This window comes from Neophocaena asiaeorientalis, unplaced genomic scaffold (genome assembly GCF_003031525.2).
Source record: "Neophocaena asiaeorientalis asiaeorientalis breed wild unplaced genomic scaffold, Neophocaena_asiaeorientalis_V1.1 scaffold67, whole genome shotgun sequence".
Taxonomy (NCBI): domain Eukaryota; kingdom Metazoa; phylum Chordata; class Mammalia; order Artiodactyla; family Phocoenidae; genus Neophocaena; species Neophocaena asiaeorientalis.
Genome location: NW_020173731.1, coordinates 13,131,277 through 13,266,263, shown reverse-complemented (window position 1 = coordinate 13,266,263; position 134,987 = coordinate 13,131,277). Strand labels below are relative to the sequence as shown.

Sequence of the window (134,987 nt, the reverse complement as noted above, 5' to 3'; positions counted from 1 at the left end):
GAGTTCAGCCATGGGGGAGGAGGCATGAGAGGGCAGAGGACAAGGGAGGGAAAGAGGGGGAGCACCTCCTGTCCAACCCCCAGGGTGGAGCAGGCATGAGGTCAGAGGTCCCAGGCTGACCTGAAAGGCTTAGGAAGCTGCAGGGTAAGTGGACATAATGAGAGAGAAGAGTGTTCCTTCTCTGGCCCTTCACCCTCTTCCCCCATCCTCAGCTGTCCTCTACCTAGCCCTAAATCCAAGGCATTTGAGCCGTTGCAGCAGCTGTGCCAGTCCTTTGGCTGGGTCAGGGCCTGGGCAGGTGTGGGGGGAGCAGCTGTCACCCCTCCCTTTGCAGACAAGGGTAGGAGCAAAAGGAGGTGACCAGGTTGGGGACATTTCAAGCACATGACAGGATGCGCCACAGTTTTCTGTCCAGAGCTCCTACCTGCCTACTGTACCCCTCATCCCACTCCTCTTTAGTTAAGTGATAGAGTAAGAAAGGTAAAAGAACTACGAAAATAATAATAATTATTAATAACATTGACTGAAGACGCTATATGCAGAGTGCTGTTGATTTTGTGATATATCACTGAATATTCCCAACAACCCGTTATGAAAGTTAAGCCCATTTTATAAGTGAGAAAAATGAGGTTTCTTGGTTATGTGCTCAAAGTCAGACACTAAGAAGGGACAGAAGTGAGATTAGATGCCAAATTTGTTTGACACTACAGACTAAACTCATAATCCTTGAGGAGGATTGAATTAACAAAAATCCAGCGGAAAGCCAGCAGACCCACATCTCCAGAAGGAACAAGAGGTGGGTGGGTCTAAGCTAGCCTTTCTCACTGTCAGAACTGAGAGCTGCTAGATGAGGTGTGGTGAAAAGTAAAGGAAGCTGGAAAATCCTCTTCTCTAGAGATTTCTCTAAATAGGAGCCATCCCATTGCTTTGGGCTGGTTTAGAAGGCTTTGCCTAGAAAAAGGGGGACAAAGTACTTTGGATTGGGTGTCAGGAGAGCTCATTCCCTCTGGGTGGGCTCTCCGGAGGAGATGGGCAAAGCCTAGAAAGGTTAGGGGGCATGAGCTCTGTCTGTCTCCCACGGGTCTTGTCCATTCTACCCGGGAGCATCCCACCTGAAGCCTTTCACAGTGCATCTGATGGTCCCCCTAGCCTTGAGCCTCCTCCCAGCCTCAGGAACCCAGCCCAGAGCCGGCCCAGGGAGGGTGCCTCTGCTGCTGGAGTGGAAGCCGGCCCTTCCAAGATCCTCACCCCATACCCAGGCTTCCGGCAGCCAGCAGGGGGACCCTGAGCCCCAGGCAACAGCCCTGAGCTGGGCGGCTTCTTCTGGCTCTGGATCCCTTCTCTGAGCATATCCACACACCTCCCTGCACCACAGTTTCCTGCTCTGGAAAAAGGGAAAGTAATTATACTTACTTCACCAGCAATGCTGTGAGTTAAATGAGTTCTAAATAAACAAGAGAGCATTGCTAGACCTCTTCTTGTTGTAGTCTTGTACTGTATTATTCTGAAAATTCAGCATTCAGTAAATGCTTCTTGAGCTCTACTGTGTGCCAGGAGTGATTTTAAGCCTTAGATGGAATCCCTCCAACCCTTGGGCCAGGGACAGTGGTTGAAATAGAAAAGTCCAGCACCTGGAGAGCTCTTCTGATCAGCTGGATGGAGTGGATGGCTCTTAGGTATAGATGGACACCTCTGGCAAGCTCCTGTTTGTTCTCATGGCCTGGAATTTGGGACTTTGGGATGGGCTCGCAGAGGGGCCGGGGAGCCCAGGGCACAGCCTACCTCTCCATCCATCCTGACTTCAGGAAAATATACTTAGCGCAGAGTCTTTTCACACTCCCAGTGCTCTTTGGTGAAAGGGTCTTAGGCTCAGGGCAGAGGGGAAAGGCAGATGTGAATGGAATATTAAGAGCTCTGCTTAAGATCAGGGAATTAGGGCCAGGACAAGACTGGAGCTGAGAGAATGAGCTGAAGCCAGAATAAAGGTCTCCTGTCCATTCTTTTCCCAGAGCTGTTTCCCAGGAATGTTGTCTCCTCAGTGTGATGGGATGAGTGCCTGGTGCTTTGACTCCTGGCTCCTGACTCCTGGCTCTAGCCTTGATTTTTCCTTCTGCCCACTGAGGGAAGGGGAAGCAGAGAATCCTTGCCTTGCACCCTTAGAGGTGATGTTTGAGGGGTCTAGGAAATTGGGCACGAATATTTTGGCCAGGATGGGGTGGGCTGTGCTGGGAGGTGTGAGCTCTCATGGTAGTCAACTCCAGGGCTTCCAGCCTGTGGTGGGGTGGCAGATGGATTGCCCAGTGGCGCCCTTTTGGCTGCCATCAAGGGCCAGAGAAGCCAAGAAATTCATAGCCAGTACCCTGTGGGCTGGGGTCAGGAGTGGGGGCTGGGCCAGGGGCCCAGATGAAGAGGAACCGATGCCGAGAGAAGGCTGGTTCTTTAACTGATGTGCAACATGGCAGGGCAGACTGCTGGCTTCAGGTCGGGTGTGGCTGGGGGCAGGGGAGTGGAGGGGCTTTTCGGAGAGACTAGGTTGGGGCAGGAGACCTGGGAGCCTCCCCTCGAGATTTTCTCTCTTCTCTCTGATTCATCTCTTCCTTGCCACTACGTCCCTCCCTCAGGCTGTGAGCATGCTCAGTTCTCCCCATCTAAAACCAACCTCTTTTTGACCCCACTCGCTTGCAGCTAATAGTCCATCTTTTATTCTCTCCCCTGCCAAACCCTTTCAAAGCCTCATCCGCACCCACACCCCCACCTTTTCCTGCCTGCTCCAGTGTTAACCTGTGAGATGGTACTTCTACCCCACTCTTCCCCCTTCTTGTCACAAAATCTTACCACTTCCCCCTCGTATCATTCACAGCTGCTCTCCAGCCCTGAACGCCCCCAGGACCCTTCTTCCTGAAATACCTGCTAGCCTGCTCCCCACTTTGGCTGCTCTCCCTCCCTGGTGCTATGGGCACAGCCCTGCTTCTTTCCAACTTCTCTTCTACATCTTCTCCCTGAGTGATCTCATCTCTCCCAGAACACACTTGAGATGACCCAGACATCAAGGGGAGTTCCAGTTGTCCCCTTGGCCATTTCCACAAGCCTGCTGGACCCTGTGCCTGGATGTCGCCATAGGCACATCCCACCAACCTGTCCAGGAGTGGACTTCCCATCCTTCTCCAGGCCCCACAACCAGCTTCTGCTGCTCCCTATCTCCCTTACAGGCCTCAACATTTGCCCAGGAGTTCAAGCTTGAAATCCAAGGGTGATCTTTGCCTGGCTGTTCTGCTTGACTGGCCAAGGAGCCCGGGAATCCTATGCGACATCTCTCTTGTTCATCTCCTCTGTTCCCACTGCTTCCTCTTATGTTTGGCTTTTAATCTTCTTTGACCAAGACTGCTGTTACCTCTGACAGGTCTCCCTGCTTTTACCCTCTCCCTCTTCCATCTCACTCTGCAGAGTCACAGAATGATCTTTCCAGAGCCTCTTTCAGATCCTTCAGTCTCCTGCTCAAAAATCTGCAAAGTCTTTCCATCCCCAATAGAATAGACCATGATATCTGCCTAGTGATTTACAACCTGAAAAACACTTTCAAATAAACAAAATAGGGAATGTGATTGTCCCTTCTTTATGGGTAAGAGAACTGAGGCTCAGAGAAATGTGGTGAATTGCGGGGGTTCCCTCAGGGCTGAAGTGTGGAGCGGGGACAGGCACCGAGGCCTTCCAGCTTTACTTGGGGGCACCGCCCACTGCAGTCTTCTCAGCCTCCCCTGGGAAGCTTTCAGAAACGTAACCCCTCACTATCACCCATCAGCCCAGCTGGAGGCCAGTGCTCTCGCCAAGCCCCTGGCCTTGCCCAAAACATACCTCTCTTGCTCAGGCTGTTTGCTCTTGCTGTCTGCCCAGAATACTTTCCTCCATGCCACCAGCCCCTCTGCATAAAAACAGAGCGTCTTCCCCATCTTCCAAGGTTGCTACTAACCCTTGCTGGCCCCATGTGCTCTCTCTTTTGTCTATGGCACTCAGAACACACCCCGGAGCAGACTTGACACTCCAGCCCCTGAGCTTTGAGCTCTTGGATGGCCCCTTAGAATAGTGTCACCTTCATAGGAGGTCCGTAATAAAAACCAGCTGAGCAAGTAAATGAATGGACGGGGCTGCTGGAGTTTCTCCTCCTCCAGAAACCCCTCGCAGACCAATTGGTTCAGTGGTTCTAATCACCCCCTGACCCTCACACACACCTCCCTGAGTAAAGCACATCACATCTGGGTCAGTCTCATCTCTGCTGCATGGCTCTCCTTTAACTACCCTCAGCCTTGGTTTCCTCATCTATGATTGGGCTCTAATAACATACCCTTTGCTAGTTCCCTGGTGTGTGGTGAGCATTAAATGAGATGTTGTTATGTGAGGCATAACGTGTGTTTGTGTGAACACTAAGGTGCTGTGCAACTGTGAGGGAGATTAATTATTGCAGAAATGTGTGTCCACCTGTGTATGTTCACAGCCCGCCTCCCTCCCATGTGAGATGGGGAGGGTGTGAAAGCCAAAACCCTCACTCAACCAAGTTCTGAGTTTGAAGCGCTGGTGCTTGAGGGATTCTCCGAGCATGGCTCACCTCCAGACATCTCCCCAGACACCAGGCTCTGCCTCCCAACTCATGGATGGGTTGGGACAAGTTTGTTGCCTTTCTGGGTCTCAGTTCTCTTATCTATACAATGGACAGGTTGAGTTGAAGCTCAGATTTTCAAATTTTTTTAAAGTTACATGGCTAATAAAATCTTTTACCAGCAACCCATATGTCATATAAGTCAAAACAGCTAAGACAGGAGCAGCTCTATGAACCCCTAAAACCTGACCCTCCTTCCCAGCCTTTGGAGGCTCCTTTGCCAAGCCCTGAGGGGATTCTCTGTTTATCGTATCACAGAGATCCTTCTAGCACTGGCGTGAGCTCTTTTCCATGCCTGCTGAAATTCAACGGGAGGAAGTACTCATCAGTGGGGGTAGAAAGACTGAGGTTCGAAGTAGAAAACATCTTCCCCAATCTTCACAGGAGGGACTGTGTTTTGGGGTCGTTTATGCCTTCTGTTCCCCACCTGACTGGGAGGTTTTCTTATCTCTATATCCCCAGTGCTCATCTCACTGTCTGATACAACAAAAGGGGTTCAATAAATGTCTGTTGAATAGAATAGGTGAATGGATTAATGAACAAACGAACAATGAGTTTAAGAAGAAATGAAGGTGACATCCTCAGGACTTAGGAACAGTTCCGTGACTGTCTGGAGGGACTTGGGCTAACTGGCCCTGACTTATCCCACACCCCCCTGACCTCACGAACACACCGATCCACAGGGAATACTCAGCCTGAGTCGACACTACTTCCTACGGACCCAGCATCTCCCCCCATAGGAGCCTCTGATCCTGGAGAAGGGAGAGAGGACGAGGGAGGGAGAAGGAGTCAGAGAGACTTAGATTCAAAATCTGAAGCGGGAAGGGTAGAGGAAAAAAGGAGAGGAAGGGAACTTCAGGGAAGCCGCTGCAGAGGCAGACTTGGCTTGGGGTGGGCCCCACTGGGGAAAGGCCAGGGGCTACCCTGCCATCCAGAAATCTTTTCCTTCCAAACTGCCTGTCGTTTCCCAGCCCTGCTCTTCTTCCTCCTTCTCCTCGTACACATGCTGCCCAGAACAATGCTGAAAAATAAGGCAAGGACCAAAATAACCTCCTGCTGTTGGGAAGGGGAGAATCCTAAAACCTCATTTACCCACCCGGAGCTGAGCCGAGCCTTGACACCCCCCTTCCCTGTTGGTGTCCTGAGGGGTGACTGAGAGAGCTTCAGCCTCCATGGGCAGGCCCCTTTCTGACTTGGGGTGTCTAGCCCAGTTTGGAGAACTCAAGGAAGGAAGACATGCAGGGCTGCCCCTCAGGAGTTGCTTCCACATCAGCCCTCCCTCTTCCCTATCCACCCTTTCCCCCAGTGCAGAGACTGTAGGTGTGAAGGGTCAGTGGAGAAACCCGGGACAGGGGCCTTGGGAGGAGAGAAGCAGGACAAAGAGGTAAGGGGGTAGAGGGGGTGAGGACCAGGCCCTGGGGGTCTTTAGACCCTCTGTGATGTTATCTTGCTCCCAGAACCACATGCCAAATAGGAGCTTTTCACTGGGTACCTTTAAGGACACCCAAACCTGGTACCTGTGGGACTTTAGCATGACTGGCTGCACGGAGCAGATTCCAGAATTTTTCACTCTTCTGCTCTTTCCACCCCCAGGACTCCACCTGCTTGGTGCTGCCTACTTGCCTTATTGATAAAATATCTGTGCTAGACACTCCATAAGTCAGCTCATTAAGCCCTCATAACCATGCTATGGGTTGGTTTTCCTACGTCAATTTTATGGATGAGGAAACCAAGGCTGTGCTGTTCAAGGTCACATGTCTCCAGAGCATAAGTGGACCCTGACCATGGAGAGGGTCATCTAGTCAGGGTGTCCTGGACATAGTGTGAAAGCCGGAGTTTTTGGCTCAGTGTAAATTCCAGACACCTTTGTTCCACCTGTTCTGCCTACACCTCTCCACATCGTCCTCTTGCCCACTATAGACCTCTGACCCCCTTCTCTACTTCCCCCACCACAAACCGCCCCTCCTCTCAGCCCTGGAATCTGTCCTAGATGCAGTGGCCTGGACTTAGAAGTTTCTAGATGGAAAAGTCAAGTGCCCAAGGGCTCCATCTTGGCATTTTTTCCACCTTGGAACAGACTTACCGGCTGTCAGAGCAGGACAGGATGATAGATGTCAATTGTCTGAGATGACTGACGGATAAACTGAAGCCAGGAGAGGAAAATTAACTTGTCTGGGGCCATGTAGCCAGTGAGTGGCAGAGTATGGTCCAGAAGCCAGCTTCTAGCTCTTCTGACTCTCAATCAAGTGGTCTTTTCACTGCACCAAAGGGACCTGATGCCCAGGAGCATTGTGTTTACCACTAACACCCCCACCCTCTCCCGCCCAGAAGACTCTGAGGAGATGGTGTGCTTTTCCCAGGGCAGCTCTCCAGGACAGACTCTGACTGAATCAGCTCTGTTCTCAAAGAGGCCAGTCCAATCCCCCAGAAGACCTGACCCTGGAAACAGGCAGGGGGTGGAGGGAGGGAGGGAAGGAGGGAGGGAGGAGAGAAGGGAAAACTGTTTTGGTTTATTTTACCCAGAACTGAGGAACAAACACATTACCTACAGGTATTATGCAAACGTATCTACTACATGTCAACAATCCATGGTGAGGTGAGAAGAATTGTGTGTGTGTGTGTGTGTGTGTGTGTGTGTGTGTGTCGCAGGAGATCTCTGTTGTCTCCAGAGCTGAATTTGCTGCTGAAGTTTAGATAGGGTGACCCAACCATACACCCCTTGCCCCAAGCCAGGCCTGCCTGGGTCTTTGCAGGTTTTTATGACAGCTAGATGAGTGAAAATTAGGAAGCTAAGTGAAAATTAAGAGAAAGCCTTGAACCAAAAAGAATTTGGGCCAAGTAAAGGGCTGAGAGGCAGGGGCATGGACACAAGCCTTGTATGTTCACGTGACATGGGGAATAAGCAGACCTTCAGGATGCCATTGGGAGTGTGGAGGAAATCTGTAGGGGAAGTAGAGGGGAAAGCGGGGAGGAGAGTTAACATGTCCCAGTTTCTCCAGCTAGGCTCTAGGGAAAGATTGCAATTTTGATATTTGAGGCATAGATTCTTTTCTCCCCCTGAAGGTAGAAATGGAAGTTAGCTTTCCCCATGCTGGGCTTCCTCCTCCCCGAGGAAGATTCAACCCACCCTTACCCTTTTCCTCCCAGCTACTCAGGTTCAAGCCCCACCCTAGGCCTCACTGTGACTCAGCACAGACTCCCAGCAGAAGTTGTGTGTTCACCCTTGTTGACTGAAAAAAATGCACAACGTGACAGTTGTGCGTTAAGTTTTACTTGGGGCAAAAGGAGGACCAGAGCCTGGAGACAGCTTCTCAGATAGCTCTGAGGAACTGCCCCAAAGAAGTGTGGGAGAGGTCAGTATATATGCGATTTGGGTAAAGGGAGATACGTGCAATCAAGCACACATCTTGGCAGAGGGTTGCTGCTGGTCATAAGGAGCAAATGTCTCCATAAATGATTTTAGTGCTTTTCTAGATATGAGAAAATATAAGAAATTGGGCTCATACAATATTCTCCTGAAAATAACTATCTGAAGACCTATTCTTCCAGTTTTTCCCAGAACACAGAGTTCCTCATTCCTGATCTCTGCCCTGAACTCCTGGGTGAAGGTCAGAGACTGCAGTGGCTAGTGACCTAATTTTTGTAGAGGCAGATGGCAAATGACAATTTTTAGCTAGCAGGAACCCCTCATGGTCCTAAACTCGACCATAGCTTGGGAGGCATTTTATGACCATTTTGTTCCATGGTGCTAGGAATGCTCATTCCTAGGTCAGGTGAGGATTTCGTTGATAGGCCACTCAATGGGCTATTTTTTTTTCTTTACATCTTTATTGGAGTATAATTGCTTTACAATGGTGTGTTAGTTTCTGCTTTATAACTAGGTGAATCAGCTATACATAAACATATATCTCCATATCTCTTCCCTCTTGAGTCTCCCTCCCTCCCACTTTCCCTATCCCACCCCTTTAGGTGGTCACAAAGCACCGAGCTGCTCTCCCTGTGCTATGTGGCTGCTTCCCACTAGCTATCGGTTTTACGTTTGGTAGTGTATATATGTCCATGCCACTCTCTCACTTTGTCACAGCTTACCCTTCCCCCTCCCCATGTCCTCAAGTCCATTCTCTAGTAGGTCTGCATCTTTATTCCTATCCTGCCCCTAGGTTCTTCATGACCATTATTATTTTTTTTTAGATTCCATATATATGTGTTAGCATACTGTATTTGTTTTTCTCTTTCTGACTTACTTCACTCTGTATGACAGACTCTAGGTCCATCCACCTCACTACAAATAACTCAATTTCCTTTCTTTTTATGGCTGAGTAATATTCCATTGTATATACGTGCCACATCTTCTTTACCCATTCATCTGTCGATGGACACTTAGGTTGCTTCCATTTCCTGGCTATTGTAAATAGAGCTGCAATGAACATTGTGGTACATGACTCTTTTTAGATTATGGTTTTTTCAGGGTATATGCCCAGTAGTGGGATTGCTGGGTCGTATGGTAGTTCTATTTTTAGATTTTTAAGGAACCTCCATACTGTTCTCCACAGTAGCTGTATCAATTTACATTCCCACCAACAGTGCAAGAGGGTTCCCTTTTCTCCACACCTCTCCAATGTTTATTGTTTGTGGACTTTTTGATGATGGCCATTCTGACTGGTGTGAGGTGATATCTCATTGTAGTTTTTTTTTTTTTTAATTTTATTTATTTATTTTGGCTGTGTCAGGTCTCCGTTTCTGTGCGAGGGCTTTCTCTAGTTGCGGCGAGCAGGGGCCACTCTTCATCGCGGTGCGCGGGCCTCTCACTGTCGCGGCCTCTCTTGTTGCGGAGCACAAGCTCCAGACGTGCAGGCTCAGTAGTTGTGGCTCACAGGCCTAGTTGCTCCACGGCATGTGGGATCTTCCCAGACCAGGGCTCGAACCCATGTCCCCTGCACTGGCAGGCAGACTCTCAACCACTGCGCCACCAGGGAAGCCCTCATTGTAGTTTTGATTTGCATTTTTCTACTGATTAATGATGTTGAGCATTCTTCCATGTGTTTGTTGGCAATCTGTATGTCTTCTATGGAGTATTGTCTATTTAGGTCTTCTGCCCATTTTTGAATTGGGGTATTTGTTTTTTTGATATTGAGCTGCATGAGCTGCTTGTAAATTTTGGAGGTTAATTCTTTGTCTGTTGCTTCATTTGCAAATATTTTCTCCCATTCTGAGGGTTGTCTTTTCATCTTGTTTATGGTTTCCTTTGCTGTGCAAAAGCTTTTAAGTTTCATTAGGTCCTATTTGTTTATTTTTGTTTTTATTTCCATTTCTCTAGGAGGTGGGTCAAAAAGGATCTTGCTGTGATTTATGTCATAGGGTGTTCTGCCTATGTTTTCCTCTAAGAGTTTTATAGTGTCTGATCTTACATTTAGGTCTTTAATCCATTTTGAGTTTATTTTTGTGTATGGTGTTAGGGAGTGTTCTAATTTCATTCTTTTACAAGTAGCTGTCCAGTTTCCCAGAACCACTTATTGAAGAGGCTGTCTTTTCTCCACTGTATATTCTTGCCTCCTTTATCAAAAGTAAGGTGACCATATGTGCTTGGGTTTATCTCTGGGCTTTCTATCCTGTTCCATTGATCTATATATCTGTTTTTGGCCAGTACCATACTGTCTTGATTACTGTAGCTTTGTAGTATAGTCTGAAGTCTGTCAAGGAGCTTGATTCCTCCAGCTCCATTTTTCATTCTCAAGATTGCTTTGGCTATTCGGGACCTTTTGTGTTTCCATACAAATTGTGAAATTTTTTGTTCTAGTTCTGTGAGAAATGCCAGTGATAGTTTGATAGGGATTGCATTGAATCTATAGATTGCTTTGGGTAGTAGAGTCATTTTCACATGTTGATTCTTCCAATCCAAGAACATAGTATATGTCCTCATCTGTTTATATCATCTTTAATTTCTTTCATCAGTGTTTTATAGTTTTCTGCATACAGGTCTTTTGTCTCCTTAGGTAGGTTTATTCCTAGGTACTTTTTCTCTTTGTTGCAATGGTAAATGGGAGTGTTTCCTTAATTTCTCTTTCAGATTTTTCATCATTAGTGTATAGGAATGCAAGAGATTTCTGTGCATTAATTTTGTATCCTGTTGCTTTCAATGTGCTATTACTGGACTAGACCTTATTAATGGTAGCCAAACGTCTCTGGACCACCTGTCTTACTAGTCTGTTACAGTCCAGGCAATGATTCCTTATTGTTGCTTTTTTCCATATTTAGAGTTACACTATTACAATCGTTCATATAGAACTATGTGATTGGTCAACTGCTTCAAGTCGCCTAGTCATCATTTTATCAGAGGCTCAGTCACACATTTGGTAATGCAAGAACAACAATTTTGTAAATCAGGCAAAATACAAATGCCAAGAACTTCCATTAGGTGCACCCCAGTATATCCCCAGTCATCTCAGTCAATTCTGTACCTATCCTTATCTTTAAGGGAAATTATATATTGGTTTTATTCAGAAGGCACCCAACCCAGTTTCCTAGTGTTATTATGCTGGTTATCCTTAATATGGTTCCCAACTTAAGGGGGACCTTAAACTTAAACGATTATAGCCTGGTGTTAGCCATATAAATCCATCCCACAACTGAGGGAGTTTATATTCCTTGGCTGAAATTTTAATTGTTGCTCTGACTGAGCTTGAGTAACTTTAGAAGAAAATTCATATTTATGGTCAGAGCCAGAGTAGGTATTATTAAGTGGCCAGGTGAGGGGATCCCACCTAGTAATACCAGATCAGTAATGACCTGAACAGAGCTATAATTTCTTTCTTCTAGAATAATTCTCTAAGGGCCTTCCAATTAGAGCCTTGGAGTGGAGAAATCCACCAATGTAACCCAGAAATACTGGATATAGGTAATTGGCCATAAACCTAACAATTGGATGAACTTTAACTCTGCATAAGATTGTGATATATAGTTGGTTCATAAGCAAAGGTGTGAGCAATTATCAAAGTAATTGGTATAGAGGCCTGGTCCAGCATCTTGGGTCAGCTCTCTACTTCAGATGTTGTCTTCCTCTTATCCTAGTCTGGTAGTTTCTTCTCTGCTTGAGCATTGTTTTAAGGTGATTTTAAGGTCTGAAGTCCTCTCTGTAGGCTGGTTCAGTGCAGGAGCCCTTTCTAAGAGGATATACTAATCCAAGAGTCAATTCTCTTCAGTTTTGCTGTGCACAAGCTACTTAAGAGTACTTGATAAGGGTCCTTCCATCTAGGTTGGAGATAGTCTTTTAAATTATGTCTTTTCCAGTATGTATACTCCCCTGGTTTCAGGTCATGGGGCATCTGATCTTCATCCAAAGATAGGTTACTGAGATAAGCTTCAGAAACAAACTTAGAGTGTTTTTTAATAATTCAATTAAACTTTACAATAATATAACACAACAGCAAAGAGCTATGTGTGAAGTCAGTCTTAGGCAGTGAATACAGACCTCAATTAACAAATTTAGAATTTAAAATCCACTGAAACGTAATCTTTTTCTCTCTAAAATTACCTTCATTTCTACCAGATACAGCCAAGTTGACTAATTTGTTTGCAAAATAAGTCTGGTTTCAATAAACTTGGTCTAATGACTCATATAATTGGTCATACAGGTTTTTTAACGTTTGGCTTTGCTGTAACTTGTCAGAAAGTTCTTACTATGAGTCTTCTTGAAGAGGAAGCATTTTTGCAGGTATAAGTGTAAAACAGTAACTGTCTATGAATGACAAAGACTTAAGAAGGCACAGTTAAAGACCTGATACGATGTCATTGACAAAAAACTTGGTTACTGCTGTGACATACAACATTTTAAGATAATAACTAGAATTATGACTGGTAACATTTTACCAGGACATACCATAGTTTTAGAAAGTCCATATAATTTCTAGAATATCTAGATTAAAAACATTTACCCATACAATATAACCTAAGAAGATTTATTACCCATTTGACAATGCTTCCCATGTAATTAACATACCAAACGAACCTAATTAGTTTAATATCTTTCTTTGGGATGTTTTAGGGCCCCTTAAAGCATCCCAAAGTTAGCTAGAGGTCAAAGAAACTTCATTAGAATTTGATTTGGGAAGTTTGTCAAAAAATAACAAAAAGGTTTTAAAACACTTGGTCAAATAGGATCATAGGTCATTGTGAAATAATACTTATTCACTTAACCAAAGTGACAATAAAAGATTTCAAAGACAAATACAGAACAAATCACTGAAAAGGTAAAGAAACTTAAAATCTGTTATCAAAAGCAGATCAACATTTTAAGAAAACTTTGTACTCTTTACAGAGAGAAAAACCAAATTCAAGTTTTGTACCGACTTACTTTTAAAATTTATTTACTGGATTAAAGTTATTCTAAATTTAGCCAATCCTGACCATGCACAAAACTCTTCTCAAGGTTCCTTTCCCACAAACCTTCCATCACTTTCTGTACCCATATTAGTTTGTCCCTTATTTTCCCCATCCAGAAACAACCAGCTCTAGGACAGAATTACTTTTCCCTTAGTGAAATGCAATTCCATTCCTTATACCTTCCTTTAATGAAAATACACACCCTACTTTCTTGCTGCATACTGAAATGTTTCCTTTACTATTTCAAGTAGCTTTAATGACATATTTAAATTAGAATCCTCAACTCTTAAACACCTTAATTTCTAGTGAGAACGAAAAAGTAAGCAATTGGGAACTGTCTTCTACATTAGCACTCTGTAGATTGAAAAACATAAATACCAATAATAACTTCTAAAAACAAATGTGCTTTTTAATAGAAAATTTCTCAGTGTGGCACCAAATACATTTATTAATAATCCTCAATACCTTTAGTTTCTCTGTAAAAGGAAGCCAATGTTCAGTAATTAATGTTTCAGTATCCTATTTTATTTGGGAATGACTTAGCTATTCAATAAACTTCTATCATTTAACTTAATTTAGCACAAGTCTAAACTTTTAAGTTACCAAATATCTGGAGAGTTTTTTTTTTGCGGTACGCGGGCCTCTCACTGCTGTGGCCTCTCCCGTTGCGGAGCACAGGCTCCAGATGCGCAGGCTCAGCGGCCATGGCTCACGGGCCCAGCCGCTCCGCAGCATGTGGGATTTTCCTGGACCGCGGCATGAACACGCATCCCCTGCATCGGCAGGCGGACTCTCAACCACTGCACCACCAGGGAAGCCCTGGAGAGATTATTTTTAAGTAGACATTCTTAAAATATAATTACTCCTAAAGAGTTCACCCAAAAGCTCTTATCTCACTTACACTTAATTTACTTATAAAATTACTGATAAAAATTTCATCATACCAAGTTATTTTTCTTGCTGACAAGTTTGCAACGGATGTAATAAGATCTTATTTGACTTCTATGAAATCTAGGTATTGATACAATAAAAATATTACACTTAATGTTGATGACTCTAAAGACATATCTATATTAATTAAATCTACAAACTTTAACTTTAATACCAGGTATTATTTAATACTGAATATTTCCCAGTTCACATGAACACAAAATTCATTCTGGCAAGTTTCCTTTCTGAGAAATTTATATAAGCACTTAATTTACTCTAAGCCAATTAAGTAGAGCTAATACCATCAAAGGTAAAGACATATATGCCAACATAGACATATAGACAGATACAACCAGAGATCTCATTTTAACACTTAGTCATGATTCAAGTATTACAATCTAAAACTCATTAGAGTGCCTCGTTCCTGATCTCTGCCCTGAGCTCCTGGGCTGAAGATCAGTGACTGCAGTGGCTAGTGACCTAACCCTTGTACAGGCAGATGACAAGTGGCAGTTTTAGTTGGCACCCTCCTCTCAGCAGAACTCCTCTCTTGACATCCTGAAACCCAACAAGAATGCAGTGACCTCAGTGACTGGGGTGTGGCCAGGTGGCATTGGGGTCTCCCAGCCTGACTCTCTTCGCCCTCATAGAGCTCTTTCCCCATATCCATGAACAAGGATTTCTCAAGTCGGAATCTTTGTAAGGCACCTGGTCTGAGTGAGCATCTGCCGTGGGGTGGTCCTTAGGCAATACCAGTGGCCCACCTAAACTGAAACTGTGGCAGGAGACAGCCAAGAGTGGGATCAGGATGGAGCACAGTGGTGGAGAGCCCTGTGCTGGGAGTCAGGAGCATGGTTTCTTACTCTAGTTCTGTTACGATTTGCTGTGGGAACTTATGAAAAGTCCCTTCCGTCCCTGGGTCTGCTTTTTCATCAATAACATGTGGAAATTGGACTGGATACCTATGGCTTAGGTACTGTGCTATGAAGAGGGAGAAGGAGGAAAGAAAAGAGGCACAAGAGGAGGTGACACTGATGTAGATGACCTTGTGAAGCTAGGTAACTTCTCTGAGCCTCAGTGCCCTCTTCCGTAAAAAGGAAATTACTAGATAGAGGAGAAAGGAACATAATTACTCAGGATAGAGCCTGCAAAGCAATGCGTGCTGGACTATGCAGAGGCTGATTTCATGGGAAAGCAGGGTTTCAGGACTGAGGGGTCCGGGAGCGTGCCAGGACTTCCAACTGACTGTTGGGGGAAATGGAGAAGGGGGGCATCCTGGAGTCTTGCAGGTGAGATGCCTTGCCGTGACCGGTGGAGGGATCGCTGACACCCCACATGTGAGAAGAGAGGGAGAGTGAACACGGGGAGGCTGTTCCGCTGTCCACTCTTGAGACAGGATTCACACATCAAACCCTACGACAAGCTCACATTTCCCAGCTTTTCTCACCCAGAATCACTGCCTTTGTTTAGAGGAGGGGATGGGGGAGGAGACAGAGGGCCAGGAGGGAGGGGCCCCGCGGTGCCGCCGCCGCCCCCACCCCCTCCGGTTGTGCGGAGCCCGACTGCCACTCAGCTCTGGCGCCGTGGGCGACGGAGGCGCCGGGTGCCCGAGTGGAGTCCCAGACAGCTGCCATCCCTCTGGACCTGACAGGCTGGCCCTGGATTCTTCAGGCATCCCTGGAGCAAGAGGCTGCCCAAGGCGTGGAGCTGGGAGGGCGCTTGGACGGAACCGTTCAGGTGGCTAGGAGCTCTGCCAGCTTTGGTCACCTTGGGTAAGTCTGTACCTCAGTTCGCCTCCGGGTCATCCCCAGTGGGGATGCAGGAAAGGGTTGAAAGAGGCGACTAGAATGCCCCCTTGGGGCAGGGTGTGTGCGAGGGTCCCTGGCAGAGCCAGACCGGGACCGGGGACTGCTAGGAAGCAGGAGCCAGCAGTGCCTCTGGTGGGTGGGCGCAGGGCATGTGTGCACTGCAAGCTGGGGAGAGGGGACAGCGCACCCTGGCTTGTTGCTCGGCTCAGTCCTCCAGACCCACGTCTGCCAGACCAGTCCCAGGTGCGAAATAGGGGCGCTACCTCTTTAAAATCGTCCGGGCTGAGCCTCTGCCGCACCATGTGATTGCCTGAAAGGCCCGGCTAGGAGCTCTGCGGCGGGAGCCTGGAGGACCGTGAGCTGCTACGCGCGGTGCTGAGAGCCCAGCCCTGCCTGGCGCGGCCTCGAGCCCTGAGTGGCACCAGGTGTCCGGAACTTTGGGCACAGCCTCTGGGACTCCCTGGCCACCAGCAGACAGGATGGTGAGCTCCCTGCATCCTGTTCTGTGGGCATGGGTAGGCAGAGCCAGGCACTGGGGACCCGTGTGGGGTGAGTGTGTGCTGGGAACTGCCTCACACCTGATAAAATAGCCGGTGGAGGAGTGAGTGCCGCTCTTTTATGTTGTCGAATGGATCCGCTGGGACTGATAAGGGGAGGGGACAAAGATCCGGCAGAGAAAGGGTTAGGGTACCCCACCAGCTTGGGCAGGCACTAGATGTGCCAAGTGGGGCACATCTCCAAAGGGCAGCTGGACTTCCAGAGCCGCCTGGGTTCCCCTCCCCTTCCCAGGCAGGCCTTCCCACCCCAGGCTTCCGTGACCACAGGTGCTTGCCTCCTGCCCCTTGGTGCCTGTCTGCTGATGTGCCCAGCCTGTGCCCACCATGCCGCCCTCCATCTCGGCCTTCCAGGCCGCGTATATTGGCATCGAGGTGCTCATCGCCCTGGTCTCCGTGCCTGGGAACGTGCTGGTGATCTGGGCAGTGAAGGTGAACCAGGCACTGCGGGATGCCACCTTCTGCTTCATCGTGTCACTGGCAGTGGCTGATGTGGCAGTGGGCGCTCTGGTCATCCCACTTGCCATCCTCATCAACATTGGGCCACAGACCTACTTCCACACCTGCCTCATGGTCGCCTGCCCTGTCCTCATCCTCACTCAGAGCTCCATCTTGGCCCTGCTGGCAATCGCTGTCGACCGCTACCTCCGTGTCAAGATCCCGCTCAGGTGAGTCCAGAGCAGCTGAAGGTACCTGCTGTGCCCCATGCTGGGTGGCTTGAGGGCCATCTAGAGAGGATAAAAGGTAGAGCATAAGACCCCAAGTAAGCTGGATATTCTCTGGGCCATTGTGCCCCAGCCCTCAGTCTGCCTTCCTCTCCTCTGCCCTGCAGTATCAGGCTGAACTCAAGTTGAAGCAGGAGGGGGCTGCTGGGTGGCTGGAGGAATGTGAACCTGGCAGTGCTCAGGACCCCAGAGCTGAAGCTCTGCTGTTCTCCTGACCCGGCCGGGGAACCTGAGGCTGCCTGTTCAGCCTGGCCTGGGGTGGGGCGGGATCGGGGGGTGCGGGGTAGACAGTGAGCCCTGGTTGGGAATGAGCTGATCTCCACCAGTTCGAGGGAAGTGGAAGGGGCAGAGCAGATTGCTAGGGTGGGCTTAGGGTGGTGCGCCACGGACAGCAGTGCTGCTTCTCTAACCAGAACTGGGAAAGCTTCCTGAGGATACTCTTGTTCTGCAGATACCCTTGTGCTAGGCAGCTCCCTGCCCCAGGGCTGTCCTGTTGAACACAGACAGTCCGATTACCTCTGCCCAACTCCCACTTATGGGATCGCTGTTGCAGGCAGGAGGAGGCAGGCTCTTAACGTTCCTGTTGTGTTGCAAAACCATGTTGTCTTTCCGGTCACAGCAGAGGTGCTTATGCTGTGTCCAGGCAGCACCAGGGTGGGTGACCTAATAGTGGCAGTCCTGTCATGCAAGTGTCCAGTCCACATTGGGGCTCTTTCCCTGGGCCTGCCAGGCCATAATCTTGTCACCAGGCAGTGCCTGGGCCACCAAGCGCCAGCAAATGCCTGGGCACACTGCCAGTGCTGGCCTCTCTGGGACATTCTTGTGAGGCGTGCTTGCCCCCTCGTTAAATCTTCTCACCAGTAGATTCCCTTTCTACTGCGGAGTTCTAGACGTCTTCAGCACCTGCTGTCCCTGGAGTAGCTTCCATACCTGGGACATGGAGCCTCTGGCCTCACCTGACAACTTGCCCAGGCAGGCCTAGGCACCCGTGTTTCTCCTGGTTGCATTACATTTGTACACATTTAAGTTTTCAGAGATTTTATAATGCACCATGGTTTTCCTCTTTTCATCGTGATCCTATAAGGGAGGTGAAGTAGGAGCTGGTAAAGGGGAAACAGATCCAGAGAACCTCCTGAAGCTGATTGGGAGCAGAGCCTTGATTCCACTACTCCCCTTCCTTCCTGATTCCCCCAGTGTCCCAGCCCCCTGATGGCAGTGTTCCTGCCCTGTTTACCTCCTTCACAAGCTCCAAGTTTCCCAGGGAAGGTGAGGTGAAGACTGCTGCTCAGGAGAGAAGGGAAGACAGGGAAGGCAGCCCAGAAACCCTGTAAGCTCAGCCGCTGAGGGGCCTTCATGCTGCCATTAGCCCCAGGTTGTGGCTGAGCTATATACCAAAGAACCTGATTTCAACCCATTAGCGTGGGCTGGGCCTCTGAGCCTGGTGATTATAGCAAAGTGTTGCCACATTAGGAAAGTCATGCAGATACGTGAATATAGGAAGGCTGCTTAAGAAATCTGGTCTACTGAGTGGGTGCCAAGGCAAACCAAAGGCCTGGTCGTGATGTAACAGAGGTCGCGGGCCCACAGAATGTGCCCTCCTTGTCCTGTGGGGATGGGGATGGCTGTGCTGGCAGAATTGCAGGCTCATTCTTCCAGAAGACAGCTTCTGTTGCTCCTTGCTCCAGCCTTGAAGAGCTGGGGGTCTTTAGGAGCTATCGTTGGAGGGCCAAGGCAGAGGTACGCACAGAGGCTAAGAATGCAGGCCTGGGTTCAAATCCTTGCTATGAATTCCTAGCTGCATGACCTTGAGAAAGTCACTTATTAACCTCCTTCAATTTTAACTTCCACGTCAATAAAAGGAGACATTAATGATAGTGCCTTCTTCCTAGGGTGATTGGAAGAATATAATAAACTCCTACATATAAAGCACATGGTACTGTATAATGCACCTGGCGGTATGTGCAAGCCATAAGTGGTAGGTTTATTTTGTAGTTTTATTATCATTGTTAACATGTGGCTCAAAGTGGGTCTGAATAGGCAAGCCCTGCGCCCTCACCCCCCCACACTGATGCTTTTACATGACAACACATGTGCCCTTATACACATGCTCGCACACGCGGGCACACAAGGCACACCGCATTTCCAGAGAAGTGTCCCAGTACTGTTAAGCTGTATTTATGCATGTTTTTCTCCCTTGCTAGACTGCCATGCCTCAAGTGCAGTGACCTGGACAGTGGCCACATTTTGTTCGTTTGTACAAATTCTCCAGAACGCCTAGCATAGTGTCTGGCGCACAGCAGACACTCAGTAAACGTTGACTGAATTGGATGAGTTTTCAGAGCTCACATGGTTGTACCTCAGGCAGGCCTTCCAGGGGTCTAACCTCTGACTATCGTGCTGTGGCCTGTATCTTCCCAGCATTCTACCTCAGGGCCCTGACCACAGCTGCCCTTATCAGCTCAGGTGGCTCCTTCAGAGCCACACTCCAGTAGCGCCTGAGAGAGGAGTCTTTCTCCTGAGTTAGAGAAAGGCTGCTGGGCCTAGCTTCCAAAGCTGGGATCCTGGAGGCTGGGCTGAGGTGACGGGTCACTCCAGGTCCCCCCGCAGGAGGAACACATGCGCTGCTGCCCCCTGGGCAGCTGGAGTCAGCCGGCTGCTGGGTCTGGGACAACACCTTTCTGCTGGAGGTCCCCAGGTGCCTGGCTCCCTGCCCTGACAAGCCAGGCAGAGGTAGATGTGGTCTGGGAACCAGGGGGCAATACTGCTCAAGCATTGGTGAGGCATGTATGGGGCGTTCAGTGACAGGAGTCAGCTGGGCCCCTCACCAAGCAAGGCATGGTTTGGTCAGTAACCAGAAATTTTATTTCCTTCCACTTGGCAGAAAGCCAAGAGGAAAAAAGGTTCACGTGGTGTAGTGTGATCCAGTTACCAAAAACAAAAAAAGCTTAAATTGTTGATGTATCAACAACCTGTGGTTATTTACATGTATTTTACAGGTTATTTGCCTTCCACCTCCACATGCTTGGTAATGGATACCCCATTCCCCTCAGCTCCTACTTCTAGGGAATCCCTGGGTTTTCTTGGGGGCACTCGGTGCCAACTTGATACCTACTCCAGGGGGCTTGTTATGGTGAGGAGTGCCACTCCCTGACCACCACAGCCCGCTCTGTGGGAAGGAGGCCTGACCCTCTCTGTGGGAAGGTGACCAGATGGGTTGGTGTGGGGTGAAGGGGTGATGGGTATTTGGGAGTCAGAAATACCTGAGTTGGAACCTTGCTGTTACAAACTAGCTGTGCAACCTTCTTGGTTAAGTTATTCAACCCCTGAGCCTCCTCTTCGCCACCACACCCCCTGCCACCGTCTGTTAAATGAAGGGAATGGATTCTGGATTCGAGGTCTCTGAGGTTCCTTTCAGTTCTAAGTTTCTATAGTCCTTCCTGACCATGACTCCTGCCAATACTGTGTTGAAATCCTAGGAAGATTGTGTGTGTTTTCTAGCTCCTAGTGCTTATGAGCTAGGCACAGTGCTATATATATATATATTTTTTTTTTTTTTTTTTTTTTTGCGGTACGCGGGCCTCTCACTGCTGTGGCCTCTCCCGTTGCGGAGCACAGCCTCCGGACGCGCAGGCTCAGCGGCCATGGCTCACGGGCCCAGCCGCTCCGCGGCATGTGGGATCCTCCCAGATCGGGGCACGAATCCGTGTCCCCTGTATTGGCAGGTGGACTCTCAACCACTGCGCCACCAGGGAAGCCCACAGTGCTATATTTTTATAGTTTTATCTCATTTAATGCTCATAGTTTCTTGCTGGTAAAGGTTATTGTTATCCCCATTCTAGACACGTCTATAGATACACTGAGGTCTAAAGCTCAGGAAGGTTCAGTAATTTTCCCAAACATCTTATCAGGAGCCAAGACAGGATTTGAATCCAGGTCTGTCTACCAGAGATGCCTTTAACCGGTGAGCCCATATGTGTTTTGAATCAGCCTCGAGAAGCTATAGGATTTATGGAGCAGTTTCCTCACGGCTGTCAGCGGGGGTGATTTTTCCCCTCTGATTTTTGCCATGGCCTCTGCACTCTGCTCCAGCCCATGCTTGGTGCCTCCCCCTCCCTCCTCACCTTCACTCCAGTGGGCAGTTGAGCCCCTGGCAGCCCTGCCTCTGTCCACAGCTGGAGGCCTTCCCAACTGGGCTGCTGGCCAGGGAAGTACAGCGGAGTGTGGGGGAGGCCAGACTGCTGGACCAGAGCTCTGGGAAAGAGATCTGGTAGATTAACGTATGTTTGCTTTTAGGCATCAGTTTAGCCCTCTCCCCCCACCCCCCAGCTAGCCTGGGCTTTTCTGGACAACTAAAGTGCCTCCTGTGCTTGCACTGCAGCAGGTGACCATCTGTGGTCTCAGGGTCCCAGAACAGTTGCTCTCTGGTGGTGCCATCTGCTTTCGGCAGAGGTAGGCCATCTCTAGCTCCTGTATGGATGGATTAGTCGTTGGCCTAGGGTGGCTGAGATAGAAGAGGAGTGATAGCAAGCCCTGATGCCCAACTCCCTCACATTTGGACAAGAGGAAACAGAGGCCCAGAGTTCCAGCATGTTCAAGGTCACTCAGCCACAGGCTCTTTTCTCCTCCTAATTCTGACTCTGGCTCCCCAGCCTTTGATGTAAAAGGCTTACTTGCAAGGAACAGCACAGAGAAATTTCAGCCTCCACAGGTGAAGTCAGCAAATTAGTGGTGGGCTTAGAGGGGGAAAGTGATGGAAGGATGTCAACTTTGTGATTAAAAAGGTAATTTCTTTGTTTGAACTAGGGATAGCCTTCAGGTGGATTATGCTAAAGAGCGCTCTGGGCAATCCAGATTAGTATCAGTGGTGAAACCTTCTCCCAGCTGACATTGGAATGAGTCCTTTAGCAGTGCTGCTTGGAAGCAAGGGAATGGCCAGGATACTTTCTGAAGAACCCCTCTACCCAGAGGTCATGGGGCAGAGCCTTGGAGGCTGTGTTGTGTTTGATATTTATTTCCAAGCATAAAAGCAATCCATGTTTATTGTTAAAATTTTGAGAAATATAGAAAAGAATAAAGATGACAAAATAACCAGTAATTCTGCCACCTGCAGATCACTACTGTTAAATTTCTGGTGTTCCAGAAAATTTTCCAACATATATAGATGATAGATAGATAGATGTTAGATAGATAATTACTTTTGCATAGTTGAGTGCATCTATGGTTTTTATATCCTATTTTATACACTTAATGTTACATTATAAGCATTTCCCCCATGTCAATAAAGAATATTTTCTAAGGATTTTTATAATGGTATAATATTGGATTGTCTTTTTATTCATCTTTTAGGTCCTAGCTAAAACAGCCCCTTCTTAGGGAGGCCTTCTCTGACCCCCTCCCCCGCTAGACCAGTTTCATTTCCTCTGTTAGTTACTCCAGGTGGATCTATTTTTCCTTCCCCATCTCTCCTGGCCCAGGTAGTTTTTCTGGGCTTGGTAAGCACCAAAAGGGCCAGGACCACATCTGCTCACATACCTATGTAACCCCCATGCCTGGCACACAGTAGGCATGCTATAAACGTTTTTTTTAATAAATGATTATCATATTTTATATGACTTTTATATTTTGTATGACTCATTTTTATAATTTTGACTAGATTTCTAATTTTTATAAATAACACTACAGTGATACCCACAATTCACATTGTTTGTAGGATCAGAGCCAAGCCTAGAACTTTGGGTTTTGCCTCCTAGTAGATAGCACAGCTTCTGTCTGTAAGGATTTTCTTATAAGGTTAAATATTTCCTAACTCCCTTTCCTCCAACTCTCCCTGCTCCTCCTGCCCAGTTTCACCAAAATTGCAAACCCCCAGAGGTGCACCTGGCATTTCTCTGCCCATTTGCCCTTCTGGGCTAGGTAGGGCAGGACTGTCTGGGCCGCAAGTCTATTCCACATTGCCTAGTCTCTATTCCTCTTAGGCCTGGGCATCCTGTTTCTTTGTGTCTTAGTGAGGAGAGCAGTCCCTGGAGTAGAGGGCTTGGAGTATGGTACTTCCTGGTTGGCCTCATTTGGCAGGATGGTCACAGAACAGAGAGGAAGGAGGATACCTGGCTCTTTGAGCTGCATGAATCACCCCTTCAGCCTCAGCCTCCCTCTTAACTCAAGCCCCAAGGAGGCTACCAGCTGCCCAGGCTACCTATAGATTGATTTTGCCTGTTCTTGAACTTTTATAAAGGTAATTGAGTAGTATATACTCTTTTCTGTCTGGCTTCTGAAGCTTAAAATTATGTCAGAGATTCATCCATACTATTGAGCAAAATAGTAGGTTTTGCTTGTTTGGTTTTGTTTTGTTTTGTTTTTTCTCATTGCTGTTAGAATTCCACTGAATGAATGTGCCGCTATGTTTAAATTCTGGATGTATCTGGAAGAAAAAAATTTTTCTTATGGATTGGATATGGGGTGTGAGAGAAAGAAGAGTCAAGTATGACCAAACTTTTAGTTCTAAGCAACTGGAAATATAGAGTGTGCATTATCTGAGGTGGGAAAGGCTGCAGGTGATACAAGTTTTGGGAGCAATAAAAGGAGTTCAGATTTAGACACGTTGAGTTTGGTGTATCTATTAAATGCCTCGGTGGAATGTTGAGCAGGCAGTTGGATGGATATGCAAGGATGGAGTTCAGGAGAAAGGTCTGGGCTGGGGATGTAAATGTGACAGCCATTGGCATGTAGATGGTGTTTAAATACATGAGGCTGGATGAGATCCCCAAGAGAGAAAGTAGAAATAAAGAAGAGGATGAAGATGATATGATACTATACGTAGAACATCCTTGAAGACACCACCAGAAAACTACTAGAGCTCATCAATGAATTTGGTAAAGTTACAAGATACAAAAGTAATATACAGAAATCTGTTGCATTTCTACACACTAACAGTGAAGTATCAGAAAGAGAAATTAAGGAAACAATCTCATTTACCATCGCAACCAAAAGAATACAATACCTGGGGATAAACCTACCTAAAAGGCAAAAGATCTGTATTCTGAAAACGGTAAGACACTGATGAAAGAAATTGAAGATGACACACACAGATGGAAGGATATACCATGTTCTTGGATTGGAAGAATCAATATTGTTTAAATGACCATACTACCCAAGGCAATCTACAGATTCAGTGCAATCCCTGTCAAAATAATGATGGCACTTTTCACAGAACTAGGTCAAATAATTTTTTTTTTTTCTTTTTTCTTGCGGTGTGCGGGCCTCTCACTGTTGTGGCCTCTCCCATTGAGGAGCCAGGCTCCGGACACGCAGGCTCAGTGGCCATGGCTCATGGGTCCAGCCGCTCCATGGCATGTGGGATCTTCCCGGACCGGGGCACGAACCCATGTTCCCTGCATCAGCAGGCGGACTCTCAAACACTGTGCCACCAGGGAAGCCCCCAAATAATTTTAAAATTTGTATGGAAACACAAAAGACCCAGAATAGCCAAAACAATCTTGAGAAAGAAGAACAGAGCTGGAGGAATCACACTCCTTGACTTCGGTCTGTACTACAAGCTACAGTAATCAAAAGAGTATGGTACTGGCACAAAAACAGTCACATAGATCAATGGAACAGGATAGAGAGCCCAGAAATAAACCCATGCACTTATGGTCAATTAATCTACGACAAAGTAGGCAAGAATATACAATGGAGAAAAGACAGTCTCTTCAATAAGTGGTGCTGGGAAAACTGGACCGCTACATGTAAAAGAATGAAATTACAACATTCTCTAACACCATATACAAAAATAAAGTCAAAATGGATTAAAAATGTAAATGTAAGACCGGATATTATAAAACTCCTAGAGGAAAAACATAGGCAGAACACTCTTTGACATAAATTGCAGCAATATTTTTTTGGATCCATCTCCTAGAGTAATGGAAATGAAAACAAAAATAAACCAGTGGGACCTAATTAAACTTAAAATCTTTTGCATAGCAAAGGAAACCATCAACAAAGCAAAAAGACAACCTATTGAATGGGAGAAAATATTTGCAAATGATATGACCAATAAGGGATTAAGAGCCAACGTATGTAAACAGCTCACACAAGTCAACATAAAAAAAAAAAAACCTGATTAGAAAGTGGGCAGAATAACTGAATAGACATTTTTCCAAAGAGGAAGTGCAGATGGCCAAAAGACACATAAAAAGATAATCATCAGGGAAATACAAATCAAAACCACAATGAGATATCAACTCACCCTGTCAGAATGGCTGTCAACAGAAAGAACACACATAACAAATGTTAGAAAGGTTGTGAAGAAAAGGGAACCCTCCTACACTGTTGGTGGGAAGGTAAATTGATGTAGCCACCGTGGAAAACAGTGTGGAGGTTTCTCAAAAAACTAAAAATAGAACTACCATATGATCCTGCAATTCCACTGTTGGGTATATATCTGAAGAAAATGAACACACTAATTCGAAAAGATACACGCGCCCCGATGTTCATAGCAGCATTATTTACAATTGCCAAGATATGGAAACAACCTAAGTGTCCATCAACAGATGAATGAATAAAGAAGATGTGATATATACATACAATGGAATACTACTCAGCCATAAAAAAGAACAAAACTTTGCCATTTGCAGCAACATAGATGGATTTGGAGGGCGTTATGCTGAGTGAAATAAGTCAGAGAAATACAAATACTGTATGGTATCACTTATTTGTAGAATCTAAAAAACACAACAAACTAGTGAATGTAACAAAAAAGAAGCAGACTCACAGATATAGAGAACAAACCAGTGGTTACCAGTGCGGGGGGTGGGAGGGGTGGGGGCAATATAGGAGTAGGGGAGTGCGTGTAACATAGGCTTAAAGGTGTATTGTACAACGTGGGGAATATAGCCAATATTTTGTAATAACTGTAAATGGAAAGTAACTTTTCAAAATTATATAAAATTTTTTTTTTAAAGTTTAAGAAAGCAGAGGAGAGGACCAAGGACTGAACATTGAGAGTTTGGGGAGATGATGAAGCACCAGCAAAAGGGACTTAAGGAGAGCTACAGATATAGGAAGAAACCCAGAGCCCCAGGTGTGGTGTCCTAGAAGCCAAGTAGAGAGTATATGAAGGAGGAGCAAGAGATTGGCTGTCAAGGGCTGCCAATGGGTCAAGTGAGGTGAGGACTGAGAATTACCATTGGGTTTAGCAAGAGCAATGTTAATAGTGGTAGGAGCAGAAAGTCTAGTTGGAGAGGGCTCAGGAGAGAAGAGGAATGGAATTGAAAACATCTGGCGTAGATTACTTTTTTGAGGTATTTTGTTGCAGAGCGTAAAGGCATGGGGCAAGAGCTGTCAGGAGAAGTGGAAACAAGGCATTTTGCTTTGCTGTTTGCGAAGAAGGGACATTAGTATGTCTGTGTACTGACTAAGACCATCTAGTAGAGAGTGCAAAACTAATGATAGGGCAAAGGATAGAATTTCTGGATTGATGTCCTTGTTTAGGCAAGCAGGGCTGGGACTTAGGGCAAACACAGAGGGATTGGCTTCAGAGGAGCCTGGAGATCATCCAAGAGGCAGAAAGGCAGGGTATGTGGGTGCTGGTAGGTGACGTTCTCTTCGGAGCATTTCGGTTTTCTTAGTGAAGTGGGAAGCGAGGTCATCAGCTGAGAGGGAGGAGGTGATGGAGAGAGTAGCAAGTGTGAAATAATTCTTTAGGAAGTAGGAGAAAGACTAGACTCAGAAAGTCTAGTGGAGTCGGAGGCAGCGTTAAGGGCCCACCTGAAGTTCGTGGTGATAAATTTGAGTGTTCAGATGCACAGGCCCAGGCATGGAGGAGGCAGCAAGTTCACTCCTTCACTAATTCAGAAGCACCAGACTCCATGCCAGACATTAGGTATCTTATTATGTGGCCAAGAAGTCGGTCCTGGTCCCTGCCCTCATGAAATTTAGAGACTAGCTGGGAGAGAGCCAAGACACAGATAAACAAGGAAGTAGCTACAATTACAACTTGAGAAGTATTTGAGGAAGGAAGCCATCCTGGAATTGACTGTGCCTGGCCCTTGTTGGCTTCTCTAAACCCTGTGTCAGTCCAGCCCTCACAGGGCTCAAGGACTAAGGTAGGGCCTTATAGGCCATGTGGTTCATGGTCAAGAGTTTGGATAGGATTCTAGGTACACATTGAAGCCTTTGAGTGCTTTAAGCAGGGAATGACATTATCCAGATTACATTTTTAAAATGTCAAGTCCTTAACCAAATATTAGCAAATCAAATCCAGTGACACATAAAAAGGATAATATATCACAACCAAATAGGTTTTATTCCATGTTAGAGTTAGAACCAACTGGTGATGGACTGGATGTACAGAGTAGGAGGAGGATCAAGTATGACTCCCCAGGATTAAGGCTGACGCCACAGGGCGGATGGGGTGCCATTTCTGGAGATAGGGAAGGGTGGGGAAGGGAGGGATGGGGAGAAGATTCAGATCCTAGTAGGTACTCAAGTGGTAGTGATATAATGGTGGGTCCACTAGTGGTCTCTCTCTTGCTTGTTCCCCAGCTTCTGTCCCTTCATGTGGTCCAACAGATGGGCCCCCTTTTGCCTCATGCAGCACCAAAGAAGGAGTCCTTCAAATATCCAGCAAGCTTCCTGGGTGCCTCCAGCTGCCCCATCTACTGTTCCCACCTCACTTCTCAGCAGGCTTTTGGCTTTCTTAGGCTGAAACCACAGCAATAAGGACATGCGGCTTTAGGGAAGCTCCCTAAAGCTTCCAGAAGGAGACAGCAGAGTTGCGGGTTCGTCCTTCTTGCCAGGCTTTATTCAGAATGAGACACAGTAGCTTCTGTGATAGCTAAGACCCCCCAATTCTCTACCCATCCTCAGTCAGGTGGTCACTCTCCCTGGATGCTCTGTACCTTGACAGCCTCATTTCCCACCCTCATCTCTGGAACCCACTAGTGGCCTGACACTGGGGATTGTGTTAATCCCCTGCACAGTGGTCGTTCCTCCCCAGTTCCTCAGCAGGGTCCTCTCACAGCTGCTATATTGGGCACTGGGTGGCCCAGTTTCAGCTAATGCAGCAGAGAAGATGGTCAATCAATAAGCAGGCAGTTATCAAGTATCGGCTCCAGCCTAGCCCTGATGGGCAAAGCAGGAGGGCCGGGGGAGCCCCAAGGCTAGCATAGGGCACACGGGGACAGGGTCTCTGTCGCTCTGGACTGCTTGGTGGAGCACTGTCAGCTCTTCTGTGCAGAAACTATCTTTTGCCTCGTGTAGCAGAGAAAAAGCTTTGCAGTGCAGTTGGTGAGGTTGGTGCAGAACCTGAGGGCCAGACCTTGCTGCTCTCACCATGCAGCCTGCTCTCAGAGTCCACAGGCTTCCAATTCTCTGCTTCCCACCCCTGGGAGAGCAGGGGCCGAGACTACAGCAGAGCAAGAGCTACTTCTTAGCCCTTTTTTTCTAGCCCAGTGGAACCAAGAGCTCTGATGCACACCCACCCAGCTAGAATGCAATGTCCCAGGCAGTGATTCTCTTGGGGGCACCAGAGGGAAAGGTCTGTTGAAAAAAAGCCCCTCTACCCCAGATTTTTTGTTTCATTTTTTTATTGAAGTATAATTGACTTACAATATTAGTTTCAGTTGTACAACATAGTGATTTCATATTTTTATACATTACAAAATAATCACCAGGATAAGTCTAGTTATTGTCTGTCACCATACAAAGTTATTGCACTATTATTGACTATATTCCCTATGCTGTATATTACATTCCCATGACTTATTTTACCCCAGATATTTTTAACGATCACCTTTTCAGAGACACATCTCTCTCCCCCTGCTTTATGGAGGTACGCGAGTCGAATGAAGGGTAAGGGCGGTCTCCCCAGACAGTAAGTTCAGGTACTTGGAACTGTGTCATCTTGGAGTAGTTACCTAACCTTTCTGAGCCTCCATTTTCTCTTCCGCAAAACAGGCTTCTTAATACTTCCTCTAAAGGTTGTAATGAGGCTTAGGGATGAGATACATTAAGAGCCTGGCACATAGTAGGCACTCAGTAAATGGGGACTGTTACTATCGTCAAATAATCCAAACTTGGTTCTCACATACCACTTGCTGTGTGGCCGCTGTAGTTCCACTGGGACAAGTCCTCATCGAGATGAGTTGCGTACTCTGTGAGAGCAGGGTGTGGTTCTCTCCATCTGCCTCGCTCATTGTATTTCAGTACCTAACAACACATGCCTGGCTGGCACTCAGTAGGTGGCTGAATCAGTGTCTGTGGGGCGAAGGAAGCCTTAGTGGGGCAGACTGAGTAGCCAGGTAGAGAAGAAGTCAGTTGGAAATTTTACATTCACCCACAGAGGGCAAACGCAGGTACTGGAGAGTGAAGGGTTAGTTCATTAAAACGTCCCCAGGAGATGAGAGGAGTAAAGGGTCTCGCTCAAGCTTACCTGGCAAGTTAGGGGGGAGTATTCTGGCCTCCTGACTCCCAGCTCAGCTCCTGTTGGTCCCCGTGCTCCTGTTTCTATGAGGAAAGGGTGTGAATAGTCCCTCCTGAGCTCTGCTTGTCTTCCCAAGGCCTTGTCCAGCCCTTCCTGGACGGTTGGCCTCTGAGGGAGCCGAAGCAAGGGCTCCGCTGGGGGCTGGCAGCTCCGTAAATCCTCTCTGGGGAGGAAGACGTTTGGTGTGTTTGGGGACTTGCTGTGCTCAGCAGACACACCTGCCATGGTGGCCCATCCTCTGCAGAGTAAATACAGCACCCCGTACCCCACATTATGGGCTCCTGGGGCTGCCATCCTCAGATGGCCCAGCAAGGGCAGGGGAGAGACGCAGAAACCACTCAGCGGCTCTGTCAGGCTCAGGAGCAGCCAGCAAGCCAGAGAGGGGTGTGAAGGCATGACACCTTCCCTCTGCCGTCATCACCTGTAATCATGACAGGAGGCCACGGTGGCTTCAGGCTCTTAGTGGTGTGTGTGTGTGTGTGCGTGTGTGTGTGTGTGTGTGTGTGTAGGGAGCTATAGCTTTTTATTTTTAAAGGTCAAAAAATTATATCCTGGGTTTTCAGACCTTACATTCAATTCTGCTTGCTCACCCCTGGCCCCGCCCACCCCAGTCCCTCATTCAAGGCCTTGTTGGGAAGAGTCCCAACAAGGCTAATCTCTTTCCTGTTTGTGCCCCACCCAATCCTCATGCCCTACCCCCACCATTAATCTTCCTTGACGTAGGAACACAGTTTATATGTGCAAGTTAAGAAATGTTTTCTGACAACACAAGTCCTGCCCTCAATGGCACAGACCCACAGTCTCTTGGGCAAGACTGACAATTTACCAGCTGCCACGCAGCAGGAGGCCTGAGCAGGCCTGGCCCACACACAAGCACACAGGGCCAAGGTTACTCCCCCAGCCTAGGATGCTCAACCCCACCCCACCTTTTACCTGTGGTCAAAACTCACCTTCCCTGCCTCCTAGCCAGTTATATCTTAACCTGTCCAGGCCTTGGAGTTGAGGAGGAAGATGAAAGAAGGATGTTTAACATCTAAGACCATGTCTAAAACACACACACACACACAAACACACACACACACACACACACACACACACACACACACACACCGCTCAGAAATTCGTTCCCTTTTCTTTCCTAATTCCTACTCATTCGTTAATAGTCAACTCAGATGACACCTCCTCCCAGAAACCTTCCTTGTTTTGGTGTGTTTACAGCTCCCCATGCTCCCCTGTAACACAGCCCTTGTCAGATTGCACCGAGGTAACCTCCTTCACTGGCCTGTGAGCAACTTGAGGGTGGGGTCCAAGCCTATTCAACTCTCCTTCACAGTGCCCAGCATGGTTTCTGCCCATTTTCGGTATCTGATGCCTGACCAATAAGTGAACGGTAATAGTAGCAAGTGACTCTCGAACACCTAACGTTTGCTAGGCCTTTGCGAAATACGTTATGTGGATTCTCTTATTTAAATCCTTGCACAGTTTTATGAAGAGGCACTAATAGTGTTTTCTAATAGTAATAATATATTCCTATTTTCCACATTTTCTGAGGAAGCTGAGGCTCAGAGAGGTTAAACAACTTATTATGAGTCACACAACATCTAAGTGTAACTGGAATTGTTGAATGAACAATTGAATGGATGAATGAAAAGACCTGCACTTGAGCCTTGACTCCAACCTTGCTGCTGGGTGATTTGGAGTAAATCACTTACTTCTTTGGGTCTCAGTTTCCACACCTAAAGAATGGGCACAATTCCTTATCCCTACTGCAGAGAGTTATCTATAAAGGAGTGCTCTCAGAAGAGGAAAATGGCTGCATTGTTCAGGGATGAGTTGGTTCTGGGTGTGTGTGGGGAGGCTCCCAAACCCCCACCCCAAGCTGTCCTCTGGCCTGCAGAGTACCGCCCAAGAGCTGGCCTGATTGCCTGGCACGGAGGTGGCAGAAGGAGCTAATGTTGGCTGCCGGGCTGTGGGTACATGAGTGGAGCAGAGACCCGAGAGACAGACACAACTGTCCCCGGGAAGTAAGAAGGATCAGGAAGTGGGTGCTGCCGCACACCTGGCAGAGGGGCTGAGTTTGTCTTTGGAGCTGACGTTTAAAGAGAAAACCTCTTCCCTCTTCCCCCTCGGGTGTCGTGCCACACTGTCTACCACCTGCTCGAGCTGTAGACAGCTCTCCTGGCTGCTGGGAGACGGTGCTGCATCTCCAGCACTCAGTGGAGTGGAGGCTCCACACCAGCAGCTCCCTGACCACACGAGGTGGGCGGGCGCCTTGGGCCTGGTGGGGAGGGAACTCACAGCGACTGGATGTGCAGGCTACTGCTGGGCTTTAACTCCTCCATGATGGGCAGCTCCAGGGCCTCAAGGGGTCTGCACAGGAGCGGTTGTCACCTCCCACCGCTGAAGTCCACGCAGGCAAGGAGGGGCCATTCTCTAGGCCGCAGTCTTCCTGTCAGAACATGGCCTGAGTCTGAGCTCGGTCTACTGTCAAGGTTTAAAGAAAAAAATGTTCAAGGGAAACACTTGGGAGGAGAATCAAGAACAGGGGAACCCCCTCCCAAACCAGGGAGACCTGATCCCCGAATTCACCCAGTACCGAGAGAGACCCGGAGCCGGAACTCAGAGACTGGAACTGTCTGCCGCTGTACCCATTTGGACAAGCCACCTCACTTCCCCGGCACTGCATGTTCCTCAGCAAAGGGGACGCACAGTCCCTGCCTGACTTCTCAGGGCTGCTGCAAGGATCCAGCACGCAGTGTGTGTGCTGAGTCTGAGGAAAGAAGGGACGCTGAGAGGCACAGAGCTCTGAGTGCCTTAGGCGTCAGGCTGGCAATGTTGGTCTCTCAGTCCTGACTCTGCTACTTACTTGTTCTATGATCTTGCCCAAACTCTCTGAGCCTCAGTTTTACACGTGTAAAATGGAAATAATGACATCTTCCTCATTGGATTATTGAGGGGATTACACGTGAAAATAATGTAAACCCACCATCTCTCTCCAGTATCACAGGGGCTTGTTCTTCCCCTTTCCTGCCGTTTCATGGGAGGGAAGACGATGGATGGGTAGCGGCATGCACACGTGTGTCTCTCTGTCTCTGTCGCAGTTGGGGCAGACAGTTAATACAGCCACCCTCAACTATGGCTTGAGAGGTTCCTTTACATGCATGCCATGGCCTAACGTTGGTGAGCTCCACCTGGAGAAGTGGCCGTGGCACGGCTCGGAGGTGCATAGAGCCGTATACACAGGTGAGGTGTGCTCTGTCACTGTTCTGGGTACAGTCCCCCTCTGCTTCAAGCTCCTCCATGAGTCCAGGGGCTGCCTGACAGGAGAGGATCCTGAGGAAGGAGACATGTGGTCTTGGGGCAGAGGGAGTACCTGCATGCTGAGTGTCCCCTCCATGTCAGGAACAGTGATGAGTGCCTTCTTTGGTAGCATATTTAATTTTATTTAGCCTTGCAAGGCTGGCATCAACACCATTTTTACAAATAAAGAAATAAGAGAACCAGGGAGGTAAAGGAACTGGAAAATAGTTATCCAGCTAGTAATTAGCAAAACTGGGATTTGTACCAGCTTACCAGATACCAAAGTGAATGCTGCTTGTGATATACTGACTAACCCAGCCACTCTCCTCAGGGATTTCCAGACTGTGGGGAACTACAGCCCCTGTCCTCAGAGAGCTTCTAGGCTAAGATGGAGGCAGAACACAAGATTTTGCAGTTAAGAGAAATTGGCACAGGCCGAGCTAAGAGGGCTGAGATTTCTGGGACAGAGGCTGCTAGTGGGCACAGGCCTGGCCTGACCTGCCATCTGGTTTCCTTTAGGCCCTGCCTGCTTTCTCTCAGGTTCTAGGGCCTGCATGTGCTCATTTGCACAGCTACATCGATCACAAGTGCAGGGAAGCTAAATCAGGAGGTGTTGCTAACATCATGGCAGCAGAAATAATCCCATGGGGTCCGTGGAAGTGAGAATGGAGGAGGTGGGCTAGAGAGGCAGCCCAGCCGACCCCGGGCTGGGTCCTAGGGCTGAGTGTTGTGAGGGATTCCAGGAGACCTTCTCTGCCACCCACAGGTAGCATGCATGCCGCAAAGAGCACTGGGCCAGGTTCAGAGGAACCTGGGTTCAGTCTCAGCTCAAACACTAATCAGCCAAGCTATAGCCTTGGGCACTCACTGAACCTTCTTGGGCCTCTGTAAAATGGCAACAACAGGGGCTTCCCTGGCGGCACAGTGGTTGAGAGTCCGCCTGCCGATGCAGGGGACACGGGTTCATGCCCCGGTCCGGGAAGATCCCACATGCCGCGGAGTGGCTGGGCCCGTGAGCCATGGCCGCTGAGCCTGCGCGTCCAGAGCCTGTGCTCCGCAACGGGAGAGGCCACAACAGGGAGAGGCCCGCGTACCGCAAAAAAAAAAAAAAAAAAAAAAAAAAAAGGCAACAACAGACTCTGCCCTATCAGGCAAGCTGAAATGCTTTGTGAGGAGAGCTGTGCACCCCACTATCATTTCGCTGAGGTGGGGAGCCTCTTGCCTTCCCTTCTCCCACCCTGGCTCCCTGCCTTTCCTCTCTCCATATGGTGGAGGTGGCTGTCCATTAACAGAAACAAGTCACACGGGTGGTTTGCAAGGGACCTGGCAGGGATTTGAGTTCCTGTTTCCTGCAGGGTCCAAGACAATGCCTTTCCTTTTTCTGGGCTCCTCAGGCTTCTCCCCAAACAAGGGTGGGGAGGGTTGCTTCTGGGCCAGCATTAGGCTGAATGCCATTGGGCCTTGCTTCTCACACACATTGCAGTCTGAGAAGCTTGGACAATAAGGGGTACTGGGGAACATAAGACTATAGTCCCTATTCTCAAAGTCCTCACAGCCTCATGGGGATATTATTGTGTGAAACACAAAACCCTGGTTTGGGACGCAGCTGACCTGAGTTGCAGTTCCAATTCTGACCACCAGCTCTGTGACCTTGAGGGAGTTACCCAGTCTTCTCACCTGCGGAGATGCCGCCTCCCTCCTAAGATGATTGTGGGAAGAGGAAAGGAGAGACTGTATGTAAAGCTCAATGCCAAGTGGTTACCATAGGAACACTGGGAGGTGGGCTAGGCAGATATCAGCTCCATTTTGGATAAGGAAGCTAAGATTCTGAAAGGTGATGTAATCTGCTAACACAGTAAGTTTGAGTCTGATTAGAACCCAGGCCCTCTAATGCCTGTCACACGCCTGCCAGTGTTGTGTTATGTGGAGCCTTTTGTTTCCTCGGCCAACTGGTGTAACTCTGTTGGAGATAGTGGGTACCAGCTATGGAGGTCAGAGAGGGAGAGTTTTGGGTGGTCAGGCCTTTGTGGGATTTGAAAGTTGGGGACCCTAGAGTTGGACCTTCCACATGGCCCATATTGTTGGTATTAATATCAGCTGGGTGAGGGAGGCCACTTTGGTGTCCCCACCCTGTGCCTGCAGTGCCTGTCCTACCTGATTCTTGCCTGGTTGAGTCCCCAAGGCCCGTTATTGTCAGCAATCTGCATTTTCTTTTTTGTGGCTCTGAGCACAGCACTTTGACGTTTTTTGTGAATGGTGGATGGGAAAAAAAGGTTTGGATATAATAAGCTTCCTCCGCTCCCACATACGTCATAATGTGTGATTCCCGCATCGAGGGTCGTGGCAGATGTGAGTGATTTACTGGGCTTTGCAGAGTGGCAGAAGTGACTGAAAATATGGTCATTGATCAATGCTCAGAGAAGCTGCCTCTCCAGACCCCTGCTCTGGGATGCTGCCAGCGGCTCCATGCTGCTCCGTTATCCTGGCGCAAATCACAGGGGTGTAGGGCAGCTCCCTGAGAACAGACCGTTCCCTACTTCCACCCAGGGACGGCTGTGAGGGGAAGGGCTGGTCTTGTAGTTAGAACCACCTAATTAAGTGGCTTAACGTATTAAGCTGGATGACTTATAATGGAAAGTGACTGGGTGACTGGGACAGAAACTTGGAATGGAAATCTCAAGGATTCTATGGAAGGTCCCTCATCTGGGTGGGCTGGGTGCAGGGTCTTCTACCTGCCAGGAGGGATGTTGTGGAGAGAAGCAAAAAGCTTCAAAGTGGCTTCCGCTTACCCTCCTTCCTACTTTACTCACATTTAAAGTGGTTATTGATATCATTGGATTAATGTTTACCGTGTTGGTAACTTTTCTGTTCATTGGGTTTGTTGTTTGTTTCTCCCCTACCTTCTCTTTTCCGCCTTCTCTGGTTTTAATTGAGCATTTTATATGAATCTATTTTCCTTTCTAAAAATATTATTGTGTGCCGTACTGTGTACCAGATACCACAGTGGGTGCTAGGAATACAACATTGAACCAGACCTGACTCCTGCTCTTGGGGGGTTGGCAGTTATATGCTCAGGGAGGAAACAAATAATTTTACTGATTGCCCCACATGGGGAAGAGGAGGGCATCAGTTCCCACCTTGATCCAGGGGATCCTGCTGCATGCTGTCCTGGGCAGGGGACTGTATGCCCAGCCTGTATCTACCTGGGCAAGACTGGGTGCTTCCCCACCTTCCACTGCATCAGGATCCCCCTTATCCCCAGCTCATCTCTGGGGCTGGGGCAGAAAAGAGGAGGAAAACCTGCAGCAAATGCAGGGCGTTGGAGGGGCAGGGTGGGGCAGGGCTCAGGGCTGATAGCTGTTGCTAAACTCTTCTGCGTGCCGCTACCTGAGTGGCTGCACTGGTTCCTGGATTGGGCCTGGCCTGCAGCTTCATGTAAATGTTCCCGCACGCTGTGGGGCTCAGTGAATAGGCATGTGTTGGGACGTAAGACACAGAAAGCAACAAGAGGCACCAAGCAGGGATGATGGGAAACTGCTGGGTGCTGGGGTTCTTACCACTGTTATCTGGGCTCCAAACTCCACCAACCTGGATGTGAAGTGGGGAGAAAGTCCAGGACCTGGGAGAATATGACTGCAACTTCTTCCAGGTCCCAAGGGCAGGACTGCCTTGGGTTGTGGTGTAGCAAGAGGGACTGAAGTTAGATCCTGGGTAGGACTTTCTTTCTTTCTTTTTTTTTTTTTTTGTGGTATGCGGGCCTCTCACTGTTGTGACCTCTCCCGTTGTGGAGCACAGGCTCCGGACACACAGGCTCAGCGGCCATGGCTCACGGGCCCAGCCGCTCCGCGGCGTGTGGGATCTTCCCGGACCGGGGCACGAACCCGTGTCCCCTGCATCGGCAGGCAGACTCCTAACCACTGCGCCACCAGGGAAGCCCCTGGGTAGGACTTTCTGATGTAAAAGTACAAGCGATGGAATGGAGGGAGGCCTGAGGGTGAAGGTGGGACCTTTCTTTAGAAAGAGGACAAAAGTCTCCCTGTCTTCTCTGTCCTCCTCCCACATCCTGCCATCTGTTGCATCTTTTCTAGAATAGAGGGCTAGATGCTATGAACTTTAGGGAGCCCTGAAGGCCCAGGCAGCTAAAGCAGAGAAAGACCCCAAGCCCTATGAGAGCAGTTGCCTCCTCAGGGCAAGCATCCCTGTCCCCCAAGCCAGCCCCTGTGACTCCAGGTTCTGGGCACTAGGGCACTGGGTCTGCTCTCTGGCTCTCAGTGGACCACTGCCTTTGGGCTGCTCTGGAATCTATATATTGTCTCTCTGGCCAGAGTTGGATCATGGTCCCTAGAGGGAAACAGGCCTTCAGGCAGATGTTGAGTACTCTGGTTCCAGACAGGCCAGGAGATATGCAGAAGGGAGGTGGGAGAAGGGACATCATGAGCTCCCCCTGAGTCTGCCTCGCCCGTCTCCAGTCTCTACACTGGCCACTTACTCAAGAGAGTTTTCCTGCGCTTAGCCAGGAAGTGTGGCTTCACCAGGGCCCTGTGTGGGGTTTGTGCTGGGCTCAGCAAGCTCCCACATCCCTATCTGCTCCCCACCCAAGACTCAGATGCTAGGCAGACAGATCAGGGAACACAGACTAATTCTGTACCAGGGTTGAGTTAGGTAGGAGAGCTGAGTGCAAAATGGATACTAAAGCCATGTGACCAGTCTTTCCAAAGTGAAACAAATAACTTTTTGTTTGTCTGTGTCACTGCAACCTGTTTTGTATCTCTTCAGGAGCTGACTGTATTTTCTGGGGGAGTCGGGGACATCCTTGGGAGAGGGGTGGTGATAACACTAGACACCAGCTGCCACTATTCACAGAGGGGCCTCATGGCCCCAGTGAGCCTGCCAAGCAAGTCTTCTTGTGCCGTTACGCTGAGGACAAAAGCAAGGCTCAAGAAATTTTTACTTGGTCAAGGCCACAAGCTGTTAACTGGGAGAGCCACAGCTTGAACTCAGATCTGGCTCCGCAGCACTCTTCATTCATTCCTTCATTCATTCACTCACAACAAACATTTATTTCTCTTTCCATTCCATGTTGCTTCCCATCTTCCTCTCCATGGGGCACATAGCTGGAGCGTGAAATCCTTAGAGGGGGGACTCCCTTCTGGGGAGTTGTAGGTGCCTCTCAACTACTGCCCCTGGGATCCCCATCCCCAAACTGGTTTTTGGTGTTCCCTCCCTCCACTAGTGCCAAGTTCACCTCTTCGTATAAGATGATCTGACACATTTCAGAAGAGGGGAACTTGACCTGCCAGAGCTTGGGAAACATCTCATTCAGTCCTACATCATCCAGATGAGGATAGAGATGCCCCCAAAGGAGAGGAGTTTCACCCAAGGCCAGCTCATTCCCTCCCAACAAAGCCTGGACCAGAACCAAGGTCTGCTGGTTCCCACCACAGTGAGGTGCTCCAAGGGAGGACTGCCCCGCTCTGGGGGTCCTCATGTCATTGCTGTCCTTGCAGGCACCTTGATGGGCAGCGTGGGCCCCCTGCTCTCTCAAGCCTAGGGAGCTCTGCACATTTCCAGCTCCCTCCTGCCCTCACCCTCCTGATGTGCCAGCCAGGCTGCAGGATTCCCTGCCACCTATTAAAAGTGACCACTGTCTGCAAAGACCAGAGAGGCTGCTGGGGAATGATTCAATCAGCTCCCTTTTCTTATAATGTCAGGTCTTTCCACTTAGTTGGAAAAGAAATTTGACCCCCTTTACTACAGTGGTCATCCCAGTAAGGCCTCGCTGCGCCAGCCACTCGTAGGTCATTAAATCCATATGCAGACAGGAAAATTTTTTTCCATACTGCCGAATGAGTCAGAAAGTCTCCCACAGCAGGTGGGGTAATTTGCCCTTGGTATTTTCACCATCCTGGCCTTACCCCAAGAGCTGGAGAGAATCAAATCTCAGAGCAGGAAATGGCCGGGAATGCTGAGGTCTGGGTCCAGTTGTCCTGAGTTTACAGCTCAGGTCAGACACCCTCCTCCCTGAAGACCACCCTGTCACTGGGATGTGGGGCTGCAGTGGTCTCAGGAGCTAGAGGACTGGGGCCGGGGAGGAGGTGGCTGCATCTCAAAATTACCTAGGGGATTGTGTCAAAGTGCAGTCCCTGGGCCTCCCATTGCCTGTGTGGGGACATTCTGATATGCCCCGGACTGTGGGAAAGGGTTGGGGATTGTAGGCAAGTATACTTTGAAAATATGCCTTCCCCAAACCTGAGAACCTCCCTCCCTACACTACCCCCTGCAGCCTCCTCTGGATCAGGTGCACTGGACAAATCCCAGCCCCTCTTTGTAAGGATGAGAGGATGCAACCAGAGAGGAGAGGGGCTTTGTCACAGGCACACAGGCCTGAGGTAGGACTTGCAATGTCAGTTACCTGTGCCACCTTTCAGTCTGGGGTTGACGCCAGGAACTTTGGCCTCGTATGTTTTATTTAGCCTGGGCTGCTCTCCCATCAGACTGGGCATTCCCTCTGCTCAGGGGCTATACCTTCCCCATCAGATGGAGAACTCCTTTAGGTCAGGGGCTATGTTTTTTCTGCTCACTCCCAGATTCAAGGAAGGGGCTCTGAATCTGAAGCAGGGAGAACAGAGGACGTTCAGAATAGAGGACGCTACTGGGTCACATACCTAGACATAATTGTTTTTCCCACCAGGCTGTTGAGTTGTTTGTCCTCAGAACGTGACCAGGAGTTATTTCCAAGGCCCATTATGCTACTAGCCTAACGAATTTATCCAGCTCTCTTCTTTCAAGGAGTTCAGTGTCTGGGCCCGCTCTCTATAGTTCTGCAAACTAGCCTTGAGGGTGTCCAACGGATCCCCCTTTTGGGGATTGGTGACACTGATATTTAGAATTGGTGGGTGATGCCACAGGTCCTGAAGCAAGCAAGATTCAAGGCAGGATTATTAGGACCCAGACATCCAAGTCCCTCCCCAGGGTCCCTGATCCAGACTCCCCCGGGGAATGTTACCGTTAAATATTTGGCCCCTGGAGTGTGCCCAGTGCCTTTGATTGTATCCGGTTTCCTGTTTCCTTTGAGAGGGAGAATTTCTCTGAAGGAAGTGGTTTATAGTCCTAAAGCCTGACTTCCCTGACTTCCCTTGGATCCCTCAGATCCAAGTTTCCAGTTACAACTAGCTGAGATCAATGATAAGGAGGGAGGCAAGGAAGGAGGTCACCAGAGCTGTGGAATATCGCTCCTTCCTACAAGGCAAGAAAGTGGGAAGGGAAGATGGAGGGTTCAGTCCCAGACTCTCCAAACTGCCCATTGCAGAAAGATGCAGACATGCTCCGGTCCCCTACCCAGCCGCATGCCCAGTGCCTTGGTGACAAGAAACAGGGACAGCCAGGCCTGAGGACCCTGCCCTGGTCTCAGCGGTTCACAGGACACTTCATCACCCCTGCCTTCAAACAGAGCCATGTTTAGCCTTTTCCAAACCCATCCTGTGGATTCTCTCTCTCTTCTTTTGAGTCAACACATATTTATTAAGCGTCCGGTCAGTTCTCTCATCCCTCGAGGAGGGAGTTCTTTGTGATAACTACATTCAATTTTTCCTGCTCCAGCTTCACTCCTGAACCATTGGGATCTAACCAGGAACATGGAAATCGCTTTAGGCGTTTACAGCTGAGGGCTTTTAATGCCAGGAATTGGTCACACAGGTGATGAAGCATCTAAGAAGTCAAATAGGGGATAGTGAGGTAACTCAGACATTAGCAACAACAGGAAGCTACCCCTAGGCTGAAGGGCAAAGGAAGGAGGTGGTCCTGGAGCCCAGGGGCTACAGGGGGCTAGTGGACGCTGAAACCATAGGGGGCCTGGCTGGTGGGAGGTAGAGCCAAGGAAGAGATATAACCGCTGCCTGAGACCCATCTGTGACGGAGAGAGGGGGGTGGAAATATCCTTCCACCTCCTTCCTCCAGCACTCCAATGCCTTCCATGAACCCAGCGACCCAGGAGCTTGGGAAATGCAGCCTGCAGGGGTCAGCCGCCCTCCCCCCGCGGCTCAGAGCGGGGCAGGGCAAGGAGGGGAAGCTGAGGACATACAGCTTCAGGACCAGCACACTCCAGCCTTTTTTCTACAGTGATGGAGTAGCTTCTCTGAGCACCTTCCTCCGTTGGTCAGTTCTTGGTCCACCAAAGAGTTTTTGCGGATCTCTATGCCGCCTGCCCCCCTTCTCTTTCCTCTGTCAAATGCATCTTTCCTGCCTCGGTCCCCTGGTGTGTTCACCACCTGATGGCATCCTGAGCTTTTCCTGTTCTGAGGAGGCTTATTGTTCATGTCCTCAGAGTCAGCCTAAAAGTCAGTTCCCAGTGGTGTCCAGGAAGAGCCCTCCTGTGAGGCTGTAGGCAGACAGAGGACACCCCTCTGTGCAGTCAGGCCTCCGACTGGATTTGATCCCACCTATGAAAGGGGCCTCTTCATGAAGCAAAGGACCAATGGAGAGCTCAGGCAGGCTCATGGCTCCTGCTGGGGCTTAGCTTGAGTTGGAAATGCTGCTCTGGAAGACTCTGGGGAGGCTAGTTCTGGCCCGGGGTAGCCTCTGCTGGTCTCACAGTATGCAGGGACAGAGCCGGGGCTCAGGGCTGCCATGGATGTGCTGGAGGCTGGCTGGTGGCCTGGTGGCACTCACTCATACCTCTCATAAGGGGCCCTCATCGGAGCAACCTTATGTCACAGGACTTAAGTAGGGGACCAGTAGTTATCTGACTTAGCAGCAGATCCCCACAGCTTCTAGCCCAGTGGGTAATGAACAGGGGAAAGATTTTTTTCATCCAGGGCACTGTAATTGCTTCTAAGACTTCAGCTATGCCTTTCTAATCTGACTGTCTCTAATTGAACACCTACCATTTAATCCTTACCTGTGGTTCCCTGACATACTCACATGGTAGGTCCTCAATTAATCATGAATGATCGAATAATTTTTTTTAATTTATCACTTTTATTTATTTATCATTTATTTATTTATCATTGAATAAAATGTATTTGTCATTGAATAAATCATAAATGACTGAATAAATGGATATATGGATTCATGTATCCATTTTTACGTCTATTTACTCATTCATTCAACAAATAATTATTGAGTACTTTTCTAGGTACTGGGAACACAGTTGGTGAACTTGCAAAATGAATCTCTGTCCTAATGGAGTTACATTCCACTGGAGAGAAACATAATAAATTCCTAAACACCTACATATTTATATCTATATCTAAACGAGAGAGGAAGCAGTTGTGGGGGGGTGGTAGATGAATGGATTCAGAGAGTCAGGAAGTGATAAGCTCTATCAAGAGAATGAAAAACGGCAGAAGGCTATGGAGTGAAGGGCTTCTTTTGCAGGGTGGCCAGGGAATCTCCTCTGAGGAGGTGACATCTAAGCTGAGATCTGGACGTGGGGGAAGGAGCCTTCCCAGCCCTCTCAGGGAGGTGAGCAGGAAGTGCAAAGGCCCCAGGTGGGAGGTGCACACAAAGAAGTGTCCAGTAGTGTGGTCTGGACTTCCTGAGTGAGTGCAACAGGATTGGGAGTAGGGGAAGGGCCCCTGGCCAGAGAGGAGTCAGGGTCAGGGAATGGCCCCACTCTCCCTTCAGTGGTCGGGATCAAAACATGAGAGTCATCCTGATGGTGCATTCTCTCACCTGGACATCCAAACTCAGCAACAGGTCCTGTTGGCTCTGTTCCCAAACACATCTGACAGCCAGGCACTCCTCCCCACTCCCCACTGCCGCCCACGAGAGCTCACCACCTCGCCTCTTATCCGGATGGCTGAAGTACGCTCTCCCCGCGGTGTTCTTGCTTCCCCTGCCGCACACAACACACTCCCCACACCGCAGCCTGAAGCATCTTTTAAAAACAGAAATTGGAGATTACTCCTTTGCTTACAATGGCTTTCCCTGCGCAAGAATAAAACCTTGGAACCTTTCGTGTGACCTGCCCAGCCCAGGTGGCCCCGCCCTGGCCCTTGCCTTCACTCTCGGGAAGCCCCCACTAGCTGCTCTGCTCCCTGAGCCACTCGGGCCTCAGGACTTTGCCTGCTGGTACCTCATGCCTGGCTGCCGTAGGTGATCGTGTCCCTCTCAGCTCAGTGTCTCCTCCCCAGAGAGGCTGTCCTGAGCACGTACACAAGCTAAGTCAGCGGCACTCCATGCCCAGCCACTCGCTCTCAGGGTGTCCTATTCATTTCACTTGGTAGGTCTCAAACGATCTGTTTATTGGTTTATCCCCTGCCTCTAGAATGTCACTTTCCTGAAAGCCTGTTCTCTTCGATATTCCTGAACCCAGCACTTGTAACCGGGCACCTAAGAGCCCTCCGTGAATATCTGTTTAATGAATGAAAAGGGAGGGTGCCTCCGCTGCCTACTTGCCCCAGCACTGACGACTAAACCGCTGAGCAGATCATGAACAGACCAGCCTGAGGGCTACAAAAGAGGTTGGACTTGGAGGGAGGAGGGAGGCTCCCAGGCAGGCCTGCTGCCATCTTCAGAGCTGCCCAGTCCAGAGGGTTACCTGAAGCAGCGGAGGTCCACCATGACTCCCTTCTTCTGTACTGGACCTCCACCCTCTGAGCCCCCCTTGTCCTCCACCTTCCCGAAGTGGCAGAGCTGGGGTCCTTCATGGGCTTTGGACTAGGACAAATCTCAGTCTTAGAAATTCCATCTCTACCTCTTACTCACTGAGTGACCTTGGACATGTTTCATAATCTGAATCTCAGTTACTGCGATTAGAAAATGAGAATAAAAATCATAATAATGCCTAAGTCACAGGGCTGTCTATAAAGTTGGTGCCAGCACATGAAAAGCATCAATAAATGTTAGCTTTTATTAGCATTGCTATTATTGCTGTCAATCAGTTAACTATTATTTTTGAACATCCCCCCTCCCTTAGCCTCCAGGACCTCCTCCCCTCCTATGGCAGCCCTGCCGAGGTGTCCAGGGAAGTAGCAAAGGCTTCCTCTGCCGTGCCCTATTTGGGTACAGGATTTGTAGCCCTCCTTCCCTAACTTTGACCTCTAAACCACACTGACTTATTGTTGCAGCAGCTATATTATGAAAAACTTGTCTGTTCCGCTAGGCCAGCTCTTGGCAACAGGAGACTCGTCTACCTCTTTCCTTAAGCTCTCCCTTTTCCTCTTGGAGTCTCTGCCACCCCAACTACTCTAGGTACCCAGTTTTTTCATTTTTCTCATCATCAATAAGAAGATACTGACAAATAAAGTAATTCATACTATGGAGTCAACGTTATCTTGGCTTTAAAAATAACACACAGAGAGGGCGATTCTTAACCCAAAGGAACATCTCACCAATGGGGGGATTCTATGCACTGTGTGGGAGCTACAGGAGCGGGCAGGGCTCTCCCTGGTTTCTTCAACAACATCTTTAAGGAGCTGCCTGCCCTGCTTGCCTGTGGACAGGGCTCCGCTTGGTATTCCAGTGCCTCCATTCTGTTGCCTCCCCTTTGTCTGTCTGAGACTGCACACTCCCGAGGACAGCCATCTCTCTGGCTAGCTCTCACAGGGCTGTCTATAAAGTTGGGGGTTATGAGGCCTTGGACCATGACTTATGGGACAAGTGTTTGTGGCACATTCAGCACGCCCCACCCCATGTGCACCCTAGGACTTGCAGCCTCTGCTTCTCTTTCCCACGTGTAGGGAGAGGTAGGTTTTTCTCCCAGCTCTGAGAGGCAGCCCTTCCTGTGAGAGCCAGCCCTACCTCAGCCAAGGTCCTGGGTCCAGCCCTTTCCCACCATGGAGAAAATAGCAAGAAAAACAGATGAGAACTGATACCCTAAGCTGCAGGGTCTGCTGGGACCTGGCCCGGAGGAGCCCTAGGAAAGCTTTAACCCCCGGGGCTCCAGGCAGTTGAGAAGGGTGAGGGGAAGAGAAAAGGCGGCACCTCTCTAGCTAGAAGTTACCTCCTCCTCTGTCACCTGGGACACTGTCAGAATTCACCTCCTCTCTTGGTGGGTCATCACTGCCCAAATGTGGGTCCTGGGAGAGATACCCGCTCCCCTAGTCCTCAGGCTGGACGGCAATACCAGAGGTCACTTTGTCTACCCCCCTTTCTCTGGGTGGTACCACCTTTGAATAGGGTCTAGACATTCCCATTTTAAAGCTTGTAGGAAAGGGATGTTCCCAATCTGCCAGTCATCCACATCTAAACAACCCACAGTCAGCCTGGTGCCCTGAGGAGAGCTGGTCTTGGAGTCAGGAGATGTGGGCAAGTCGTTGCCCATTTCTGGACCTCGAGTTCCTAATCTGTACAATGGGGATTCCATTTTGCGCTGTACTCACCTCACAGGGTGGTTACGGGGATTACCTGGGACATGAACGTAAAAGGGCTTTGTAAATGATCAATATGACATAAATCATAGCTGTGATGGGCTGTGATGGGGGGTGCCTGGCCTACATCCTTCCTTCCACAGCTGCCGCTCCACTGGGCTCTGCGGCGGCTCGCCACAGGGACCTGCACCCTGCCTGTGACAGCTGTGGCAGAGTACCTTAGCCTTTTTAAAAAAAAATTTATTTATTTTAATTTTTTTTACAGCTTTATTGGAGTATAATTGCTTTACAATGGTGTGTTAGTTTCTGCTTTATAACAAAGTGAATCAGTTATACATATACCTGTGTTCCCATACCTCTTCCCTCTTGCGTCTCCCACCCTCCCTATCCCACGCCTCTAGGTGGTCACAAAGCACCGAGCTGATCTCCCTGTGCTATGCGGCTGCTTCCCACTAGCTCTCTATTTTACGTTGGTAGTGTCTATATGTCCATGCCACTCTCTCGCTTTGTCACAGCTTAGCCTTCCCCCTCCCCATATCTTCTGATAGAATGACCTGCGCTCCTTTAGTCTCACCCCATGGACTTGCCCAGAGCTTCTTTCACTATAGGACATCTTTAAGCTCATCAGAAACAAACCTTGAGCCAGCTGTTTACAGAGCCATTAGGCTGTGTTTGCTGAGCACCTAGAGATAGCAGGGTTTCTCAGGTGTGTGTGTTTTCAGGGGCTTGGAGGGTTAGGAGCTCAGGCACAGGGATATTGGTGGCGTGCTTACAGAGCATTTCCCATATGTTAGCTCATCTGAAGTGGGTCCCACAGTCTCACTTTACAGGGGAAGAACTGACCTAGTAAGTTGCAGACCTGGGGCCCAGATATGGATCTCTCTGACTCCAAAGTATGCACCAGGCTGGCTTTCCTGCTGGGGATTCAAGAGGTGGAAGTAGGCTTCAGTTACAGCAAGAGAGCAAGGATTAGACCTAAGAAAACTTCAGGAAGGCAGAAGCAAACTGGCCAGATTTCAAGGCCCCTTGGAGCTTTGGGGACACAAGGACCCTATGATTACAGAGTAGGGGATGGGGCACCACACTGAAGGTGTTGGAGTCATCTAGGGGCCTCAGTTTCCCCACTGGAATGATGAGATTAGAAATGAGGTTGCTTATCTAGTGCTTGCTTTCTAGATGGGGTGGGGGTGGGGTCCAGTTTCTCCCATCCCTCAAATCATTCCCCTTCCCACTCCTGTAAAGCCTTCAAGGAGCAGTGGGCTTTGGTCCAGGGTGAGAGGGACCTGAAGAATCATTGCCGTGAAGGAGAATGCCGCAGATTCCACAGGCATGGGACAGAAGAAAACGGAGTCAGAGGGAGGCCTCCGCCTCCACACCCGTGGGTCTCAGTAGCTGTTCACGTGCTCAGGAGGGGACTCCCTCCATCACAGACGCTACATTGGAAAATAACAACTGGGCAAGCTGCTGGGCTGAGCCAGCTCCTCAGCACAGAGCTGGGCGGGCCCCAGCCCTTGGCGCTAGCTCCAAGGCCAGTGCGTGGGCAGAGGACATGCTGGCTGCTGGCTGGATTGGTTTAAAGGGAAGTGGGGAGCCCCCCCCTCGGAGGGGCATCATCTCAACCCTGGGGGCAGAGTCACGGCCCATGGGCAGCCTCATCCATTTTCTGTGTCATCCAAATGTTTTCATCATCTGTGTATGTCACGGCATGAAAAAGCTTGGTAGCTCTGCCCCTTGACATCGTCCTGCTTATTTCCTTCAAAGGACATATCACAACCTCTAGCTGCCTTGTTTATTTATTTCCTTACTTTTGTGTTATCTATTTCTTCACCCAAAATGTGAGCTGCATAGAGGTAGGGATTCTTTATCTTACTCCTAGCACAGAGACCAATGGCACAGAAAGCACGCAAAAATGAATGAATACACCCATGCATGCATGCATAAATGGGAGTCCCTTGCATGCAGTCCTCAGTGAACATCAGTTTTCTCTCCTGAGAATAATTCCCAATTATCTTGGGGGTAGAGAGCTGGTTCTTGAGATCAGCCCCTCAGGAGATAAGTACTGTACATGACTGAAAGGGGAGGCGAGGTAAGGATGGAGGTGGGAGATGGGGGCACTGGCAGAGATGGGACACAGCCGAAAGGAGGGGGTGTGGGAAGGCTTTTTATGGTAGTGTGTCAGCTGGCCCAAGGGGAGGGGTGGTTTGTTAATCACCTTGTCGTTGTGGTCAGTTAGGAAGCCCAGGACAGCGCTGCCACCCTCCATGTGGTCTCGGGCAGAAGGCGTGGCTACTCTGAACCTCAGTTTTCTCAGCTGTCAAATGGGCATTCATTCTGCTGGTGCTTTTCTACCCCATGGGAACTGTCACGAAGCAATGATAAGGTCACCAGTGGGGGTGTGCCAAGCACATGTGAGCAATTTTTACCTTGGTAATTTTAGTAAGACTCCTAAAGGAACTCATTTGTTATTTTCTTCTCTGTTTTTTCCCACCCTCAGCAGTAGACATGAACCAGTGCATCGCCAAGTTCTGGCCTAAATTTTAGATCCCAAAGACTTGACCCTCTAGCCAAAGACATGCACCTCCCCACTCATTGGGCCCTGGCTGAGCAGGGGCCTCCTCTTAGAGACCCCCAGGGGCCGGGTGAACTGAGGAGGGGGCCTCACACTCTGCCCTCCTCTCCCCCAGGTACAAGACAGTGGTGACTCCCCGAAGGGCTGTGGTGGCCATCGTTGGCTGCTGGATTCTCTCCTTTGTGGTGGGCTTGACACCTATGTTCGGCTGGAACAACCTGAGTGCGGTGGAGCGGGCCTGGGTGGCCAATGGCAGTGTAGGTGAGCCCGTGATCAAGTGTCAGTTTGAGAAGGTGATCAGCATGGAGTACATGGTCTACTTCAACTTCTTTGTCTGGGTGCTGCCCCCACTGCTGCTCATGGTCTTCATCTACCTGGAGGTCTTCTACCTGATCCGCAAGCAGCTCAACAGGAAGGTGTCGGCATCCTCTGGCGACCCGCAGAAGTACTATGGGAAGGAGCTGAAGATCGCCAAGTCGCTGGCCCTCATCCTCTTCCTCTTTGCTCTCAGCTGGCTGCCCCTACACATCCTTAACTGCGTCACCCTCTTCTGCCCTTCCTGCCATAAGCCGAGGCTCCTCATGTACATCGCCATCTTCCTCACACATGGTAACTCGGCCATGAATCCCATCGTCTATGCCTTCCGCATCCAGAAGTTTCGGGTTACCTTCCTTAAGATTTGGAACGACCACTTCCGCTGCCAACCTGCACCCCCCATCGATGAGGATCCTCCAGAAGAGAGGCCCGATGACTAGACTCCACCTCCTGCCCCCAGCTGCGCACATCTGGGGCATCTCAGCCCAGTACTCACCTCCCTGCAGTCCCACTCGTCTCCCTTGTCTCCCTGAATCTTCCCTACTGGCCTTTGGGCTGTGAGTGCCCTGCACCTCGAGGTCCTGGAGGAGTTTTGGGAGGGCAGTCCATGGGGAAAGAACGAGGTAACCTGAGGGGACGAGGAAAGTGGCGGCAGCACCCTAACCCTAACCCTAACCATCCCCACCTGCCTGACCAACCCACAGGCAGCCCAGCGCATCAGGCTGAGTGGGGCTTGGGGACACTGAGACTGCCATGGGGCCATGTGGGCCAGGAGGGCAAGCTCAGCTCCCGTGGCGGGAAGGGAGGGGAATCTGCTTGTCTTAGGTGGTAGTGGTGCAGCCCTGGGACCAAGTTTAAGGAGAGGAGAATATCCCTGCCAAGATGGAGGGAAGGGGAGAAACTAGATGTCCTGGCCTTGTTTTCTCTCCTGTTCTGTAGCAGAAGGTGGCCAGAGCCACTGACAGGCAGGAAGCAAGGAGCCTCAGTCCCCACCTCCCAGAACCCTGTGTTCCTGGCCATGCTGCATGCCAGGGTGCCTGCTCTCTTTGCCCTGGGGATCCCAGGGTTATACTTGGGAGAGGCCGAAAGGACGAGTCCAGAAATAATTTCCAGTATTTGCTTTATTCTCCCCTAGCCCTTGGACCTGAGTGGGGGCTCCGAGCTCCCTGGAGCTAATGTGGAATGGTAGGTGTGGGCCTCAAACAGCCACTGGGAGACAGTGTTGAGCCCTCATTCTTGCCTTGAGCCTCCCAAGTAGGAGACTTGGAGTGTAACTGCCTGTCCTCTGGGCCACCAGCTCTCGGTGATGGGCATGAGCCCTCTTAGGTGACACCCATCTCTGTTGCTTCTGAGCCAGATGGAGAGGAGAGCCCCAGACATGCCAGCTCTTGGGAGCATTCTGCCTGCCTGGGGAGTGGATGAAGAAGGGAAGGTGGGCTGCTGTGGTCATGCTGGGATGAAGTGTGACAGGGTGGTCAGGCCAGAGGAGACTACCCTCCTGGGTGTATGGGCGGGAAGGTCTTACCAGAATTTAGGTACCCTCAGTACCCCTGACACTTAGCACAGTGTTCATGGGCTTTGAGGCTCTGTTGCAGGGTCTAGGCCTTTAGCCTAAACCCTTGGGGAAGGGTCTACTCCTGGCCAAGCCCAAAGCTCCTTATACAGAAGAATGAGGGGCCAGGTTCTAAGTGTGAATAGCAACTCCAGACATGATTCCAGGCCCTTCCCTCTCTCAGAGGTGGGATATCCCCTGGCTCCCAGGGCGGGCCACTTGACTAATAAAAGACTGTGAACCCTCATGGAGAACGTACCCCACCACCGTCTGAGGGCAATAAACAGCCTCAACAGAGAAAAAGCAATGGTGGGGGATAGGGAGAGGTGAAGAGAGGGGGGACTTGGAGGCATTTGGAGCAAGGAGGGTTCCAAAGAAGGGTTGTGTCTCTTCCTACAGTTATCCTCTTAGGGTAGCAAACTCTGCATGTGAAATGAGATCCTAAAAAATCTCACATCTGGAAAAGCCCCGTGACACCGCGAGCCCCCTCCCACGGGCACCTTCCTCGTGGTGTCAGAGGTGGAGACCCCCTCACGGTGACACATTCAACACCCACCTCGTGGTGACGCAGTGCCGCCCCCATCGTGATGATGCTCACTGTCACAGAGGCCCCTGCATTGTATCACTGCACACCTTTATTCAAGTGCTTCTCGCCCAGTGTGCAGCTCCCTGCAGGAGCGCTCCAATCTTTGCACTTTCCAGGGCCCCTTGTATCCAGGAAGCCTGGCCTGGGGCCTGCTAGGCAGGTACCAAGGAGCAAAGCCATCAGTCATCACTATGGAGATGGGGACCTCTGGCCTCCGTGGAGCTTGATTCTGGGCCTGGCTGCCCTGAACCCTCAGGCCTGCGGCACCTAGCAGAGAACGTTTTATGAGCCCCTGCTGTTAGGCAGAGCTGGGCTATACGTGCCCTGCTGAAGGGGTGATATGGGGAGGGCAAAGCAGTACCCCTCTTCCTTTCCCAGGCCTCCTTCCCCTTAGGCCCTTGGGCCCAAAGCCCAGGTCTCAGCTCTGCCCACTGCAGCTCCAGGATACATCCTCACTAGTCCAGGGCCTCAGAACCACCTGGGGAGGGCAGTCAGGGCAAGGATGTCGCCCCTACTTCTCTGACTGAGGAAACAGGTCCAAGGGAAGGCCCTGGCCTAAGGTCTTTAAGAGCCAGGACTAGATCCTGTCCTCTGACCATCCACTGAATCCCTTCCACTGAATGCCCATCCCTTCCAGGCGTCACCAGCAGCACCCTGCCTGGCAGCGTCTGTGGAGCACCCCCAGGACTGTGCGTGTTCGTTGCCTGTGACTGCAGATTTGTACCCAGAGCTGGCTGCCCCCTTCCCTTCTCACTCCCACCCCTGCTCCTGGCCTCCACCCCCAGAGGCAGTGGAGGGAGTACATGCAGCCATTTACCTTCCTGCTCGTCACAGCCTCCACCAGTGGCTCTTCAGTGTGTGGCTGAGGCTGGGAGAGATCTGAAGGTTAGAGCTCAGGGAGGGGGTGGGTGTCTGCTGGGGACCCGAGTGGGGGGTGAGGGGGGGTGAGTGAGTCTCATGCCCTCACCCCAGTGATCCATCTGTCCACGAGGCAGGCTCTACCGCCTCCTTTACCCACGTGAAGCCATCCTCCCTCTTGGAAAGTCCTTCTGACAGCCTGACCTCGATTTTCACTACCCCTGTCTTGCCTTGATTTTCAGTGCTCAGCCTCGTCTAGTCCAGCAGGAGAAGAGGTGGCTTCTCCTGGTCTCCCATCCATTGGAGGGTTCCTAAGGAGTGACCCCTCTCAAGTCCTCACCTTTGACCTCCAGCCGGCAGTCCACAGACGCCTCCCCCAGCACATTGATGGCCTTGCAGGTGTAGACCCCGGAATCGAAGGGGCTGGGTTTCCGGATCTCCAGGGTGCAGACACCTTGCTCAGAGAGGGCGCGGTATTTGGGATCACCCTGGATGTCCATCTTGTTTTTCATCCAGATGATCCTGGGCTGGGGAAGCAAGGTCAGAGGAGAGCTGGGAAGTTTGTGGGCCAGGACGAGGCTCTCAAAGGCCGTCCTCAGCTTAGGGAAAGATGCCTGGGAAGATTCTTCAACCCCGGTGCCCCTGCCCAGGCCACAGCAGGGCCCTGCCCCTCACCTTGGGTGACGCTCGGACACTGCAGAAGAGCTGTGTGCTGTAGCCGGGGGTGGAGGTGTGGTCAGCCAGGGGCTGGGTGAACGAGGGGGCTTCTGAGAAGTCTCGCTCAACAAAACTTTTAGGTTTGGCAACAATATCTGGTTTGGAGGGAGAAAGTAGGGTGAATTTGAGGTTACAGGAGGAGACCTCTTAAGACTGACCTCATCCATTTTCTTAAGATCACTACAGCTTACACTTCGGTATGCCATTTAATCTACACAGCATTCCTTTGCAAGGATAAATTTGTCATCCCCAGTTGACAGATGGAAAACTTAGACCCTTCATAGATGAGGGACTTGCCCAATATCACGTAGTGAGTTTGTGGCTTAAGCGATGGAAGGTCACACGATGACTATGGCTCTCTGAGCAGAGAGCTGGTGGTCTGGAGGAAAATTAAGGGCGGGAGACAATCCATTTCATCCCTGCCTCCTCCTCTGGAACCCCATGGCAGGACCCTAGGCTCCTGGGGTCTTTGGGAAGCCAGGCACAGCCAACATGCCGGAGCTTAGAGGCAGAACGTCTCAAAGAGGCAGAGGAAAGCCGAAACGACAGCTGGGTGAGTCACAGAGGGGAGGAGAGAGGGGAGTGGGCAGCAAAACCAAACAGATGAGATGATCTTGGCTGAGGGTAGAGACTAAAAGCCCAGGGATCCTACATTTCATTTCTGTTTGTCTTTGGAGACTTGACTGGCTTTCTTCTTTTAAATGAAAATTTCTTCCTAATTCTGTGCAGTTCAGGCTAATGTGTGCTTTCTGCAGCCCGCACAGACTGTACGGGGGAGGGCCTTGGAGCACACAGGGTGACAGGGAGAAAGGGCTTGGAATTTCACATTTGACTCAAGAGGGCCATGTGCCTGTATAGAGACAGTAAATACCCGTATCTCTCTTGTCCATCTATGTGGTGTTATATTAGGGTCGGGAGTTTGCTTTTAGCAAACTCACCGGTCTACCTATCCGTACACATTGCCCTTCACAGTAGCTCCCTTGGGACACTGCACAGGAGACCCAATGACTTATGATGTTGGCAGCCATACAGCATCTTTAGAATAAGTGCACAGCCTCCCAAGGGGTGCTTCTCATTTGCATGGGTTTGCTCTGATGTGTTTGTTTCAATCAATCAACCATGTCCATTTCTTTACAGTCACGCGGGTGTGAATGTGTGTGGGGGGGGTAGCTGTGGAGCGGGTGTGGAGAGGGCAGCAAAATCTCTGGCAAGTGGGCACCCATGAGAAGCACAAAGGGAGGGGTGCTGACACACCAAGGAAACGTCAGAGACAGGGAGAAGGGTCAGCATGGCAAGGCCTAGCTTGGTTTCCAGGCTTGGACCCAGACCCACCTGTCTTCTGGATGTGGGCGAGCTCCTTGGTGACGGCCGCCGAGGCACTGAGTCCACACCGGTTTTCCGAGAAGACTCGGAAGGAGTAAGAGTTACCCACGATGAGGTCTGAGATAGTGCAGGTGGTCGGGTGGTAGCGCTCCAGCACTGTGAACCATTGCTGCAAGGACCCTGGGCCTGTCATCCTCACCTCCCCCCTGCCCTACCCCTCCCTGCTCCCACTGTGGCCTCTTCCTCAGAGGGGCTTGTTCCACGCCCCAGCCCTGGGAGGCTGAAACATCCAGCTTTGGGTCTGAGGGACTTTAAATTGGGAGAAGGAACCCCTGGGAGAATGTGACCTTGCTGGGGTCTTCAGAGAATTCTAGAACTTTACTGGTCAAAGTGTGGCCCGAGGTCCTGCAAAGTAAGAATCACCTGAGAACTTCATAGAAGTTCAGGATCTCAGTCCCCACCCCAGACCCACTGAATTAAGATCTGCATTTTAGCAAGATTCCCAGGTAATTCATATGCACATTACATTTCCTGAAGCACTGCTCTAGAGCTTGAAGGGCCTCCGAGAGCCACCCTTGCAGTCGTCAGGAGGAAACTGAAACCCAGAGATGAAAGGGATTTGCCAAGCGCCACACAGGGAGTCAGGTTAGTGGTAGGCAGACCAGAGCTCTTCAGTCCGTGGACTCTTAGTGGACAGGCCTTCCCAGATACCTAGGCCACTTCTTTCCCCACAAACCCAACCCCAGTCAGACCTTCCTCCTCCCCTTACTCTGCTCCAGCGGGCCTCACCCCTGTCTTTTTGTCTGCCTTCTGCACCGTGTAGCCCAGGATCTCTGTGTTGCCTGTGTCCTGGGGTGGTGTCCACTTGAGGGCAGCGTTGCAGCCCCAGACATCCAGTAGCCTGATGCTGCTGGGGGATCCAGGTTTATCTGTAGGACCCGAGTGTGAGAGAGAGTGAGGGGGAGGGCTGGGCTTGCTGCAAAATCCCCCCACCCAAGATCTGGCTCTTATCACTCTCTCTTGGCCTGACCCCATTGGCCATCAGTTCTGGGGCAGGAGGTGAGGTCTCTGGGTCCCCAGCAAGTCAGCCCTGCCTCCCCCCGCCCCATACCGATCACCAGGATGTCGATGGCTGCCTTGGCCTCCAGGCCTTCCAGCTGTACTGTGAGCTCATAGCAGCCTGAGTCGGAGCGCTGGGCTGAGCGGATGAAGAGGATGGAGTCCTGGTCCCCGGTACGCACACTCACCCGCTGGCTGTCCAGGGCGTGACCGTTGTGGGTCCACGAGGCCTGAGGCTTGGGATTCCCCTGGGAGGGAGGAGCCCTCAAGGTGAGCGCAGAAGGCACCAGCACCCCCACACCCACTCAGCTCCAGGGATCCCTGTGCCAGGGGAGCTGTCCCCATTGGCCCTTCTGAGCAGGGGCAGCAGAGGCTAGAGCCACAGGTGCTGCCTAGAGCCTCATTCTCCGGATGTCCAGCCAGCCCCGGGGCCACCTGTCCTGTTCACCGGCTGGAGAATCACAACAGGGTCATGTGTACAACAGAGGGAGGATGAGGCCATCTTGGTGGGTGGGTCTCAGGCAGACCTCCACGGGGATCCTGACATTTCCTGGGCTCCTCTAATACACCTCACACGGGGGCCCTTATTTCACCCAAGCTCTTATCCTGGGCAGGAGGCATACTCACCTGGAAGGGGATTTGCAGGTTAATCATCTCTCCCACCTGACGGACATAGGTCTGACGAAGGTGGCGGGGAACGCGGATCTTGGGGGCCTCTGCATTAAAGCGAGAGGCTAGGCTTAGCACAGCAGGGGGCTGCTGATTGGAGGCTTCTGTGGCAGGGGCGGGGGACAACTGGAGAAGGCTGCTGGCTGGGCAGGAGGTCTGAGTGTGCTCTGAGGCTGCCTCCTTGTGGACAGGGCAAAGCTCACTCCCCAGATCCAGGGACCCAAATCCCCTGAGGCCCTTGGGGACTTGAGAGCCAGGAGGTTCCAGGAGGGCAGGACCTCCACGGTGTGAACTGGTAGGCATCCGGGGCACTCCTTTGGTGCCCTGACCCTGCCAGGCTGGGATTTGCCCTGCTGCTCTGGTATTCCTGGGCTCCAGATGGGCCCCAGCTGGCTCCCTGGCTCCCCCTGGTGGGCAGCGTGTGCTGCGCCTGGAAGGGTGGCAACCCTGTCTTCCCAGTCCCTCTGCCCTTCTGCTTCGAACAGCTCAGGCCTTCAGAGAAGCCCCTGTGAGACCCATTTGCCCACTGCTCTGTCTCCAAGCCATATGGGAGGATTGGGATCTTTCCCTTTTTAAATGAAGCCAGAGCAGACCTACCCCCTTCCTTCTCTCTTACTCCTGCCACTACCTTTCAGTCTGCGGTGGGGGAGTCCTTCCAGACATTTTACTTCAGCCCCATGCTACGGTAGAGAACCACCTTCCTGACTATCACCTCATCAGGTGCAACCACTGAAACGGTCGGGCATTCCAAGGGAAGCTGCAACAGCCCCTGCCACTATCCCCCTGGGCGGGAGCAGGGGTGGTGGTAGCTGAGGCTCCTCAGTGGCAAACAGGTGGCAGCAGTCGGTCAGTGGCATGCAGGGCAGAGAGGGAGGAGACAGAAGGAACACGGTGTCTCTGAGGATTAGCTGTGCAGGCACTTGGCCCTGGGAGTCTCAGGCGTGGAATGTTCCAGGGGCAGCTGCAGGGGGCCAGGAATGCTTGGCAGCTCCAGGTGGCTGAGGAGGGACAGCTGAGCAGCTGAGGACTCTGGACAGGGTCCCCACCCTGCCCTGCCCATGAGAGGGGCCTGGCTGGCTGCTCCCTGTTTATTCACAGCCTCCTCCCCTCTTCTCTCCAGGAAATCCCCTTCTCTCCTGCCAGAGGAATTTTAATGGAGTAGAGGGCGCTGAGTCTAGCGGACTCCTCCAGTGTTAGGCCTTGAAGTAGAGGACCCTGGCCCCTGCAGGCTCTCAGAGTCTGAGATCCCTGGGCCCTCAGGAAAGGTCCAGGATGCCCACCAACCCCACTCCCCAACAAGGAGGGCTTCCTGGCACTCCCAGGCTAGAATCGGTGAGTCCATATTAAGTTGCCAGGTGGCACCATGTCTCACCAAGACTCAAAGGAGGGGAAAGGCCTCTGGTTTTGAAAACCACCAGAAAAAGAGTCCCTGCTGCCTGGTAAGACCTGAACTGGCCTGTGTGGGAGTCAGGTTCTGGGACTGCCACTAATAGGCTAGGTGACCTCAAGGGAGTCCTGGGTGCCTTTGGACCTGCTTGGCTTGGATGGACAAGCCGTGACAGTCTACAGTTCTACACTCCCAACCCCCTGGTGCCCACATCTCTCAGGCCTTAGAGTTGAAAAGTATTTCCTTGAATCCAAACTTGACCTCCTTCTGTGGCCATGAAACCCCCTCTGTCTGGAGGCCTTGTCCAGAATTATGGGGTCAAGATGAGGAGGGGGGGAACAAGGAGAAAGGTGGAAAAAGGCCTCAGGCCACCTGCTGGCCTATGTCTCTTGTCACCCTGGGGCTCTGGGCTGTCCCCAGAAACCTTGGATCAGACCAAATGACTCACTGCCATTAACAGACTGAAACCTGATCGGTCCTGGGAGGGCTTGAGGCTAATGTACCCTACAAATAGAAATCTTAGCAAGGGGACGGCAGCTGGCCTCCCAGGTTCCCAGGGCAGCACTGGCCTCTGGGGATGGAGAAACCTTCGCGGACCTTTCGTAGGGCATTAATCTTCTTCCCACTAGGGACAGCAAGAGGCAAGCAAAGACTCCTATCTGGAACCCAGGCCATGTGAAATGAGAAGAAAATGGACTTCCGTGGCCGCTGAAGGAATTAAGATTAGGTAGGAAGAACGAAATGACTCTAAGCATTGGGACTCTGAGGCAGGTGACCTGGGGAGCTTGAGCTCTCACTTCTGGAGGTCAGGAAGCTTGGGGGCTGGGCCACTCAGGGAAGTGGCCTCTTTGACCTCTAGAGGCCCCTCGCCGCTGAGGAACCTGGGACTTTCTTAAGGCAGAATGGCGATAGCAGGTGGCTTGTGCACGTGAGTGTGGGATGGGGGGAAATGACTGCCCTGTTCGCTCTACCCATTGGCCTCAGTTTCTCCGTCCATTAGATAAGGTGCCTGGGAAGGGCTGGGGAGCAGGATTTACCGATGATCCTTTGGATGTGGACGGGCTGGTCCAGCACAGCTGGTGGGCCAGCCCCTGCAGAGCTCACTGCAGCCACACGTATGAAGAACTTGTCACCTAGAGCCAGGTTCCGCACCGTCTGCTGGGTCACCATCATGGGCCGGGAATTCACAGGCACCCACTCCAAGGCTGAGAGAAATGAAGAGAGTGCAAAGCCCTGGCTCCGTGGCTGTGGGCACCCTTCTCAGTGGGGCTTCCCTTCTCGCTGATGATCTGAGGAAGCTGACCTCCCTTTCTGGGACTTATTTTCCCTTTGCTTCCCTGACTTCTTGTTGTCAAATGGCATCAAAGACACCTGATGTTAGAACCCTTGAGTGGTGGCCAGAGATGGGTTTGCCCGGAGCCCAGAGAGGGTTGGACACATTTGCCAAATCACACAGCAAGGTAGGGTCAAAGGCAGCCACACGTATGAAGAACTTGACTGCCATGGAGGTGGATAACAGGATGCTGGCGTGAGGAATTTGGCCAGAGCCGCCCGTCCCCTATTTCTCCTCACTCTCTCTTACAACTTACCCTCCCCCTCAGCTTCTTTTGCTCTCCACCTCCTGCTTGCCCTCCCCAAGCAGGGTCCTCTGAGACTTAGCACCTCCTTCTTTCTCACAGAGGAGTGCCCCACTGTCACCTACCCTTTTATCTCTGTTACTCAGAGGCTTCCTGGAGCTGGAGGACAGGGGGCCTCCTAAGGCCGTTTGGACATCCTCCTGCTTTCAGAGGTGCGTTGGTGGAGCAAGAAGCTGTGTGTGAGTGGCTTGAGCGGACTGCTTCCTCTCCCTCCTTCTGTATCTCCCCTTGGACTGACCCAACTGCAGAGTCTGGGGGCTTGTCCCTGCTGCCCTCTAAGCCCACCTCCCCTGGGTGTATGCAGGGCTTAGCCCATAGCTCACCTCCCTGTCGGCGGAGTTCCAGAACATAGCCCTGGAGCCCCAGCTTCCCTAGCCTCTCCGGGGGTTCCCAGCTCACAGTCACCGAGCTGTCACTCACGTCCTCCACAGCCAGCAGCAGCGGGGCACTGGGGACATCTGAGGGAGAAGCAGGGGGAGATAAAGAGGTTCGTAGCCAAAAGCTCTCCCCGCACCACTCTCCGCCGAGGCTGCCTCCCTCCTCCACCTGTCCGCCGAGGCTGCCTCCCTCCTCCACCTGTCCCGCCTCTTGTCACCTTCACTTGGAGGTGCGGGTTTAGAGGCTGCGGGGGCAGGTGCCTGAGGGGCAGGCTCCTGTGGCTTGGGAGCCTGCTCTTCCCCGGTAGACTTCGGTGCCGCCACTTCTCCAGAGGGCTCTGTGGTGGGCACATCTGTAGACTCAGAGGCAGTCTCCTCCGGACCACAGGCAAGGGCTTCCCCGGTGGCTTTTCCTCTCATTGCAAGGATTGCTGGAGGGTCGGGCTGGAGGGCGCAGGTAGTAGCACTGGAGGGTCTGTGCATCCAGGGTGCCTGGGACACCCAGGTCCAGGCTTATATAGTCAGGGGGCTGCCCCACCCCCAGGCAAATGATTCCCAGCTGTGGGGTCAGGTCAGGCAGGGGGACTGGGGGGGTGCGTGGGGAGGCGCTGAAGCCAGGAATAGCTCTGGCGGAGGACTGCAAGGGTCCCTTGAGGAGTGCACGACCTCGTCCATCACCCCGACTGGATCTCAGCAGGCAGGGTTCTGGTGCCCAGATGGGAGGAGGGTACAGATCGGTGAGATGGGACATGGCCGGGAGCCTGCGCCAGGGGTCAGGGCAATGGGAACGAGAGCTTCCATTTGGAGAATGAACCCAGATCAGGCTCTGTGTGTTTGGCCTCTGGGGGACCACTTGTGCCCAGGGCTTCTCAGCTTGGGTGCTGGGGTTCCAGACAGCCTGGAAACAGCCTTCTCTTGGGAGCACCCCCAGCTTTGTCCCTGGGGTCCCACACTCCCCTGGTCCTCACATTCCCTGGGAATTCTCACTTGTGCTGTATGAGGTTGAGGGCCTAGAGAGGGAGGGAATTGGGATGCCCAAGTTGGGCCTGATTGGAGGAAGGTCTTCTAGCAATGGGACCCCAGGAAGGGAGTCTAAGGCCCCTGGTTACCCAGCCTCTCCAATCCCTGCTCTGGACCTCAGTTTCCCCATCTGTTACAGAGAACACTATGACAGTCCCCTAGCCCTTGGGGGTAAAACCAAGTCATAAGACAGGTCTGGAAGAGACCTTGGAGGAGGACAGCACTCTGAGACTTGTATTCTTCGAAGCAGGACATCTGCATGCCACGGGGAAATGAGGCAGGTACAACCAAATTCCTAGTCATTGAGTCATTCATCCAATAAAACAGTAAGATTGGGAATGATTTAATAAGCCTGAAAATAACACGTGTCAGGGAGGAGGGGAAGTAACAAGAACTCTCTTTGCTGGTGGGAGTGTAGATGGGAGCAATCTCTTTGGAAAAAGTGAGACAGTATCTAGTCAGATTGAAAATGTGCAAATTCTATGACCCAGCAGTTACAGCCCCAGAAACTCTCACACCTGTGGCCCAGGAGACATGCATGCAAACATTCACAGCAGCATTGTTTGTAACACCAAATCTGGAGAACACAGCTCTCCCTCAACAGGGGAATGCATAAATAACTGTGACATGTATGTGCCCCTCTAAACCAAATATGGAATATAAAATGAGCAAACTTCAGCTACATGGTTGATCTGACAGACATAATGGGGAGCAAAGGAGCCAGGCACAGAGAGCGATGAGACACCTTTCATATCCAATTCAAGCGCGGGGAGCACCAGCTCTCTTCTTCAAGGGGTGTCTCTAGAGGGTGAGACCACAAAAGAAGGCAGGCAAGGTCAGGACAGTGCCTGCCTCTGGGCAGAGGGACAGGGAGGTATGTGACTGTGGAGTTTCAGGGGCACTAATGAGGTCTCATTTCCTGTCCTGGGTGGTGGTTACACAGGCTTTCACTGTACAGTAATTCTTTAAATTAAACAAATACATTTTACGCACTCTTTAGCTTGTATGATATATCCCCTAATTTAAAAATCAATACACATGTAATTTATTTAGGGCCCTCAGTGGCATGCACTGAGGGTGGAGGCCTCACACTGGTGAGGTGTGGCCACCTCTCACCAGTGGCTGTCCTTGTTGGGGAGAGGCAGTGGAGGGCCTGGGGAGCCTCCAGATCCTGCCCTGCTTGGGTGCCCGTGCCCTCTGCCGGGTGACTCAGTGTCCTGCTGGGCAGTCCTCCAGGACTGGAGACCCGATCTCTATCCCTGGCCTCTGACTCTGCAGCTATAAGTGAATGTGACTAACTCTGCAGGACCCTGAGTCAGCCCTCCAGAGACTGTCTCAGGATGGGGGAAGGGTGGCCAGGGGGGGTAGGGTGGGGGTTGACTTCCCTGGAGGACTCACAGCCCCTGGCTTTTCAAAGACCCCTGTGTGGTAGAGTAGGCAGTGGGCAGGGATTAGGGAATGCTTGGCCCACTGGCCAGCAGTGAAATGCCAGGTACCCCTGAAGCTCTGGCCAAGTTCTCACTCTCTTTTCCTTTAGCTTGGCAGTGACCTTGGGATCGGTTGCATCTGCCCCGCTCCAGCTGGTTCAGATTTCAGGGAGGCCGATAGGTATTTTCTTCCCCACACCTCAAACCAGTGTCACAAATCACTAGGCCAAGTCACAGATAATCCAAACATCAGGGAATCCACAGATAAATTCTCTTTGGTTTTGAAGCATGCAGCTGAACTCTCTTTGGATACAAGGCATGTTTGGGGCTCTGAGAGTTCACAGAAACCGCTGAGAACATCTCTACTTCATAAAGCCTGGAAGGCTGGCTGATCTGAGGTCATCCCATTTGACCCATCCCATCCCATCTGGCCCCCACCTCATGTCCCAGGCTGAGCTGAGGAGTCTTGGTCTCTGCATGGGCTGAGGGCTATGTCCCAAGACGGGAGAGACAGAGGGCTGGGTTACAGCCCTAGGACATCTGACTGATTTCAGTCCAGCAATGGAAAGGGTTCCTCTAAGGTAATGAGCAACTGGTCACTGAGAGTGTGGGGGGAGGTTGGAAGGCTAGCTCTCAAGACCTGTAGAGACTCTAGGCCTGGGACGGAGGGAGGGTATGTGAGATAACATAGGTGTCTCCTTCTAGCCCTGAGAGTCCAGGGTCAGGGCTCTCTCTAACCTGAGCCTGTGTTGGCTCCTATACCTCCCCGAGGTGAGAGGAGATGAAGGGTTGGTGTTAAAGCGTTTCCTTCCTAGTGCCTGCTAGCCCTGGAAACAGAAAAGACTTCTTTCAACAAGGAACTGTATCGAGAAGTCTGGACGACAATGACTTTAAGATCTGGAAGCCCATCAGCCCTCTTGGGTTAAGTCCATGACTGATGGGTCTGGCGATGCTTGCCTCTTTTGGGGACTTCTTGGGGCCCGGCAGAGGACAGGGTGGTCTCATTTTCTGCAGCTCAGGACTACCAAGCCTGAAAGAGAGGAATCCAGAAGAGACGGGGGAGGTGAGCCCTGGGGGTCCAGTGGGACCGCAAAGATAGACTGAAGCAGGCGCTAATAACTGGCGGGCCCCAGTGCTTTACTGAGCAGCCGCAGAATCAGGAAAGGGAAGTGGAGTGGGGACATGATTATGTCCCTGAGTAAAGGTTTCAAGCTGGGCTTTGCAGAGGATATAATTAGCGTGGTTGCTGCTTCTTGTAAGATATTTCACTCTGCAGTGGTACAGCTTGCCAAAAGGGTGTCCTTAGGCATAGAGGCCTGGGGGTAAGGGAGTTGAAGAAATCTCCTTGTGTGGGGCCTGGAGTACCTGCCTGTCCACCAGAGCTGAGCTCAGATGGCAGAGCTGTGGCCCTCCGCATGGGCCCAAGGAAGGGAGACTGAAGCTCAACAGGGGACCCAGCAGGGCAGGTGATCAGGCTCCTAGCCAGTCAGGGCCAAGTGATCTCTGGCCCACTGTGTGCCCAGGAACCGAAGGCTACACCTCAGCAAGCGCATCCTTGATGGCACTGGTGAGAGGGAAGTGCAGATTCTGTCCGCACAAGGTGCCCTGAAAGTCATCCAAGTCCAGGGCCCACACCATGGCGCCAGCCAGCTGCCTGTTCCTCAGGTACTGCACCTGCTCTGGAGACCCAGAGCAGGCAGGGCTGGGTTCCCTGGGCCAGGGTGCTTATGGGGGGCGTGCTATCTGGACACCTCCCCATGGGAGAGAAAAGCAGACACCGGAGACCCCAAACACCTCTGTAGCCAAGCCCCACCCTCAGTGCAGGGGGCTTCCCTCCCCCTCTTCAACTTGGGGTGTGGCCTTAGGTACGTACCTTGTTTTTGATGCTCTCCTGGTCGTCATACCCCACCCACTGGTTGCCCTTAGTGGCATAGGGGACCTGCTGACCAAGGAGTCTATGGACTGTGGCTCCGTGGAGAAAGTCACAGATCTGAACAGAGAACAGGGCAGGCGTGGTGTGGGGAGCTGTGCTGAGACTTTGCGGGTCACCGGGGGACGCCACAGCCCAAATCTCTCAGCCCCTTGCTTCTTCCTGCAGGCTACATCTTCCCCTAGAGACTGCAGGCTTCGCACAACTTTGCTTAAAACAGATGCAAAGATCCCAGGATTCTGTAGCTGCTATAACCTGAGGGCATTATGGGGGCTCTGATTAGCTTCCTGCATCTTAAACAGGGATGTGGGAAATAGTGCTTTGACACTGAGGACCGGCCCAAGGCAGCACAGAGCAGCAGAGGATGGGCCGAAACAAAAGAACCTACCTCTTGGCCATTGCTTTTTCCTGGGCTAGAAGGAAGGCCCAAACTTGGTGGCCAGAGGGGTTGCAGACAGGATGTGCCTGGCCTCCTCCTCCCTCTTCTCCAGAGTGCTAGGTCTGCTGGAACATTTTTTTAAATTTCCAAAGGAGTAAAGTGTGGGTGGGGTGGGAGGCTCACCTTCCCCGGGGGCTACGGGTGCCCCGGGAAATCTTACCTTCTCCCCAGCTCATACCTCATAGTAGGCGAGGGTCCCTTTCTCCTTGGTGAACCGGCCTGGTATTCCTGGCCCTGAGGTTGGGGCTCCCACATCTGTCTTGGAAGAGGCCAGGGTGAAGCTCCTCCCAAAAGTGGGGATACCCATCACCAGCTTATTGGCCTGGGCCCCCAGCCTCAACACATAGCTCACAGCATAGTCCTGTGGGTGGGTAGGGCAGGACAGTTTGAGCAGTTAGATGCTGGTGGTCTAGGAGGGGAAAGGTTGTGCAGTTCCCACTGCTGCCTTGAAAGGTGGAGTTCCAGGTCTAGATGCGTCTGGAATTCCCTTCCTTCTGGGAACCTATAATGTCAGTCTGAAAAGCATTGTGTAATTTCAGTCTTGAAAAAAATCCTCTTAGGTATAGGAAGAGATTATTACTGTTCGATAGTTGCAGAACTCTGGTGATTGGCCCAGGTTACACAGCAAACAATGGCAGGTCTAGACTAGACTCTTGCCCTCTCAGCCCCCAGCCTTCTCTGTGCTCTCTTCAGTCTGCCCTCTGCCTTCACTAGGTCCACCCTACAGGCCCATCAGGAGACGTCCTGACTCTTTATGGACGCATCACCTCCCCAGTTCCCAGAGCTGTGGAGAACGCATAAACTTTGGGCCTCAGTTTCCTCATCTGTGAGGTGGGCCCTATAACCCCTCCCTTGCAGGATTACTGAGGAGTGGAGAGGTTGGTGTCTGAGCTCTGGCAAGTGGCATGTCTGTGGTCCCCTCTCAGCCCTCCCTCCTTTGGGACACTCACAGCATTGCTGAATCTGTCAGAACTTGTATCTTCCTGGCATCGGAATAGGGGGCTGTGATGTGCTATGGTCTGGCGCTACGCTCCATAAAAGTCGTAGGTCAGAAGGCTGATGAAGTGCAGGTGTCTGTGGAAGAGTGGATGCAGGTCAAGGCGAAAAATTGAAAAAGCGCGCCACCCTAGCAGGATGTGAGCTGGAGAAACAGGCAGCCATGAGAAAAGCCATTAACCCCAAACCCAGCAGAACCCAGTGACCCGCTGTCTAGGCTGCTGGACCACCTCCCTTGTGCCACACTGGGACGTGGGCTCAGGGTCCCACAGGAGCATTCAAGGCAAGAATGGGGTCCTTCCAATCCGCCCCCAGCACACAGTTGGGAGCTGGCCTCCAACACACGTCACCCCCTCCACTCCAGCCACATTCATCTTTGAGAAAGCAGATTACAAGCGGCATCAACAGCTAGCCTTGTCGGGAGAGAGAGGGACCAAAGGATGGCCTGAACCTATGATTCCTGCTGGTGGGAAGTTAGGTTTCCACACACAAAGGTGGAGGGTCTGCAGGTGGATTGCATGAACATGAGCTTCAGGTGTTTGGGGCAAATGGTTGAAAGTCACCTCATTCCCACCCTCTAAGTGATCAATTAAAGCACCAAGTCTACACTCCCTAAGACCCTAAAGAAGATTCTAAAGTCAGAGCGAAGAGTCTTGGTCTCTTACTCTTGGGTTTCCTAAGATCCATGCCTTTGTCTCACCGAGAGATCAGCCTGCTTGGCTGAGGACCACTCATTCTCACACGTGAGGAGGCAGGGCGAGGAGGAGGGGCGGGGTGGACGGGAAAGGGGGGGGGTCACCCGCATGTGTGAAAGGTATCATGACTGCTGCCTTGCCCCTCCAGAGACTAGTGACTGGCTGGTTTGTATAACTTTCCCTGCTTCCTTTTCCACAAATACATACATTCATAACGACTTTCTCAACTGAGCAGCGCGATACCCCAAATGGAAAGGAAGGATAGGGATTGTTATGCCCCGTTTGACAGATGGGGAGGCTGAGGCACACAGAGGGGAAGTGACCTGCTCAAGGTCACACATCTTTGGAGAAACTGGGACTAGAAGCCCAGTCTTCTGATTGTACATGGAGTGCTAGGGCAGAGTGCATCAGGAAGGAGATTCACCTGGATATCTGGGCGATGTCATAGCCTCTGTCAATGGCAATCTTCCCAGCAGACACTGCCGCGCTGAGCAGGAGTTGCTCTGCTCCTGCCTGGGCTTCCCTTGCAAACTCAGCCTCCATTTCCTGGTTGGGAGAGAGGCAGGTGAGTGACAGCAAGCCTTGAGGCGAAAGATCTCTGAGCATGTCATTGGCCTTCGCTGTCTGCTGTAACCTCCAACCTGACTGGAGCTCAGTGGGAACGATAAAGTGGTCTCATCCTCAGACTCACCCATCTTTTTCCTAAAAAACTGTTTGGACCAATCTCATCCCTACACCCCGTGCATACTCATCAACACTCAATTATTCTCTGTCCTGGAGGGACCATGAGGATAGAGAGTGATCCCACTTGGTCCACAGATGATGCTGGAAGATATTTACCTGTTGGTCTGTGCTTTGTTCAAGCTTATAAAGGAGAACACAAAATTAAAGTGATTTATATTGTACCATGAACAGTTTGTTTAAATGATCACTCTGTCCCTGGGGTAACTGAGTACCTCTGATGCAGTGCATGCTGGGGAGTGGGCAGTGTTGGTTTGGGAATGAATACAGGCAGTGAGGAATGGGTTCTCCGCTTAGTGACCTCTGCCTCTTAGAACCCCACCCTACCTCCCACTGTTGTCAAAAGATGTCTTCCTTGATGTGTGAGATCTCAGGACACAGGCTTGTTTGTCTTATCCCTGGTCCAGATCTCAGGACCCTGCAGCAAAGAGGCCTCAGTCCCCCTTTGCCTGCCTCAGGAGAATATCTCTGAAGACAGCTTCTGCCCTCCCCACTCCCTGATGCTCCCTACCTCCCTGCCCTTTTCCCTGACCCAATCAGCACCTTGATCAGAGTGGTGAGATGCTGCTTGTTTCTCCGCCCGGGGTTGAGCCAGGCTAGGTCCAGTCCATCAAAGCCATGGGTCCGCAGAAATGGTGGCACCGACTTGATGAAGGTTCTGCGACTCCAGGTGTTGGAGGCTATTTTGGAAAATCTAGAACCGAAATCACCCCAGTAGAGGGCTCAGTACCAATACGCTGGGTGCCTTAGCCCTCTGGAAGGGTCTCTGGGGCATGTGGAGCTGGGAGTCTGAACCCACACAGCTCTAGGAGGGCATGGTTGGGACAGGACCCACCTCCTATTATCTTAGAAAGACCATGTGCTTTGGAGCCAGATATCCCTGGCTCTATCACCTACTAGCCAAGCCACTTTGAGCAGGTTATAACCTGAGCCTCAGTTTTCTCATCTGTAAAATGGGCATAAATATAACATCTCACAGTGCTATTATGAGGATTACATGTGATAATGGTTGGATAGGATGCCTGACACATAGTAACAGCTCAGTAAATGAGAGCTGCTATGGCCATCTTTGCCCCCTTTTTAAAGCCTCCTCCAATTCTACCCACTCCAGGATGCCCTCACAGGGTCTCCACTCCCAAATTTCCCATTCATTCCATCTCTCTCCTTCCAGCCCTTAGGACAGTATCCCTCGCCGCCCCAAATTTCTTTGTTTTCATGTCTGAGAAGTAGTAAAAAGAGCATTGGCTGCCACCTTGCTGTGTGACTCTTGACAAGTTCCTTTCCCTCTCTGCGCTCTGATTTCGTGGTTGCACATGAGGCAGGCTCCTGACAACCATTCAGACCCCTGTGCCTGACCAGTCTGGGGTCCCTGTGACCCCCATCCAGTGGATGAGGAGAAAGCTATGCCTCCTCCTATTCCATCAACCTCTGGGGGATGAGTCATCCTACCTTTGAGAACCAAAGTTCCATCCTCCAACAAATAGAAGGGTCTTCAGGCTGGGATTCCTGTGGGGCACAGGGAGGCAGGAGGGCAGGGGTTGAGTGAAGTTGTTGTGACATGGGGTGGCCCCACATTTAGGAGGCTGTATCAGGCTTCTAGCTTTGGGTGGGAGGCTGTATCAGGCTTCTAGCTTTGGGTGGGAGGCTGAATCAGGCCTCTGAGGTCCTTCCAACCCTGAGATTCAGTATTCTAAGACTTTCTAAGCATTTGTGGCAGTTACTCTGAGGTATGTTGCCCATATTTGTTCCCTCCAGTGGGGAATATGGCAAAATAGAGTCATGAGCACTTTCTCCGTGGAGAGGCACCCTCAGAGGACGGAGAGGGGTCCCGTTCCCAGGGGAGCTCAGCTGTGCCTTCTTCTACAGTCTTCTTCTACACCCTGACACCTGCCCTCATCACTTCTTCCCACTTACGCCAAGGCCCTCCAGTTCTCCACCCAGAGGTGAGTACTGGGGACCTCGCCCACCCTCTCGAGCAGGAGTACTGGCCTGAGACCAGCCCTGCTAACCCTCCATCTCCCTCCTTCCCTGGCCAGCCAGTGGCCCAACCTGTTCTTGAGTGTGTTCAGTGTGTCATAGAGCGTCACATCATTCCACTCCCAGGTGTCGATCGCACTGTTGCTTATGCTGGCAAAGCTGTAGAGATGTGGGTACAGAGGAAGGGGTCGATGGCGTCTGGGAAGCAGCTCCCATCGCCCTCCCGGTACTGGGACCAGCTGGTGTAGTAGCAGATCAGCTTGTATGCAGCACCTGAGGAGAAGGCCAAGATTGAGCCAGGGACCCTCTGGCTGAGCCCTGAGCTGAGCACTAATGGGGTTTTGGGGGGCGGGGTTGATGGGCAGAATTGTGAGCAAAGTTAGAATTCTAAATGCAAAGGGCTGGCTCAGGGGAGTTCTCTGTCTGATGAAAACAAGGTCTATTTTGAAAATGCTTAGAAAAGATCAAATATAGTAGATAAACATACTGCAGACTAAGAACAGAACACTGTATGGGGTGAGGGGGTGCCGATGAATAAAGATGAAATGGGACTTGGTACAAGTAAAGAAGGCTTCCTGGAGGCAGCGACTTTGAAGGAGAAGAGGGACCCGACAGCCATATCAGAAGACCCTGGCCTTCAGGCGAGAGTCTTGCAGGACCTTCAGTGGAGTCCTTGATCTGGGAGGCTCTGGCCCATCTCTTCTCTGCCTTCCTGTGGGAGTGCCCCTAACTTGTAACCCACCCAGAATGGCATCCCCCAGGCCCCTTCAGTCCATCCCCCGAGCTGGGGCACAATATCCCAATGGACCCGGAAGTTCCTCTTCCCTGCTCATTCTAATTTTTCCTGCTGCAAAGTAGGCCTTTTCTGCCCTCTTGACTGTGGAGGAATAACTGGGCATCACTCATCCATGCTGCTACTGGTCTCCTGTTAGTTGTTCCCAGTAAGCGATTAGTTGAAGCCTTCATTGAACCTGAGCCTTTGAAAGTTCTTAATTTTCAAAAATTTTAAATATACAGAAAAGTAGAGAATAGTATAATCAACACCTATATACTCATCACCTTGGTTTAACAAGTGCTAATATTTCTGAACCATTTGAATCACAGAAGAAACTGGAAAAGCGCTACCTCAGCGGCAAGGTCCCTTCCACACAGCCCTCACCACACCCCCACCACCCATGACTTAAAAGGGGTTACTTACAGCTCTGGGCAACACCAGGACCACAAAACCTGAAGGGAAATCCAGGGTGAGACCCCCTGCAAGTACCTCCTGCCCTTCCCCCTGCTCCCTGCACCCCCCCACCATAAAGGAATCAAGGGCCTCCTCACACCAGCCTCCTCTTCTCTCTCCCCACCGACTCTGCTACCCCTCCCACAGCAGGTAGGAGGCCAGCCCCTCTGCGGAGCAGCTCTGTGGCCAACCCAGAGACCTGTCTGAGCCACCCTCAGACCCATCCTGGCTGCAGCAGAGGGGGGCACGGCATGGCCTCTTCCTTTGCCCTCAGGCTCCTGGTGCCCAGCTGCCTAGACAGGACGCTTCCCTGGGTGTCCAACTTCCTCTTATACCTGTCCCACTCCACTCTCCCGCACCCCAAACCATGCCATGTACAGGAACTGAGCTGCGTGTCAGTGAAGGAACTAGCAGGCTGGAAAGTGGCGGGGCCAAGCACTGCGGGCCGCCTGAGGTGGATTGAGAAACCCTGGAGAGTTCTGAAAACGTGGGCCAGGTCTTCCTGAGGCACCTGCTGGCAGAAAAGCCACCAGGTGGATGATCTGGGGGCTCCTGTGGCCAGTAACTCAGCCTCCCACTCAGTTTCCTCCAAAACCCAGCAGTTTCCGGGCTTTTCGGGCAGCCTCTACTTTTGCCTCTCCAGCCCTCTGTCCGGGCCCTTGGCCAGGTTGAAACTGGGCACAATTGAGTTCTGTAACCAGCAGTAACCCCAAAAAAAGGCTGTTATTTATTCTCTCCCTGAGCCCAGCAGCACCCTGCCTGACCCACTCCCCCTCGCCAAGCTCTTTCCCACAGCTGGCCTGTGCTGAAGAAAGGCACAGCCTTTTAAAGAAAGGCTGGAGAGGAGTGGGAAATTGCTGAGAACGCTCTGAGACCTGGTGCCGCTTTGCTTCCTTTTTGAAAGGCCCATTAAAATGAGTATGAATCTGGCAAGCCCGGGGCTGCAGCGAAGTACCAAGGAGTAAAAATTCAGGGAACTCTTGATTTCCCCCAGGAGCAGATAATCTCAGGAGATAATCTCCACACTCTCAGCTCCTCTCTGTTGAAACCTAAGTGTAGCGATGCCACCCCTTTCTAGATCCCTCAGTGATTTCTTATCACTCTTCAGATAAGAGCAAAACTTCTTAACAAGGCTCTGCATGATTTGTTCCCTGTTTGTGGATACTTTTTTTTGGCCAAAGATCCTGGACAACTCCATTCTTTGCAGGCTATAAATTAATTAGTAGGCCGGGAGTGAAAAGTTCAGAACTCCAATTGCCAGAATGGGACAGAGGGCTTCTGAACAGATACCTTTATTTTTACAATCATATTAGGTAATAATCCAATGTTAGCCACACTGATTTCACAGCACTCTCTTGGTGAGATCTCTCCCTCTGTCCCCCTTCTCTTCCTTCCTCTCCCTAGAAACTGAAACACCTCTTTATTAAGAGAAATCGTCAGAAAGCAGTTTGTCCAGAGTCATACTCACGAATACTAAAGGGTCATGGCTTCACCCTCTCAAGGCAACTAGCCTTCTTTTGTACCCTAGATGATTGGCAGCAATGATAGTCCATGATAACTTTCCCTTGTTTGTTTAGGGCACTGGGAAGTGGACTTCCTTTCATCTCTAATAGAAGTATTACAAAGTAGTCGGCACGTAAAAATGTTCATAACAGGGTGCAGGATGTTAAGAAAACACCCAAGTTCACTCTCTTCCTTTGTTAAAAATTACTTCATAGGCACAGATTAGCCCAAGCCTTGTCCTGTGCTCCCCCAAACTCAGTTTATTAGTTCCACATGTCCTGCATGAAGGTGGCATTGTCATAACAGCCAAGACATCCCCTGGGCCTGCCCCAGCAGGATTGGCCAAGGGTCCCACGGCACATCACCTCTCAGCTTCATCTCACACCATGCCCCCTTCACTCCCTATAACTCATCCATTCATGCCTTCTTTCTTATATTTGCTCTACTCTCTCCCACCATAGTGCTTTTGTATATGTCATCTACTAGCCTGCCAATAACTATGAAGGGCCTGAGATTTTATACTACTTGCAAGTTAATGAGATAGACAGAATCTCATGGATTCTGGCAGAAGACACAAGAACCCGAGGTCAGAGACGAAGGACTTATTCATGGCACGTCAAGCAGCATGAACTTCATGTTTGCATCATTTCCTGTGAAGAGGCAGCTATTTTGAGTTGCTGCCCAGGCATTTTACAGTATAACTCCGCTCATACCCAGAGTCTGGACATTTAGATAAGGACCTGAGTTTAGGATTCCAGCCACAAGGTCCTGCTTTGCATTTCCCAGGACACCTTTTAAAATAAGCACTTAAAGTTGAGCCCTGGAAAAGTTAGTGGTGCTCCCCAACCACCTTATAAGTAAAAGGTGCTTACTCTCTGTCTCCTGCTGGCTCCTGACCCAGGACAGAGGACTGCCCCCGCCCCCAGCTCAATGCACACCTCCCTCCTCTGTTTCTGGAATCTGAAAGTAATAAATCTTGTCACTTTACTTTCTTTGTGTGAGTGTATTGAAACTGTGCCTTCAATCAAAACTGCCCTGGGGTTTTCATTTCCCCAAAGTGGAAGCTCAGACAGTGAGGGAGCTACCTGCCCACCCTGTGTGTACGGTTTGTGCATCCTTATTCAGCAGGTCATACTCTGCATATTCTTAATTAAACACTCCTACTCATCCTTCAGACTGCAGCTCAGCAGGCACCTTTGGAAAAGGCAGACTCCCTAGTGAGGGAAAACCCCTATCGGGGCTGTCAGTGTACTTTGTACCTCTCCTCCTAGCACGTGACTCGGTTATAATTTTACATCTCATGTGTTAGTGTGGACGTCATTAATGTCTGCCTCCCTCACTAGACTATAAACTCAGTAAAGGCAAGGACTGTGTCTGTTTTATTCACCTTTGTGTCCATCCCTAGTGCTTGACACATAGTAGATGCTTAGTAGTTATTGAACGACTGAAAAAATGAATGATCTCAAGATGGTACATAACTCCAAACTCTTCTATTTTGTTTGGAACCTGAAATTCTAGAAATTTCATCTCTTTCCATAGTCCTTGTCACCTTGTGAATAACCAACTCAGGAGGTAAGATGAAATCGCAAAACAAACATCCTGACAACTTCCCTGGTCCAATTGTTCTAAGCCCTCACGCTGCTCTTATCATTCGGTTTACTCATTCAACCAATGCTTACTGAGCATGGCAGAGTTGCCTTGCACCGTGGGAGGTGGTGAGGGCAGAAAGGTGAGTGAAAACAGAGAATCAGTGCCTGTCCTCATGAAGTACATGGTCTGGCAAAGAACATGGACATTAAACAAAGGATAGCATAAATATTTTATTACAACTGTGAAAAGTTCAACAAGGCAATTCTGAGGGTTAGGAGAGTTTATAAAAGGCTACAGGTGGTCAGGGAACTCTTCCTTGGGAAATGATGTTTCAGCTGAATTGTGAAGGAACAGGTACTAGCTTGGCAAAAACATGTGAGGCAGGAGAAACAGAAGAGGCCTGGGGTGGGAAGAGGCTGCCATGCTCCAAGACCTGGGAGGATTCAAGAGTGGTTGAAGCGTGCGGTAGGGCAAGAGAGGCACAGATGAGACAGGTGGCCTCTTAGGCGTAACTGTTTTGAGGATCCGTTCCTTTTGCATGGAGTGTCAGAGCAAATGAAGGTGGTGTTAACATCCCGCCAAATATCTGAGGGGAAGTTCTTTATTTACAGGCAGGTGTCTTCCTCCAAGTTCATTTCCAAATCCTCAGCTCCAGCATATGGTGTTAGTGTCAGCACACAGTAAATGCCGTCAAAGACTCAGAGACAGAAACATTTGGACAAATAAACAATTTACTGCAAAAGGTAAAAGGGAGTCCAAGTTCAGAAAGAAAGATTGGTTTGTCAAATACAAATCACAACAAGTATTTAAAGGGAAAAAAAGATGACCAAGGCTACAATATTCATGGTAGAAATCAGCAGCTTTCTCACATGTCCATCATATTCACAGTTTATCTTCACTTGTTAGCATAGTAAAAATCAAGGAAAAAATTGCTTCTGCCAGAGTCCATATTTATGAGAAATAATGAGAGTTTATTATTTTGGAGTCCTGAGCCAGTCACGATAGCCTGTTGTTTTTGGATTATCTCCAGATGTAGAATGTCCCCACCTCCACCCCGCAGTGGTGCTCAGTCATGAATGAAGCAGAAAAAAGTGTCAGGTTTTGCTTCTGCAGTTTTTCTTTTCCTGTGGGCAAGTTCTTGCCTTTGAGAAAACCTAAGCAGATTAACAGTTTTCTGACTCAGTGTTATTAAATTGATATTTTGTTTTATTTGACTAAAATTTATTTCCACAGGCATAACAAGAGGAGTTGATGTAACATATAAACACTTCCTTTTTGAGTGGCTAACAGAATTAGAGCCACATGACATTGAGGCTTGACAGTGAACTTCTGTCTGGAGGCTTGTAAAACTCCTAGGGCTGGGAATAACTTTTGTGTCAGAAGAAATTTTACCATCCTTATTAGCACTATTTTCTCTAAGATTCCCATATTTGTTAATATGCCTGCCAGGAAATGAAATTTTTACTACCTGTAAGGCTGGAATTTCATAAGTCATAAAGCCATCCCAGATGGCTCCCAGAGCCATCCCCTCCTGGGAGGACTTCATAGATGTCATTCTCACATGTAAAATGTAGTCTTTGTTCCTTAATAAAGGGCTTATCACACCTAATTAAATGGAATTTTTGGCATAGTGAATATTTAATTATATTCTGGTAAGAAAAAGGACAGATTCTTATTGAACCTATATAAATAATCTACATGACCATAAGTACTGAAATCACTCTAGAGGTAAATAAGGTACATCAATTTGGTTCCATTGCCTCAAACTTATAAAATAGGGAATTAGGCCATAAAAAGTATAGGAACTGGGGGGGACCTTGAAGATGGTGGAGGAGGAAGATGTGGAAATCACCTTCCTCCCCACAAATACATCAAAAATACATCTACAAGTGGAACAACTCCTACAGAACACCTATTGAATGCTGGCAGAAGACCTCAGACTTCCCAAAAGGCAAGAAAATCCCCATGTACCTGGGTAAGGGCAAAAGAACAAAGAAAAAGCAGAGGCAAAAGAATAGGGATGGGACTTGCACCTTTGGAGGGAGCTGTGAAGGAGCAAAGGTTTCCACACACTAGGAAGCCCCTCCACTGGTGGGGATGGGAGGTGGCGGGGGGAGAAGCTTTGGAGCCACGGAGGAGAGCACAGCAACAGGGGTGCAGAGGGCAAAGCGGAGAGATTCCTGCACAGAGGATCTGTGCCGACCAGCACTCACCAGCCCGAGAGGCTTGTCTGCTCACCCGTGGGGGCGGGTGGGGGCTGGGAGTTGAGGCTCAGGCTTCAGATTTCATATCCCAGGGGGAGGACTGGGGTTGGCTGCATGAACACAGCCTGAAGAGGGCTAGTGCACCACAGCTACCCAGGGTGGAGTCCGGGAAAAAGCCTGGAACTGCCAAAGAGGCAAGAGACAATTGTTTTGGGGTGAGCGAAGAGAGGGGATTCCTTCCCCGTCTGCCCACAGAAGGCAGAGCACCACCTAAATGACCTCCAGAGACAGGCACCAGCCACGGCTGTCAACTCAGACCCCAGAGATGGGTATGAAACGCTAAGGCTGCTACCGCTGCCACCAAGAATCTTGTGTGCAAGCACAGGTCACTATCCACACCACCCCAGGAGCCTGTGCAGCACACCACTGCCAGGGTCCTGTGATCCAGGGACAATTTTCCTGGGAGAACGCACGCCACGCCTCAGGCTGTTGCAATGTCACACCGGCCTATGCCACCACAGGCTCGCCCCACGTTCCAATTATGACTACCATACCCCTCTCTCCCCCTGGCCTGAGTGAGCAAGAGCCCCCTAATCAGCTGCTGCTTTAACCCCCTCCTGTCTGGGTGGGGAACAGATGCCCTCAGGAGACCTACACCATAGGCGGGGCCAAAACCAAAGCTGAACCCCAGGAGCTGAGCAGACAAAGAAGAGAAAGGGAAATTTCTCCCAGCAGCCTCAGGAGCAGCGGATTAAATCCCCACAATCAACTTGATGTACCCTGCATCTGTGGAATACCTGAATAGACAACAAATGTTCCCAAAATTGAGGCGGTGGACTTTGGGAGCAACTGTAGACTTGAAGTTTGCTGTCTGCAACTGATTTTTTTCTGATTTTTATGTTTATCTTAGTTTAGTTTTTAGCGCTTGTTATCACTTGTGGATTTGTTTATTGGTTCGGTTGCTCTCTCTTTTTAAAAAAATTATTATTTTTTATGTTAATAATTTATTAAATTTATTAAAAATTTATTAAATTTTATTTTTTTTAATTTTAAAAAATTTTTCTTTCTATTTTTCTCCCTTTTCTTCTGAGCCATGTGGCTGACAGGGTCTTGGTGCTCTGGCCTGGTGTCAGGCCTGGGCCTCTGAGGTGGGAGAGCTGAGTTTAGGACATTGGACCACCAGCGACCTCCCAACCCCATGTACTATCAATCAGTGAGAGATCTGCAACTGATTTTTTTCTGATTTTTATGTTTATCTTAGTTTAGTTTTTAGCGCTTGTTATCACTTGTGGATTTGTTTATTGGTTCGGTTGCTCTCTCTTTTTAAAAAAATTATTATTTTTTATGTTAATAATTTATTAAATTTATTAAAAATTTATTAAATTTTATTTTTTTTAATTTTAAAAAATTTTTCTTTCTATTTTTCTCCCTTTTCTTCTGAGCCATGTGGCTGACAGGGTCTTGGTGCTCTGGCCTGGTGTCAGGCCTGGGCCTCTGAGGTGGGAGAGCTGAGTTTAGGACATTGGACCACCAGCGACCTCCCAACCCCATGTACTATCAATCAGTGAGAGATCTCCCAGAGATCCCCATCTCAATGCTAAGACCCAGCTCCACCCAATGGCCAGCAAGCTCCACTGCTGGACACCCCATGCCAAAAAACTAGTAAGACAGGAACACAACCTCACCTGTTACCAGAGAGGCTGCCTAAGATCATACTAAGTTCACAAACACCCCAAAACACAACACCGGACATGGCCCTGCCCACCAGAAACACAAGATCCAGTCCCCCCCAACAGAACACAGGCACCAGTCCCTCCCACCAGGAAGCTTGCACAAGCCACTTGTTCAACCTCACCCACTGGGGCAAGACATCAAAAACAGCAGGAACTATGAACCTGCAGCCTGCAAAAAGGAGACCCCAAACACGATAAGTTAAACAAAATGAGAAGACAGAGAAATATGAAGTAGATGAAGGAGCAAGGTAAAAACCCACCAGACCAAACAAATGAAGAGGAAACATTTATAACAATACAATCCTACCTCAAGAAACAAAAAAAAAAATCTCAAATAAAAACCTAACCTTACACCTAAAGCAATTAGAGGAAGAAGAACAAAAAAACAAACAAACCAAAGTTAGCAGAAAGAAAGAAATCATAAAGATCAGATCAGAAATAAATGAAAAAGAAATGAAAGAAACAATAGCAAAGATCAATAAAACTAATAGCTGGTTCCTTAAGAAGATAAACAAAATTGATAAACCACTAGCCAGACTCATCAAGAAAAAAAGGGAGAAGACTCAGATCAACAGAATTAGAAATGAAAAGAAAGTAACAACTGACACTGCAGAAATATAAAGGATCATGTGAGATTACTACAAGCAAGTATATGCCAATGAAATAGACACGCTAGAAGAAATTGACAAATTCTTAGAAAAGCACAATCTTCTGAGACTGAAACAGGAAGAAATAGAAAATATAAGCAGACAAATCACAAGCACTGAAATTGAAACTGTGATTAAAAATCTTCCAACAAACAAAAGTCCAGGGCCAGATGGCTTCACAGGCGAATTCTATCAAACATTTAGAGAAGAGCTAACACCTATCATTCTCAAACTCTTTCAGAATATGGCAGAGGAAGGAATATTCCCAAACCCATTCTACAAAGCCACCATAACCCTGATACCAACACTAGACAAAGATGTCACCAAAAAGAAAACTACAGGCCAATATCACTGATGAACATAGATGCAAAAATCCTCAACAAAATATTAGCAAACAGAATACCAACAGCATATTAAAAGGATCATACACCGTGATCAAGTGGGGTTTATACCAGGAATGCAAGAATTCTTCAATATATGCAAATCAATCAATGTGATACACCATATTAACAGATTGAAGGAGAAAAACCATATGATCATCTCAATATATGCAGAAAAACTTTCAACAAAATTCAACACCCATTTATGATAAAAACTCACCAGAAAGTAGGCATAGAGGGCACCTACCTCAACATAATAAAGGCCATATATGACAAACCCACAGCCAACCTCATTCTCAATGGTGATAAACTGAAAGCATTTCCAGTAAGATCAGGAACAAGACAAGGGTGTCCACTCTCACTACTATTATTCAACATAGTTTTGGAAGTTTTAGCCACAGCAATCAAAGAAGAAAAAGAAATAAAAGGAATGCAAATTGGAAAAGAAGCAATAAAACTGTCACTGTTTGCAGATGACATGATACTCTACCTAGAGAAACCTAAAGATGCTACCAGAAAACTACTAGAGCTAATCAATCAATTTGGTAAAGTAGTAGGATACAAAATTAATGCTCAGAAATCTTTGCATTCCTATACACTAATGACAAAAAATCTGAAAGAGAAATTAAGGAAACATTCCCACTTACCATTGCACAAAAAGAACCTTGGAATAAACCTACCTAAAGAGACAAAAGACCTGTATGCAGAAAACTATAAGACACTGATGAAAGAAATTAAAGATGATACAAACAGATGGAGAGATATACCAGGTTCTTGGGTTGGAAGAATCAACATTGTGAAAATGGCTATACTACCCGAAGCAATCTACAGACTCAATGCAGTCCCTATCAAACTACCAATAGCATTTTTCACAGAACTAGAACAAAAAATTTCACAATTTGTATGGAAACACAAAAGACCCCGAATAGCCCAAGCAGTCTTGAGAACGAAAAACGGAGCTGGAGGAATGAGGCTCCTTGACTTCAGACTATACTACAAAGCTGCAGTAATGAAGACAGCATGGCACTGGCACAAAAACAGTGGAACAGGATAGAAAGCCCAGAGATAAACCCATGCACATATGGCCACCTTAGCTTTGATAAAGGAGGCAAGAATATACAATGGAGAAAAGACAGCCTCTTCGATAAGTGGCGCTGGGAAACCAGACAGCTACATGTAAAAGAATGAAATTAGAACACTTCCTAACACCATACACAAAAATAAACTCAAAATGGATTAAAGACCCAAATATAAGGCCTGACGCTATAAAACTCTTAGAGGAAAACATAGGAAGAACACTCTTTGACATAAATCACAGCAAGATCCTTTTTGATCCACCTCCTAGAGAAATGGAAATTAAAACAAAAATAAACAAATGGGACCTAATGAAACTTAAAAGCTTTTGCACAGCAAAGGTTACCATAAGCAACACAAAAAGATAACCCTCAGAATGGGAGAAAATATTTGCAAATGCAGCAACAGACAAAGAATTAATCCTCAAAATATACAAGCAGCTCATGCAGCTCAATATCAAAAAAGCAAACCACCCAATCCAAAAATGGCATAAGGTCTAAATAGACATTTCTCCAAAGAAGATATACAGACTGCCAACAAACACATGAATGGATGCTCAATGTCGCTAATCATTAGAGAAACGCAAATCAAAACTACAATGAGTTATCACCTCACACGAGTCAGAATGGCCATCATCAAAAAAATCTAGAAACAATAAATGCCGGAGAGGTTGTGGAGAAAAGGGACCTCTCTTGCACTGTTAGTGGAAATGTAAATTGATACAGCCACTATGGAGAACAGTATGGAGGTTCCTTAAAAAACTAAAAATAGAACTACCATACGACCCAGCAATCCCACTACTAGGCATATACCCAGAGAAAACCATAATTCAAAAAGAGTCATGTACCACAATGTTCAATGCAGCACTATTTACAATAGCCAGGACATGGAAGCAACCTAAGTGTCCATTGACAGATGAATGGATAAAGAAGCTGTGGCACATATATACAATGGAATATTACTCAGCCATAAAAAGAAACGAAATTGAGTTACCTGTAGTGAGGTGGATGTACTTAGATCTGTCATACAGTCTGAAGTAAGTCAGAAAGAGAAAAACAAATATCGTATGCTAGCACATATATATGGAGTCTAAAAAAAAAAAAAGGTTCTGATGAACCTAGGGGCAGGTTCAGAGACGTAGAGAATGGATTGAGGACACAGGCAGGGGGAAGGGTAAGCTGGGACGAAGTGAAAGAGTAGAATTGACATATATACACTACCAAATGTAAAATAGATAGGTAGTTCGAAAGAGCTGCATAGCACAGGGAGATCACCTTGGTTTTTTGTGACCACCTAGAGGGGTGGGATAGGGAGGGTGGGAGGCAGAAGCAAGAGGGAGGGAATATGGGGATATATGTATACATATAGCTTTGTTATACAGCAGAAACTAACACAACATTATAAAGGAATTATACTCCAATAAAGATGTTAAAAAAAAAAGACATCACAAGTAAAGGGGAAAAAAAAGTATAGGAACTTAGTAAAGGCACTTTCCATATTATTTAACCTGTGCTATCATTGTTCTGTAGACAAGTCCAATCAATACATGTCATTACAATTTACAAATTGTTCTTTTAAAATTGTCCTAATGAGGGGGCTTCCCTGGTGGTGCAGTGGTTGAGAGTCCGCCTGCCGATGCAGGGGACATGGGTTCGTGCCCCGGTCCAGGAAGATCCCACATGCTGCAGAGCGGCTGGGCCCGTGAGCCATGGCCGCTGAGCCTGTGCGTCCGGAGCCTGTGCTCCACAACGGGAGAGGCCACAACAGTGAGAGGCCCGCGTACCACAAAAAAAAAAAAAAAAAAAATTGTCCTAATGATACATTAGCTTATCATCTATATTAGGATCACTCATGGAATATTTTTCTTCCTTTTGAAATTTAAAAGCTCAATTGGGACAAAATGACATTCAAAATGCGATTCAGGGCTTCCCTGGTGGCACAGTGGTGAAGAATCCGCCTGCCAATTCAGGAGACACGGGTTCGAGTCCTGGTCCAGGAAGATCCCACATGCCGTGGAGCAACTAAGCCTGTGCGCCTCAGGTACTGAGCCTGCGCTCTAGAGCCCACAAGCCACAACTACTGAGCCTATGTGCCACAACTACTGAAGCCCGTGCTCCTAGAGCCCACGCTCCGCAACAAGAGAAGCCACTGCAATGAGAATCCCACGCACCTCAACAAAGAGTAGCCCCTGCTCTCCGCAACTAGAGAAAAGCCCGCGCGCAGCAATGAAGACCCAACGCAGCCAAAAATAAATAATTAATTTTTTTAAATGTTAAAAAACGTGATTCAGTGGGCTGTAAGTATAAAAATAAACACTGCATTTAAAATAAAATTGAAGATAGAGAATTTAAAATGTAAAATATCTCTAATATTTTTTACATTGATTACATGTTGAAATGTTGATATTTGGGTTAAATAAAATATATTATTTAAAAAATTTTAGGTATATTCTAAGTAGAGGATAAGAAATACATTTAAAAAGAAAGGGTTTTTTTTTCTTATGTCAATTAATATAAATGTTAATCATATGAAATCGGTTCATTTAGTCCACTTAGTTGTAGGTAATTCATTTTTATTTTATTGATCTGGGGTTAGGTAGTCTACTTCTACAAAGTTGTATACTTTTAGATCAGTTGCATACTCTGTTTGCAACCACTCAATCCTGCTGTCGTAGTAGGAAAGCAGCCATAGATAATAGTGACTCAATGAGCATGGCTGTGTTCCAATAAAACGTTATTTACAAAATCGGACAGCTAGTTGGATTTGTCCCGAGGGCCATAGTTTGCTGACCCCTGTTCAAATCTAGACCAAAACCACTCTAGGAATTCTGACTCAGTCACTTGGTTCAGTCTAACAGATCCATGGTAATGATGTCCACTTATTTAGGGAGGTCTGTACCCATGAGTGTATCCTATCATATCCAAGTCAAGAGTACCAGGTTCAGGGACTTCCCTGGTGGTCCAGTGGTAAAGAATCCGCCTTACAATGCAGGGGACGCAGGTTTGATCCCTGGTCAGGGAACTAAGTTTCCACAGGCTGCGCAGCAGCTAAGCCCGTGCGCAAAATTGCTGAGCTCAGAGCCACAACTACAGAGCCCACTTGCCCTGGGGCCACAGCTAGAGAGAAGACCACGCACCGCAATGAAGAGCCTGCGTGCTGCAAGGTCTCGCATGCCTCAATGAAGATCCTGCATGGCGCAATTAAGACCCGACGCAGCCAAAAATAAATAAAATAAATTTTTTTTTTAAAAACGAGTACCAGGTTCAGTTTTTTTAAATTGATGTTCCTTTGTTATTTCTTTCAAAAGACTGAATTCCTGATCTTTAGCTTGTAGCAGGGGCCTTTAGTAGATGCAAGGAAAAGTAATCTGTAATTATGATTAATTAACTATCATCTGTAATAAGAAGATTAAATGGTTCTGGTTAATCAACAGATTGTAGGAATGTAGAGCCTTTTTAATTCAAGTAAAATATGCAATCAATTTGTGTGAGAGAGTGAGGATACTAGCAAATCTCCAGGGCCTTTATTTTATGCCATAAAGTAAGAATGTCACCAGTTGACAAGGATATTTAAACCTAGGGACAAAACCTAAAATAAATAGATGTGTTGGCAATTATTGTGTCAGTTTTTGTACATGAACATCAGAACGTTTCTTTTCAAAGTGGAATGTGAGTATGATTGTTTTCAATGGAATCACTGAAATGGTTAAATTAATACATTTTACTTATAAATACTTAACCCTAAAAAGCTGAATGTTTCTTTTTGATAGGCAGGAATGAAAAGGATGGCTCTAACAACGGTGTTGAGCTAATCAATCATCTGGAGAATGTCAAATATAACTAATTATTTTTCGTATCTCACCTTTTATAAGGTAAAAAATAAATTCACGTGCTACCCATGGCCATCTAAAAAAACCCATAAATAGGCTGGTAAAATAAGACATCCTAACAGTTTTACGATTCTGAATAAGGGGCCTGAATTTGGGCAAGATAAAATTCGAAAGAGTTGTTAGAGGATACAAGATATGAACTTACATCAAAGTATTTAAAGGCAAGAAATAAACAATGTTTTTTAAAAACACTCAGATATAGGTAGTAATAATTATTAGAAATATTAACTTTTTCAAAAAGAAGGATCTTTGTTAAAATGTAAAACATGCCAAAAGAACAAAGAATTAATATTAACAGAATATATTAATGATAAAAAGAGATTTCTGTTGTTTTGGAATAGGTTAAATTGATTATATAAATGGGCAGAAAAATCTCAGTAAGGGAACACAATACTAATGAGTAAATTAATTAACATTGGTCTAACTGCATTTAAAAATTTAACATATATAATTATGCTTTGCAAACTCATTATTTGTAGCTATTTTACACACAAGAAAATAAAGTTTACTTCCCCTCAGACCATCTAAGCTTATGACACAACCTCGGATTTGTCTCTTTTATGTTTTGACACAGCAAGAACATTTTCAATTTCAGATAAAGTTATTCCTTTTTTTCCCCTTGATAAGCAAAAACACATCCATTATCTTGCATACACATTTCCCTACTGGCCCAGACATTTTGTACTTTTCTTAAAAACTCAATGTGTACATTAACATAACCCAAAGGCATTTACATAAGCTTCCAACCTGTTACTGTTGGCTATGTTAGGATGCATTAAATAACAGTGGGAGAATTTTTTAATTTGTTGTTTGAGTATCCAGAGATTATTACTAATTCAAATTAATACAGTATTAGTTTAAGGTGATAAAGTTAGCTAAGGGTCTGGAAATTACAATTTAAGTTGGCACATCAAGTCTATGTGATCTTTTAGCATTACATAAAATAATCTCCTTTTACAAAGATATTACTTATTATCATCTATTTAGCTGAACTCTTTAATTTGCAATTTTATAATCTTAAATAAATTGATGTTAGTTTATATGACCAGAAAATACAGTAGGGGAAATTTAGGCAATCCAAAATAACTGGATTTTTCAAGAGAAAATAATCCCAGGAGTTACAAACTAGAACACTGTGCCTGCATTGTTTTTAAATGGTGGTAAAATCAGGGAGAAGGCATAGAGGTGTTTTAAGCCAAAATTGTTAAACCAGTTTAATTTTTCCAAAGAATCATCTTGATGAGAATACTATACAGATTTTTCTTCTTATACAATTATATATTAGATGTTAAAACGTTCACCTTATTTAACAGTAATACTTTTGCTTCTTATTTTGTAACTTAGAAACAAAGGTCATTAATTAAACCCAGAGTCAAAACCCTTTTTTTTTCTTTTTCCCCTGAATTACAGCTTTAGGGGGAAAAAAAAAAAATCTGAAACGGTCAACAGATTTAAAGCACGTAAGTAGAAAATATTTTAGAAATCTTTGGATTCTTTACATTTGTGTGTTTGATATGATAGTATTGTTTTTAGAAAAAAGACGTTTGGAACATGAGCTTGCTCCACTAGATTTTAAAACCTTATAAATGGGACTTCCCTGGTGGCGCAGTAGTTAGGAATCCGCCTGCCAATGCAGGGGACATGGATTGTATCCCTGGTCCAGGAAGATCCCACATGCTGTGGAGCATCTAAGCCCATGCGCCACAACTACTGAGCCCGTGTGCCGCAACTACTGAGGCTGCGTGCTGCAGCTACTGAAGCCTGTACCCCTAGAGCCGGTGCTCCACAGCAAGAGAAGCCACCGCAATGAGAAATCTGCACATCACAAGGAAGAGTAGCCCCCACTCGCCACAACTAGAGAAAGCCTGCGTGCAGCAATGAAGACACGACACAGCCAATAAATAAATAAATAACATAAAAATAAATAAAACCTTATAATCTGATCTATTAACTCCCTCCAGAAGTTTAACTATATCAATTTGTTTGCTCAAAATTTTTTCATATTTATAAAGTAGATAATTTTATCAACTCTTATACAAGTTGGAAGAACTAAAAGGATCACCTAAGAAAAACCTAAAAGGTGATCCATTAAAACATATAATTAAGCACTGTTAGTTCTTTTATGGAGGGAAATATCACTGTTGAAAACCTGAGTAATTGGGGGATTTCCTTCTGAATTCAGCAGGCTAAGCTCTCTCTCTTCTAATGTCCACATCCCTTTTTTAACCTTGTTATTTTTGAATCATTTGAATCTAATTTTTGAATCATTTAATATTTTAGAGAAATTAAAGAAAGCTGATTTGTTTCCTTTCAACTTAGGTATAGGAATTTCACCTTTGTAGCTATAGTAGCTATTGGGACCATAATGAGTTATACACTTTAAAAGCCAGAACTTTGGGATGAGGAAGGAGGCTCTGAGTTAACAGAATCCCCATTGACACCAACATGAAACACATCAACACAGACAATTCTATCAATAGTCATAGAACCACCAAAATAAAAAAAAAATCCTTTTTTCAATTCTGTATTCTCAAATGCCAGGAAATATTAGAATCCAGAAAAACATATTTTCCCCCAAAAGACTACCAGGGAATCAGATTCCAGAAACACCATCTATTGCTCCCTGACAGAAATCACTTAATGGCCAGATCATGTACCATTCCTGCTGCCACTAGTGTGGGCACAACTTGCTGTGCTCCATCAGAGCCAGAAGCAAAATTGGCTAAGAATCGGCTTTAGCTCCATCACCTCAAATGAGAGTCCCCAGAGGTGTCAGGGGAGGGTGACTACAGAGTCCCCTCAGAGGGACTCTGTAGGTTCCATGTGTCTGTTGGCATCATTGGTAGAACCTCTAGGAATAAGTTGTCAAAGGAGGACCAGAGACCAAAGCATTTAGAAAATGGAAGAAAACACGCACTTGTGAAGTCTGTGAATGAATTCGCCTTCAGACAAGTGGCTGGCCAAATACAAAGCACAAGTATTTAAAGGAAAACATTTTTAATGGCCAGGATGACCAAGTTTATATTAGTCTATTCATGGTGGAAAACAGCAACTTTCTTATATAATCATCATATTCACATCATATCCTCACATTTCAGCATAGCAAAACTCAGGGATCAAATTGTTTTTGTTAGGGAGTCCAAGTTTCTGAGGAATATTCAATAGTTGGGGGACCTGAACCTGTTAGGCCAACGCTGTTGGTTTGTTTTTCCCCTTTTCCTGGCATGTGAGTGTTTAGTCATTTTGGAAACAGGGAAGTGTCAACTTTGGTTTCTTCAGTGCTCAACACATTTGTTTGCTGGTCCCTCATAGGATCATGAAAACCATGGTCTCTCTGGAGAAGCCACATGAAGATAACGGACAGGTGGTTGTACTAGGTCTCCTTGGCTGACCTGAAATCAGTTTCTGGGTAAGTAGACTGGATGGGAAGTGACCCAGGCACGATTTCTCCCTGGAGAGATGGGATGGCCATGCCGGGGGTGTGAGGGGGTCCTCTGTAAGGAAGCAGTGGCTCCCTGTGGGTCTGTGTTCTCTGAGAAGTGGCCTGGGAAGAGATCCAGTTGATCCAGGCGATTCCCCATCCAAGGCCTCAGCTGGCTAGCTCTCGCCTCTCTTGCCTTTACAGGCCTCACAGATGGTAAGCTTCTCTCCCAACTTCAGCACTCTGGTGCCAACCCCCTACTTCAGTTTTCCTCTCCCTGATTCCAGACTCATGTCCTCCTAGAACCTTCCCTCTTTAACCAAGCTCACATCTAATGGTTCTTTCCTCTGTCTCTGGCTTTACAACCATTGAACCGTGTGGGTTTGGGAACATTGGCCCCTGTAGTGGTGTGTTTAGTGCCTATGGGTTATAGCATTCCTCTCAGACTGGGAACTCTCTGAGGGAAGAGGCTGTCTCTTTCCCAAATGCCACACATGGCTCTCCCTGAAGGTAGGGCTCTCTCCTCCTTTCCATCTCAGATCTGAGGGCAGGGATTGTGTCAATATCTGCACGACTTCACTGCCGTATCTATGCAGGGTTATGACTCTCAACAGATCTCTTTAGCTCGAGGACCAAAGTCTCTGACAAAAGTCTTTGGATAATAATGGTGGTGATTGCAAGCCACTGCTTTGAGGGATATTCTGCACTCATCAACAAAGTGAATACAGAGGTGGTTTTAGTGATTCTTTGCTGGGCCTCCCTTCCTGTCCAGGTGACAATCTTAATCTCCCATCCAGTAGGGCATTCTCCCCCATTTCCTCTCCATTTGAATATCCAGAGGTAAGTAGGAATTAATTTTCCTCTCTCTCCTCTGTAAGCTCGAATTCTCATTTACAAATGTGTAGCTCTATCCTGTCTAAATATAGCCATTCTCACCATAACCAATGGTCCCCTCATTAGGATTGCTTATAATGCCAAGAGAAAAGAAATGCTGGTAAAATATAAAACCAGGGCTCTAGTGACCCCCCCAACCCCAGGGTGCGCTGAGTAAGACTCAGAAAGAACCCTTTCACTCTCATTCAGCTCTGCCACCTCCTTACGTTTGAGGCTCAATTTCTCCCCAGGATTAAATGAGAGGTTTGTGTGTAAGGGCTGGGTATAGCAGATGCTCAGCAGCTGCTAGTTACCTTCCTTCTCCACTCCCCACCTTAATTTCTGGCTCTTCCATAGAATTTCCATCTTCAGTTGAAATGTTTCTGTGGCTCTGCCACTAAGTACTGAATTTGTGGAGCACTTGGTCAGAGCTACATGGATCTCTTATACCACAGCCAGAGATGATTCCTTTAAGGGCTTTCAACACTAAAACAGGCAACTAGAAGAATCTACAGATCCTCCATTCTTAGGGAATCTTAAGTCAGGCCTTTTGAACTGAGATGAGATAAGAAGCTTCTGGAGCCTGGGAAATGGATGGGGTTTGAAAAAAACAGCTTATATAGTAAGAAGATTACAGTAGACAGAATACTGGTTTCCCAAAGTTACCCACATCCTGATTCTTAAACCTGAGGATACAGTACCTTACATGAAAAAAAATGGCTTTGAAGATGTGTCTAAGTCAAGAATCTTGAGATGGGGCGATTACTCTGGATTATCTGGGTGGGTCTGATATAATCACAAGAGTTCTTCAGACACAGAAAAGGGGATGTGATGATGGAAGCAGAGGTTGGAGTGATCAGCTTTGAAGATGGAGGAAGGGGCCACAGGCCAAGGAATGCAGGTGGCTTCTTGAAGGTGTAAAAGGCAAGAAAATGGATTCCACCCTGGAGTCTCTAGAAGAAATGCAACCCTGCTGACACCTTGATTTTAGCCCCATAACACTTATTTTGGATTTCTTACCTCCAGAACTGTAAGACAATAAATATGTGTTGTCTTAAACCACTGAAGTCCGTGGTAATTTGTTACAGAAGCAGTAGGAGACTAACACAGAGGTTGTTTTCTCCATCTGGCAACAAGGAAGCTGAGAGTACTTGACCTTTCCAGCTCATTTAGCTGCTGTGGCAGAGCCTGCCCTAGAGCCCAGACTTCAGTTTTGTTTCACCAGGCATAGCTTACAGCAGACCTGAGCTCAGGGACTGTGAGGCCATTCCTGAAAGTGAAAGTTCTCCTGCAAAGTGGTGGCCTTGAGGAAGTGAAACCTCCACGGTGTGAAATGAATACCTCCGGAATGTTGAAAGGGACATTTCGGCTCCCTTAATTAAAAAAAAAAAAAAAACTTCAGGCAGGACTGCCCGAGTTGGCACTGGAAGAAGAAATTCCTACATGGGAGGGGCAATTGGACCACGTGATCCCGACTCCGTCCCCAGGATTCACCAAGATGCACCTTCCCCTTGAGAGGCTATCACCAATGTGGCTTTGGGGACACTGGTTGTCCCTTAATAAATACTCTAGCCCAGGAGGTGGCACACCTTCCCTCTGCAGAGCTGACTCTGAGCCACGGCATTCAAATAAGACTTTAGGGAAGGTTCCAGGGTATCAAAGGGAAGTGCACACTGAGAGATGGATACCAGAGGAGCAGACCTCCCAGCTATGCTTTCGCCCTGATCCCACAGGAAGGGGGCCATCTCACAACCCATTTTCAGGGATGCACCCCTGCTCCCAAGCTGGGACCAAGAGAACCAGGCCCAAGAGATGGGTGACCCTCTCCTCTCTGCCTAAGTTCAGTCTTATTAGCTCTGCTTTCCAATAAAGATTTGTCCTTTCCCCACTTTAGTGCAGCCCTTAGTTCCAAGCCAACTCCTCTTCCCTTCCTTCCTCACAGAGACCAAGCTCCTGCCCTACAGACATGACCTGGCTCACCATTCAGGCCACAAGAATGTACCAGTCAACCAATGTACCATCCAATGTACCAGTCATCCAATACCATATCAGTTTCATGTGTACACTATTTGGTTAAAACACTAAATTGTTCACTAGAGCCTAAGAGTCTGTTACACCATTTATCCACCTGAGGGGGAAGAGGGCACTTTTTATGGGTTCCAAATGCTTGACGTGTATTATGCCAGTCACCGCTTTGGCAGTTCCTGGAATGGAGGTATTGTTCTTATCCTATTTTACAGATGAGCAAACTGAGGCTTGAAGAGGATAAGTAATTTGCCCACAGTCACACAGATTTTATGTGGCAGAGCTCAAGGGCTTGAACTAGACCATGACCTTTGAACTACTGAGTGTGGGGGTAATTTAAGAAAGGTTGTTGTCATGGGAGAAGGGCAGGAAGAGAAGGGTAGAGCAACCATATGGTAAGAAAACTCATGGCATGTAGTCAGACACTAGAACAGAATGGTGGGAATCGGGACTGTCCTAGAAACTGGAAAGATCTTGCCAAGAAGGGCAGTCAGGAGCTAACTATATAGCACCACCATGTCCACAGGAGCTGCGTCAGGCCCTGGACTCTGCCACTTCTCCCTGTTGGTGATCTTCCATTCTCTCCACTCCTCCCCTGCAGTGACTAGCTTTTAAACCTGAAACTGAAGGTGACAGCAAGGAAGCAGATAGCAAAGGAATCTTTGTCCAATTGTGCAGCTAAATTTGGAGAAGAAAGAAACCCCACAGTACGGTGCTTGTGTGGGCAGTTTTGAGAAAGTGTAAAAATGAGGGGAGGGTGCTGAGTCCCTGGTGGTGTGGAAGGAGGAAGAAAAGAACTCACAGGAGCTGGGACCCAGGGCTGCAGCTATCCATCCTTTCAGGAAGTATCTGCTGAGTCCCTGCTAGGGACCAAATCCTGGGCTAAGCTGGGGGCGGGGGCAGTGAGGAGTGGGTGGAGGGACTTAGTTTAGTTTGGATGGCCAGGGAAGCCTCTCTGGGGAGGTAAGCTTAAGCTGAAATCTGAAATGCCAAGAGGTGGGAAAGTGATCTAGGCAGAGAACACCATATGCAAAGTCCCAGAGGTGAGAAACAGCTCTGGGCATTATAAAAAACAAAACAAAACAAAAAAAAAAAACGTAAGAGAAGGCCAGTGTGGCTAGAGTATACTGAACCTAGGGGGAGAGAGGCAGGGGGCCCAGTGGAGAGAGAAGAAGGTCTGGGTCAGGGGGCCCTTGTAAACCATGGAGGGGTTTTGCTCTATGTGCAGTCAGATGCCACTGAATGTTTAAGCAAGGAGGTACATGATAGGATTTTTGTTTTAGAAAGTCACTCTTGCTGCTCTGTAGAGAATAGATATGCAGGCGGGAAGAGGTGAGAACATAAATAGCTATTAAAGAGGTCCAGGCAAGAGATACAGTGGCCTGGACCAGGCTGGTGAGGATGGAGATGGAGATAAGTGGGAAATTCTAGACATTTATTGGAGGAAAAGTAACAAACTTACTGCTGTAAAGGGATGAGGGAAAAGGAAGAATCAGGAACCACACTGGGCTTCTACTTTTAGCAACTTAGAGAGGATTGTGGTAATTTTTTAAAGAGAGGAACACTTGGGGTAAGGATAGGCTTTAGAGTAAGGGGTTCTATTTCAGGCATAGTAAAGATGAGCTGTTTACACTTCATCTGAGTGGAGATAGCAAGAAGGCTTGTGGATATATGTGTCTGGAGCTCAGAGGGGACCCTGGGACTGGAGCTCCCCAGTATAACTATGGGAGTCATTAGCATAAAGACGCTATTTAAAGCCATGGGAATGGATGAGATCATCCAGGGACAGAAGGGCAGAAAGCCCCTGTTCAAACCCTGGGGGATACTGACATTTAGAGATCAGGTGGAGGTGGAGGAAACCAAGGAGGTGCAGCTGCAACCGTTTCATGCAACCAAACATTTATCAAGCCTACAGGCTTGGTTGCATATGCCACAGATGCTGGGGACACCAGGGGAGTAGGACAAGGCCCTTGTCCTCAAGGAGCTCACAGTGTGTAGGAGCAAGTGTATGAGCTGGTAGCTCCAGTACAACATGGTAAAGTAGTTTAGAGATGAACCCAGGAGAAGGGGCTGTTTGGTCTCAGGTCTCTGAACCTGGGGGTATGGCTGAGTCTATGGGAGGGGCCATGGGCCCCCAGAAGATGAAGACAAAGGATGCAGAGGTTTGGAATTATTCCAGATCTGGTAGATCTCCCTTGAGACTCCTTGAGTCTCCTTGAACCCAGCTTCACCTCTCTTCCACCCTCCACGCCCTGGTTTTCCTCCACCAGAATGCCCACTGTCCATGCCAACACCACAGAGTCCTGCTCGTTCTTTGTTTCCATCCCCGTCTCCAGTCCCCCAGGTCTCCACCCCTTCCCAGACAGGCTAGCACCCTTAGGAGGAGAACTGTTCTCAAAAACAGGATTAACTTCAGAGCAAAATGACCACAGCCTGGAACCTTGCCCTCTATCAAGGCAGGATGTTGTCTCAGAAACTGTTGCTTAATTTCCTGCTGTTGAGAAATCATGTGTGTTGACCAGCTTGTTTTTCGTACTGTTTGAAGAAACGAGAGGGATCTGTCTCACTGACCTTCTCAGAGAGAAGCCAGGTCAGCCCCCTCATGACTGCAGGTGAGGACCCTCCACTGACCACCCTCCCTCCTCCCATCTGCTGCTGAGTGCAGGGGGCTGGGCTGCACTCGTTCACTTTGCTGCCTGGGTCAAGGTGCCCCCATGGCTAATTCTCCCATGGCTATGGTTCAGTCCATGAACCTGCACGATCTGGCCCCAACCTTTCCTTCCGCCCTTGTCTCATGCTGCCTCCTTCCTGTGTGCCTTGATCAGTCAGTCTGGACGTGCCCTGGGGATCCTGGCACTCAGTCCTTGCCTGGGTAATGCTCTGCCTCTGAGACTGAGGAAGGTCTGAACACACATTCAAGGCTCAGTCTCAGTGCTGGCACCTGTATCTGTTAAAGCCCTCACCAAAATCACCCCACCAAAGAGTTCTTCTTCCTTTGAACATGCTTAGTTTGTTCCTTTCTCACTACTTATGGCTCATTTAATCTTGAACTATAATGCTTCATGGGCATGCTTATTGCCCCTTCTAGACTCTATAAACTCCAGGAGATCAAGCTTTGAGTCTGGGGTCCAAATCTCATTTATCTCCATCCACAGTCTCAGCAAAGAGTTTGGACAGGCTTGTGGAATGGATGAGTTTTGATTAAAGTTGTAGGGGGGCACCTAAACTGATGTGGAAAATGCAACCTAGGACTTGATTTTATTGGTTCTCTGGGAAAAATGCACCTCTATGCTAAGAACAGAGTCCATAAAGGGATAGAGAGCAGTTTGTTCATCCATCCATCCATTAATTCAACCATACATTCATTCAACAAACAGTCATTAAGCATCTACTATGTGCCAGAAATAGTGTCAGATGCTGGAGATATAGTAAGAAAACTGATAAGTTCTTGCTCATGTGGAGATTCTGTTCTAGCCCAGAAAGACAGATGATAAGCAAGGAAAAACATCAAGTAGTGGTAAGTGCCATGATAAAAAAAAAAAAAAAAGTCAGAGTGATGTGATAGTGTGACTGGGAAGTGATTGAAAGGGTTCTCAGAAGAAGTGACACTTACAGAAAGACCTGAAGGACGAGCACAGGTGGCCATGGAAAGGTCTGGGCATGAGGACTCTGTGAAGGGGGAAACACGAAGCTTTGAGGTTGGGGCAGGTGGGGAGAGAGATGGAATGAGTTTAATGGGCGCAAGGAATGGAAGGAAGGGAAGAGTGACCGGGTCATGGGGAACAAGTGTTCAGTAGGGGGGCAATGGTGAGATAGCCAATAAGAGATGGCGTGGCATGTAGAGGTTTGGAACAAGGTACGAATTTGAGTTCTGATTCTAATTATTAGTGGTGTGTGAACTTGGGCATCTTTTCTGGGTCTTAGTTTCTTCATTTGTAAAATATCTCATTTTTAGAGCTCTTGCGAGGATTAAATGATATAATAGAAATAAGCACCTATCATGTTGACTCTGTATAAGTGGTAACCTATAGTCCACATAATAACTTAAAAACAAGCATTACAAGGTTAGGGATGACCAGGAGCATGAAGCCCAGAGAGTGACAAGTTAGCAGTTGTCCTAATGAGCCTTCCTCGCTCTCTCCTAATTTCATCTCTTTCTTTCTCCCTGACTTTTCTCTCTCCTTCACCTTTTTTCTTATCTTTTTATCTTTCTTTCTTTTCTCCCATCACAAATTTCTTACTTTTGCTCTCCTTCACATTATTTCAAGTCATACCGCAACAGCCCAAAATTTGGATTCAAGACATATTTTCAAATATTGCTTATTCTGTATAGTTTTGTCTTCCTTTTACAATCAGGTGTGTTTGATGCTCATGTACCTCCTCTAAGTCAAAACGCAGCAGCAGCGTGCACACCTCAATTAAGTGAGTTTATATGACTATATGACCCTTGGTTGTTGTTTTTTTCCACTGAGGTCACTGTCTCTTATTAGAAAATGGCTCCAACCTACTGGATTAAAGGATTGGAAAGAGATTGTTTCAAGGCATTTGAGGACTGGTGTGCTAAGAGATCTCTCCACCCCTGGGGAGTGGAGGTCTGGATGCCCTCCACAGGCCGGTGACCTCTGAATCACTCCAAGGATGCTCTGGAACACAGCCAGAACATCACGTTCAGCTGCCGGCTGGCTTTCGCTCTGTGGCTGCTCCTGCAGATGTGGGCAGATGAGAGGGCAAGGAAGGCCTGGCTGAGGTCTGCTAGTGGAGATGGAGGCCCTGAGAAATGTGTAAAGACACACTCTGGCATGAAGGGTAATGTAAGATTCTCCATCCCAGTGTTGCAAGTCCCTTTGCTTAGCTAAGAAAGCACAAGTTCCCTGTGCACACGTGTGTGTGTGCGTGTGTGTGTGGAGGAGAGAGCCGCAGAGCGAACCCCCAACATTCAGCTCAAGACTTATATTAAAAGGGGCCTTTCACTTGGGAGAGCAGGGTAAAGGGGTAATACTTAAGCCAAAGGTAGACTCTGGACCCCCCTTGATTTCCTATTTCTTGGGAAGAGGTGTTCAGTGGCTGGTTGTGGCTGGCTGTGGCCAGTAAATCCAACCCACCCACCGTATGGCAGGAAGCTGAGGACTCAGGATAAGAAGCAACTTGCCCAAGGCCACACAGGGAGGCAGAGGTAAAAGCCTAGTACACTTTCTTCCTTATCAGGTCACTTTTGAGTCTGGGTGATGGTGGTAGGAATAGGATAGGGTGACAACCTCTCTGTACTTTGACTTTATGGGTCCCAGTTGTCTAACTTCAAGTCCTGCCCTGGCTCGTGTTACAGGGTCTGAGCCCCTCATATTCGAAGTCTGCCTTTCTGTGGGGCAGGGCTGAGTGAAGGAGCATTGGGTTGTACACTGGAAGGCAGCCCAAGACTTAACCATGGACACAGAAAAGCCATATCTGGAAAATTGAGAGCTAACTTTAAAAATGAATAGGGTGGAGGTTTCCATCCTTACAGGGGTCCAAATAAGGTCATGTGATCTATTGCTACAGCACAACACTCTCAAATTTAATGCTAGGAAGGAGCTTAGGAAAAACAAGACCAAGGGCCTATGCTCTGGGCTGGTTTAGACTGGTCTGGCTCCTCAGTACCCCAGCTGTTCTGCTTCAGAGGAAGGCCAAGGGCAAGCTGTAGTGATGATGGAAGATATGGGCACTGAGTCCTCCAGATGCCTCCCCTTCTCAGGTTGCCCTTTCAGTGTCCTTTCTTGGAGTGTGGTCGCCAAGAAATGAAGGGGCTGAGTGGGTGGAAGAGGTTATCTTCAGCTAAGCCTGGGATCCTGGCTGCCTGGCATTGTCAGTTTCCTATTGGCGTGGGCGACAGCTGGGAATAGCAAGGACACTCTGAAGGAGGGAACGTGTGATGCTGGGGCCATCCTAAACTCCCAAGATCTCACATGCCATATGGTGGAGGCCAACGAGGAGAGGGGGAATGCCAGGAATGTCTGCATGTTCTCTTGTCCCTACTCCCATGCTGAACAAAATGAGGTAAGGCCCAAGAGAAATTGAACAGTGAGCTTTCGGAAGCTATGCTTTCCTACTTGAGATGTATTTAAAAAACATAGTTTGCTGAATGACAGAATTAATTATTGGATTAATTAATTAATATATGACTGGCTATTTCCTCTTGGCACCAAGCTCTCAGCACGAGGAAATGGGTTTGACTTACAGCAGAGGACGGTGGAATGAGCTCCAAGAGTACTTGTTAGCAGTGATTCCACACTGAACTGGGTGGTGGCATCCGGTGAAGATGCTTAGAAAAAGTAGCTGCCAGGACAGCATGACATGGCAGGTGGTGCCCAGGGATCCTTTAGCAGCTCCCCACTCCTGATATACCCTCCACCAACCTCTCAGAGGCAGCTCCATCTAAAATGCTTTGCCATCCTTCTCCATTTTGGCACTGGCCTCTCAGCCATGATCCTTTCCAGTTTCCCCCAAACTCAGGGATAGCAGGACCTAGAGTCAAGGGAAATGCACGTATCTCCCAGGTGAGAGCCTTACAATGCAGGGAGAGTGGCATTCTGAGGCTTTTGCCTTGTGGGATGGGGGTGGGGATCAGGGCAGAGGAACGAGGCAGAGAGGCATGGAGGAGGCTGGTTCATTGAGCCTGAACTCTCTGGACATCCCTGGGGGTATCTGAGAACTCCCTTAGTGGGAGGATATAAGGATGGCGCCTCGAGATGAACAACATTTTCAGGAGGTTCATAACTGTCCATAAGGCCTTCAAAAATCTGAGTCCACTCCAGTGACCTCTGAGAAAATTGTGGGTTTACAGCCTGACCCAACCCTCTCCGGGCCACTTGGGAGGGACAGATGGGAAGAAGAGAGAACCAGCAACTTCCCTGACTTTATCTCAAATAAGGGCTCTACCCAGGAGCACAAGGATACTGAGTTCTGAGTAAAACAAAAGCAAGCTCTAGTGCCACCAGCTGTAACCCTTATATCCATTGGGGAGGAAGGGGAGAATCTTTGGCCCAGGGAGGAATAAAAAGCTTTAGCCCTCAATCTACTCAAGGAAAATTAGAAAATGCAATGGTCCTGTAACCACAAAGAGACATTGAATCAGCAGTTACAAATCATCCTCAACAAAAGCATGGGGCCAAGGCAGCATTCGTAGGAACTGCTCCCAAACATTCAAGAAACAGATAAGGGACTTCCCTGGTGGTGCAGTGGTTAAGAATCCGCCTGCCAATGCAGGGGACACAGGTTCGAGCCCTGGTCTGGGAAGATCCCACATGCCGTGGAGCAGCTAAGCCCCCAGACCACAACTACGGAGCCTGCGCTCTAGAGCCCGTGAGCCACAACTACTGAAGCCCATGCGCCCAGAGCCCGTGCTTTGCAAAGAGAGGTCACCGCAGTGAGAAACTTGTGCACCGCAATGAAGAGTAGCCCCCACTCGCCGCAACTAGAGAAAGCCTGTGTGCAGCAACGAAGACCCAACGCAGCCAAAAATAAATTAATTAACTTTTTAAAAAAGACAAACAAACAGGTAAGTCCTTCGATACAACTCTTTCAGAGAGTAGAAAGAGGGAAACTCCCCAACTCATTTTATGAGGTTAGCAAAACCTCAGTACCTCAAATCAGCTTATTATAAGCCTGGAAGGCAGCAAGGGATGGCAAGGACATCCTAGAATGTAAGAAAGAAAACATGCAGGCCCATCTTACTCATTAATATATAAGTGCAAAAACATGAGACACAATATTAACCAGATCCAGCAATGTACAAAAGCAGTAATCTATCATGACTCAGTTGGATTTACCCTAGGAATGCAAGATGAATTTCACAGGGGAAATTGATGACTGTAATTTACTTCGTTAAGGGAATAAAAACAAAAAGTTACTATAAATAGAAACCATTTGACAAAATTCACAGCCCTTCTTTTATTTTCTAGAGCTTTACAATGTTTCAGCTTTATTCCTTAGCTTTTTTTTTTTTTTTTTTTTTGCGGCACGCGGGCCTCTCACCGTTGTGACCTCTCCCGTTGCGGAGCACAGGCTCCGGACGCGCAGGCTCAGCGGCCATGGCTCACGGGCCCAGCCGCTCCGCGGCACATGGGATCTTCCCGGACCGGGGCACGAACCCGTGTCCCCTGCATCGGCAGGCGGACTCCCAACCACTGTACCACCAGGGAAGCCCCTCCTTAGCTTTTTTTCTTCCAGTTTTACGAGATATAAGTGACATACAGCACTTTGTAAGACTAAGGTGTACAGCACAATGATTTGACTTACATCATGAAATGATTATCATAGTAAGTTTAGTGAATATCCATCATCTCATATAGATATAAAATTAAAGAAATAGAAAAAAAATTTTCCTTGTGATAAGAACTCAGGATTTAGTCTCTTAACTTTCATATATAACATTCAGCAGTGTTAATTATATGTGTTATGTTGTTCATTACATCCCCAGTACTTATTTATAAGTGGAAGATTATACCTTTCGACTGTCTTCATCCAATTCCCTCTTCCCCCATCCCTGCCTCTGATAACCACAAATCGGATCCCTTTTTCTATGAGTTTGTTTGTGTTTTTGAAGTGTAATTGACTTACAACACTAAGTTAGTTCCTGTTATATGACATAGTGATTTGATATTTCCATACATTTCAAAATGATCACCATGGTAAGTCTAGTTATGATATTTCGCTGTACAAAGATACTACATAGTTATTGACGCTGTACATTTCATGCTGGTGACTCATTTATTTTGCATCACAGACCTTCTCTTGAAAACTCTCAGCAAACTAGGAATAGAAGGAAACTCCCTTTGTCTTATAAAAGGCATCTACCAGAACCCTACAATAAATAGCATACTTAAGGATGAATGTTGCAAACATCTCCTTTCTGGCCAGAAACAAGATAAAGATGCCCACTGCCACTGTTTTTATTCACCGCTGTACCGGACAGTTGACAAGAAAAAAAAGTCATAAGGTTTGGAATGTAAGAAACAAAACATCAATGGAGATGATACGATTGTCTACATAGAACTTTCTGCAGAATAATCACTGAAATTAATAAAAGGGTTGGGAAAGTTTCCGGGTACAACACTGACATCCAAACATCAATGATATTATTATACACTAGCAATAATTAGTGAAAAAATTTAATTTTTAAAAAGGATAAAATTTATCAAAAATTTAAAATCTAGGCATAAGTATCATAAGAGATGTATAACATCTTTAAGAAGAAAATGACAAAATTTTATTAAGATATGTTTTAGAAGAAATAACTACATAAAGAGATACACCATGTTTTTAGAATGGGAGACTCAATATCGTAAAAATGTCAGTTCTCCCCAAATTGACCTATATATTCAATGCAGTTCTTGTCAAAACCTAAACAGAATTTTTAAGGGAACTTGGTGAAAGGATTCTAACATGTACATGGAAAAGTAAGAGCTAAGAATAGCCAAGACATTCCTGAAACAGAAAGCATAATGGAAGGATTTACCCTCACATATACCAAGACGTGTTGTAAAGCTTTAGTAATTAAGTCTGTGAGTTACTGTGGCAGGGGTAAAAAAAATAGATCAAGGCAGAGAAAGATACCCACGCATAGATATAAACCTGATTTATTATTATATTATGCAATAAATGGTTCTGGGACAACCGGTTATCCAAATGGAAAAAAAATTATTTTGGATCCTACCTCACAGCATACTCAAATGTCAGTTTCAGAAGGATTGAAGACATAAAGAAAAAAAAACTATAAAAATTTTAAATGACAATCTAGGAAAATCTCTTTCTGACCTCAGACTAAAGAAAGATTTCTTAAACAAACAATAAAGGGTATAAGATTACATTAAACAACACCTAAAAAGAATGAAAAGCCAAACCTCAAACTAGGAGAAAATATAGCCAAACTTGTAACTCTCAAAGGATTTGTGTTCAGAATATGTAAAGAACTCCTACATTTCAATAAGAAAGAGACAAACAACCCAACAGAAAAATGGGCAAGGCCCCCTCATTGTATTCACAAAAGAACACAAATAGCTTATGACACAGGAAAAGATGCTAAAATAAAGAGTAACTACGGAGATGCAAGTTTAAACCATAATGAGATACCATTTTGCACCTCTTGGATTGGTATATAGTGTAGTAAAGGTGGGGATGGAATGCAGTGTGAACATTGCAATGGGAGGGAAAACCTGTACGACCACTTTGGAAAAATATTTGCCTGCGCCTAGGAAAACTGAATTTGCCTATGCCCCACATCCTATCAAGTCCACTCTTGGACAGATTCTACACATACTTACCAACAGTCATGCTCAAGAGTGTTCATAGCAATACTGTCCACATTAGCCAAAAGCTGGAAGCAACCCAAATGCCTATTAATAGCAGAATGTATAAATTGTGGTATAGTCATGTGATGGAATACTGCACAGCAGTGAAGGTGAGTGGGTTACAGCTCTGTGGAACATAAGAAGTGGGCCACAGAAGGTACCACACAGTACGTTTCTATTTATTTAAGTTTCAAAACAGACTAGACTAAATAATACCTTGTTTAGGAACATACGCACGGTTGGTAAGACTATAAGAAAAAAGAGGGAATGACTAACCAAAGTCTAGCTAGAAGGGTGTGGGACTAGGGAGGGGCACATGAGTAACTTCAAAGTTGTTGGTAGTGTTGTTTCCTTACTCCCGTGATGGATTCCTGGGAGATACTGAACATATGTATTTTTTTAAACACGCTTTTGCGCGTGTGGTAGATTTCATAATTGAAACAAAATAAAGACAATAGTGCTTCAGTTCCCATGGCTCCAGGTAAGGCGTGGTACATTAAGAAGTGGATGATGTCAGAGCAGGGGACTGTGGGCCCACCAGGAGAGCTGGGTCCTGGGGTGGGGTGGGGGTTGAGGATTTGCCTGGTGTTCCAGAAGGTATATTTGACATGGTGGTGAATCCTCTGAGTCTGCTCAGAGAGAAGACCAGAGGAACTTCTCCTCTATGGGGCTGAAAGTGGTCATTGCTGTTAGAGAGAGTGGCCAGACATTCATGGACTAAGCCACTAGAGCATAAGTGACCCAAAATTCCTTTACAGACTATATTGCTCAACGCGAAGCAAACCTAACAATCCGGGCAATATTTGCACTTGACTTCAAAGGCCTACTCCATACAAGGGTACGTCACCTAGGTTATAAAGTTGGGGGTGGGTGGGTAGGGCAGGCAGGTGGGGGAAGGGAGACAGTCTTGTTTAAAGTACACAATAGGGGGCTTCCCTGGTGGCGCAGTGGTTGAGAGTCTGCCTGCTGATGGAGGGGACACGGGTTTGTGCCCCGGTCCGTGAAGATCCCACGTGCCGCGGAGCGGCTGGGCCCGTGAGCCATGGCCGCTGAACCTGCGCGTCCGGAGCCTGTGCTCCGCAACAGGAGAGGCCACAACAGTGAGAGGCCCAAGTACAGCCAAAAAATAAAAAAATTAAAAAAAATAAAGTACACAATAGTATTTGCTTTGGGACAGGGGCTCAAAACTCATAAGAGTGACGGTGGACATCTGGGGGTCCCACATGAGAAGCTGGCGTGGCTGAGTTTAGTAACAACAGCTGGGGTACCTGGCAACTGAACTGGGGTTGGGCGATAGGAATGAGAGCAGAAGAGACTGGGCCTTGATAAAGTGTCTTGACACTGTGCTGATGACAGAGACTTTATTCTTTAGGCGGGAGGAAGCTGTTGGTTGTTCTTAGGCATGGGAAATGACAGGGTTAGATTCCTCATTTAGAGAGATCAAGCTGGTCACAGTGTGGAGGTTGCACTGGATGAGAGAGGTACAGGAAGCAGAGAGCCCAGTGAGAAGGCTAGTGAGAGGTGGTGCTGATCACGTTGGACCCAGCTAACATGCACTTACTTCCCCTAATCCTCACCCACCCTGACAGGAGGAAGCTGTCCCCAGCTGCCGGATGAGGGCACTGAGGCTCCATTTCTTTGCCTAAAGTCACACAGCTGGTAGGTGGTGGAGCCGGAAGTCAGTTCTGCAGCTGTCTGGTGCTAAGCCTCCCGCAGCCCCCGCCATAAGGAGACTTCCATCCTAGACTCCATTCTGAGCAGAGGCAGGTCTCAGCTGAGACCTCAGAGGAAGGAACATGGGCAAAAGCAGACCTGTGCTCTGGACTGAAGAAGAGCAGATTTCAAAAGGCTTGAGGACAGGCAGGGTGTAGAGGGGAAGTCGCTGCTAGAGGGATCTGGTGCTGCTTGTACTCATGCGAAGGGCCAGCTCATCTCTCTCCCTACTTGTCCCCATCCCCAGCTGCCCGAGTCCCACCCAAAACACCAGCTTTGGGTGAGTTCGTGGCAAGCTGGACCATTAGATTATGTGCAGATTTTCTTCAAATTGACCAAGATTCAACTCAAAGCTTCAAGGACTATTTGGATTACTCTATTTGTCCAGGGTACTGTATGTGCATGCCCTTCTGGCCCATATTGGCCCATTTAGGCCTTGGTTTTGGTCTCAGAACCGGGTTAGAATAGGTCTTCAGTTTAAATACCTGTTAAAGGAGGGTAATGAGTATCCCTGCCTCATCTGTCAAATGAGCGCTTAGTAGCAGGGGGTCTGGATTCTCGTTTTAATGCAGAGTGGCCGTGTGCTGAGCCCTTAAGGCAGGGAACAACTCTTCTCTGCTGCCATCTAGTGAGCATCTTGGGAATAACACCTGAATGGAGGTCACCAGGAAGAGTTCTCTCCTCAAGGGGTTCTGAGCCAATGAAGAATGCGTCAGATCCAGGGCCATGCCCCAGATGTGATCATCTGTGCCCTGGAAGCTGCCCACTGGAAAGTGGAGTCTTCAAGGCGAGACCTGGTGCAGAGCATGACACCCTGAATGGACCGCCTTCTCACCTGGCTCTTAGTCATGCCTTACGTCACCCTCCCCTCTTGTCTCCCTACCTTCCTCAGGGTAGAGTTTGAACTAACAGAGTGCTCAGAGAGCCTCTGTAAGTCACCACATCTGGGGGCAGTGGGGTGCAAACCAAAGATTTATTTTTCAAGTAAAATAGGCAGCCCAGGAAGAGCAGAACAAGAGGAAACCAAGGCTGAGAACAGAAAGCTTGGATATGGAAAGACACAAGAAGCTAGATTGCAACTGCCAGGGAGAGCTGGGGAGGTGGGCTATGGAGTGGTCCTGGGCCCTTGCCCAGGTGCTGGGGCCGAAGGGGCCTTGGAGACTCAACTCCAGGTGCAGCATTTGCAAGAGGAGCTGAACACCAGGCTCCTTGGGCAGCTTTGCTGGAACAACCACCCCCCTGTACAACTTGTAGTAGCTGGACCAGTCCAGAGGGTTGGGGTAGAGCCCGTCAGCTTTGCCCTGGCAGAAGGTGTCTTGTCCGAGGCTGGAGCCATACTCAGGTTCAGACAGCTGGCCTGGTGCAGGAACTTCAGGCTCTGGGGGGCCTGAAGACATATATGGACGACCTGGGAAAACAGTGATGATTCAACCAAGGCTCCTCCAAAAGATCCCAAACCCATAGGCCAAGCACACAGGCAGCAACCATAGGCAGCAGCAGCTCAACACCCCATACCTTACAGGCAGGGCATAGTCAGACACCCAAGGCAGAGAACAGCCAGACAGCAACCACACCTACAGCTGGAGCACAGCTCAAGAGAAAACACCGGAGCTACCAGTGTCATAGGCAGTCAATGGCTATCTACCATCTGCAAAGCCCAACCAAGTAATGGTGAGGGCCAGCGGGGTGTCACAATGAAGGCTGAGTGCAGGCCTTGAGAAGAGAGGCTGAGCGCCCTCTGGAGGGAAGCCCTGGTTACCGACACCCTGGGCAGGCATTGGTACAATCAGAAAGAGGAAGAAGAGTGTGAAAAGAGAATCATTTCTACAGCTTCCTCAGCTCCTGGGGGTGAAATTTGGGAAATCACGGTACTGGGGCAAAGTCATTTCCTCAGAAGAAGCCAGTTCCTGAGGTGCCCTGACCCCATACTCACTCAGCTCCAGCAGCAGCATCTTGATGAGGGGGTATCGGCCCTGGTTGCAGAAGAAACCAGCAAAGTCGTCCATGTTCAGTGTCCAAACCATGACCCCACCCAGTCCTGTCTGCTTCAGATAGCTGACCTGTGTGAGGAGCGAGATGGGGGTGGAGGAGAGCAGGGAAGCCCGGCCAGCAGCCCCAGAACCGGTTTCCTCATCCAGGCAGGGACCTCCGTTCTCCAGCACCCCCAGGTCCATGAGTCCTTATCCTTGCTGGGCATGATTCATTCTCAAATCTCCCTGCCCTGACATAAACATGGCCAGGGGTGGACGTGAGGGTGGAGGTGTGAGGAGTACAGGGATATGTGACCTTCCTTAGGTTGGCAGCCTTAACTTCCCAGCATTTTCTGGGCTGAGCTGTTGTGTTTGTGGTACTGTCTGCTGATTGTGACGAGTTCGGCTGACATAGGGAACGACTAAACTTCCCCAAAGATCTGAATCCATTCCCTGTCTTCATGTCTTTTTGTCCACGCTGAGGGCCTTCTCACCTCTACCAGTTCCCTGAGGCTTCTTTAGGGTATGGCTGTGTGTCCCCTCCAAGTGGGCTTCCCTGGCCCTAGCCCTGCCAGGGGGCCATGGCTCACCTCTGGCGTGAGGCTGGGGTTACAGGGTAGGGGTGGTCGGAACCCTTGATGGCCCCAATGTCCCTCCCAGCTACCTCCCTTTCTACACCAGTTCCCACTCAGGGTTCCAGCTATGGTACACCTTGCTCTCAGAGGCCAGCTTCCCCTTTCCTCTCCATCAAGTCTTTCTCCTGCGCTTTCCTCCCCGGAAGGCCCACCTTCTCCGCTTTAAGACTTTCTCAAAATCCCTTCCACCATGATGCCTTCTCTCATCTCCCCCAGCCAGGATCATGCTGCCTCCTCAATTCTCCAGAGCACTTTGTCTACACCACCAGAAGGACCTGCCACTGCATAACTGACAAGAGATAAGCAGATGAGCAAATGCAGGTCCCTCTGCAGGTGCCAATGACCTCACTGGAGAGAGAGACATGGAAACAGATAATCGCACTCAAGTTTTGAGGCAGGAATGGAGGGGGTGTCATAAAAGTAAATCAAAGGATCTATAATTTGAACATGCACCAAATATTGTCAATGGACTGAATAAAATGATATGCCTTACTGTATGTATTTCTCCTCTTATATATCTGTAGAATTTGTGTTTAATAAAATACAAATACTTTCAAGAGAGATACTCAATGTAGAGCAATTTTTTTTGCCATTGTGTCTTTTCTTAATCAATAGGTGATAATGGTACCAAATGGTATCACATGGAGATCTGTGAAATGCTGGGATATTTCTCCTTGAAGAGGTTCTGAATGCTGTCATTGAATGTTATTGACAGGCCTTGGGCCCACACAGGACCACACCTTCCCAGCAGGGCCAAGGCTCACCTTGATTTTGAAGCTCTCCACATCGTCAAAACCGACCCACTGGTTGCTCTGAAAGGCATAGGGCACCTTCTGGTCCTTGATTCTGTGCTCACCAGCCCCCTTCCAAGAGCAGACCTGTAGGAGCAGAGGAAAGAGCTGGGAAGGAGGTGGGAGGCGCCGCAAGCACCTTCTCCCTGTCGTGAAGAGACTAGAGACTGAAATATTCCCGTCTGAGAAGCTTGGAGAATCTAGGAAGCTCTCGACTGAGTGACCTAGAACTGGCGATTCAATGAGGCACCTGGGGTTAGGGATAAATCCAAGATGACAGGCATGGGATGGAATTTACCCAACCAGAATTCACTGTGCCTAGCATCCTCATTCAGAAATTATGGGAGAAGAAGCCCCTGCTCTGCACAATACTCGGGGTGGCTGTGGGTTTTCCTACTTCATAGTAAGCCAGGAGTCCTCCGTCTTTGGTGAAGGGGCCAGGAGTTCCAGGCCCCGTGGCTTGGGCCCCCACTCCAGTGTCCAACAAAGAGGCCAGGGTAAAGGATCATCCATAGGTGGGCATGCCAAGGATCAGTTTGCTGGCAGGGGTCCCTTTCTGCAGCCACCATTGCATGGCAGAGTCCTGGTGGTGAAGGAGGAATGTCAGGGCTAATTTTCTTTGCCTTTAGACTGGTTCAGATCATCCAAGCCTGGGGGCTCCAGAGGAGTTTCATGAGCATTTACTAGTGTTCCAGCCCTTCCCCATCTTCTTTAGATCCTGTCTTAGACCCTGAACCACAGTGATTGAAGTTGCATGGCCCTATAGCCAAGAGCATGGGCTCTGGAGTCAAACAGTCATTGACTCAGTAAATATTTACTGAAGGCCAGCTGTGTGCCAGGCACTGTCCTAGGTGCTTGGGATACCTCAGTAAACAACGATCTCTGCCTTACTCAGCAGCTTATTTGATCTTGCTGAGCCTCGAGCTTCCTGTCTATAAAATGGAAATGATAAAAATATTTGTCACTAAGGGCATGGTGAGAATTAAAAGATATAATGCATGTATAAGTCTAACATAGTGCGATAAAGGGGAGCTATAATTGTGATCATTACCATCGCTGTTGTTTCACCCTCAGTACAAGAGCAGGGAATTTTATCTCTGTATCCTCAGTGCCTAGAACAATGCTTGGCACTAAGATGTGCAAATAGAAAGAACGAATGAGCACAGGGCTTCTTCACCGCCTCTGCACAAGACCTTCCCCCATCATGTATTACTTGACATGACACCCCCAGGCCTGTGACATGAGGAGGTACCCAATATAACTCTGTGGAATAAACAAATAATGAAGACTCTTCCCTCAAACCAGGATGGTAGGCTCACTTTCCCCAAGAAGGCACCCTGTTTGAGTCCAGGTTTTCTAGTTACCCTGCAACCTCTTAGCACTTAGGTATTTTCACTGTATTGATTTACGTGTATTTGGTTTTGCTGGTCCATATGATTTATCTTTGATCAGACTGGAGCTTTCTGAGGGCAGAGGTCAGAGCACCCTGCTAAGTTCTGTGGCATTTTTGTGCAAATTTGGAAAAGTCACCCCTCTGGCCAGAAGCAACATGCAGGGCACATAGTATGGAGAGTAGAAGGCCTCTTTGTAGGAGGATAAAGGCCTCCCTTCCCCCACATGGATCCAGGGCACACAGCTTGGAGAGCACTGTGCCAGTGGGAGTTCAACCCCCTCACCTCTCAGCTGAATGTCTTTGTATGTCTCCCCACTTGACTGGGCTGGCTTCTCCTGGGACCCACACAGTTTCCCAGATGAGGGTGGAGGAGCCAGGTGCAATGTGAGGTCTAGATGCTCAGCTCAAGTGCCTGAAGAAGTGCACTTTATTTGTGAAAGAGCCATGGAAGTCCTAGATGTTCCACCCAGCTGACACACAAAGATGTGGGCTCCGCAAAATTAACAAACATTTTAATTTAGGGCTTTTTGTTATTGTTGTTTGTTAAGAAAGAGAAATGATACAGTCAATCTTGACTTTTAAAATTAGAATGGGCTTGTAAAACAATGTCTAGCCTACTGAATGAGGAAGAGCTGGGCAGGAAACCTCCACCCACTCCAGCCTACAACCAAGCCTTCCCTTTCCTGGGACTGGGGTGGCGTAGGGGTGGTTCTGCCCTGAGATGTTATCAACTTGGGAAAGCTCTCACCTCTTTCCAGAAAACACCTTCCAGAAGGACATTCAGTGCCAAGGAGCAAAAGCTACCCATTATCTTGAAGGAAATGGGGCTGAGGGTGTATGAAGGGAGCAGAAGCCATTTTGGCTGGAAACTTGAGCTCAAAGACAGCCTCCCAGTTAGTCACTGGTTTGTTTGATGTGTCCCCAAACTAGACTGGTTTGCTGTGTCTGATATCAGTCGACATGCTACACAGAAGTGAGGTTTCTCCTCAGCAGTGACATGGAACAGGAAAATAAAACAAACAAACAAACACAAAAGAAACAAAAATATCTTGGCTTCTCCATGCCCTGCTTGGTATCCTGCTTTTCCCTTCCATTTGGTTCTTCGAGGCTCAAAATGGGCCACCGGCAAGGGCCTGTGCCAGGGGCGTCCTCCCACTTACCACATTGAATTCGGCCACGGCCCCGCTCTCTCCCTGTCTCTCGTCAGGGGGCGGGGCCGGTTATGCCCTGTGTTCTTCTCCCGAGAGCCATGGAAGTCATAGGCCATGAAGCTGAGGAACTCCAGGTTCCTGCCTGAGGCGTGGGAAGAAAGAGTGAGGGGCTAGTGCGCAGGGTGGAGCCCTACCCCTTCCTTGCTCCTCCCTCCCCTCTCACGCAGTGTGTGGCCTGGGGAGAGACCTGCATGGTGGGGGCGGGCTCCCTCCTGGCTCTGGGAGATGCAGCAGCATAGGCAGCACCTCCGGTCTCCCCCCTCCCCACGCCCGCCCCCCGCACACCGTCATCCAGGCCATTCTCATTCTTGGCAGCTCACGTCTTCAGCATCCTCCTCCCAGCTGTCCCCTCAGCACCCTCAGGACAGAGTCCACTCAAGGACACCTCTTGCTATTTTGCTATTTTGAAGGGAAATTTAGCTTAGCATTTCTCAAACTTTAGTTGTGCACATAAATCACCTGGGAATCTCATTCAGGTGCAGGCTCTTATTCAGTAGGCCTGGCGTGGGAACTCATTCTCTTGGAGATGCTAAGTGCTTCCCTCTTTCCCCCTCCCCCAGGGATATTTCACTTTAAGACTGAGGGCCAGGCTCCAAAGAGAGGGACTCCGGAGTGATGGAGTAGCAGATGTGGTAAGGAAACCCTCCCTGGGTCTACTGGTGGTGCAGGCGAGCCCCTGCTCCATTCTGGGGGAAGCTCAGCCTACCTTTGGTCTCTCTCCCCCGCAGAGAACACAGGGTCCATGCCATCTGCCTGAGACTCACAGAGCAATGTTGTCCCCCTCGTATCCAACTTTTGTGCAGTGTGGTCCTGCTGGGACAGCTGTGCTCGGCAGGAGGTGTGCCTTCCCTGAGGCCTGGGCTTCCTGCTGAAAGGTACTGGCCAGGTCCTGCAGGGGCACCTCAGAGTGAACACACAGGCAGGGAACAGGCAGCCCTGTGAGCCCCAAGCAGATGTTCCCACACAGGAGCCTGAAAACTGACCACAGGCCTGGTCTGTGCTATGCAGACACATGAAGCAGCTGAGCCTGGGGGCAGAGCAGCACCTATGTGGCCCCCTGGCCAACTAGGTCTTCCCTATCTCACCCAGCTGTACCTGCCCCAGAGCTATGGAACACTGCTTATCTGATGGAGGGCTCCCCTGGCTTCCTGTGCACTCCCAGTCAAGGTCGAGACCATCAACGCCGTATTTGCACAGAAACCTGATGGCTGAGTTGACAAAGGTCTGTCGGTTATTGGCTATAGCCACCATATCCACGAACCTGTGGGTAGATAAAGGGCAGTGTGGGCCTGTCTTACACAGGACAGTGGGTCATGCTCTCTCAGAGGCAAGTGAGAAACTACTCAAGATATCGGTGCTCAGCTGTCTAGGCCAGAAGGGCACCGGAAGGGCTGCTTCAGAGGCTGCTGGGATATTTGCAGGTGGGTTACGGGCCTGGCTAAGGGAAAGGGACAATGTAGAAGTGCCCCCAAACATTGACATCACCAGGGGCACACTGACTCACTAGGAGCTCTGCTTCCCAAAATTCCCTCCAGAAGCTTACTGCCACATCCCTGCCCAGGGATTTGCTCTAACCTGAATCAGAGCTGGCTGTCAACCCAGCATGGAGATTGAAAAAAGAAGAGGAATCAGTTTCTAAGATGAGGAGGAAGAGAAGCCCAGCAGGCCAGTGAGGATCTGGGTAACCTTGGGGCCCTGCTCTTCTACTTCCCTGGCAGGTTAACATGGTTACTATTCTTCTAACTCACGTTTGTAGAGTGCTTCGTGCTCTTGTTATTACTATTACTAGTCCAGAGTTCTTTACAATTCCTGAGGTGCCCCAAGAACAACCTCCCCACATCTTACTTTCTCAAGAAGTCCCTGGACTTCTTGGGGGTCTTGAGTTTTGTAGACCGTCTCTATTTTAATTTATTTTTTTAAATTAGCTAATAGCATCAGTTCTTAAGTGGAGTTTGTGTGCCTGGGAACCCCAGGCTGAGAATCCTGAATTTCAGTGAAAAAATCTGTGTATAAGCAGTGTTTGGGGAAGAGGAGTCATAAATTTCATCAGGTTCTCAAAAGGACTCATGATCCAAAAAAGTATTAGAAAGACTGGTTTAGAATTTTGGGGACCTTACAGTTAGCACTTTCTAGGAAAAGTATGGTTCCAAATATACCATTCCATTATCTCCATAAATCATCAAAAATGTCCTGGAAATGTCAATATTCTGGCATCCAAGCTCAATCTCACAGACTGCTTTTGACACCCAGAAAGGGAACAAAAATTCTCAGACATACTGTTCCAGAGCTCAGAAAATATAGACATTATATGTTGTCTGGGATTAGTTGAGACCCTCCCTTTACACATTTCATGGAGGAAGAGACTGAGGCCTGGAAAGAGGTCAGACTCTGTGCTGCATATAAAGCAAGGCTGGATGGGCTTCCCTGGTGGTGCAGTGGTTGGGAGTCCGCCTGCCGATGCAGGGGACGCGGGTTCGTGCCCCGGTCCGGGAGGATCCCACATGCCGCGGAGCGGCTGGGCCCGTGGGCCATGGCCGCTGAGCCTGCGCGTCCGGAGCCTGTGTTCCGCAACGGGAGAGGCCCCAACAGTGAGAGGCCCGCGTACAGCAAAACAAAAAAAAAAAGACTGGATGTATAACGGCCTGAAGCTAAGCCCACTCCACTGCCTCCTGAGGAGGTACCAAGAAGTCAGAAGGAAGGTCAGCCCCCAGAGTCCACTCTTCTCTCCCACTCTCCCTCACCCTGGCTACACCTCTATCTGGCTGATTCCCCGACTGGGGAACTCTCTGGCCAGTGAGCCAGTTCCACACTAGGGGCCCTGCCACATTGGTGCCCACAGACAACTCACTTCTGGGTGCCGAAGTTCCAGCCCCCAGTGGCCAGCAGCGTCTTCAGCTTGGGATTCCTGGAAAAGACAAGAGAAGCACCAGAATTTATCCAGCCAGGTCCTGGGGCTCACCTCACTAACAAGGAAGCAAGGAGCCTGGCAGGGCTTGTGGGGTGAGGTAGGGGATATATAAATCCCTATGGTCATATTCTGTACCAGGGAAGCTCTAGATTGGGAAAGAAAAGACACATTCCTGCCTTTGAGGACCTCTTATCTGGCTGGGGAGCCGTACACTCAAGGAATTTAGAAAGCAAGAGATCAGGACAGATCTTCAGAGAGGCTGTATTAAGGTAGTGATAACACTTGAGCTGAAGGATAGATAGATTTTAGGAGATAGAAGGGCACTCATTCCCAGTGGAGGGAAACAGTTTCACAGTCCAGATTCCACTGAGACCGAAACTGGAAGGGCACTTAAGGAGTCACTATCTACCCCCACCTCTTCCACATAAGCACGGGAAAGCCCAGAGAAGTGATGAGACTCGCCCAAAGCCACACAGCAGGTCTGCAGCCAGACTGCAGTAATGGAGAAGGTTTCTGGCTTTGAGAGGAGGTGCCTGTCTTCTCCACCTCCCATCCCCACCTCCTCCACTGCAGCTCACATCTTCTTCAAGCTGTTAAATTCCTTGTAGAGTGTCTCAGCATTCCACGCTATGGAGCTGAGCTGGTGCCTGTTCATGCCAGCAAAGGCATATATGAGGTGGGTGCACAGCTTGGGGTCCACATCCTTGGGCAAGAAGCGAGCAGCCCCCTGTCTGTACTGGGCCCAGTTAGTGACGTAGCAGACCAGTTTTGCCGCAGAGCCTGGCCAGTTGGGGCAAAGCAAAGAAATGGCAATCAGAAGGGCCTGCTATGGACTGGCACCCTCTGCCCAGAGGCAGAACTTATGTCATGCCAGAAGACGTTAAACATGGCCCTTCATCTGCTGGAGGCAGGGAGGCAGAACTTTCAGATCACGGCTTGGAATACTTCAGAATGTTAATTAAAATACAAATATATAAAGTGGCAGAGAGGAGGCCCCAGTTACAGGCCTGGGTTTATGTTTCTTTAGTCTTGCTTTAAAGAGGTTTGCATTTACGTACTATTATCCCTTGTAGAGAATTGGTTTAATATCACCGACAAGGTTCTAACAAAGAGAATATTTTCTCTAGGAAAAGGCAGCTTGTTTCTGTCATCCCCATACCCTGTAGAATGGCTTTGTGTACAGGGCCTCTCCTCCCAGATGGGAGCTTGTCTAGCAGTGATGGCTCCCACCAAGGGCAGCACTGTGCAAAGTTGACCAGAACACCGGAACGCAAAGATGCTCGTCTTCATCCCTGCAGCTGCCAGAAGTGTACTTTGGGCCGATCTCTTTAGCCTTGGCTTAGGGATCCCCATCTGAAAATGACAGTGTGGTCTCTGAGGGCTCTTCCAGCCTTGCAGACTATGATCGTGTGGTGTGTACACGCCAGCATTTTATGCCAGGGACTTGGCAGAATGATGAGTTTGGCCTGGAACATGTCTGTGGTCATGGTCTAGACCCTAGGATTTCCTTTTGCACAGACAGGGTCTCTCTGCACCCTCCTGCAGCCCCCATGTGGCCAGTGAGAGGACGAGGAGGGAGAGCAGTGCAAAGTGGCTATAGGAGGGTGTGTAGGAACCCAGAGCATGAAGGGCTGGCGGAGACACCCCTGCGCCCATGGATGGCTCTCAGAAGGAGGAGTCAAAGCTCCTGGGTAGTCACTGGCCCTAACTAGAGCTCACCTGGGAGTGAAGTTTGCCGATGGGACTGGGGTGTTGCCTGAGTGACATAGAAGGAGGATTGGTGAACTCCCCAAAGCAAAAGAAGGAAGCAGGGGATTAACCCAGCGAACACGTCCCTGGGACCATCTAGAAAGGAGCCAGGAGGCTCTTTTTATTTTGTATCATATCCTGCCATAGCATATTGAATATTGAGCATGAATATTTGTACTATAGAGGCAACAAAGTCTGGTGGTTAACAGCAGGGACTTTGGAATTTCATGCCTGGGTTGAAATCCCAACTCTGCAACTTTTTAGCCAGATAATTCAGCTTTCTCCTTCATAAAATGGGAATGATGATTGCTCCTATCTTAAGGACTACTGTGTGAATGAAGAGTTAATGTATGTGAAACATTCAGAACAGTGCTGGCAGAAAGTAAGCTCTGTTCTAAGTGCTTTGCATACATTAACCCTTAGCCCACACAAAATTCTATTATTATAAATATATACCATCCCATACCATAGCACACCATATGCCCAGAAGTAGCTTGGATTAAAGCTTTTGAGGAAATCTTCAACTTTTCTCTCTTCCCCATGTTTGCTATTTCTCTGGACCTGGCTGTCCCCTCCTGTGAGATGAAGAGGGGAAATGTGTGTCCAGTGCCACAGCCCAGGCTCAGGATGAGGGTCTGAGTACAGGGAGTGGTGTGGGATAGGAAGGGAAGTTGCTAAACATCACCCAGAGAGTTCTCTCCTGCACAAGAAGGAGCCCTCCTGGCTCTCCCAAGCTCCACATGCAATCAGTTCAACAGACACGGAAAGAGTGTGCTGTCCTTGCTTGAGCCAAGGGGCTAGGACATGGAGCTGGAGAAGACTTAGGTTTCTTACTTCCAGTAGCTCAGAGCTCCCCTACTGGTGGTAGGGGAGACGCCTAAGCCAGTAATTAGAAACACTGTGATATATACTGTAAAATGGGTTCCAGTGCGATGAGAGCACAGAGGTTGGAGCAAGTGACCTCAGGAAACACCAGAGAGAAGCTGACATTTAAGCTGTCCCCACGGACACACAGGAGTTCAGCTAGTGGGTTAGGAGGCTAGAACCTTCCCAGAAGAAGGAATGGCAAGGCAATTATGGGGACAAGGACACTTGCAGGGGCCGGAGCTTTGGAGGCGAGAACCCACTGAAATCTGGCAAGAGCTCTTGGGGTGGACATAGGTGTTGGGGGAGTGAATGGGAGAGGGTAGCAGGGCCCAGGGAATGGGGCTGAGGGAACCCAGGGCTAGCTTCAAGGCACCACTCACTCCACTGGATCGTCAGCAGAACCATCAAACCTGAACAGCGCAAAAGAGAAGGCAGAGATTAAGATGTCATTCTTACTTTCCCAGGCCCTATGGCTATCGAAGCGCAGGAGCGAGAAGTGGTCAGGGATGGGGGTGGGCTCAGGACAGTTTCCTACAAATCCAGCTTCCTCTGCCCACAAGGGACCCAGGAGGGCACTGTGTCCATCCCTTCATCCAAGCCAGACAGCAGGGGGCCCTACCTGGCCTGGGCTAGTCCCAGAGCTGATGGAAGTCTCCATGAGCTGAGACTACTCCCTCTCTAGAACATTAGTAGAGGGCAGTGTGGATTTAGGAAGATTCGAGGAAAACCACTGACTTTTAAGCTTTTTTTTTTTTTTTTTTTTTTTTGCGGTACGCGGGCCTCTCACTGTTGTGGCCTCTCCCGTTGTGGAGCACAGGCTCCGGACACGCAGGCTCAGCGACCATGGCTCATGGGCACAGCCGCTCCGTGTCATGTGGGATCTTCCCAGACCGGGGCACGAACCCGTGTCCCCTGCATTGGCAGGTGGATTCTCAACCACTGCGCCACCAGGGAAGCCCGACTTTTAAGCTTTTTAGAGAGAAGGTTTCTCTTTTGAAATAAGTAGAAAACCTGTCCTCAGGATGAAAAAAGCCAATTTGGAAGGGCTAGGCCAGAGAGCTCATCTCTAGGTGAGGTCTCTGTACCTCTGCTCACAGCCACAATTGACTACTTTTTGCTGCTTTCCTGCCACGCTGCACAAGAGGTTGGCTGAGTTACCAATATCCTTGGAGACGTAGGCCTCAGTGGGACTCCTTTAAAAGTATTTATTTCACCTCTCTGGAGACCTTGGGTCTTCCCATTAACCTAATAAAACCTGCATGAAAATTTGTAAGGGCACCCAGGGTCATGGCTCCCAGGCTGCCTTTTGCAGGGCAACCAGCATCAGGGTGGGGAAGAATTCCTTGGCAGTGGGCACCCCTGGAGAGTAGGGGGCCTCAGAACACAGGAAACACAAAACCACCCAATGCCGAGGGGTTCACTGACTCTGGGCTTCCAAAACAGGAGGAAAAGTCATTTTCAGCCTGTTGAGAAAAGCTTTTCCTTGCAACACAAAGCCTCTTGGGCTGAAAGACCTCAGGGGGGAGCCCACAGGGACTGCAAGCCTGGCAGCAGAAAGAGAAATGGAATGACCCTCCAAAGTTCTCCTGAAAGCTTCTGCTTCCTTACACACAGCACCAAGGAGCCATTTCACATACACATCCCCACTTCCCCACAGCTCCCGGGGCGCAGCCCATGCTCCCCGACAGCACCCACTCACCTGCCCAGGCTACAGACCACACCATGGTGCTGGCTCAGTGACAGACTCCAGCCCACGCAACCAGCTAACCAGGTCCTGCCCTCCTTTCATCAGGCCTCCCTGTCCCACCACAGCCAGGGGTGTTGAAGTCAGACAGGGGCAGGGGATGTGGTATGGAGGTCTAGGGTGCCAAGTAGCACGGACTGGGGACACCTGACATAATGCCCTTTAGCAATGCTTGGTTTTCTGGAACAATCACAAGGTGTAACCTGGGCTCTTATCATTGCCAAGCCAGGAGGCAAAGGGAGGGAAGATGGAAGTGTTTCTAAACCTTCTGCTGGGCAAGTTTGATTCTGATTTTCTCTGTGTGGGCTGGTGAGGACCACCAGCAGCCCCAGGCTTTGGAGGAAGAGAAACACCTCATGAATGAGGGGAGCAGTCTTCCAGACCAGCCTGCCGGCTTGCTTTACCAGGGCCCTCTCTGGAATTTAGGTCATCTCTCTGTAAGACGATAGTGTTGCACGTATAATCTATATTTCACAATAGTAATATTTGTATTACTATCCATGTGATAGGAATATTTTATATCCATTGAGAAAATACATGATGATAAATAGCAACTACGAGCTCAGTAATGTTTTTAAATGCCTGTGTTTCTTATGAAGAATCAGAGGGACATCTATCAGTGCCCTGTGGCTGCTGTAACAAATAACCTCAAACTAGGCGGCTTAAAGCAACAGGATTTATTACCTCACAGTTCAGGAGGCCGGAAGTCTGAAATCGAGGTATTGGCAGGGCCATGCTTCCTCCAGAATTTCTAGGGAAGAATGTTTCCTTGTCTCTTCCATCTTCTGATGGCTTCTGGTGTTCCTTGGTCTGTGGCAGCATCACTCCGATGTCTGTCTCCATTCTCACAAGGCTTTTTCCTCTGTGTCTTTGCATGTCCTCTTTTCTGCCTCATATAAAGACCCTTGTCATTGGATTTAGGGACCACCCAGGGTGATCTCATCTTGAGATTCCCACCTTAATTACATCTGCATAGACCCTTATTCAAGTAGGGTCACATTCTGAGGTGCTGGGTGGAGATATTGGGGGAGGGGGCAGCATCCAGCCACTGCAGGACCTACTGGGACATGTTACTTATTCTGTCTGAAGACAATGGCCAGTGCGTATATGAACTCCAAGGTCCTGGCAAAACTCTGAGCTTCTAGGGGATCTTCTCTTTGGTCCTAGACCTTAATGTGAGTGGCCTGAATGGCTGAGTGGGAACGTCCAGTGGCAGCAGACTCTGGAGTCAAGTTGCCTGGGTTTGAATCCCAGCTCTGTCATTTACTATCTGTGTAACCTCGAGCACATTCCGTGATTTCTTTGAACTCCAGTTTCTTCATCTGTAAGGAGAAGTCCTCAGAGGATGGTTATTAATGCACTGCCTGCTCTTATTCCTGGGGCTGCCCAGCCCTGACACTCCTGCCCAGTCTCTGTTGGTGTCAGAGATCAGGGCCCTGGTAACCTCTGTGAGGTCTCTGAGGCGGTCAGAGCTCTGTGCCCAGATGGACGGTCCCTGTGTCCTTGCCTTCTCTTTCACTTAGGGATCCTGCCAAGGAGCCTGTTCAGAATCACCTGAGGTCTATAGAGCTGCCTCAGGTCTTGGAACGTGGGCAGAAGGGGAAGGGAGAAGGTGGAAAGTGAAAACCAGGAGACTTTGAGAGGCTTCTCCAGAGAGACAGGTGGCCTCCTTATCTTGCCCCATTCTCCGGTACATATAGCTGACCTGTCAGCTTTGAGCTTTCCTGACTCGGCTTCATGTCACCGAAAGGACCCTGCATTGTGGTGCCCAGGATTCTGAGTCACTCTAAGTGCTGACCTGCCCCCAATTATCTGGGGTCTCCACTGTGCTCAGTAGCCCCGCCATTAGCATTACTACCTTGGTTTATGTAGCTGTTTCTTTTCTTTCCCCCTGACTACCTCATTCCTGCTACTCTCTCCTGAAGCAGAATGCTCTTTTCCTTCCTAGCCCTTATCCTAATTTGAAATTATGTACTTATTTTGTGAGTTTATGAATTGAATGTGTGTCCTTCTCACTAGACTGGAAGCCCCAAGGGTGGGAACCACGTCTGTTTGTCCACTACTGTGCACTGACAACCCCAGTGGCCAGCACGGAGAATAATCCTCAACAAATACCTGAAAATATTGAGTTTATTATCGAATGCTGTTTCCTCAGTCCTCTCACCATTCAATGTCAAGTGCTCAGAAAGTATCTGGTTGATGTGAGAAGTGCCAACCTCCCCATAAAACCTCTCAGCTATTAGCAGAAGCTATTCTCCCATATTGCAGTTGAAGAAACAGAAGCCAAAGCTTCTGTTTCTTGCAAACTTGCCCAAAGTTGGATAAAAGAGGAGCCAGAGCCGGAGTGAAGGCTCCCAGGCTCTTCCCTTTTCTATCTGGGCATCTTCTGATGGGCCTGAGCCCCGGGCAGGGGTGGACTTCGTGGATGCTGGATACTGTGGACTTCAGTCATAAGGGCACACGGAGCCCTCTCTGGCCATGCAGGTTGTGGCCTTGCCTGTCCAAACGTCAGCTTGTTTCCTGATCCTGGTAGACCACATCCCAGTGGAAGCTGCTTTTCTCACAAATAACAACACGTTTGAGTATGAGGCAGTTGGCATTCAGTGGGTACCAGAAATGAGAGGCGAGGATTGGATCTAGGTAGTATATGGGCCAAGGCTAGAACTACAGCCCATTCATTTCCCTGAGCTTCTCCCCCACTCCCTCCTTCAGAGCCTGACATTCCATGTAGACCCCTTTCCTCTTCCTCCTTCCTTCTCTCTTTCTCACTCTCTTTCTCTCTGTCCTTCTATTCTTCTCTCCTTTATTTCTACACATAATTGTTAGTGTAAAATAATGTTCATTGTATACTTTGCAGCATTAAGCAACATAAACTTAAAATAGATTTATGTGTTGCCTATTGGAGCCTGGAATTCTATACCCAATTACAAAGAAATAAACACTTTCTCAATATACTGTTAAAAGGAAAAAGCACAGTGTACCCATTGCACATGGCAGATTGAACACAGGTGTTTATCTCCACTCTCTTCTGAAACCCCCTCAAAATAGCAGTTAAAGGATTAAAATGGTATAAATCAACTAGGATGAAGTAAATGGAAGAGGGGACCAAAATAGATGAGAGATATCAACAGCTGTTTGGAAGATGAAACAGAATGAACAAGTGGAACTCCCTCAGCAGATCTGAAAAAGCTGAAACCTCAGCCAACAGGTGGGGAATGCACAGGAAGCAGGGGATTCATGCCAAGGTACCCTGGAAAGGCACAGGAGTTAGAAGAAAATTGTGAAGTGGAGTGAAGCTGACAACAGTAGGTATGAGTGAACTGTTTAGACCCCCAGATCTTCTTCTCCATCCCCATAAAATACAAGATGAACCAGAGTGACTGTACATTTGGGAACACGTTGCCCAGCAGAGAGTGGAGGGGAATGGGGTAAGGGGGATACCAGACTGAAGACTGAGACTGCTGACAGGGGAATTAAATGAAGATCCCTGGGATGCTCAGACCAACCAGCCCTTCCCTCCACTAGAGCCCCAAGCAGAGCATTAACTCCTCTCAGGAAAACAAACCAGCCTAAGAGAAAAGTTACCAAAACTCAGACTACCAAAACTCAAATGACATCTTGAATAGAATAGCCATGCCCCTATCCCATCACCCCAAAGTGGGGGCCCTTAGATAAAAAGCCACCAAGCCCCTGGAGCTTCCAGTAGCGATGACTCACTATTGCATATGGAAGAAATGCAGGATCACCAGACATTTGAGGAAAGAGTCCCTACATGAAAGATAGATCAAACAAACAGAAAAAAAAAGGAACTTGGAGAAATCAGAGTGAGTGGCAGTGAGGGCTTCTGATTTTCTAACCTCAGACAATTATGTTCTGACTGTTAATGATGAGCACACGTTACTTTTACTGTTTTACTTTTATTATTTTAAAAAAGTTAGTCTACCTGTTTGCTGTACACCTTTTAGATAACAAGCACCGTGCCAGGCACTGGGGACCCTGAGATGAATTCACAGCCCCTGTGCCTGTGGAGCTTGCAGCCTACAAGGTTAAGTACTGCTTCTCACTGGGGTCATTTCTCAAAATGCAAATCCCCTTGAGAATCACTCACACTTCAGCCTTTTCTCACTGGTAGGGAGAATTTTCTTTTTTTCTTTTACATCTTTATTGGAGTATAATTGCTTTACAATGGTGTGTTAGTTTCTACTTTATAACAAAGTGAATCAATAACACATATACATATGTTCCCATATCTCTTCCCTCTTGCGTCTCCCTCCCTCCCACCTTCCCTATCCCACCCCTCTAGGTGGTCACAAAGCACCCGAGCTGATCTCCCTGTGCTATGTGGCTGCTTCCCACTAGCTATCTATTTTACGTTTGGTAGTGTATATATGTCCATGTCACTCTCTCACTTTGTCACAGCTTACCCTTCCCCCTCCCCATATCCTCAAGTCCATTCTCTAGTAGGTCTGTGTCTTTATCCCCGTCTTACACCTGTTCTTCATGACATTTTTTCCCTTAAAGTCCATATATACGTGTTAAGATACAGTATTTGTCTTTCTCTTTCTGACTTACTTCACTCTGTATGACAGACTCTAGGTCCATCCACCTCATTACAAATAGATCAATTTCATTTCTTTTTATGGCTGAGTAATATTCCATTGTATATATGTGGCACATCTTCTTTATCCATTCATCCGATGATGGACACTTAGGTTGTTTCCATCTCCTGGCTATTGTAAATAGAGTTGCAATGAACATTTTGGTACATGACTCTTTTTGAATTATGGTTTTCTCAGGGTATACGCCCAGTAGTGGGATTGCTGAGTCATATGGTAGTTCTATTTGTAGTTTTTAAAGGAACCTCCATAATCTGGAAATAATAAATGCTGGAGAGGGTGGGGAGAATTTTCCATCCCCACAATGGGCCCTGAGCCTTTTCTATCTTCCACCAAACTTGTTGAAGCTGAGATTCCTCGTTATTCAAGGCTTTAAATGTGCAAGGGCAGTGGACTTTAGCTTGGGGCCTTGGGCCAAGGTCTGCTGGTCCCCCTGTGATGGGTTCCCTCTGGCAAGGAAGGCTGGTCCAAAAAGGCTCTGTGTGGCAGCATCATGGTTCTGGCCCATTGCCCCATTATTATGAAATCTCATCTCCCAATCAGGGGGGTGCACAGCCTTCTGTTTCGGGTGCTTCCACCCACTCACTGCCTGCTGACTGAGGAACTCTATAAGTATCAGCTTCCTCTCCCGTGAGCTCCCCGTATCATCATGGGATGCGCTATCACAGGCTCCGAACTGAGCTGGGCTTGGCCTTGCAGGACTCATTGTACATTGTGCCCATGTATACTCGTCTATAATTCTCCCTCCCATTTCTAGGCATTTGAGTTTTCCTTTTTTTAAAATTAGCATTACCAAAGCTTTGTGTATATAGCTCATTTTTTTGAATTTTATTTTATTTATTTTTTTATACAGCAGGTTCTTATTAGTCATCAATTTTATACACATCAGTGTATACATGTCAATCCCAAATGCCCAATTCATCACACCACCAGCCCCACACCCCGCCGCTGGCCCCTCTTTGTGAGTAGTGCTGCAATGAACATTTGGGTGTGTGTGTGTCTTTTTGAATTATGGTTTTCTCTGGGTATATGCCCAGTAATGGGATTGTTGAATCATATGGTGATTCTATTTTTAGTTTTTTAAGGAGCCTCCATACCGTTCTCCATAGTGGTGGTATCAATTTACATTCTTACCAACAGTGCAAGAGGGTTCCCTTTTCTCCACATGCTTTCCAGCTTCTTTAATTTCTTTCATCAGTGTCTTATAGTTTTCTGCATACAGGTCTTTTGTCTTTCTAGGTAGGTTTATTCCTAGGTGTTTTATTCTTTGTGTTGCAATGGTAAATGGGAGTGTTTCCTTAATTTCTCTTTCAGATTTTTCATCATTAGTGTATAGGAATGAAAGTTTTCTGTGCATCAGTTTTGTATCCTGCAACTTTACCAAATTCATTGATTAGCTCTAGTAGTTTTCTGGTGGCATATTTAGGAGTCTCTATGTATAGTATCATGTCATCTGCAAACTGTGACAGTTTTACTTCTTCTTTTCCAATTTGTATTCCTTTTATTTCTTTTACTTTGCTGATTGCCGTGGCTAGGACTTCCAAAACTACGTTGAATTATAGTGGTGAGAGTGGACATCCTTGTCTGTTCCTGATCTTAGAGGAAATGCTTTCAGTTTTTCACCATTGAGAATGATGTCATATATGGCCTTTATTATGTTGTGGTAGGTTCCCTCTATGCCAACTGTCTGGAGAGTTTTTATCATAAATGGGTGTTGAATTTTGTCAAAACCTTTTTCTGCATCTATTGAGATGAGCATATCGTTCTTATTCTTCAGATTGTTAGTATGGTGTATCACACTGACTGATTTGTGTATATTGAAGAATCCTTGCATCTCTGGGGTAAATCCTGCTTGATCATAGTGTATGATCCTTTTAATGTGTTGTTGGATTCTGTTGGCTAGTATTTTGTTGAGGATTTTTGCATCTATATTCATCAGTGATATTGGTCTGTAATTTTCTTTTTTTGTAGTATCTTTGTCTGGTTTTGGTATCAGGGTGATGGTGGCCTCATAGAATGAGTTTGGGAGTCTTCCTCCCTCCGCAATTTTTTGGAAGAGTTTGAGAAGGATGAGTGTTAGCTCTTCTCTAAATGTTTGATAGAATTCACCTGTGAAGCCACCTGGTCCTGGACTTTTGTTTGTTGGAGAATTTTTAATAACAGTTTCAATTTCATTACGTGTGATTGGTCTGTTCATATTTTCTATTTCTTCCTGGTTCAGTCTTGGCTGTTGCGGAGCACAGGCTGCCGACGCGCAGGCTCAGCGGCCATGGCTCACGGGCCCAGCCACTCTGCAGCATGTGGGATCTTCCCGGACCGGGCCATGCACCCGTGTCCCCTGCATCGGCAAGCGGACTCTCAACCACTGCGTCACCAGGGAAGCCCAAAGAACCAGCTTTTAGTTTTATTGATTTGCTACTGTTTTCTTTGTTTCTATTTCATTTGTTTCTGCTCTGGTCTTTATGGTTTCTTTCCATCTGCTAACTTAGGGCTTTGTTTGTTCTTCTTTCTCTAGTTCCTTTAGGTGTAAGGTTAGATTGTTTATTTGAGATTTTTCTTGTTTCTTGAGGTAGGCTTGTATAGCTATAAACTTCCCTCTTAGAACTGCTTTTGCTGCATCCCACAGGTTTTGGATTGTCGTGTTTTCATTGTCATTCGTCTCTAGGTATTTTTTGATTTCCTCTTTGATTTCTTCAGTGAGCTCTTGGTTATTTAGTGACGTATTGTTTAGCCTCCATTTGTTTGTGCTTTTTATGGTTTTTTCCTGTAATTCATTTCTAATCTCATAGCATTGTGATCAGACAAGATGCTTGATATGATTTCAATTTTCTTAAATTTACTGAGGCTTGACTTGTGACCCAAGATGTGATCTATCCTGGAGAATGTTCCGTGCACACTGGAGAAGAAAGTGTAATCTGCTGTTTTTGGATGGAATGTCCTATAAATATCAATTAAATCTATCTGGTCTATTGTGTCATTTAAAGCTTCTGTTTCCTTATTTATTTTCATTTTGGATGATCTGTCCATTGGTGTAAGTGAGGTGTTAACATCCCCCACTATTATTGTGTTACTGTCGATTTCCTCTTTTATCGCTGTTAGCAGCTGCCTTCTTCATTATTCTGAAATCTTTTTCTGGAAGTTTGCCTCTCTCCACTTCATTTAGTTGTTTCTCTGGGGTTTTATCTTGTTCCTTCATCTGGCACATAGCCCTCTGCCTTTTCTTCCTGTCTCTCTGTGAATGTGGTTTTTGTTCCACAGGCTGCAGGATTGTATTTCTTCTTGCTTCTGCTGTCTGCCCTCTGGTGGATGAGGCTATCTCTAGCTCATTTTTTAAAGGAAATAAACTCATATGTTTCCTAACTGATTCTATGCTTCTTAATAAAGTGGTAGGAACACTTTAGTGATTGTGATGAATTTTTGGAGACGCAGCATGAACTAGCTTGAGAGTTAAAATTTTCTCAGGGCTCAGTCTAAGTTAGGGCACACTTTGTTTTACCTCCAGAAGCTCCACCCAGTTCTCACATTAAAGATTGGGGAAAAAAATCTAATGTTCCTTGCAAAGGGAGAGGAAAAGCAATTATTTGGAAATAGGCCTGGAGCATTGTCCATAACAAAAACTTGTCCTCTAAGGGAAATTACTTTACCAGAGCTTTATCTGAGCTGCAGAAAATCAGTTAGCCAACTCTGGCCCCCTTTAGTCTTCCTGTCTCATGTAAACGGAGTAAACACAAAGGCTAAGAAATTCTTTTGAAGGGCACAGCCCAGAGACTGAGGCCCAACTAAAAAGCTGAGATTTATATAAGATTATAGAATGCATCCCCTCCCCAACAATTTGCCCGCAAATCAACAAAGTTCTAGTGGATTACCTATAACAGTGAATTACAAATGAGAGAGCTGCAAGACACAGACTCTATTTAAGAAGGAATTCTAAGGGAAAGCCAAGGACAACAAGAGAGGAAACAAACAAACAAACAAGGAAAGTAGGGGACACTGAAGCCTCTGACACTTACAGCTACATTAAACATGAAACTCAGTCCCATTCCTCATACTAAAAGCTTAATTATTTCAGTTTCTATTTCTTGATACATCATGTCCAGCTTTCAACAAAAAATTACAAGCCATGATAAAAGGCAAGTAAAAACACAGTTTGAAAAGAACCGAACTCAGATAAGACACAGATTTTTGAATGAGCAGATATGGAAGTTAAAATTACTATGATTAATATGTTAAAGGCTCTAATGAAAGAGTAGGCAACATGCAAGAACAGGCGGGTAATGTAAGCAGAGAGGTGGAAATTCTAAGAAAGAATCAAAAGAAAATGCCAGAAATCAAGAGCATTGTAAAAGATAAGACGAATGTCTTTGGTAGTCTCATCAGTAGACTGGAATCAGCCAAGGAAAGAATCAGTGGTCTTGAAGATATCAATAGAAACTACCCAGGGCTTCCCTAGTGGTGCAGTGGTTAAGAATCTGCCTGCTAATGCAAGGGACGTGGGTTCAAGTCCTAGTCTGGGAAGATCCCACATGCCATGGAGCAACTAAGCCCATGCACCACAACTACTGAGCCTGTGCTCTAGAGCACTCAAGCCACAACTACTGAGCCTGCGTGCCACAACTACTGAAGCCCATGTATCTAGAGGCCGTGCTCTGCAACAAGAGAAGCCACTGCAGTGAGAAGCCCATGTACTGGAATGAAGAGTAGCCCCTACTGGCTGCAACTAGAGAAAGGCTGTGTGCAGCAACGAAGACCCAACACAGCCAAAAATAAAAATAAATTTATTTTTTTAAAATAGAATTCACCTGCCAATGCAGGGGATACAGCTTCGAGCCCTGATCCAGGAGGATCCCACATGCTGCAGAGCAACTAAGCCTGTGCACCACAACTACTGAAGCTCACATGCCTAGACCCTGCACTTTGCAACAAGAAAGTACACCGCAATGAGAAGCCCGCGCACTGCAACGAAGAGTAGCCCCTGCTTGCCATGAGAGAAAGCCCGCGTGCAACAATGAAGACCCAACACAGCCAAAAATAAATAAATAAATTTTAAAAAATAAGAAACTACCCAAACTGAAATTTTAAAAGAAAAATAGAATTAAAAATAAAAGAACACCCAAGAAATGTGGAACAATTGCAAAAGATGTAACATACATGTAATGGGAATATAAGAATGAGAAGAAAGAAAGAAGCAGAAGAAATATTTGAGGCCAAAAATAAAATAAATAAAATGTTTTTAAAATTCCAAAATTAATGACAGACATCAAAATCACTGATCCAGCAAACTCAGCGAACACCAAGCAGTATAAATATGAAAAAAAACCCCACAAAACTATGCTTAGACATATCATATTCAAACTACAGGACACCAAAGACAAAGAGCAAATCTTGAAAGAAGTCAGAAGGAAAATATGCCTTACCTTTAAAAGAGCAAGGATAAGAAATACATGAGGCTTATTATCAGAATCCACACAAGGAAGAAGAGAATGGAGTGAAATATTAATGTGTTAAAAGAGAAAAAATCAACTTAGAGTTCTGGATCTAGCAAAAAATTACCCTTCAAAAATAAAGAAACAATAAACACTTTTTCAGACAAAGAAAAATTGAGGAAATCTATTGCTTGTAAGAAAATTTAAAGAAGTTTTTTAGAGGGATGGAAAATGATATAGGTCAAAAACTCAGATCTACCTAACAAAAGGAAGAGTATCTTTAATTAAAGTCCTTTATTTTTCTTATTCTTAATGAATCTAATAGATAACTGTTCAAAATAATAATAGCAACAATGTATTGGGTGATTATAGCATATGGATGAGTGAAATAAATGACAGCAAGGCTATAAGAGACATGAGGGAGGAATTGGGAATAATCTGTTATAAAGCACCTGTACCTCTCATGAAATTGTATAATGTCCTTTGAATCTGGATTTATGTTAGTTGTAAATGTATGTTGCAAACTCTAAGACAACCACTAAAAATATTTAAAAAAAAGTACAACTGATATACTAAAAGAAAAGGGAAAAGGCAATCCTGTAAAACGTTCAGTTATAACTAGAGAAGGCAGAAAAAGAGGGGAAGATAAAAAAGGAACAAGTGTGACCAATAGATCACATTTACAAACATGGTAGAAATTAACCCAACTGTATCAATAATCATTTTAAATATGAATGGTCTAAACATACAAATTAAAAGACAGAAACTGTCATAATTGATTAAAAAACACAACTCGTTTATAAGAAATCCACTTTAAATATAAAGACACAAATATATTAAAAGTAAAATGGTGGAGAAAGATATACCATGCCAATACTAATCAAAGAAAGCTGGAGCAGACATATCAACTTCAGACAAAGCAGACTTCAGACCAACGAAAATTATCAGAGATAAAGAAGGGCACTGCATAATGATAAAATAATCAATTCTCCAAGAATACATAGCAATTCTTAATGTGTATACACCTAACAACAGAGCATCAAAACAGTGAGGCAAAAACTGAGAACATCAAGGAGAAATAGACAAATCCACTATTATAGTTGGAGACTTCAACACCCCTATCAGTATTTGACAGACCCAGTCTGTCAAAATCAGGCATAAAATCAGTAAGAATACAATTGAATTGAACAGCACCACTAACCAACTGGATCTAATTGACATTTATAGATTACTTCATCCAACAGCAACATAATCCACGTTCTCCTCAAGCTTACATGGAACATTCACCAAGATAGAGCATATTCTAGGCCATAAAACACATCTTAACATATTTGAAAGAATATTTATCATGCAAACTGTGCTCTTAGACCACAATGCACTTAAACTAGAAATCAATAACAGAAAGATAGCTGGAAAAAAAAAAAAAATTTGGAGATTAAACTTATAACTAATACATAGGTCAAAGAAGTCTCAAGAGAGATGAGAAAATAGTTTGACCTATATGAAAATGAAAATACATCAAAATTTGTGTGACGCCATGAAAGCAGTGATTAAGAGGAAATTTTATAACATTGAATGTATTTATTAGAAAAAAAGAAAACTCTAAAATCACTACTTTAAGTGTTCACCTTAGAAGACTAGGTAAATAATGGTAATACAAACCTAAAGCAAGTAGAAGAAAATAAATTGAAAAATTAGGGCAGAAATCAAAACAACTGAAAACAAGAAATCAATAAAGGAAGTCAATAAAAACCAAAAGCTGGTTCTTTGAAAAGATCAATAAAATTGATAAACCTTTAGCCAGGCCAACAAAGAAAAGAAAAAGAGAAGACAATAATTACTAATATCAGAAATATGTGAAAGGGGGCTCCTCATTACTAATCCCATAGTAGGGGGGGATTAGTTGACAGTCCAGTGGTTAAGACTGCATGCTTCCAACACAGGGGGTGCAGGTTCGATCCCTGGCCTGGGAACTAAGATCCCACATGCTGTGTGATGCAGCCAAAAAATTTTTTTTAAAAAAAGGATAATAGAGGAATATTATGAACAATGTTACGCCCACAAATTTGATGACTTAGACTAAGTGGATCAGTTCCTTGAGAGACACAAACTATCAAAACTCACATAAGGAAAAATAGATAATCTGAATAGGCCTTTAAATGATTAAAGAAATTGAATCAATAATTAATAGCCTTCCAAAAAAGAAAGCACCAGACCCAGATGGGTTCACTAGTGAATTCTACTAAACATTTAAGGAAGAAATGATACCAATTCTCTACAATCTCTTTCATAAAATAGAAACAGAGCAATACTTCCTAACTCATTCCATGAGGTTAGTGTTACCCTGATACTGAAACCAGATAAAGATATTACAGCAGGAAAGCTACAGGCCAATATCTCTCATGAACATAGATGGAAAAATCCTCAACAAAATATTAGCAAATCAAATCCAACAATGTAAAAAATTATAAAAAAAGAATTATACAACATGACCAAATGAGATTTATTCCAGGCCTGCAAGCCTGGTTCAGCATTTGAAAATCAATTAATGTTATTCATCACATCAATAGGCTTAAGAAGAAAAATTACATTATCAGATAGATGTAGAAAAAGCATTTGACAAAATCCATCACTCATTTATGACAAAAAAATCTTAGCAAATCAGGAATGGAGGGAAACTTCTTCAACTTTATAAAGAACATCTACAAAGAACCTATAGCTAACATCATTATTAGTTGTGAGAAACTAGATGCTTTTCCTGTTACAAAGGGAAATAAATTGGGAACAAGGCAAGGATGTCCCCTCTCACTACTCCTTTTCCACATTGTATTGGATTCCCTAGCTAATGCATTAACACAAGAAAAAAAGGAAATTAAAGGCATATAGCTTTAGAAGGAATAACTAAAATTGTCTTTGTTCACAGGTGGTATGATTGCCTATGTAGAAAATCTCACAAAATCAACAACAACAAAAACTATCTTGGAACTAATGAGGAATTGTAGAAAGGTTTCAGGATATGTTAATATGCAAAGTCAATTCCTTTCACATACACAAGCAATGAACAATTGGAATCTGAAATTTCAAACACAATACAATATTACATTAGTGCACACACACACACACACACAGATAAATGCTTAGCTTTAAATCTAACAAAATATGTACAGGATGCTCATGAGGAAAACTACAAAACTCCAATGAAAGAAAATTTAAAAGATCTAAATAAATGGAGAGATAATCCATGTTAATAAATAGGAAGATTCAATATTGTTAAGATGCCAATTCTTACCAACTTGACTATCAATTCACATAATCCCAATAAAAATCCCAGCAAGTTATTTTCTGAATATTGACAAGTTGATTCCAAGACTTAAGTGGAAAAAAAAAGGCCAATACTGAAGAAAAAGAACCAAGTCAGAAGGCTGACTTTATATGAATTCAACACTTACTGTGAAGCTACAGTAAACAAGACAGCATTGGTATTAGTGAAAGAATAGGTAAATACATTAATTTAACAGAACAGAGAGCACAGAAATAAACCCACCCAAATAGAGCCAACTGATCTTTGACAAAAGGGTCAATGGCAAAAAATAGTTTTTCCAGCAAATGGTACTGAAGCAATTGGATACCATGTCTGGTGTTCCCCAAATCACCCTCAGATTTAATGATTCACTAGGTCTCAAAGAACTCTGAAAAAATGTTATGCTCATGGTTATGGTCTACTACGTGAAAGAACACAGATTAAAATCAGCAAAGGAAAAACACACACTGGAAAGACCAGGAGCAAGTTTCTAGTTGTTTTCTCCTAGTGGAGCTGTACAGACAGTGCTTAATTCTCCCAGCAACAATATGTGACAACATGTACAAAGTATTGCTTACCAGGGGAGCTCACCTGAGCTTTGGTGTCAGTCACATAGGCATGGAACATTAGGGTGATTAACCTTAGTTGCTCCTTTTCCAGCCCCTCCAGAGGTCAAATTAATATAGCATCACACAAGACCCCCAAAATAAATCACATTGTTAGAATAAACTATCTGGCATGATCCAAGACCCCAAGTATGAAAAGACAGGCAGGATATTTCATGAACTTAAAGGTTATTTCCAAGAAGCAGTTCAGGAGCCAGTCCCTTCTTTAGAATGTGCAGGGTTTGAACACCCCAAGGCTGCTGAGTTAAACCTTTGCTGAAGAGACATCCATATGCAAATGAATAAAATAAAATGAATCCAGACACAAATCTAACACCTTTCATAAAATTAACTCAATATGGATCATATATCTAAGCGCAAAACACAAAACTGTAAAAGTTTTAGAAAGTAGCATAGGAGAAAATCTAGGTGACCTCGAGTTTGCTGACAAGTTTTTAGACAAATGCCAAAAGCACAATGCATGAAAGAAAAAAATTGCTAAGTTGGACTCTATTAAAATCAAAAACTTCTCTGTGACACTGTTAACAGAATGAAAATACAAGCCACAGACTGGGAGAAAATATTTGCACATCTGATATGATTTGCATATTTGATATGTGTTTAGCATCCAAACTATACACAGAACCCTAAAACTCAACAGCAAGAAAACAAAAAACCCAATTAAAAATAGGCAAAAGATCTGAACAGACACTTTACAAAAGAAGACATATAGATGGCAAATAAGCACATACAAAGATGTTCACATCTATTTCCTTAGGTAATTGCAAATTAAGACAACAACACATACAAGGAGGAACAAGCAAGTGAGCAGGACACAAGTGGTCCATGAGGCAGCCATGATGTGGAATGGACCGTCTGGCTGGTACCACATTTTAGAGCACATTGTTTCCCACTTAAATTTCCTTTGATGAGTACTTGAAGAAAAAAAAAAGTAATAACCCAGCCATTATCACACATCAAAAAATTGAGGTTCTGCTCCCTTTGAGGATTTTACCTAATGCTAAAGAGAGAGAAGAAATCCTCATCATACACTGTACAAGCACACTAAAAGTAGCCAGCAGATAAATTGACCTACAAATACTCTGAGCACATTAAGCTTTAAAGATATGGAGATTAGCTCAAGATGGCTGAGTAGAAGGACATAAGCTAACCCCTTCTCATGGAAACACCAAAATCACAACTAACTGCTGAACAATCATTGATGAAAAAATGCTGGAACCTATGAAAAAAGATGCCCTATGTCCAAAGACAAAGAAGAAGCCACAATGAGATGGTAGGAGGGATGCAACTGCAATAAAATCAAATCCCATACCCCTGGGTGGGCAACCCAAAAACTGGAAAATAATTATACGCAGAAATTCTCCCACAGGAGTGAAAGCCCTGGCCCCAATGTCAGGCTTCCCAGTGTAAGGGTCCAGCAATGGGAGGAGGAGCCTCCAGAGAATCTGACTTTGAAGGCCAATGGTCTTTGATTGCAAGAATTCCACAGGACTGGGGGAAACAGAAACTCCATTCTTGGAGGGCACACACAAGCTCTCACGTGCACCAGGACCCAGAGAAAAAAAGCAGTGACCTCATAAGGGACTGGGACAGATCTACCTGCTAGTATTGGAGGGTCTCCTGCAGAGGTGGGGATGGCTGTGGCTAACTGCGGGGACAAGGACACCGGCAGTAGCAGTTCTGGGGAGTACTCATTGGTGTGAGCCCTCTTAGAGGCCACCATTATCCCCACCCAACAGCCTGTAGGCTCCAGGACTCTGATGTCTCAGGCCAAACAACCAACAGTGCAGAGAGAACACAACCCCACCCATCAGCAGACAGACTGCTTAACATCTTCCTGAGCATGGCCTTGCCTGCCAGAGGGACAAGACCCAGCTCCACCCACCAGTGAGCAGGAGCCAGTTCCTCCCATCAGGAAGCCTGCACAAGCCTCTTAGACAGCCTCATCCACCAGAGGGTAGATAGCAGAATCAAGAAGAACTACAATCTTGCAGTCTGCAGAACAGAAACCACAAACACAGAAAGTTAGACAAAATGAGACAGCAGAGGAATATGTCCCAGGTGAAGGAACAAGATAAAACCCCAGAAGAAAAACTAAGTGAAGTGGAGATAGACAACCTACCAGAAAAAGAATTTAGAATAATGATAATGAAGATGATCCAAGATGTCGGAAAAAGAATGGAGGAACAGATCAAGAAGATACAAGAAATGTTTAACAAAGAACTAAAGAAGAAACAAACAGAGATGGACAATTCAATAACTGAAATGAAAAATACACTAGAAGGGATCAGTAGCAGAATAACAGAGGCAGAAGAATGGATAAGTGACCTGGAAGACAGAATGGTGGAAATCACTGCCACAGAACAGAACAAAGAAAAAAGAATGAAAAGAAATGAAAAGTCTAAGAGACATCTGGGACAACATAAACACATCAATATTTGCATTATAGGGGTTGCAGAAAGAGAGAAAACACCTGGGAAAATATTTGAAGAGATAATAGCTGAAAAGTTCCCTAACATGGGAAAGGAAACAATCATCAAAGTCCAGGAAGCACAGAGAGTCCCAGGCAGAATAAACCCAAGGAGGAACATGCCAAGACACATAGTAATCAAACTGACAAAAATAAAAGACAAAGAAGACAAAGAAAAAATATTAAAGGCAACAAGGGAAACCCAACAAATAATATGCAAGGGAACTCCCATAAGGTTATCAGCAGATTTCTCAGCAGAGACTCTGCAGGCCAGAAGGGATGAAAGGAAAGAACCTACAACCAAGAATACTCTACCCACCAAAGATCTCATTCAGATTCAATGGAGAAATCAAAAGATTTCCAGACAAGCAAAAGCGAAGAGAATTCAGCACAACCAGACCAGCTTCACAACAATGCTAAAGGAACTTCTCTAAGTGGAAAAGAAAAGTCCACAGCTAGAAACAAGAAAATTGCAAATGGAAAAGCTCACTGGTAAAGGTAAACATACAGTAAAGGTAGGAAGTCATTCACACACAAATATGATATCAAAACAAGCAATTGTGAGAAGAGGAGAGCACAAATGCAGGATATTGGAAATGCATTTGAAATTAAAAGACCAGTAACTTAAAACAATCTTTTTAATATATAGACTGCTATATCAAAGCCTCATAGTAGGACTTCCCTGGTGGTCCAGTGGTTAAGACTCCATGGTTCCAATGCAGGGAGGCTTGGTTCAATCCCTGGTCAGGGAAATAGATCCCACATGCCACAACTAAGAGCCTGCATGCCACAACTAAAAGATCCCACATGCCGCAAATAAAAAATCCCACATGCCACAACGAAGATCCCTCACATGGCAAAGAAGATCTCATGTGCTGCAACTAAGACCCAGTGCAGCCAAATAAACAAATAAATATTTTTTAAAAAAACAAAATTCCTTAAAAAAAAAAAAAACCTCATGGTAACCACAAACCTAAAATCTACAATAGATATAAACACAAAAAAATAAAAAGGAATCCAAACACAACACTAAAGTTAGTCAACAAGAGAAGAGAACAAAAGAGGAAGGGAAGAAAAAAGACCTACAAAAACAAATACAAAACGACAAAATGGCAATAAGAAGATACATAAATGTATTAAATGCTCCAATCAGAACATATAGACTGGCTGAATGGATGCAAAAACAAGACCTGTATATATGCTGTTTATGAGAGACCCACTTCAGATCTAGGGACACATATAGACTGAAAGTGAGGGGATGGAAAAAGATATTCCATGCAAGCGGAAATCATGAGAAAAAAGGAGTAGCAATACTCATATCAGACAAAATAGACTTTAAAATAAAGACTGTTACAAGAGACAAGGAAGGACACTACACAATGATCAGAAATCAATCCAAGAAGAAGATATAACAATTGTAAATATATATGCACGAAACACAGGAGTACCTCAATAGATAAGGCAAATGCTAACAACCATAAGAGGAGAAACTGACAGTAGCACAATAATAGTGGGGGACTTTAACACCCCACTTTCATCAATGGAGAGATCATCCAGACAGAAAATCAATAAGGAAACACAGGCCTTCAATGACACATTAGACCAGATGGACTTAATTAATATTTATAGAGCATTCCATCCAAAAGCAGTGGAATATATATTCTTCTCAAGTGCACATGGAACATTCTCCAGGATTGATCACATGCTGAGCCACAAAGCAAGCCTCAGTAAATTTAAGAAAATTTAGATCATATCAAGCATCTTTTCTGACCACAACACTCTAAGATTAGAAATAAACTACAAGAAAAAACTGTAAAAAACACAAACATGTGGAGGTTAAACAATATGCTACTAAACAACCAATGGATCACTGAAGAAATCAAAAAATATCTAGAGACAAATGAAAACAAAAGCACAACTATCCAAAACCTATTGGAAACAGCAAAAGCAGTTCTAAGAGAGAAGTTTATAGCAATACAATCTTAACTCAGGAAACAAACAAAAAAAATCACAAATAAACAACCTAACCTTGCACCTAAAGCAACTAGAGAAAGAAGAACAAAACAAAACCCAAAGTTAGAAGAAGGAAAGAAATCATAAAGTTCAAAACAGAAATAAATGAAATAGAAATGAAGAAAACAATAGAAAAGATCAGGGAATTTACTGGAAGTCCAGTGGTTAGCTTGCATTTTCGAGGGCCTGGGTTCATTCCCTGGTCAGGGAACTAAAATCCCACAATCTGCACAGTGTGTAAAAAAAAAAAAAAAAGAAATAAAGAAATCAAAGAAACTGAAAGCTGTTTCTTTGAAAAGATAAACAAAATTGATAAACCTTTAACCAGACTCATCAAGAAAAAAAGGGAGAAGGGCTCAAATCAATAAAATTACAAATGTAAAAGGAGACATTTCAATGGACACCACAGAAATACAAAGGATCATAAGAGACTACTACAAGCAACACTATGTCAGTAAAATGGACAACATGGAAGAAATCAACAAATTCTTAGAAAGGTACAATCTCCCAAGATTGAACCAAGAAGAAATAGAAAATATGAGCAGACCAATCACAAGCACTGAAATTGAAACTGTGATTTCAAAACTCCCAACAAACAAAAGTCCAGGACCAGATGTCTTCACAGGTGAATTCTATCAAACATTTAGAGAGGAGTTAACATCTACCCTTCTGAAACTATTCCAAAAAATTGCAGAGGAAGGAATACTCCCAAACTCATTCTATGAGGCCACCACCACCCTGATACCAAAACCAGACAAAGGTATTACAAAAGAAGAAAATTACAGGCCAATATCACTGATGAACATAGATGCAAAAATCCTCAACAAAATACTAGCAAACAGAATCCAACAGCACATTAAAAGGATCATACACCATGATCAAGTGGGATTTATCCCATGGATGCAAGGATTCTTCAATATCCACAAATCAATCAGTGTGATTCACCACATCAACAAACTGAAGAATAAACACAATATGATCATCTCAATAGATGCAGAAAAACCTTTTGACAAAGTTCAATACATATTTATGATAAAAACTGTCTAGAAGGTGGGCTTAGGGGGAACCTACCTCAAAATAATAAAGGCCGTATATGACAAACCTACAGCTAACATCATACTCAATGGTGAAAAGCTGAAAGCATTTCCTGTAAGATAAGGAACAAGACAAGGTTGTCCACTCTCACCGCTTTTATTCAAAATAGTTGTGGAAGTTCTAGCCATGGCAATCAGAGAAGAAAAAGAAATAAAAGGAATCCAAGTTGGAAAAGAAGAAGTAAAACTGTCACTGTTTGCAGGGTACATACCATACAAAGAAAATCCTGAAGATGCTATCAGAAAACTACTAGGGCTCATCAATGAATTCAGTAAAGTTGCAGGATACAAAATTAATACTCAGAAATCTGTCATATTTCTATACATTAACAACAAAACATCAGAAGAGAAATTAAAGAAACAATCCCATTTACCATTGCATCAAAAAGAATAAAATGCCTAGGAATAAACCTACCGAAGAAAACAAAAGACCTGTACTCCAAAAACTATAAGATGCTCGTGAAAGAAATTGGAGATGACACAAACAGATGGAAAGATATACCATGTTCTTGGATTGGAAGAATGAATATTGTCAAAATGACTATACTACCAAAGGCAATCTACAGATTCGATGCAATCCCTATCAAATTACCAGTGGCATTTTTCACTGAACTAGAACAAAAAAAAAAAATCTTAAAATTTGTATGGAGACACAAAAGACTCCAAAGAGCCAAAGCAATCTTGAGAAAGAAAAACAGAGCTCGGGCTTCCCTGGTGGCACAGTGGTTGAGAGTCCGCCTGCCGATGCAGGGGACACGGGTTCGTGCCCTGGTCCGGGAAGATCCCACATGCCGCGGAGCAGCTGGACCCGTGAGCCATGGTCACTGAGCCTGCGCGTCCGGAGCCTGTGCTCCGCAATGGGAGAGGCCACAACAGTGAGAGGCCCACATACCGCAAAAAAACCAAAAAAACAAACAGACCTGGAGGAATCAGACTCCCTGACTTCAGACTATACTACAAAGCTACAGTCATCAAAACAGTATAGTACTAGCACAGAAACAGAAATATATATCAATGGAACTGGATAGAGAGTGCCAGAAATAAACCCACTCATCTGTGGTCAGGTAATCTATGACAAGGAGGCAAGACTATACAATGCATAAAAAAACCTAAAAGTAAGACAAGCTACTATAAAATTCTTAGAGGAAAACATAGGCAGACACTCTTTGACAAAAATTGAAGCAATATCTTTTTCCAATTGTCTCCTAGAGTAATGGAAACACAAACAAAAATAAACAAATGGGGGTGACCCTGAACCAAGATGGCGGAGTAGAAGGACGTGTTCTCATTCCCTCTTGTGAGAACACCAGAATCAAAACTAGCTGCTGGACAATCATCAACAGGAAAACACTGGAACTCACCAAAAAAGATAACCCACATCCAAAGACAAAGGAGAAGCCATAATGAGATGGTAAGAGAGGCGCAATCACAGTAAAATCAAATCCCATAACTGCTGGGTGAGTGATTCACAGACTGGAGAACACTTATACCACAGAGGTCCACCCACTGGAGTGTAGGTTCTGAGCCCCATGTCAGGCTTCTCAACCTGGGGGTCTGGCAATGGGAGGAGGAATTCCTAGATAATCAGACTTTGAAGACTAGTGGGTTTGATTGCAGGACTTTGACAGGACAGGGGGAAACAGAGACTCCACCCTTGGAGGGCACACAAAAAGTAGTGTGTGCATCAGGACCCAGGGGAAGGAGCAGTGACCCCAGGGGAGACTGAACCAGACCTACCCTCTAGTGTTAGGGGGTCTCCTGCAGAGGCGGGGGGTGGCTGTGGCTCACTGTGGGGACAAGGACATGGGCAGCAGAAGTTCTGGGAAGTACAACTTGGCATGAGGCTTCCCAGAGTCTGCCCTTAGCCCCAACAAGGAGCCCAGATAGGCTCCAGTGTTGGGTTGCCTCAGGCCAAACAACCAACAACCCTGGGAAGGAACAACCCTGGGAGGGAACACAGCCTACCCAGCAGCAGTCAAGTGGATTAAAGTTTTACTGAGCTCTGCTCACCAGAGCAACAGTCAGCTCTACCCACCACCAGTCCCTCTCACTGGGAAATTTGCACAGCCTCTTAGATAGCCTCATCCACCAGAGGGCAGACAGCAGAAGCAAGAAGAAATACAATCCTGCAGCCTGTGGAACAAAAACCACATTCACAGAAAGA

General features: G+C 47.3%; 4 protein-coding genes across 5 annotated transcripts; 1 reads left to right on the top strand and 3 right to left on the bottom strand.

Moving 5' to 3' along the window:
- Window positions 1-16,141: 16,141 nt before the first annotated feature.
- ADORA1 (adenosine A1 receptor) lies at window positions 16,142-50,864 on the top strand. 2 transcript variants are annotated; one of them, XM_024751143.1, is made up of 3 exons: window positions 16,142-16,990; window positions 47,821-48,508; window positions 50,796-50,864. In XM_024751143.1, the coding sequence occupies exons 1-2, from the start codon at window positions 16,650-16,652 to the stop codon at window positions 48,458-48,460; spliced, it is 981 nt and encodes a 326-aa protein (XP_024606911.1). In that variant the 5' UTR covers window positions 16,142-16,649; the 3' UTR covers window positions 48,461-48,508; window positions 50,796-50,864. The 2 variants fall into 2 exon arrangements, with proteins under 2 accessions (XP_024606911.1, XP_024606910.1); XM_024751142.1 differs by lacking the exon at window positions 50,796-50,864 and having other exon boundaries at window positions 47,821-49,819.
- A 145-nt stretch (window positions 50,865-51,009) lies between these two features.
- MYBPH (myosin binding protein H) lies at window positions 51,010-58,669 on the bottom strand. The gene is made up of 10 exons (XM_024751141.1): window positions 58,404-58,669; window positions 58,132-58,266; window positions 57,209-57,376; window positions 54,743-54,831; window positions 54,168-54,363; window positions 53,846-53,985; window positions 53,066-53,225; window positions 51,692-51,828; window positions 51,357-51,543; window positions 51,010-51,026 (listed from the first exon to the last, which is right to left on the bottom strand). The coding sequence occupies exons 1-10, from the start codon at window positions 58,666-58,668 to the stop codon at window positions 51,010-51,012; spliced, it is 1,494 nt and encodes a 497-aa protein (XP_024606909.1). The 5' UTR covers window position 58,669.
- A 2,980-nt stretch (window positions 58,670-61,649) lies between these two features.
- Window positions 61,650-68,880, bottom strand: CHI3L1 (chitinase 3 like 1). Its single transcript, XM_024751045.1, is given in 12 exon segments — window positions 61,650-62,306; window positions 62,506-62,622; window positions 63,180-63,362; window positions 63,952-64,075; window positions 65,117-65,238; window positions 65,977-66,127; window positions 66,883-66,939; window positions 67,483-67,576; window positions 67,579-67,683; window position 67,917; window positions 68,609-68,637; window positions 68,838-68,880. Coding segments are annotated over 12 exon segments (1,149 nt in total). The 5' UTR covers window positions 68,863-68,880; the 3' UTR covers window positions 61,650-62,165.
- A 32,199-nt stretch (window positions 68,881-101,079) lies between these two features.
- On the bottom strand, window positions 101,080-113,260 carry CHIT1 (chitinase 1). The gene is given in 13 exon segments (XM_024751096.1): window positions 101,080-101,261; window positions 101,263-101,420; window positions 101,946-102,072; window positions 103,382-103,495; window positions 103,806-103,991; window positions 105,962-106,009; window positions 106,012-106,090; window positions 106,777-106,901; window positions 107,108-107,273; window positions 108,861-108,917; window positions 109,499-109,700; window positions 111,917-111,946; window positions 113,236-113,260. Coding segments are annotated over 13 exon segments (1,404 nt in total). The 3' UTR covers window positions 101,080-101,174.
- Between the last annotated feature and the right edge of the window lie 21,727 nt (window positions 113,261-134,987).

What these genes read in the sequence shown, in the direction of transcription:
- ADORA1 (XM_024751143.1), top strand. Translation starts at nt 16,650, where the DNA reads ATGCCGCCCTCCATCTCGGCCTTCCAGGCCGCGTATATTGGCATCGAG. An exon ending in CGTGTCAAGATCCCGCTCAG is followed by an intron (nt 16,991 to 47,820) that starts GTGAGTCCAGAG and finishes CCTCTCCCCCAG; the next exon opens with GTACAAGACAGTGGTGACTC.
- MYBPH (XM_024751141.1), bottom strand. Translation starts at nt 58,668, where the DNA reads ATGCACAGACCCTCCAGTGCTACTACCTGCGCCCTCCAGCCCGACCCT. An exon ending in GGAACTCCGCCGACAGGGAG is followed by an intron (nt 57,377 to 58,131) that starts GTGAGCTATGGG and finishes CATTTCTCTCAG; the next exon opens with CCTTGGAGTGGGTGCCTGTG. An exon ending in ACCTGCAAATCCCCTTCCAG is followed by an intron (nt 54,364 to 54,742) that starts GTGAGTATGCCT and finishes CCTCCCTCCCAG; the next exon opens with GGGAATCCCAAGCCTCAGGC.